The 135,056-nt window shown below is 36.7% G+C and overlaps 26 protein-coding genes, 1 long non-coding RNA gene and 1 other non-coding gene across 41 annotated transcripts in view; 13 read left to right on the forward strand and 15 right to left on the reverse strand.

The window, feature by feature from the left end:
* LOC111782562 (protein trichome birefringence-like 37) overlaps window positions 1-2,462 on the reverse strand; it is a 3,140-nt gene extending 678 nt beyond the window's left edge. Inside the window, exons 1-4 of the mRNA XM_023663337.1 lie at window positions 2,005-2,462; window positions 1,762-1,933; window positions 240-415; window positions 1-147 (exon numbers count right to left, since the gene is read on the reverse strand). The exon at window positions 1-147 is cut by the window's left edge and continues 12 nt beyond it. Coding sequence (XP_023519105.1) covers window positions 1-147; window positions 240-415; window positions 1,762-1,933; window positions 2,005-2,297 — 788 coding nt within the window. The 5' untranslated portion in view covers window positions 2,298-2,462. The remainder of the gene's footprint in view (window positions 148-239; window positions 416-1,761; window positions 1,934-2,004) is intronic.
* A 1,268-nt stretch (window positions 2,463-3,730) lies between these two features.
* Window positions 3,731-9,413, reverse strand: LOC111783455 (uncharacterized protein YNL011C). 2 transcript variants are annotated; one of them, XR_002813378.1, is made up of 14 exons: window positions 9,191-9,413; window positions 8,973-9,089; window positions 8,769-8,901; window positions 8,332-8,428; window positions 8,082-8,125; window positions 7,770-7,926; window positions 7,253-7,324; window positions 6,621-6,704; window positions 6,210-6,311; window positions 5,869-5,916; window positions 5,514-5,639; window positions 5,238-5,330; window positions 4,795-4,987; window positions 3,731-4,703 (listed from the first exon to the last, which is right to left on the reverse strand). XR_002813378.1 is itself a non-coding variant. In XM_023664383.1 (13 exons), exons 1-13 carry the CDS (start codon window positions 9,354-9,356, stop codon window positions 4,865-4,867), a joined length of 1,362 nt encoding a protein of 453 aa, XP_023520151.1. In that variant the 5' UTR covers window positions 9,357-9,413; the 3' UTR covers window positions 3,731-4,864. The 2 variants fall into 2 exon arrangements, 1 of the variants encoding a protein (XP_023520151.1); XM_023664383.1 differs by having other exon boundaries at window positions 3,731-4,987.
* A 580-nt stretch (window positions 9,414-9,993) lies between these two features.
* Window positions 9,994-13,090, reverse strand: LOC111782668. 2 transcript variants are annotated; one of them, XR_002813172.1, is made up of 3 exons: window positions 12,321-13,090; window positions 11,163-12,237; window positions 9,994-11,036 (listed from the first exon to the last, which is right to left on the reverse strand). XR_002813172.1 is itself a non-coding variant. In XM_023663466.1 (2 exons), exons 1-2 carry the CDS (start codon window positions 11,555-11,557, stop codon window positions 10,169-10,171), a joined length of 1,263 nt encoding a protein of 420 aa, XP_023519234.1. In that variant the 5' UTR covers window positions 11,558-11,753; the 3' UTR covers window positions 9,994-10,168. The 2 variants fall into 2 exon arrangements, 1 of the variants encoding a protein (XP_023519234.1); XM_023663466.1 differs by lacking the exon at window positions 12,321-13,090 and having other exon boundaries at window positions 11,163-11,753.
* A 1,306-nt stretch (window positions 13,091-14,396) lies between these two features.
* On the forward strand, window positions 14,397-19,450 carry LOC111782652 (heavy metal-associated isoprenylated plant protein 28-like). Of its 2 annotated transcripts, XM_023663446.1 has the most exons (4): window positions 14,397-15,608; window positions 16,480-16,670; window positions 18,650-18,725; window positions 18,924-19,450. In XM_023663446.1, the coding sequence occupies exons 2-4, from the start codon at window positions 16,665-16,667 to the stop codon at window positions 19,352-19,354; spliced, it is 513 nt and encodes a 170-aa protein (XP_023519214.1). In that variant the 5' UTR covers window positions 14,397-15,608; window positions 16,480-16,664; the 3' UTR covers window positions 19,355-19,450. The 2 variants fall into 2 exon arrangements, with proteins under 2 accessions (XP_023519214.1, XP_023519213.1); XM_023663445.1 differs by lacking the exons at window positions 14,397-15,608; window positions 16,480-16,670 and having other exon boundaries at window positions 18,357-18,725.
* Window positions 19,451-19,921: 471 nt separating this feature from the next.
* On the forward strand, window positions 19,922-23,973 carry LOC111783483 (putative lipase C4A8.10). 2 transcript variants are annotated; one of them, XM_023664415.1, is made up of 12 exons: window positions 19,922-19,937; window positions 20,021-20,371; window positions 21,208-21,355; window positions 21,500-21,567; window positions 21,905-21,975; window positions 22,082-22,321; window positions 22,430-22,593; window positions 22,701-22,756; window positions 22,857-22,909; window positions 23,156-23,324; window positions 23,411-23,508; window positions 23,594-23,973. In XM_023664415.1, the coding sequence occupies exons 2-12, from the start codon at window positions 20,215-20,217 to the stop codon at window positions 23,699-23,701; spliced, it is 1,332 nt and encodes a 443-aa protein (XP_023520183.1). In that variant the 5' UTR covers window positions 19,922-19,937; window positions 20,021-20,214; the 3' UTR covers window positions 23,702-23,973. The 2 variants fall into 2 exon arrangements, with proteins under 2 accessions (XP_023520183.1, XP_023520181.1); XM_023664413.1 differs by lacking the exon at window positions 19,922-19,937 and having other exon boundaries at window positions 19,962-20,371.
* A 1,294-nt stretch (window positions 23,974-25,267) lies between these two features.
* LOC111783292 (dof zinc finger protein DOF1.5-like) lies at window positions 25,268-26,019 on the reverse strand. The gene has a single exon (XM_023664214.1). It carries the CDS (start codon window positions 25,909-25,911, stop codon window positions 25,402-25,404), a length of 510 nt encoding a protein of 169 aa, XP_023519982.1. The 5' UTR covers window positions 25,912-26,019; the 3' UTR covers window positions 25,268-25,401.
* Window positions 26,020-27,926: 1,907 nt separating this feature from the next.
* On the reverse strand, window positions 27,927-35,085 carry LOC111782960 (protein SCAR3-like). 4 transcript variants are annotated; one of them, XM_023663822.1, is made up of 9 exons: window positions 34,717-35,085; window positions 34,038-34,201; window positions 32,566-32,689; window positions 32,347-32,476; window positions 31,856-31,923; window positions 29,068-31,783; window positions 28,855-28,956; window positions 28,540-28,647; window positions 27,927-28,451 (listed from the first exon to the last, which is right to left on the reverse strand). In XM_023663822.1, the coding sequence occupies exons 1-9, from the start codon at window positions 34,869-34,871 to the stop codon at window positions 28,398-28,400; spliced, it is 3,621 nt and encodes a 1,206-aa protein (XP_023519590.1). In that variant the 5' UTR covers window positions 34,872-35,085; the 3' UTR covers window positions 27,927-28,397. The 4 variants fall into 4 exon arrangements, with proteins under 4 accessions (XP_023519590.1, XP_023519589.1, XP_023519591.1 ...); XM_023663821.1 differs by having other exon boundaries at window positions 28,855-28,959; XM_023663823.1 differs by lacking the exon at window positions 34,717-35,085 and having other exon boundaries at window positions 28,855-28,959; window positions 32,566-32,700; window positions 34,038-34,170.
* A 5,220-nt stretch (window positions 35,086-40,305) lies between these two features.
* On the forward strand, window positions 40,306-43,991 carry LOC111782816 (protein LIGHT-DEPENDENT SHORT HYPOCOTYLS 10-like). Its single transcript, XM_023663624.1, has 2 exons — window positions 40,306-41,035; window positions 43,685-43,991. Exon 1 carries the CDS (start codon window positions 40,421-40,423, stop codon window positions 40,988-40,990), a length of 570 nt encoding a protein of 189 aa, XP_023519392.1. The 5' UTR covers window positions 40,306-40,420; the 3' UTR covers window positions 40,991-41,035; window positions 43,685-43,991.
* A 1,151-nt stretch (window positions 43,992-45,142) lies between these two features.
* LOC111782814 (trihelix transcription factor ASIL1-like) lies at window positions 45,143-48,840 on the reverse strand. 2 transcript variants are annotated; one of them, XM_023663622.1, is made up of 3 exons: window positions 47,418-48,840; window positions 46,637-46,672; window positions 45,484-45,601 (listed from the first exon to the last, which is right to left on the reverse strand). In XM_023663622.1, the coding sequence occupies exons 1-2, from the start codon at window positions 48,244-48,246 to the stop codon at window positions 46,656-46,658; spliced, it is 846 nt and encodes a 281-aa protein (XP_023519390.1). In that variant the 5' UTR covers window positions 48,247-48,840; the 3' UTR covers window positions 45,484-45,601; window positions 46,637-46,655. The 2 variants fall into 2 exon arrangements, with proteins under 2 accessions (XP_023519391.1, XP_023519390.1); XM_023663623.1 differs by lacking the exon at window positions 46,637-46,672 and having other exon boundaries at window positions 45,143-45,601; window positions 47,418-48,829.
* A 1,698-nt stretch (window positions 48,841-50,538) lies between these two features.
* LOC111783307 lies at window positions 50,539-51,367 on the reverse strand (the record flags this gene model as incomplete). Its single annotated transcript, XM_023664229.1, has 1 exon — window positions 50,539-51,367. A coding segment is annotated over one exon (588 nt), but the record flags the coding sequence as incomplete, so codon positions are not given.
* A 4,382-nt stretch (window positions 51,368-55,749) lies between these two features.
* On the forward strand, window positions 55,750-59,130 carry LOC111783567. Its single transcript, XM_023664494.1, has 4 exons — window positions 55,750-56,062; window positions 56,584-57,648; window positions 57,726-58,616; window positions 58,707-59,130. The coding sequence occupies exons 2-4, from the start codon at window positions 56,638-56,640 to the stop codon at window positions 58,755-58,757; spliced, it is 1,953 nt and encodes a 650-aa protein (XP_023520262.1). The 5' UTR covers window positions 55,750-56,062; window positions 56,584-56,637; the 3' UTR covers window positions 58,758-59,130.
* Window positions 59,131-60,503: 1,373 nt separating this feature from the next.
* LOC111783340 (protein DOG1-like 4) lies at window positions 60,504-61,332 on the forward strand. Its single transcript, XM_023664267.1, has one exon. It carries the CDS (start codon window positions 60,545-60,547, stop codon window positions 61,289-61,291), a length of 747 nt encoding a protein of 248 aa, XP_023520035.1. The 5' UTR covers window positions 60,504-60,544; the 3' UTR covers window positions 61,292-61,332.
* Window positions 61,333-61,893: 561 nt separating this feature from the next.
* LOC111783526 (protein DOG1-like 1) lies at window positions 61,894-62,718 on the reverse strand. The gene has a single exon (XM_023664454.1). It carries the CDS (start codon window positions 62,716-62,718, stop codon window positions 61,894-61,896), a length of 825 nt encoding a protein of 274 aa, XP_023520222.1.
* Window positions 62,719-65,219: 2,501 nt separating this feature from the next.
* Window positions 65,220-66,999, forward strand: LOC111782929 (CBL-interacting protein kinase 5-like). Its single transcript, XM_023663780.1, has 2 exons — window positions 65,220-65,779; window positions 65,877-66,999. The coding sequence occupies exons 1-2, from the start codon at window positions 65,221-65,223 to the stop codon at window positions 66,686-66,688; spliced, it is 1,371 nt and encodes a 456-aa protein (XP_023519548.1). The 5' UTR covers window position 65,220; the 3' UTR covers window positions 66,689-66,999.
* Window positions 67,000-70,135: 3,136 nt separating this feature from the next.
* On the forward strand, window positions 70,136-72,919 carry LOC111782928 (calmodulin-binding receptor kinase CaMRLK-like). The gene is made up of 2 exons (XM_023663779.1): window positions 70,136-71,638; window positions 71,836-72,919. The coding sequence occupies exons 1-2, from the start codon at window positions 70,234-70,236 to the stop codon at window positions 72,453-72,455; spliced, it is 2,025 nt and encodes a 674-aa protein (XP_023519547.1). The 5' UTR covers window positions 70,136-70,233; the 3' UTR covers window positions 72,456-72,919.
* A 1,544-nt stretch (window positions 72,920-74,463) lies between these two features.
* On the forward strand, window positions 74,464-81,234 carry LOC111782930 (SAP30-binding protein-like). Of its 2 annotated transcripts, none has more exons than XM_023663781.1 (8): window positions 74,464-75,111; window positions 75,457-75,517; window positions 76,588-76,811; window positions 77,386-77,587; window positions 78,082-78,216; window positions 78,297-78,397; window positions 78,476-78,585; window positions 80,813-81,234. In XM_023663781.1, the coding sequence occupies exons 1-8, from the start codon at window positions 74,677-74,679 to the stop codon at window positions 80,886-80,888; spliced, it is 1,344 nt and encodes a 447-aa protein (XP_023519549.1). In that variant the 5' UTR covers window positions 74,464-74,676; the 3' UTR covers window positions 80,889-81,234. The 2 variants fall into 2 exon arrangements, with proteins under 2 accessions (XP_023519549.1, XP_023519550.1); XM_023663782.1 differs by lacking the exon at window positions 80,813-81,234 and adding an exon at window positions 79,061-79,518.
* Window positions 81,235-84,392: 3,158 nt separating this feature from the next.
* Window positions 84,393-87,693, forward strand: LOC111783192 (nucleobase-ascorbate transporter 2-like). The gene is made up of 13 exons (XM_023664090.1): window positions 84,393-84,792; window positions 84,895-84,992; window positions 85,189-85,365; window positions 85,586-85,686; window positions 85,770-85,845; window positions 85,927-85,986; window positions 86,074-86,258; window positions 86,366-86,462; window positions 86,558-86,703; window positions 86,796-86,887; window positions 86,975-87,052; window positions 87,129-87,289; window positions 87,363-87,693. The coding sequence occupies exons 1-13, from the start codon at window positions 84,702-84,704 to the stop codon at window positions 87,573-87,575; spliced, it is 1,575 nt and encodes a 524-aa protein (XP_023519858.1). The 5' UTR covers window positions 84,393-84,701; the 3' UTR covers window positions 87,576-87,693.
* A 159-nt stretch (window positions 87,694-87,852) lies between these two features.
* Window positions 87,853-92,146, reverse strand: LOC111783191 (O-fucosyltransferase 8). Of its 2 annotated transcripts, none has more exons than XM_023664089.1 (10): window positions 91,802-92,146; window positions 90,713-90,802; window positions 90,529-90,628; window positions 90,300-90,370; window positions 90,041-90,129; window positions 89,559-89,679; window positions 89,333-89,476; window positions 88,880-89,214; window positions 88,548-88,788; window positions 87,853-88,408 (listed from the first exon to the last, which is right to left on the reverse strand). In XM_023664089.1, exons 2-10 carry the CDS (start codon window positions 90,755-90,757, stop codon window positions 88,100-88,102), a joined length of 1,455 nt encoding a protein of 484 aa, XP_023519857.1. In that variant the 5' UTR covers window positions 90,758-90,802; window positions 91,802-92,146; the 3' UTR covers window positions 87,853-88,099. The 2 variants fall into 2 exon arrangements, with proteins under 2 accessions (XP_023519857.1, XP_023519856.1); XM_023664088.1 differs by lacking the exon at window positions 91,802-92,146 and adding an exon at window positions 91,053-91,776.
* A 1,173-nt stretch (window positions 92,147-93,319) lies between these two features.
* LOC111782669 (pentatricopeptide repeat-containing protein DOT4, chloroplastic) lies at window positions 93,320-96,082 on the forward strand. The gene has a single exon (XM_023663467.1). It carries the CDS (start codon window positions 93,436-93,438, stop codon window positions 96,070-96,072), a length of 2,637 nt encoding a protein of 878 aa, XP_023519235.1. The 5' UTR covers window positions 93,320-93,435; the 3' UTR covers window positions 96,073-96,082.
* Window positions 96,083-96,118: 36 nt separating this feature from the next.
* LOC111782671 (receptor-like protein 51) lies at window positions 96,119-98,152 on the reverse strand. The gene has a single exon (XM_023663468.1). It carries the CDS (start codon window positions 97,771-97,773, stop codon window positions 96,424-96,426), a length of 1,350 nt encoding a protein of 449 aa, XP_023519236.1. The 5' UTR covers window positions 97,774-98,152; the 3' UTR covers window positions 96,119-96,423.
* Window positions 98,153-98,669: 517 nt separating this feature from the next.
* LOC111783527 (cellulose synthase A catalytic subunit 8 [UDP-forming]-like) lies at window positions 98,670-110,962 on the reverse strand. The gene is made up of 24 exons (XM_023664455.1): window positions 110,770-110,962; window positions 110,550-110,646; window positions 110,306-110,367; window positions 110,027-110,083; window positions 109,783-109,842; window positions 109,149-109,205; window positions 108,968-109,010; window positions 107,955-108,032; window positions 107,027-107,342; window positions 106,802-106,961; window positions 106,615-106,701; window positions 104,488-104,704; window positions 104,084-104,160; window positions 103,909-103,960; window positions 103,683-103,824; window positions 103,199-103,474; window positions 102,148-102,493; window positions 101,760-101,897; window positions 101,427-101,552; window positions 101,135-101,347; window positions 100,752-101,013; window positions 100,460-100,659; window positions 99,725-100,078; window positions 98,670-99,491 (listed from the first exon to the last, which is right to left on the reverse strand). The coding sequence occupies exons 1-24, from the start codon at window positions 110,869-110,871 to the stop codon at window positions 98,904-98,906; spliced, it is 4,110 nt and encodes a 1,369-aa protein (XP_023520223.1). The 5' UTR covers window positions 110,872-110,962; the 3' UTR covers window positions 98,670-98,903.
* Window positions 110,963-111,455: 493 nt separating this feature from the next.
* Window positions 111,456-112,033, reverse strand: LOC111783440. The gene has a single exon (XM_023664368.1). It carries the CDS (start codon window positions 112,031-112,033, stop codon window positions 111,515-111,517), a length of 519 nt encoding a protein of 172 aa, XP_023520136.1. The 3' UTR covers window positions 111,456-111,514.
* Window positions 112,034-114,129: 2,096 nt separating this feature from the next.
* Window positions 114,130-114,834, reverse strand: LOC111783529. Its single transcript, XM_023664456.1, has one exon. The coding sequence runs from the start codon at window positions 114,832-114,834 to the stop codon at window positions 114,130-114,132; it is 705 nt and encodes a 234-aa protein (XP_023520224.1).
* A 5,534-nt stretch (window positions 114,835-120,368) lies between these two features.
* Window positions 120,369-121,484, forward strand: LOC111783559 (probable WRKY transcription factor 65). 2 transcript variants are annotated; one of them, XM_023664488.1, is made up of 3 exons: window positions 120,369-120,569; window positions 120,640-120,783; window positions 120,857-121,484. In XM_023664488.1, exons 1-3 carry the CDS (start codon window positions 120,436-120,438, stop codon window positions 121,401-121,403), a joined length of 825 nt encoding a protein of 274 aa, XP_023520256.1. In that variant the 5' UTR covers window positions 120,369-120,435; the 3' UTR covers window positions 121,404-121,484. The 2 variants fall into 2 exon arrangements, with proteins under 2 accessions (XP_023520256.1, XP_023520257.1); XM_023664489.1 differs by having other exon boundaries at window positions 120,869-121,484.
* A 618-nt stretch (window positions 121,485-122,102) lies between these two features.
* On the reverse strand, window positions 122,103-125,312 carry LOC111782452 (ras-related protein RABA1c-like). The gene is made up of 2 exons (XM_023663201.1): window positions 124,902-125,312; window positions 122,103-122,732 (listed from the first exon to the last, which is right to left on the reverse strand). The coding sequence occupies exons 1-2, from the start codon at window positions 125,120-125,122 to the stop codon at window positions 122,294-122,296; spliced, it is 660 nt and encodes a 219-aa protein (XP_023518969.1). The 5' UTR covers window positions 125,123-125,312; the 3' UTR covers window positions 122,103-122,293.
* A 530-nt stretch (window positions 125,313-125,842) lies between these two features.
* TRNAG-UCC lies at window positions 125,843-125,914 on the reverse strand. Its single transcript has one exon. It is a non-coding gene; the product is annotated as a tRNA-Gly (tRNA).
* Window positions 125,915-130,389: 4,475 nt separating this feature from the next.
* Window positions 130,390-132,512, forward strand: LOC111783447. 3 transcript variants are annotated; one of them, XR_002813374.1, is made up of 3 exons: window positions 130,390-131,280; window positions 131,372-131,455; window positions 131,975-132,512. It is a non-coding gene; the product is annotated as an uncharacterized LOC111783447 (long non-coding RNA). The 3 variants fall into 3 exon arrangements; XR_002813376.1 differs by having other exon boundaries at window positions 132,213-132,512; XR_002813375.1 differs by lacking the exon at window positions 131,975-132,512 and having other exon boundaries at window positions 131,372-131,537.
* A 1,743-nt stretch (window positions 132,513-134,255) lies between these two features.
* The window catches only part of LOC111782682 (U-box domain-containing protein 17-like), a 2,784-nt gene continuing 1,983 nt past the window's right edge, over window positions 134,256-135,056 (forward strand). The window contains exon 1 of the mRNA XM_023663480.1: window positions 134,256-135,056. This exon is cut by the window's right edge and continues 1,983 nt beyond it. Within this exon, the coding sequence (XP_023519248.1) occupies window positions 134,686-135,056 (371 nt within the window). The 5' untranslated portion in view covers window positions 134,256-134,685.

Genomic DNA, 135,056 nt, shown 5'->3' on the forward strand with positions numbered 1-135,056 from the left:
GGCGAGATTCCTTGGAAGAACACCTTTGTTTTTGTAGGATCGACATTGAGGTCAACCCATCTGGCCCATGTCGTCAATCCCTTGTAAAATGCTACCAATCGGTCCATGTCTTGAGACAGTGTCGTCCCATCCTGTATCAAATCCCACCTGCAAAATTACACGACCTCTTCTTCATCCTTGTTGTAATTAATCCCAGAAAACACTCTTTTTTTTTTTTTTTAATTCGAATTTGATCTTACGCCTGAGAGTTTCCTGTATGGGTCCACCAATGCCAGGAGTTGAAGACCAGAACGTCCATTCCTAGCCATGCCTTGCCGGCCTCGATGGAGTCTAGTTTCAGTACTCGCCCTACGTCCTCTTTCACTATGTCCACAAGATATGGCGTCCGATATAGGAGCAGTGTTACTCCATAATCCTGTCCCCACACAACGTTTTACATTATTCACATCAACTGACTTAATATATGTAATATCCACCAAAATGTTCAAAGTTCAAATCATTACCTATTGTTGGAACTTTAAAAGATCCAAAATAAACTACGTAAGTACTTGGATTTTGTTCTATTTTGGTTAGTTATTATGGTTGTTAGTTATTTATGGTTAGTAATCACAAATCTCCAACTTTATCCATAAGCTCTAGTGGCTTTGCTTTGAACTTCACAAAAAAGCCTCATCCCAATCGAGATAGTATTCCTTACTTATAAATCCATGTGGGACTCACTCCCAATAATCATCAACATTCTTTTCTCCGAACAAAGTACCTGTAAGCCTCCCCTTAATTGAGGATCGACTCCTTTTTCTGGAGCCCTCGAACAAAGTACACATTTTATTCGATACTTCAGTCACTTTTGACTGCACCTACGAGGCTCGACTCCTTTCTCTGGAGCCCTCGAACTAAGTACACCTTTTGTTCGACACTTTTGACTACACCTTCAAGGCTCGACTCCTTTCTTTGGAACCCTCGAACAAAGTACGTCTTTATTCGACACTTTAGTCACTTTTGACTATACCTTCGAGACTCGACTTCTTTCTCTAGAGCCCTTGAACAAAGTACACCATTTGTTTGACACTTTAGTCACTTTTGACTACACCTTCGAGGCTCACAATTCTTTATTCGATATTTGAGGATTGTATTGACATGACTAAGTTAAGGGCATGACTCTCATAACATGTTAGTAATCACATATCTCCATATGATATTTTGTCCACCTTGAGCATAAACTCTCATGACTTTGATTTGGGATTCCCAAAATGACTCGTACCAAATGGAGATTTATCATATTTTTTTAATAAATTCATATCGAAATTTATGAAGGTATGCTAAAAATTAAATGAAAAAAATATTAAAAGGAAGCTAAATACTAAAAATTTATTAATTTTGAATTGATGTAATAATGTTTTCTTTAGAAAAAGATCAAAATCGAGAGCGCGTATCGTCAGGGAGATTGGGCGAAGTTTGCCAATCACAGGCTGTCAGCAACATAATACACGTGGCCACCGAAAATTGGAGGCTCATGTGGGGCCGTTGGCGGTGGACCAATCAAATAATTCGGATAGAAAAAAGAGTTTGAGATTACATTAAAAATACTAACATATAATGTCCAATATCACAATAAAAAGATTTTAATATTTAAATTAAAAAAAATGAATTTCCAAAATAAATATTTCCCAGCTTAAAAAAAAAATTAATTAAAAAAAAAGAAAAGTAATTTGATTAATTAAAGGGAGACTGTTAAAGACATTATGATATTGTGTGCAAAACCTGAAAGAAGACGGAGGAGATGGAGTCCCTCCGGAAGAAGGTGGTTTTGGCGTTAGGCGCCGCCGCTAGCAGCATACACGAAAGCGATTCCCACATATTCAGACTCAGTGAGTCTCCCACGAACATTATCTTCTTCCCACTCCATCTCTTCAGAACATCCACTCCGTCAAATCTGCAAATCCACAGACTCATCATTAATAAACAAACCGAATCATTAATAAAGATTAGAGAGAGAGAGAGGACCTTGGAAGGGTACATGAGTCGGGTCGCCACGAGTATTTGAGGTAAAGGGTATCGGGTCTGCCGTATTTTTGGCAATTAAACTCGGCGTCTATGAAAGGACAGGTGGAGGAATTGTAAAGAGGGAAAGAGGGGTCTACTACCCATCTTCCCTGAAACAGATTACACCCACTTGCTTGCTTTCTTCCTTTTAATGTGTTGAATTTTGATGCGTTTGCTTGCTGCACTGACACGAACCCAGAAGCTTGAAGAAGAAGAAGCAGATTTAAAAACACTCCCACTACCCCAAAACCCATTTCTTGGATATTTGGCTCCAAAACGACTTTGATTGGGCTATGAATGTGAAGCTTTTAGTAGCCCTCAAGTGAGTTTATGTAAGGAAATGGAGGCCGGAGAGAGAGAGTGAGGGACAGAGCTCTCAATCACATGATTTGGTAACGTGGGTTGGGAAAAATGATTGAAATAAAAATGGATTGAAAAAGAAAACAATTTAAAATTGGGAGATTTTGCACAGCTCGTGAATAGGGAAGAAAAGCCATAGGACTGCATGTCACGGGGCCGCATATTATTACACTACCCACCGATGCAAGTGGAATCGAGGACACATGGCTTTCACACGTCATATGTNTTTTTTTTTTTTTTTTTTTTTTTTTTTTTTTTTTTTTTTTTTTTTTTTTTTTTTTTTTTTTTTTAATCTTCAAAATTATATTTTGGTGTATATTTCATGGTTTAATAAATGTACGTATACCAATTTGGAGCTCTAAAGTGAAATGAAAAGAAAGGAAGCAATTGCAATGAAAGTGGCTTTGACTATTTGGGAAAAGAAATGAATTGAACATATTTAATTAGAAAGAAAAAGATATAAAAGATGAAAGATTTAAGGGTTTGTATAATTGGGTAAAAGAAGGAAAACAAATTGGGGAGAGTGGGTCTAAAATGTGTTGGGCTTTTACCTTGGCCTTGGGGGGTGCAGTATGCAGGGAAAGTAGGATTTTGCAGGCTGTGCCTGTGGGTGTGCCTGTGGGTGTGGGGACACCCTATCAAAGAGTCAACACCCCAACAAAGTAAAGGTAATGGTGGAGACCCACCTCCAATGACCAATTACCCATTCCCCCAAAACTCCAAATTTGTTTAGAAAAAGATGGAGACGCACCTTTCCTGTTTGTGAGACTGTCCTAATCTCATTGGAACAAAGTATGTTGTAATATCACACACCTAAGATAGAGACGAGAGGCTTTAAGATCAAGTTGAATGATTTGGCCCAAGTGTACACACAAATTGGATGTGTCGCAAATGATTTAAGCGACGTGTGTAGCCAAACGATCTTGGATTCCGCACAAATTGTGTTCAATGGGCGAAGACAAACTTCGCCTAAAGTCTGAGAAAGCCACAAAACCTGACGAAAAATGTACATGGAGCTTGAATTTTCCTCAAGGCTAGTCGTAAGCGTGTCAAGATCACGACACCGCACGATTAAAAAAGTACGACCGTAACACAAAGTGAGCGTTGTACTATTTGAGATACATTATGAATTGAATATTTTAGTCAATTTAAATTAATAATAAAAAAAAAATCGATTTCTTGTCAATTACAAGTATGTTGTAAACTCTCCTCAGAAGATTTGAATTGGGGTGTCTCCTTTTCAACATGAAACTTAAAGTTTTCGAAGGCGCCAAAGGCTTCTAAAAAAGAACAGGAAACCCATGTTTTCCTCCTGAAATCGCCTGTAGAAGTAACGGATTTGCTATTAGAAATGAACTTTCTTGGTCCACAATTGTCGGTATGAAGTAATAATTGAAGAATTTGTGAGACTCTTAAGTGCTCCTCTTTGGATATGAATCCCTGTATTTCTTTTCAAGCAATTTTTGCTGAAGAAGAAACTTGGTTGGTCATGTTGATATCTTTCATCCTATTCACTTTGAACAATGGGTTGTTCGAGTACCTAATTTCTGGCCCAGTCGCAGACATGATCTGGGAAGAATGTTGATGTAGTAACCATTCCTGGTGACTTTGCAATTGATATTGGCAGGAACGTCATTCATGGAAATGATTTGATGAAGAGTGCGAGGAAGGACATTGCCGTGGCTTCCGAATGGACCTATAACAGAAAGGATCTAAAAGAAGGAAAACAAGTTCACGTGGCTTATTTCATGTCTATCTCACTCTATTTTTTCTTCTGCTTTTTCATCGTGAGATCTCTATCTTTTTGGCGTAAATACAAGCATATGTTCATGGCTGTAAATATTAAAATTGTGATTGATGGCTTATTCAAACAAACAATAATCGATATCTCCATCAAGTAATGCTGTGTATCAAAATCTCAAATATTTTTCCATTGCCATTGGCTTCTGCCTCCTTGGTTATGGGGGTATTTTGTAGCTAACAACTTCAAAATAGAGCGTCGCTTGCCCCCATGAGCTTTTACAACAGATATCAATGACACGATAAACCCATTAAAATCAATGTAGAAGGATGAATCATAACTAGAAAAATATATAGATAGATAGAAGCATAATCAAACGAAGTTTCAGGCGACAAGGAAGGGTTTTTCCATGTCCCTGAACAATCTTATAGATCATAGTTTTAATATATTAATAGAGTGAACTACTTGGGTAGGAATCGATCAAACTTGTTTGTAAAGATCGCACCTTGTATTCTTCAAGGGCAAGTAAAAAGCCAGACGCTAAAAAGAGGGTCTGCTCCTGTAGTGCATTCCATAATGTTCATATGAAGAACATGCCAAATTATCCTTGCCATTGGATAATTGATATAAGGATATACGAGAGTTCAAACCTGAAACAATAAGGGGTTGGTTGTAGCATAGTCAAGTGCGTTCGTACCCCTGCATCCCATACGCAGTCATTTAAACCTGTTCTGTTATACGTGATCTTGTATATCTTGCAATCAACTTTGCTAGAGTTTGGATCAAAGATTTTGGATCGAATACTACGCCAACTTTAGAATCCCGTACGGAATCAACAACAATCTGCAGAAATGACATTTTAATCATGCACCAAAATAGCACAATTAAGGCAATTACTCATCATTAGTAGTAAGAACTGCAATCCAACACTGAATAAAAAGCTTTGTCAAATCTGTGCCCTCAGAAGTCATAAGTCTGCTGGACACGTCATCAACAAAGATGCTTATTCCGATTGCAACAAAAGCAAGTAATGATGATAATGATGATGATGATGATACTAAGTTACTAGCAACGGAAATGTACTCGAGCATACCACATTAAAGATTCCTTGTGCAGCCAAGGCTTGAGAATCTATTGGAATCTCACCATCTTTCGGCACCAAAATGGTATTGATGTACTGGTCCGACTACATATGTAAGAGGTTGAAACAGAAACGTTTTCTTATGTGACCAAACAATGTATTTTCTGAAAGTGAAACTTAAAACTATCAAAACTTGAGTAATACAACCGAGCAGAAATAGTTGTGACCAGATGATTACCGAAGGCATGATTCATTCATTTAAATTTGTGCTTCGAAGAATGAACTTACAGTGTTATTTAAACAATTATGCTTCTCTCCATAAGTTCTATTTAAAGCATCTGAAATGGCAGTCGTAAAACAAGAAGCGGTGAAACCACTAGTCTCTCGATCATGTGTGCCATTCAATAGAAGCACCTGTCATTGGAATGATGCAAATCCATGCCACATGTTTTAATTGCACATTTAAGATTCAGTGCTAATTAATGGACGAACTAACCCAAAAGGGAAAAACTAAAAGCACAANTTTTTTTTTTTTTTTTTTTTTTTTTTTTTTTTTTTTTTTTTTTTTTAATTTATCATAAATGGGCAAATCTAGCAAATGACAGTGTGGAACTATCATTGTTCGGGTTTCAATAAATTTTACCTTCGGGCAGGATCGTGATGAAATGATTTCACCAATTCCAAGCAACACCTAAAATAATCCATAAATAGTGAAAAGTTTAGCATTAACTTTGGCTTCCATATAACATCATGATTTGTAAACGCAAATAAAATGAAGATGGAGTAGCAGAAAATTAAAACTATAAATCCATCATATCAACGAAAGCTGTGTACCTATTTCTTTATCTTTTTCTTTTTTTCCTTTTCCTTTTCCTTTTTATTTTAATTTTTATTTTTTTGAGCAAGATACAAAGTTGTGTACCTAGTAAATTGAAGTAATCAAAATCTAGTAATAGAATGCTCATAATTTCTGAAAACTTTTACCAGTGATGGGCATATGGAAGTGAACAGGGATCCCATAGCATAAACAATGCAGTCCACGTCATTCAACTGGTTGAGGACAACAGGATTTGGTGCGGGGAAAACCTAATTAATGAAAGTACTGCAATTACCATGAGTCATGGAAATCAGGTTTGAATAAGCATTTTAAGAGTAGCATTTTTGTTGCATATGGCATTGCAACAGGTAAACAAATATAAAAACAAAAGACAAAAGAATGAAGATGCTTCCATACAGTTCACATGATTGATAAGTGATAATACAACTTAAACAGAATTAGGAAAAAAAATTAAACAAAAACCATAATTCTCGGACAACACCCTCTGCATGATTGATACTAAAAGTTGCGTAGTAGAAGTAGGTAAGTATAGTGCACATTATAATCAAGTCATTTACCTCATGCAGCAAATTACAACCCTCACTTGACATGTAGAATACCCTCTTTATTCTTGTAGGAAGTGCTGGAGCCGAACTGTTCCCCTGCAAGATTTCCACATTTAAGTAAATAAGAAAACTTAGTAACCACCTCTACATTTATGTCTTACCACATGTACATGCATTTCCAACTACAACATCGAATCATCACAGTGAAAATCACGTATATTCAATAAGTTGGATAATCAACATGGTGAAAACCAATGCAATGAGTTAATAAATAAATTGTATGTGTCATTGGGCCAAATTGACCATCTACTGGTTTTGTCTTTTAGTTTATGAATCAACTGGAGCAATCCAAGTCAAGGTACAAAATTCTCAAAATAAATTGATTTCAAGTTTTCAACCCAGGCATTTGTCTAAGTAGGCAAGATCATTTCACATTCCCATGATCAACCCTCGACTGTTAATCAGTACTGCATCATTTCCATGATTTAAAGCCCCAGATCACCGATATTAAAAGCATTTCCATGAAACACCACTGTAGTTTATTCATCAGCTGATCGGCCTTAGTAACCATAGTTACAGTAAACAAACATGGCAGAAAGAAATGATTCACTGTGAAATAAGAATAGGCCTCAAACAAACTGTACCTTATTAATAAGCTTTGAAGGTCCGGTCGTTGGATGAGAGATTTCATTTTGACCACGTATTATTGTCCCATCCTGAACGTAGATTGAACAAAGAAAATTAATTATAAAATAGATGGTTTTCACAGTTCAAATTCTTGAGCCCTGCTGAGAGACGCATTGCAAAAACTTTACAGCTGTATCAGATTATTTATGAAAAAAGTAACTATATCAAGAAAATTTTAAAAGGTTGTCTTAGGAGTAGAAGAGAGAGTATGAAAGGGATTCACAGCAACTATGTTTCAGAAATGAAAGTATAAAGAAGAATTCTGCAAACTTCACTCCAAATACTGTGAAAAATGCAATGCCTCGACTTTCTTTCAGCTCTGAATAGAGCATTTGAATGCATTAGATAATCCTAATTACTATTAGCTCTTTCAGGCACTTATGCACATACTTGCACTTTCTCATTGCTATTCGCGTGTATTATATAAACTTTTGAGCAATAATTGTCAAAGAAAGAGTACGTTGACAATCATACCCATAATTCACATCCTAATGTAAGCCTGTCATTAGTAGAAATCACTGGAAGAACAAGACTGTCCGACGGGATGTCTGAAACACGTGAAAACAGAAAAATTGCTGCATCTAGTGACTGGAAAAATATACGAGCGCCTGCAAAAAAGAAATTCCCAATGCTGCGAAAATCAAGGGAGTTAGTAAGTCATGATAATGCTAAAAACAATTAACCAATCAGTTGCAACTATTTGATATTGAGCAATGCCAACTTAAATACTTTTCTTTCCTTAAGTTCATACATCCGACAGAGCAAAGGGTAAACTATAACACATACCTTCCATTGCTGAAGCAAAATAACATTTCGGACCGTCGAAGAATCTGTAGTCAAGCAATTTTATTACATTTCCTATGCAGCCTTCGCTAAAATATATATATATGTATGTATGTATATATAGGGTCTAACTTAATAGAGGCATTACAGTAACGTGATTAGAGGCATAAAAATAGAGTGGGAGATTAGAAAAACCCAAAAAACCATTTAACCGATAATGAACTAGGAAGCAAAAATGCCGCCTACATTATACCTGGTTCTGAAAATAGGCTAGAAATGCTCGAATAGTTTCCCTGTAGGGCTTTGAGACACCGTCCCACAAAGAATTTTCTCCTTCCACGATATCATACCTGACAAATTTCCATAGTGCAATTTCTGTTACCAATTAGATCGTTTCCTGCTAAGTGCCATGAAACCTAGCAAATATAGAAGCAAGTTCGTGCCACAAAGAAACAGATAGGCAACAGGTAATCTAGGTGTGTGCTTTGCACCAAGCTTGCAGCCCCGTTATTACTTTAGCTCTGACGTTCGTTTATGTAAATTGATAGCTACATTTAGAATTGCAAGTTCATTCCAATTGTTCTTACTCATGGCTAATTAATGCTAAAAGTTAAAACATCCTACATTTATCATTTTGGAGGGGGAAAAAGACCTACAAAATTAAAGAAAGACAGATGGAGAGAATAATACCACTCCGATTTGGCCTGCTGTGCATCGAGTGGTAAACGATGACCTAACAATCTGCGCACCGCGAGTGCCTCGGCCGTACTCTGATCAGATAACCTCAAACATCTTGACCGTATATCTCCAACAGCCGGACCACCTAGTCCAAGATTCACTAAAAGTTTGAATACGTAATTTACATAAAAGAGAACAAACATCAAGCAGACTCACCAAGCACGCGAACAATCTCAGCGGTGCTTCCTCCATCGTCGGAAACAGGAAGAACATGAGCTACGCGGGTCGTAAAGTTTTTGAGCTCCTCGACTACGCCATTAAATGCAGTCCCACCTGCACCACACCAGAAAACTACTCGTTCAGAAGAGAAAACGAATCAAACATTATGAAATAGCCCCATTGGAGCAGTTCCCGCAGGATTCGGGGATTAAGACCTGAGAAGACTAGAAGAGAGGGTTGGATGGGGTTATGATTTGGATCCGAGGAACCATTGCAATGGGAACGAGGAAGAGCCATAGAGAGAGAAGTTCTGGAAGAAACATGGAGAGGAATTTTGGGGAGATTGAGGCACAGTGAGGGACCCAATCTTGTATCCGCCATATTCGCGCGCGTACTCTGCGGCCCTGAACTCTTTGCCGATGCCTTTCTGTTAGGTATTTTATCAATTTTCCTTTCAGTTCAATTTCACTTATTTTTCGATTTTTTAGAAGGTAATAATAAATAGAAAAAAAAAAATCCATCCATTTAGATTTAATATTTTTCAGAGTAATTTCGCTAATTAAATAAGCTTAGGTGGCATTAGATTAATTGACATTAAATGATTTTTTTTATAAAAATATTGGTCTTGTTCGATGGTACACAATATTGATCTAATCGTGACATTATTAAATATAATTTTCTATAAAGTTTTATTTGTATCCGAATTCAATTTTCTTCCCATTTTTAATTTTATGATATATTTAGGAATAATCTTAGCTTGGTATTTTTTAAATTCCTAATGGTATACTTATTTATATGGTTTTCACATTTCATCAATAAATATTTTAATTCCTAGTCAATTAATTAAAAAAAATTGTACTTTTTAGAATGTTGATTTGATTATTGACATATTTCCTAATTAAATATTTAAATTATTAGTGAATTTTGTTGAACATAAAGTCCACCTACTAATTTAGGAAATGGTCATGAGTATATAATAAAGGAATAGTCTCTCTATGGAATTGAGACATTTTGGGAATTTGAAGCAAGGCCATGACAACATATGTTAAAGTGGACAATATCACATCATTCTCGACATCTAACAAATTTTTTGACTTCGTTTGGAGTTGATAGAACTGCAGAAGACAGAATGATAGAATACAGAGGGGCAGGGCGATGAAAGTTTACAAATGCGTAATGGATTTGGAGGTGCTTCAAAAAGGCGAACTCTTGGAACTAATGCTGGAAACCAAGGTCCTCCTAATGGTTGGACTATAACATTCCCCAGCAGCATTGGCTCGTCGAGTTATTATCTCCATATTCTTATACAGGCTCTGCTTCACCAGGCTTCTCATTATCCTCTTCCCTTTCTCAACCTCCTTCTCACTCAATCCTGAGCCTACTGCAACTATCCCACCCCTTTGAGGTCCAGAATGCGGCCCCACTCTCGCCTCCCTCTCATCTTTAAACCATTGCAGCAGTTTCAGAGCTCGCTTTTGAGCTAATGAGCTTCCTAACAGCGCCAATCCCAGCAGCGCAGGGGCGATGCAGGACTCGCCCAATCTCTCCCTTTGCGCCCAGCTTTGATGGCCCAGAATCATTATGATGTCCGCTGAAAGTTCTTGGCATTTGGGTTTCTCTTCCCATGTCAAAATCTCTATCAAAATCCCTGGGATTGTTGAGTTGCTTTCCAGAGCTTGCTTCCCTTTTGAAGTCACTGCCAAGTTTGCTAGCGTCGGTAAGGCTTTCTCGGAAAACTCTCTGACACTGGAGAATCTGAGTAGCGTTGGAACCACACCATTGGAGATTAAGGTCTCTGCATTTTGTAGGACGGTGGAAATGTTGAATAAAGTTACCAAACAAAAAGCTTTGGTTTTGAGGCTGGATTTTGAATTGTTGAGTACGGTTAAGAGATATGAAATAACTGGTTCGGTTGAAGCAAGAAACAACTGGGTGTTTGCTAGACATGAAAGTGACAATAAAAGCTCTGCAAATTCAAAGCTGGATGAATCCATTGTTGCGAACTGGGTGTTCTTCGGTAGCTTCGATAAGATCCCTTCCTCCACCATTACTGTCTTGTTCCTGAAGAATTGCAGAGATTACAATTAATATTTTCTTTTATGTCTAGCAAACACCCAGTTGACCTAGAAAACAAACAAAGCATGGATTATGAATTTTCTTTTCCGAAGAGATATCGGACGAACTTACAGGAGAGTATCGTTAGCAAGCTCAATCAATGCCCTAACTGCCAACTGATCGGAATCTGCCATCGCCACCAAAGCAGGTATAACTCCGAGATCCACCATCAATTTTCTAACCTTGGCGCTCTCTTTAATCAACCTCTCAATCTCCTTCGCCGCTCTCTGTTTTTCCTCCCCGTCGCCGAAGTGGAGGCTCTTCACTGTCCTCTGCAACACGGACGACGCCGGATCATACTGCCGGATATAACTCTCTTCTCTTTCCCGAATTTCTGGCCTCGAAATTTCCGACGGATCAGACGGTGAACGGAATCGCTTACGAGATGATTTGGAGCGAAGGAATTGGCGGACACGAGTGAGGAAGCGAATTTTGATGTACGAATAAGGGAATAGAGAAGGAGGCATGATTTTGATTGGTGATGGAATTAGAGGAAGTGAATTTGGAATCTGATTTTGTTATGGAAATTGGAACAGAGCGCAGATGGAATAATGGTGACACGAGAGTGAACAGCATAAAGAGATGTCACTTCAAATTCCATTCTTCTTCACGAGCCATAGAAGCTGTTCATGTTATTGGCAGGTAATTGTCCTTTGTGAACTGTTCATACTATTGGCTGTCTAGACGTATGGAAACTGGACAGCCTTCGCCTTTTCCTTGGGAGCGTTGTTGTTGTTCTCGGCGAGTATTCTACGGATGAAGCTTTGTCAAGAACTGAACTTATTGCCCGGTGAACCGATGATGTGAGAAGTCGGGAAGCCTCGGAATGCGCAGCCTTCTCTGCTACGGAGCTGGTGAAAAAAAATATGCTCTTTACTCTGTTTCCCAAAGTGGATATCTCTGACTTTACTAACTTCAGGTGAAGGGAATCAAGGGCTTGTTTTAGATCACACAGAAGCTCCGGTTGATATTCGCAACAAATTGTTGCCTTGAAGGTCATATGCCCGTTTGCTCCCACCCCACAAGGTTCGACGTTGACTTCGTCGGTGTCCAATGGAACGAAAACACCATTGCTGGCTTCTGCTGCCTTCTTCTTCAATTCCTTCACTTGTCTGACAACTTCAGCGAGCAGTGTTGCTTTGTCCCTCTGATTCAGCAATTCATGAGTGTGGGAAACCAGTGGATTTGGAATTTGAAAATTCACAAAGAGCTTATAGATTTCTGACTAACCTTAATGGGGCAAGGAACAAGGTCACGCAGAGTCGAGAGATGGGAATTGATTCTCTCTCGCCTCCGCCTCTCCGCCTCGCTGTGATTCTTTAACGCCGCAAGTGCTTTCTCCTCCGACACCCTTTTCTTCGACGGCTGAGTCGAGGCTTTTACGAGCTCTCCCTTCTCACCTTTCAACGCGAAAGACTTGGATAACATTGACCCACCACGCACAAATCCAAAACTAAGGTTCTCTAAACTAAACGGGTCGATTGAAGTAGTCGCATCGTATGAGTAAGCCATAGATTGCAAACCCAGAAACCCAAAAAATGAACAATCACTCGGAAATTACTTACGAACCGAAGGTTGAAGACAGTAGTCCAGGAGGTCGATTCGTGGGGGCAAACCAAAAGGAAAGCTTGTGGAGAGTGAAGCTTCGTTGTACACACACTCTGTTGCTCAAAATCTTGCTGGAAACTCTGGTTTTTTTCATACCTTCCATAACGATTCATGCAAATAGATAGTTACAAGCGAGGAATCAAATAGAAAACATCCACATTTTCTTCTTGATCATCTTGAATTCGAGCATTTCGAATGTTTTTCTGGGAATTGGTCGCTCGGAATTCGGAAAGAACTTGAAAATATATAAATTCAGATGGGTTTTCAAATCAATTCGCGGATGAGATTGAACAAAGATTGATTCGGAGGGATAAAGAAATGGCGATTGTTGTTGGTGCTACAACTTCGACTGAAGCTTATATATAGATGGAGGTTTGTGGAAGTCAATTATAAGATTCCGAGTAGTATATAATTGTTCGATATTGTAATTCATTTTATATCCTAAAGTTTAATGTTAGTCAACTAATGGATCTTCATTTTTCAACTTTTACAGAGCTTGTTATCTAAAGTTATATATGATATTAAATACTATGATAATACATTAACCTAATGTTAACATATTTGGACAGTTTCATGAGCAACCTTATGTTAATATTATATGAGGTTTTCATTGGAAATAATAAATACATTGTTTTATTATTATTATTATTATTATTTATTTATTGTATTAAAATAATCAATAACCCAATATTGTTGGGTGTACACGTGGCAATGTCGTCAAAGGGGCAATAGTTGTTTTTATTGACTCTTTTATGGGGTTCTTTTTGGTGAGATGGCCTCTGACTTTTCTTCTTTTTCTTCAAAATTGGCTCTTTTAAGTATTTATACATAAAGTTGGTTTTGACAATTAAATTGTTTCAAATTTTAAAATATATATATTAAATTGTTACATATTAAAGTTGATTATTATAAAATATATTTTTTATTTAATTTATCTCAATGTTTTGATTCAGTCCGCTATTTTCTTATATATTATATAATATATATAGGAACTTCACCAAAATTAGGTGTTTTATTATTTGCTTTATTTTACAATATTATATATGTATTTGAATTTTCAGCGGCCTTTGGAGAATTTAATCGCTTAGACTCATTGAAAGGGTAATACATTTTAGTGTCTTGATAAAATAATTTTTAAATACTGTTTCTTTATCTCCCCCACTAATTTATGACCACACATCATATATGTTTATAATTTAATAAATTTTTATTTGAGAGAGTCACTGTTGAAATAATCATAATAAATTATTTATGACATCTCCCATATGACTGTTTTTTTTTAATCTACAAGGGGAAAATGGTAAAAAAATTGAGCTTGAATTTAACCCTAATTCTTCGGTTAATTGTTTTTCTTTTACATTTTTCTCAGATTAAATAAATATGAAGATTGTTTTGGTTAAATAGTTAATTACCAATTTAACGTGACATCACATCGATTGAAGATAAGAACGAGTGCCAGCAAGGATATTGGGTCCTGAAGGGGTGGATAGTAAGATCCTACGTCTATTTAATTTATAAGTATATCCATGCATATCCAAAATGTTAGTGAATGTTTAAAATTTTATTAGATACTTAATTTTGTATTTACTATATATTATTATAAATGCTAATTGAGAGAAGAAGTTCACTTTTATATGGCTTGAGCATTTTCGAAATTGAAGATTACATTTTTGGGTTTCCATTTTACAAGCCCAATAATGAAATTAGAAGGCCCAATTTGTATAATTTGGGCCCATAAACGCGCAGTTCAGTTTAGAAGACTACAGCCCAAACTGATGGATTGAATTTCTTGCCTCCAATATCGTCTCTCCGATGTCCGGCTCTTGTAAGAATTGCCGCGGCAGGTCCATCTTCCGCGATGATGTTCCCGGCAACCTGATTTTCTCCTCTCCTGCGGTATTGTTCAGGGCACATTCGTCCGCGTTGGAACCTTATATTCGGGCAGCGTTTAAAATTATAAGGCCAAGAAAATCTTTGAGGCTTAAAAAGTTCATGATGATATTACGTTTAGGTTAGGATTTTCTGCTTCCATATCAAGCAGTGTTAGGATATTAGTATGGACTTGGTGATTGGTTCACAATACTTGGTGCTCGTGCTTACGTTTCTATGCGTAAGCATAATCGTCCTTTATCAATGTCGGAGGTTGCATCGACCCTCGAATGTGATCTTAATGAACTTGACAGAATGGTTCTCAGAGTCGTCGATATTTTGGATTTGAAGGGGCATGAGTTTCCAGTGTTTGACATTGTGGATTCATTAGGGCGGGCTGCAAGTTACTCACCATCTTCCTCAAAAGTAGAAGCAGATAGACTCGAGAGAAGTGTTAAGCAAGGCATCGTTCTGTTACAGTATGCTATGAAGTGGTTTCTGACGACGACTGGGCGGCAACCGCTACCGATAGTATAGCAATAGAATATTGTGAAGAGTGCTCATTTTGCGATTCAGTATATGAAGTTGAAATCAATCTCAAATGGCAGTGGTAAGCGGAAGAATTTGGAGAAAGTGAGGATTGATTTGCTGGCCACAGTGAGCGAGTGATTAAGAAAAGAAGTAAGAGTATGAGAGTGAGGTTAATAATTTAGACGATGATTCTCAATATTTTGAGTTACAAGGAAATAGTTGGCGCGATGTATCGAATTGGCGTGGCCTGATGCATCCCTCGTTTGATATTGTTGGCTGATAAAGATTTGGGGCGTTCATCTATGAATGCAGGAAGAACTTGAGTTTAAAATTATAGCAATTGCTTGGATTTCTGGCTGGCAAAACAGACGATGAATTGGACTAGAAAGCAACTCCTTGTGTTGTTCTGAAACCATCTAATTGTTTTCTGCCTTGTCTTGTCTTGAGGCTCTCTCAATGACAATGATTCAACTCTCGCAATTTCCGGCAGCTGGAACGATTCTCCTGAAGGTAAATTCCTTTCTTTTCTTTTTGTCAGAACAGCAACTCGATTTAAAGCATTGTTCTTGCAATGAATTTCTTTCACAATTGTAGATAGAATCAATAAAGAAAAGAAAGGATTGAAGGGAAAAAGGATGATATAAAGAAAAAAGATGATAGTTATTTATTTAGGGAGAGATATTGACTGAATGAAACCACAAAGTTTCAATTTTTATTTGCAACTTTTTCAAAAAGACAAGAGGAATCGGCTACCAATTAATAAAAAACACAACAACGCTCTTTTCTTTTACCAAGTCAATTTGGAGAAGGGAGGGAATTAGGATATTACACTAATTTGGTTCAATACACTCCTTGTTCTTAATAATTTAATACCTGCAAAAGCAACTTAAAAGAGATTTTCAGTTTACCTTTAGTACACGCCAGAAAGCAACCATTTACCTGATTCTTGTCGTTCAGCACTTTCTTGCACTTTAAGCACAGTCAATCACCACTTGCTTGGATATAAAATATTGTTTAGTGCATCCATATCTACTATCCACGTATACATGTCGAAATATGTATCCATACAAAAGAGGGACTTGACTTTCTTTTTTCTTTCATTTCCCATAACAAAGAGACTGATGCTTGTACGAAATGCCGTGGAAATGTAATACACAATTTACATATGAGGCTATGATAGAAGACTTTAGTTTCTTTTAATTAAAAAAAAATATAAGAATGGCATTGAAGAAGATGTGGTGACGACACTAGCTTTATAATTAATTGGTCATTGTGACAATCCTAAGTATGTCGTGAAATTAGATTTAAAACTTCTCTAGCGATTAGCGAAGACTTGTGAATTACGAAGTCTTTGACAAATGATTTTCTTATGCATTTGCAGGTGTTGACCATGGCAACTGTTTTAAGTAACTGCCTTGTATTTTCTACCAATGTTCCATAGAGACATAAAGAGGGAGGCTTGTTGTAATGCGTATAAATTGACTGTTGCTTCCCTTCAGCTTCCTTGTACACTTGTTCTGTTCGGAGAAAAGCTTCTTCAGGACCCTCTTCAATTGCTATACAGACATGACTGTAAGTCTCTCTCTCTCTTTCGTGGAAGACTTCTTTTGAGTTTATAGCTTTTCATGCAGTTTTGTTTATAACTATGTTGTTAATTTAGTATCTTTCACTTTCTGGTCTATATCTGTCTGCCCTGTGAAGTTTCATTTAAAGTATCACAAGAAGATGTCTGTTTATATTTTGAACGATAAAATATTTGAGGAGACTGATCCAGTGTGACTAATAATTTTGTATCATTAAATATAGTAGAGAAACTGTAAAAGTATTTCAATTTTTATCATATTTTTAAATTCGGAGTATGTCCGAAGCTTTGGAGTTTGTGTTGGTTTGGTTGTTTTTTTCTTTTACTAGACGAAGAAATCTATTTTTTTAGGCTAAGAAATAATCTTAGGCAGGCCATGTTGTTCACTTTACATTTCCTTTTGGATTCGTGCACGTTTTTGTTTTCTGAAAAAGAGTTCCCCTCTAGTTTGGCTGTTCTCCTTTTGAGTAATTCTTAGTTTATTAAAACACGTTTAAGTTTTGTGGGAAAACCACTCTCCAGCCTTTTCTTGTCAGCATCCTTCAGCACAAAAGTTTCAACTGGAACAAAGCTGTGTCTGTTATTTAGGTTTTTGATACTATGGCATTCAAAATCCTTTTCCTTGAACGAACCTCACAGTATGCAGTGAGGTTCATTCTTGTGAGAAAGTAAGAATAGATTAATATAAAAAATTAAAATTAAAAACAATAATATATCAACCAACCACTTTATTAGGAAAAAGCCCCCAAATCCTTTTCTCGTGGTCTATTCAGGGGGGAAGGTATGAACAGAATAATATATTAAAAAAAATGAAAACAAAATAATTATTATAAACTAGACATTTTGTTAGGAAGTTTAAACTATCAAAATTATCCTTAAATTAAAGAGTTGGTTTCAATATGATTCTTTGAAAAGTTTAAGTTTGTTTCGAAACAACTCTTCAAGTTTTTGTCGTTCTGATTCGTGGATCAAAGTTTGTGTCCGAAAATAAATTTGGAGGATAGAGTTAAGAAAAAATCGTAAATGAAAGGACAAGGATAGGAGGCTTGAAATTGAAAGGAGGAAGACAACAAGATATATGGTTAACAACATTTTTATTTTTTTCTATGTGTTTATATTTATTCACATAAAAGATTGAACTTTCTGCCTATGGATCTATGGATCTAATGAAAAATAAATTTACTAAGAATTGTTATGAAACAAACTTCAAACTTCAAGAATTCTTTTAAATTTAGGAGTATAATTGAAACTAACTTCAAAAGAGATATTTTTGAGGATTTAAGCTATTAGGAAAAAGTAGAGGTTACTTTTTGATATTTTATTGGTGTTAAAAATAACCTTTCCTTGTATATGTGTATTTCTCAATATTTTATAATAACTGTTATTCTTGCTTTAAAGAGAGATGTATTGGATTTCTGGTTTCTGTACCAATCAATGATGTGGGTACTTTGTAATTAACAAATTATTTTGGACTCACACATCAGTAGTAACTACAAGTCAATGTTTATCTTTAAGGTCTCATTTTTTTAGTTCTTTTTTTCTAATGCAATTAGTTATATTATATGCAAGTCGATGAAAAATTCTTCGACTTTATTTATTTTTAATTCTCATGAGTTTCCAACAATAATGGATTAGACTAAGTCTTCTACTCGTTATCATTTAGTTCAGATCATTATTTTTAGCATTAAACATTTTTATTTAAGGCCCTATATGCATTATGTTTACAAAACTAGTTAATTCCTCATTTTATGCATGAAGATGAAACATGATCTATAAGCAGGGACCCATATATCAATGACTTTTCAAACACATCTTGATTCTTACAAAATGATGAACCGGCAAACGTGAAGGGCATTGAAAATGAAACTTTTTTTTTTTTTTTTTAATTAGTGTTCTTTCCCCCCTCTTTTTACTTTATATAAACTATGTGAATGACATGTTTGGATTTTTGTTCTTCAATTTATACCAGGTAACAGAGATGAGAGTTCACATGGACTGTACGGGATGTGAAAAACAAGTAAGAAAAGCTCTGGAAAGTCTACCAGGTAAGCCAAACACATAGAGAAGTTATTTGATTGTACAAAGAATAAATCGTTACGAAAAAGAAAAGGTTTAGAGACCGAATCGCAACTTCACTAATGGTGTAATTCTGAACTATAGCATTGAAAGCATATCAAAATATCAATATCTTGAAACTCTTTGTGGAGAAAGTAGTAAAATTGTTATTTGGTTATGATGATCAGGTGTGGATGATGTGATAATAGATTTAAGCATACAGAAGGTGACTGTGATGGGGTGGGCAAAGCAAAAGAAGATTCTGAAAGCAGCGCGGCGGAATGGGCGGACGGCAGAGCTGTGGCCATACCCTTACAACCCGCAGTACCATGGTTTCATCCACCACTACCAGCATTACCTCAACTCTCCTCAGCATCACCACCAGCCTCAGCCTCAGCCTCAGCCTCAAACTAAGCCAATCATCACCTACAATTCACTGTCTTCTTCTTCCTTTCACAAGCACAATATGAGTCCCATCCATGAGTATAATAGCTACAACTACAGCGGCAGCGATGCTGACGACTACGGCTATCATCAAGAGCCACCCTTTTCAACTATTGATGAAGAAGCTGGTGCTATGTTCAGTGATGAGAATCCGCATTCTTGTGCTATTATGTAATGCAAGTTTGTGTATTTTTTGAATAATGTACTTAATTTTTTTTTAATTAAGTACCTTGAAAGTTATTTTATTTATAATTTAGCCTCTTTTTTTTTACTTGAATGCATATGTGTACTCACTGTAATATATATATATATATATATGTGTGTGTGTACAAATATGTGTAAATGAGCAAGAGATGTGTAGTTTAATATTCTCCAAGTACTTTATTAATGTTTCTAGATTTATCTCGAACCTAATTAAAAGTATTATTTTTTATTTTTAAAAATGCATTGAAAAATAAATATAACATAAAAATTTAGAAAAAAAGAAAGATGAAGCAAATATTATGAAGGGGAGTAGAAATGGTGAGGTGTACATTGAGACAGCGGCTCGTGAAAAGGACATTGGTTCTGTATTCTCATTGGTCGATTGCTAATAGTATTTTGAATTTTGGAAATTAAATAAAAAAATATGAGAAGTCTATCTTGAAATTTAATTTCAAATTTATATTGAATNAAAAAAAAAAAAAAAAAAAAAAAGAAAGAAGTTAAGAATCGAAATTAATCCGACCATTTTTAAGAAGGAGACAAAGAAGAAGGAGGTAAGTTGAAGGGTAGTAGATTTATGTTGTTTCCATTAGAAATGATTTAGAGGTGTGGGGGTTTTTGATCATAGCCAATGCAGGTCGAGGTCCGCCCAAGAACAGCGACTGATTCAGCACAGATTTTTTCACGGCTTTCTCTCTCCGCCTATGGCCGTATGGGCTCTTGCCTTCATCATCGAAGAGGATAAGGAACGTTATGGCTTCTTCTTGACTCCATTCGGACACCTCTCCTTCTGTCTCCTAACCCTCTCTCTCTTTCTCGTATAATAAATATATGGCATTGGCGCCTTTCATTCACGCGCGCTGTTGCTGCTTCAACCCCTTTTTTGGCACTCAAAGAACCAATTCTTCTCATGGACCTGTAGGGACGTCGTCGATTTCTTCTTCCTCTTCCGCCGCCTCCTCCTCCTCCTCCTCCACTCCCTTCACTGGTACTTCTGCCCTTCTCCTTCTTCGCTATTTTTCTTTTGATTCATGAGTTTGTGAAGGGAACAAGGGAATTGGGTTTTGTTTTGTTTTTGTTTTTGTTTTTTCTTCACGATGTTTTCCAATCGTGAAGATGACAGCAATCTGAATGGGTTTTCTGGTTTTGCCTAGATATCGATTTTTCCAAATTTCATATACCCTATAAATTCGCCAACTCTTCGATCTGGACTATCACTCTTCTGTACCTAATCATGGATTCTGGTTACGAAACTATACTTTCTAAAGATAAAGTAAAATAGGATTGTCGATGGGAAGAAGATAATGCAAACCTGGTGGATGAGGAGAAATGCCTCTTTCCTTCCATGGGAACGTATGTGTTTGTATGATGATCTATGAAATTAGATATGCAATCAATAGATAAGCTCATGTTTTGTAGTTTCTCCGTACATTTCGTATTCATCGATGAGAAAATGAAGGTTTTATTTCTGTCAAGAATATAAATGCAGTGCTGTGACTTCGATAGTCATATAGACTTATTTCTACTTGCTAATAGTTCCTTACAAACTGTTCATCCAAGGCTACACCACATTTGAAACTTCCTTTTGAGGAAGGCACTGCTAGAATTTTGATTACAGGTTCAGAACCAATAATATTGCTTATTCGGTTATTCCTGCTTCCAATGAGCTCGAAGTCTGTAATCTACAGCAGTTTGAATTTGTCTGAACTTTATAACTATTAGTTTTGGATGCTGGATTTCCATTTTTCTTTTGGTTTGAGCTGGTTACATACTTTTCCCTTTTACATCTCATTGATGGACATCAGCAAATCTTATGAATTTCAGACTCGAATCACAGCTGGAGATTACCTGACCTTGGACCTCAAGCCATGAGTACTTTAACCCAGGGAACATTGTCATCATCAAGTAGCATAGGGAATGGGAAAAACAAGCCTGATCATCTTCTTGTTCTTGTTCATGGCATCATGGCTAGGTATCCATTGATTAAACATTATGATCGCTAGTTATAAAACAAGATTAAAAGGGAATCATATTTCTTATTTTCTATCAAGATTTGTATAGCTATCAGCTAGAAGCTTCCCCCACCCCCGTTTTGATTAATGCATTTCTTATGCAGCCCAAGTGATTGGAATTACTTCGAAGCAGAATTAAAAAGGCGTCTTGGAAGGAACTTTTTAATATATGGTAAGTTCTTTTTTCTACTGGTGGATGTCACCATCCAATGTATTATAAGCATGTACGTGTTATAATGTTTTCAAAATTCAGGTGCATCAACATGAGCGTTTAATTTATGACTTCGGAATTGTTGTTAGCAAGTAATAGATGGATGTGGATTTCCTCGAGATGTTAGGAAAGCTCAGAATTTTGGGAATTATCGTTACTGTTCTTTAAAACTTTATTATTCCCAAAAATCTGATGTGTGTATAATGAATTAGGCTTCTAAATAGGCACATCAATAAGTAACCAGTTAGTGAACAGTTGATGCTTATCTTATATTTCAGTTACCTTCATTTATCTGCAGCAAGTTCGTCAAATACTTTTACTAAAACTTTCACTGGAATTGATGGGGCGGGCAAACGATTAGCTGATGAGGTAGGCTGTAATCCATTCCGATATGTATTTCTTGAAACAGTTTCTAGCTCATTGAAAGGTACATGTAATTTCATTAATACTCAACAATGATCTGTCTGGCAATCAGGTCTTGCAAGTGGTACAACAAACAGAGAGCTTAAAAAGGATTTCTTTTTTGGCTCATTCACTTGGTGGTTTGTTTGCGAGATATGCTATTGCTGTACTCTACAATAACTCAGATTCATTGTCTAGTAGCATACCAAACGATCCTTGCAGTTCTTCAAAAAAAGGTGTGGTTGCAGGACTAGAGCCAATCAGTTTCATCACCTTGGCAACTCCTCACTTGGGAGTGAGAGGTAAAAAGCAGGTTGGTTTTTTGGAGTGTTATTGGTTATCATAAGAGACCCTTAACAGTTGTAGTTTGATTTATAATTCGGTACTTGACTGACACTAAGTTAATATTTTCTTTTCTTAGCTTCCTTTTCTTCTGGGAGTTCCCTTCCTAGAGAAACTGGCTCCACCAATAGCCCCTATCGTTGTAGGCCGAACGGGTAGTCAGCTATTCCTTACCGATGGAAAACCTGATAAACCACCTCTTCTATTAAGAATGGCATCCGCTAGTGAAAAAGAGAAATTCATGTAAGTTAGACTCTTTGTACAGTTTGTGGAGGCCCCTTGTTTGCGCCCTGTTTTTTGTTGGGCGATGTCACAAAATGGTCACTCTGTTGTTTTTTTCCCCTTTGCAGATCTGCGCTTGGTGCTTTTCGATCCCGCGTTCTTTATGCCAATGTAGCTTATGATCGTATCCACTGCATGCCTTATACCTTGTTCTTTTTACTGTTATTTTGTTGATCCTTTCTTATATGGCTCATTAACCATTATCTCTTTTAAACACTGAATAGATATGGTTGGTTGGCGCACTTCATCTATAAGGAGAGAAAATGAACTTATCAAGGTGATGAGCCACTTGATTTTCGTATGTTTCCATTTTATCATCATTGAAAGCATTTCTAATCATAAGAACATAGAGAGATGAGAAATCCTGAAGGAGATTGGGTTGAGAATAGATATTATTGAGTCGTTGACACTAGGGAATTCCTTCTTGAATGTCTCTCTGTGTGTGTGTGTGTGTGTGTATGCACATGATCTAGTTAGGAGCAATGTACATTATCATTCTGACATCTTCTAAAATTCTTGGAAGCCCCCTCGCCGATCATTGGTTGGTTACAAGCATGTTGTAGACGTAGAATACTGTCCTCCTGTTTCCTCCGCTGGTCCCCATTTCCCCCCTGAAGCAGCTCAAGCAAAGGAGGCAGCCCAAAAATCACCAACCACACACAACACGGTGGATTATCATGAAATCATGGAAGGTATGAAACCCCAACTCCAGTAGGAGTTTAAACGTGGTGATTATTAGATGATTGTTTCCTTGCTCAATGTCACATTTTCTTTCCAGAGGAGATGATTCGTGGCTTGCAGCAGTTGGGATGGATAAAAGTTGATGTCAGCTTTCATTCCTCATTCTGGCCATTCTTTGCACATAACAACATCCACGTTCGTCTCTGATCGCTCTATTTCAAGCTGTTTCGTGCTGTTTCTTCTGCTTCTGTTTCTTATATGAAATGTATAATGAATTCAGGTGAAAAACGAATGGCTTTACAATGCTGGTGCTGGCGTGGTGGCTCATGTTGCAGACACCCTCAAGCAACAAGAACCGTCTTCAATTGCCCCGGTGGCTAGCTTATAGCAGTAAGCCTTATCTCTATGCAGTAGAATTTAACCACGCTGAAGAATCAGCCGGTTGCAAATATGAGAGAATATCACAGATTATTTGTGTTGTCATAGTTAAGTATATTATAGATTGAATGTAAGCTTGTCACATGTAAAAAGCTTAATCAAGGAGAAATTAAGTCTAATTAATTCTACATTTACTACAATAATGATGCTGAATAAAAAGCGACATTGATGAACCAAGTAGATGATTAGCTATGAAGTAGGAGTTGTTATGGTCGTGTTTCTTGATAATTGGTCTATTCATTGTAGCGACGAAGAATTTGTTGTTCTTCCAAGTTGTTTTGACTTCTAATAATTGAAAATATTAAATAGGATTAGGCAGCTATCTCAATTCTCTTGCACGTCAGTCAATTGGTTGAAGTATTCACGCATAGGTCAAGAAGTAATCACCAGGCTACCAGGATGTTTCTTTTTAAATTTTAATGTACATATACATATATATATATATATATATATATATAAAGTAATATTCAAGGCAATGTCCATTCTCTTAGATGAATGTTTATCTTGAATTTAAAAATTATTTTGATTTTCGAGGGTCGAAGAGATCATTGTGGGTCGGATTTTTTTTTTCTTTTTTGATATCTTTGCAAACATAGATTTTTTTGTATTAATTAAAAAGTGTTCGATAGGTTATCCTACTTTTTGTAAGAGCCCAAGCTCACTGCAACAGATATGTCTATTGTGACCTATATCGTTGTCAACCTCACGGTTTTAAAATATTTCTACTAGGAAGAGGTTTTCGCACCCTTATAAGCGCCAGTCTCATGGTTTTAAAACGCATTTGGTAGGGAGAAACGTTGCCCTTTCTACGCATTTATAAGCGCCAGTCTCATGGTTTCCGTACCCTTCGTTCCCATTTCTAACCGATGTGAGATCTCACAATCTACTTCCCTTATGGATCCAACATTGTCTAGTGCACATCGTTTAGTGCATAGCTTTGATATCATTTGTAAACGACCTAAGTCCACCGCTATCAAATACTGTCCACTTTGATCCATTACATATTGTTGTTAGTCTCACAATTTTAAAACATGTCTACTAGAAAGAGTTTTTCACATCCTTCTAAAGAATACTTCGTTGTTTTTCCAACACTTTTAATATTGCGTCGAATAAATTTCTAAATATTTATACACACGAACGAACTTAAATTGATGCAGACCTCAAACTAGACTTTGAGTGTGATAGATGGATAAACTGGTACAAGGTAGAAAGAAAGAAGATAAAAGTAGGGGCAAAAAGAAACACCATTGTTGTCATATGAAACCAAAACAAATTCCCACAAAACATGTTCCCTCACTTCCTGTAAGATCCTCTAATAATGTTTGTCAAAAGCCCTCGGAATTAACTAAACCTCGGATTTGGGGAAAGAAAAAAGGAAGAAGAAATTGTCTGTCTTCTCCCTCTTTACCTCTGGTTATGGTGGAGATCAGTTTTTAGTCACCAAAATCGGAGAACCCATACGAATAGAGTTCTTTTAACATGTTTAGACACCAAAAACAAAAATTAGACACCAAAGTTGTTTAAACAAAGTCTGTATTATTTGTACAAAACTAACACCAACAAAACACGTTTCTTTTTCCATTTTTTCCCCTCAATCACATCGAAATTCTTAACACAAAAAACAAAAAGAAAGAAACAGGGGAAGAATAATCAACAGATTTGACCGTCTTGGTAACCCCTCCGTCGCTTTACCGGTAAAATTTGCCGGAACCCATCCTGTGCAGCTGCAGCGACGACATGCCACTCCTCAACCATCCCTTCCAACTCAAACGGCTGCACCGCCACGATCCCTGAAGAATCAAAGACGCAATTTTCCGGCAACCCACCAAAAGTCTGGCAAGGGGGTTTGGTTTTTCGGCGGCCGGCTCCAACAGGGACATTACGGAGGGCCCCACCGGCGGTCCAATACCTCTGGCAGCCCTTACAGAAATGGCGTGGTTGATTAACATTGTAATTATTGAAGTAACAAAATTTGGTGTCCATGCTTTTGCATCTCGGACAGGGGATGATCTTGTCAGGCCTTTTTTCTGTCGATTGTTGATCTGAATCGTTGGGCTCTTCTTTAAGTATCCGGTTGTTATGCAACATAATAGTGGCCCCAAACAGCTTAATTCCTCCCTCCTGATCTTCATCGTTCTTCTTTCTCTCTGCCATCATCATAGGAAGAAGAACACACAGAACAGAATCGTTGATTTTGGGATTCAGCTTTTTTTCGAAGAAGGAATTGGAAATATGGGGATTTATATACACAAAGTCAAAACCCAAAAGTGCTTTNAAAAAAAATGGAAACTGGAAATTGAAAGAACAAAAGCCGCCAATAAGAGAGGTTGGTGGGATGGAAAAGAAAAGCTGAAGATGAGCTTTTTGTACACATCATTACTTCACTACATCATTATTATCATCTATTTCATTTTTTTATATAATAATTATAAAAAAAAAAAGTATATTTTTATTGATTTCTTTTATTTTTTTAATTTTATAGTTTCATGGAGCTAAATAAACCATCACGAATATTATCCTAATAATAATTGACTTATATTTATTATCTCGTGATCAAAAATTAATTTTTTCTAATATTTTTAGATGATTATCAAATTTGTTCGGTAACCCGGTTGAAAGTTATATTTATAAATCCGTTACATGTAATAATATTTTTACAAATACCCAAATAAAAATAAAAAAAAATTAAGGGATTATTTGAGGTAGTCAAATGAGAGAGAGAGGATTGAAGTGAATATAAAATTCCACCTCTCTCCCTCAACTCTCCAACACAAAAGAAAAATAAAAAAAAAATTAATTAATTAATGAACGAATGAAGAAAGTTGAAATAAAATGATTTTGTCGTGTAATATGTGAACTGGATCTCGTGGAAATTGGGATTAAGATTTCCAGAGATTATTAATTATTTATCTTTCTTATAATAATTAATAACATTTTATTTTATTAATAAAATCAACTTGTTTGAAAAGACAATATGAAAGAATAAATAATTATAAAACGAGGGACAGATGCCTTCAAAAGTTTATACATCACTGTTGGTAGCCTTATAGATAGGGTACTTATATTTTTCATTATTCCATACTTTTAATTTTTTCCAAACATAAAGCTTAATTAACCCAAAACCTTATTATAAATTTAATATATTCTTTTTATATATATGTATAAGCATTGAATTACGTATGATTTAGTTATAAAGTTCATTACTTTTTAATAAAGGGAAATACTTTAATGGTGGGTCTCTATCCAAATTTTCAATATATATTATAGATTCCAAAACTATATTGGATCTAAAAGAGTTTATTGAATAAACTTAAATTGGATATTGGGTTTCCTTTTTCGCATTAAAAGTCATACCTTTTGCCTTAGTTTTTAATGCATGCATTTGGTGGCTAAACTTTGAAGTTTATTATAATTATTATTTTAAAAAAAAGTGTTCAAAACAGCTTTTCATTAATGGATTACAAAAGGAAAAAACGAAAATTGAAAATTGGGGATTTTCTTTAATAAAGTAATCTTTTATATATAATATATATACTTAATATGAAAGTAACCCTCTTTTCTCAAACACCTTTTTCCCACTAATATAATGTAGGGACAAAACCCTTTTTCTTTTTAAAATTTTAAAATTAGAGATTTAATCATAGTGTATGATACGATATCGTTTGTGGGTGTCAATTTTATTTTGATATACGATTGTTTTGAAACGAGAAAAAATGAAATGGAATAGGAAAATTGAATAATAAAATGATCCCATGTTGGGTGATGCATAGGTTTTTGATTGACCCCAACTTTGCTTATTTTAAGCAACAAAACTAAGTCTTTCTTTGGTTAAATATTCTTTAATTCATAGCTTATTCCAATCAGTGCTGCAAGTTGGGAGGTTTGGCTCTCAATCTAAATATAAAACTCCATAATAATTAAATAAGTAATGAATTAGTTAAGTAATTACCTTTTAATTGTGCAACAAAAGTTTATAATAAAACCTATATTTTGATAGAGTTAGCTGTTGGTTTAAGTTCCATGTGGATAATAGCTGGCCTTTCATTACTAAAAAACAATACCCTTTTATTTTATTTTATTTTATTTTCTTCAAGAAATTATTGAAAAAGAATTTTTGTAAAGTAAATTTAAGGATCTACAAAATTGAAGATTGTGTGTTATCACATGGATTAGAATGGCAGAAATATAAGTAATAGATCATATCTATGAATGGGATACAGAGTATAATCCAGACTGGCTTAGCTTACACAAATGTTGCTCTTTCTTGGTCAATCAATTGGCCAATCCACGCAATCAAATTCTGTATATTTTTTGTTCCTTTTCTGCAGAATTGACCCAAATATTTGTTTGAATGATTCTTTGAAGACTTTGAAAGGAACTTTATATTCTTTAATAGATCACTGGGGAAATTAGCAACCTACATGGAATGCAACTATTTGTTTATTTGTTTATTTTCGTGTAGATTGATAGAAACGTTTTTGTTTCAGGATCATGAACAGATGAAATCTTGACTGGGAAGATGAAGCAGGCAATCCAATTTACAAGCATTTTCAGGCTTTTTGTGTGCGCTGGCTGTATTGCTGCTTGTTGCGAGTATGTTCAAACATAGGTTTTCCAACGCCTAAAATTTGGTTTCATATCTACAATTAGGCATCGCTCCATGAATCGTCGTCGTCTTCACCATTGTCGCTTCCAACAGCCTGAGAAATTTCTCAATGGTTACCACGAGTCATTTATGTATAATGATATTATAGTGCAGATTGTAGGAAAACAAAAACAGTGAAGAACCTGGCGGATTGAGTTGGCTTTCTCCAAAATTGCTGTGACTTTGATGTGGGTAGCAGGTCCAGTTTGAGTACTGGGCTTCTCAATCACTGTGCGCCGTAGGTTGAATGACTGGGGATAACATGGTTGGTTAATAACAAGAACTATGTTAGTTCTAACTCATTTCATCAAAGGAAACCATGATATGTACTTTAAAAATTTATGGTGTTTAACCATGAACATGATAGCCTACATTGCATTAGGGTAATTCAATATCCAGCCAAACCAAATCAACAAGGGGAAACTAATTTTCAACAAAAACGCAAGGAAGGTGCTTACTTTTGCTCTAATTTGTTGCAGGAAATCTTCCCTAGAATCCATCACTTTGTCATTTCCAATGTGGTTTAGTTCTTTCTGACCATCCACTATCACTTGTTTTGGCTTCTACATTCAATAATCAACGCATAAGCAATTATGGTTTCCCACATCTTAAATCCTTTTCGCTGGCTTTTTGTTTGTTGTCAAAAAAAGCCAATGTAAAGTACGATTTACCTTGCCATTTGACTTGTTTGCATTGGGCGCTTGCTGCGAGCAGACTGGTTCCACTTGTTTTGAATGAGCAGATAGATCCTTCTGGCCATCGGACACATCTAAGGATGTTTTTGAAACGCACCATTGTGCAGGAGGAAGAGGTGGCGGAGCTGGAGTAGGGCTATCTGAACATTGCGACCTAATTCTTCCACTTATTACAGGGTTCGCAATGTCAAAACATGGAAGATCAAGAGATGGACCAGAAAGAGATTCATCCATGCCCTTTTTAACGTTCAAATTTTCACTTTCATCGGCCATAGTGATGCCGCTTTTTGTGATTCCCTGAAGCTCAAATGATGTAGACAAAGACTCCGTCTGTGGCATGTGGTGCACATCATACAAGTTCTTGCCTGTGGTTTCTGGAGTGTCATCAGACTCCCACAGGTCAGAATTTGACTTAGAGTGATTACTAAGACAATCATCAGACCTACATGGAGATGATCTGCAGAATGTGTCATCATCAGACTCAGAGCCAATCTCATGCACAGAAATAGACTCCTCTGGGGCCAACTGAAAGGATGGAAATATGTCCTTATTGCTTCCGCGACCATCACTGCCATCAGGAAATCTCAGTTTCAATTTTGAAGTTTCAAAACCACAGACAGGATGGAAAGAGATCTTCATGTGATCAAGTGGGGGCGAAGGACATGAATCCGACGAAGAATCACTGGCTAATTGCTCTGTGGAAGTCCTTTCATACATTGTTTCAAAAACAGTATCTTGGGAGCCATTTCTCTTCCCTGCACCATCTGTATTCATACATGTAGCCTCAAATCTTTCATCATGTAGTAGCGTCAGTTTTCTATGAAAGCCATTTACAAGCAATTGATGGCTAAGTCCAGAATTTTCATTGGAGTTTTCATCTTTCTCCATAATGGTTTGAGTAGGCATGGCATTGCCATTAGGTACAGCTGGAAGCGCAATTCCAGCTGCTGCTATCACATTTCTTTTTACCACATTATTCATATGAGCATAACTAGGTCCATCGCTTGAACGATCATCACCGTGCAATGAGGACTTATTAGAAGTTGAATCCTTTTCAATATTAATAGCAACCTCTGGAAAATTATCCATTTTTATTTCCTGTGCATGATCAGAAGGGCCACGTTTTTCACCTTTACTTGAGTTCTCACAAGCAGCATTTGGTACGGCCCAAGAAGGAGGCTTTGATGGCTGAAGTCCTAGCAAGCCACCATTAGTCCAGAACTTATCTGAAAGATTGCTGGAGAAAGAAACCTTTTCAGATTCATGTATTCTGTTCAATAATTTAATTCCAGATTGATCCTCTAAACTAGAATTGGAGCCTGGAGGGAAGGAATCAGTGATATCAGATTCCATTGTGGAACTTTCTTTGCCATGCGGGTCGGTTACTAGGGGACGGTCAGGACTAGAAACCTTCATGGTGTTTTCAAGCCTTTGCTCATGGTAAAAACCATCTGAAGAAACAAGAGGCTCACTGCTCTGGTTAAGAATTGGAATATCAGGACCTAAACTAGATTCAAGGAGGTCATGCATTGGATCTACTACTTCACACTTTATATTGGATGTGCATGGCTCTACTTCTCGTTTAGTCTGGCAATCAATGTCAGTTTCAGATTCTGACTCAATTGTGTTGAGTGCATCCATATAATTGTCCGTTTCACTTCCAATTTCATCAAACACACTCCTGTCGTAATTTGATTCTAAAGGGTGACCAATATTAGCTAGCGTGCTCGTTTGTTCATCCTTTATAAGGTAAAGGCCTTCCGTTTCACATGGATCCAGGGAAGATTGAGGTACAGGAACTTTATATTCTTGATCTTTAACTTTATCATGCTGTTGATTCGTCGACTCCACCATCTCCACTTTTTCTCTACCACCCTGTTGACTGCCCGGCTCCATCATTTCTGCCTTTTCTGTGCCACCCTGTTGAGTCCTTGGCTGCACAATTTCTGCCATCTCTCTAATATCCTGTTGGGAACTTGGCTGCGCAATTTCTTCAGTTTCTCTAACGTCCTTCTGAGTCTCTGGCTGCACAATTTCAGATGTTTCACTAACATCCTGCTGAGTCCTTGGTTGCTCTATTTTTGCCATTTCTCTAACATCCTGTTGAGTCCTTGGCTGCACTATTTCTTCGATATCTCTAACATCCTTTTGAGTCCTTGGCTGCACTATTTCAGCCATTTCTCTAACATCCTGTTGGGACCTTGGGTGCACAAATTCTGCCATGTCTCTAACATCCAGTTCAGTCCTTAGCTGCACTGTTTCTACCATTTCTCTAACATCCTCTAGACCTCTTGACTGCACTATTTCTGTCATTTCTCTAACATCCTGCTGATTCTTGGGCTTCAATATTTCTGCCTTTTCGTCCCATGTGACATGAGAAGAGAAACTCGAATCGATTTGATCCTCTGGTGCATATTGAAATTTATCGTCCATAATCCTACTTTGTTCATCTGGGAGAACTGAATCAGCAGCATCACTATACTGCATCAAACTTGGACTTGAAGATTCCCTAAATTCCTGTTCTTTAGTTTGCAAGGAAGAACCTAATTTCAAAACATTTCCAGCATATCCTGACCCTGTTCCAGAATCAAAAGAATTCAAAGAGTCCCCAGCATCTGATTTCATCATCCGATCAGCTGTAGCAGTTTGAGAAAGAGACGCCCCTTCATTTGAAAAGGAGGTCAACTGCAAGCTGCATAAAAAGTTGTCGGTGATCCATTCAACTAAAGAAGAAACGCTCAAAGCTAATCGTTAGTTAGTATACCTGCTATTAAGATTGGAAATTGATGCACCATGTATCATTTCTCCACTGTGTACCAATGATCTCTTTCTCTGCATTGTTAATTTATTGGTCATAATGACTACTTTATAATAACAAAACTGATGTATTCCACTAACAAACCAAAAAAAAAAAAACACAAAAAAACAAGAAAAGAATGGGCCAAGCTTTGATTTCAAGAATATTAATTAACACAATGACTCCTGTTGTTACTGGTGCTTACAGTTAAGTGTAACAACCCAAGCCCACTGCTAGTAGATATTCTCTGCTTTGGCCCCTTACGTATCACCGTCAGCCATACCCGTTTTAAAACCGTTAGGCTGATGACGATAAGTAGGGCCAAAGCAAACAATATCTGCTAGCTCTAGGCCGGTAAATTCAATCATGAATTTAGGCAGTTGAACCTTATTAAAAGCTAATCATTTATTTCAAAAGGTGCACGTAACACATATAACTCCTAGACTTTCACTGCAAACCTTGATCTTGTGAGCCTTTTTGTCACTCCGAACCTTCTCCAAGCTTATTTTTCCTGAGGTTGATGTTTTCTTGAAGAACGTTGGATCTGAATAACGCTTTAAACAAGATCCAGGACCCCTCGTATCAAATCTGGATGGAGAGAAGAACAGAACTGTAAGGCTTGCCTTTCGTTTTCAGCAAGGAGATGCACCTAAACAAAGTTAAAACACTGATCATACTTATCAAGCAAATGAAGTTGTGGAGGATCACGACATTCTTCATAGGCATCCATCATAAATCGTGGCAAATCATGATAGATGAAGTGATTTTGTTCAGTTCGAATACGAGGATGCCACTCAGAACCTGCAAAGTAACTGCTTAACATTATACAAATATGCAAATGTTGCAAAAAATGTTATAGAAAACTATACTTATGTCACTCTAAAGCACATCTACTCAAACCCAGTTTACAATCAGGATGTTGGGCCTTTTACTTTGGATAAAATTTAGGTTGTTAATCAGTAACTACATGATGTCATGATTTGGACAAGGCGTCAATTTTGATGGATTTAAGCTTAACAAGATAAAGCAAACTTCTTGTTTATCATTTTAAACAAATGTGATAACATGATCCTGATAGAACCTAAGTTTTGGCTAAAGCGGCATGCTTGAATATAGGTGCTAGAGAAAAACAAAACTGACGATTAACTAAAGCTAAGCTCACTATTGTTCTGAAGTTAAATTTGATCAGTATTGAGTTATTAATAGGACCTCCCGCCCTGTTAGTGTATCAAAAAATTGCCTCCATCAGGTATTCTCTTTCCAGTAATATGGACAACAAATCTTCAGATATAGACACTCATGTATATACGTGTTTAGACCATATAATAATATAAATAAAACTGTAACAGTCCAAGCGGTGCCCACCGCTAGTAGATATTGTCCTCTTTGGACTTTCCCTCAAGGTTTTTAAAACGCGTATGCTAGGAGAGGTTTCCACACCCTTACCCCTCTCCAACCGAGATGGGATCTCATAATCCACCCCCCCTTCGAGGCCCGGCGTCCTCGCTGGCACTCGTTCCCTTCTCCAATTGATGTGGGACCCCCAATCCACCCCCTTTGAAGTTCAGCGTCCTTGCTGGCACACCGCCTCATGTCGACCCCCTTCGAGGTTTAGTCTCCTCACTGGCACATCGCCCAGTGTCCGGCTTTGATACCATTTGTAACAGCCCAAGCCCACCGCTAGCAAATATTGTTCTCTTTGAGCTTTCCTTTTGGGGTTCTCCTCAAGGTTTTCAAAATGCGTCTAGTAGTAGAGGTTTCCACACCCTTATAAAAAATGTTTGGTTCTCATTTCCAACCAATGTGGAATCTCACACGTACATAGAAGAAAAGTTAGAAATTAGGTAAGATAAATGGCTGTATGGCTGGACGCTGCCTATAAAAGGTATTCGGTATCTGTGTTGTGGGGGGAATCTAGAACGCTTCCTCTTTTCACTTTTACGAACAAGAAAATAACAAAAGTTGCACACTGTACTGTTCAGACACAATTACAAAGGAAAAGAACAAACAATTGTCTACATAAACAGACAAGGTTATCTCTAATCAAGACCAGAGTAATCACAAATAACAAGTTGATAGCTCCTTATAAACTGAAACAAATTAAGTTTAAGTCAAGTTATATATAATTTAGGTGGCAATTGAGTCATACCAGCTGTGTAAGCAAAATGAATGTGACTTGTTTGAGTTAGTATTGCCTTCTCAAATGAAGGAAGAGCAGCTTCAATCTGTTTGAGGCGAACCATGACTTTGTGACTTCTGGAAGCTGTTGTCATAACCTGTTCTTGCAACCCATGAAAAACCTCCCCCGCAAATCTACAATATACGATGATACCATCCCAGTGAGCTTAAATGTTGTATAAAGTACCCTCTCCGCATAACTAACCCATTATACAGTACGAGACGTAAGAGCTACCTAAAAACAAGAACATCTGAAGGAAAATACCTAATTCGATGATACCATCCCAGTGAGCTTAAATATACGATGATACCATCCCAGTGAGCTTAAATGTTGTATAAAGTACCCTCTCCGCATAACTAACCCATTATACAGTACGAGACGTAAGAGCTACCTAAAAACAAGAACATCTGAAGGAAAATACCTAATTCGATGATACCATCCCAGTGAGCTTAAATATACGATGATACCATCCCAGTGAGCTTAAATGTTGTATAAAGTACCCTCTCCGCATAACTAACCCATTATACAGTACGAGACGTAAGAGCTACCTAAAAACAAGAACATCTGAAGGAAAATACCTAATTCGCAACCACCGAGGCAGCAAATATAGTAGATAAACAAGTTAGCAAAGCAAAGAAAAAAACCGTACTCGACAAGGTCACCCAACTGCCTCAAGATCCCGACGAGACCAGCAACAGCTACACCGTCGAGGACGGCTTTCGGATCTTCATTATTGGCCTCCATGTAGAGATGGGGCTTTCCGAGCCCGAACTCGCTCTTGACCTGCACCCTGACCAGTGGCATCTTGCTCTAATTTCACTTGGTTCCTGTGCGCATTTGAGGAAGATGAGGGAAAATGGAGAGAAAAGACAGAGAGAGAGGAGCGGAGGTTCGTCGGAGATGTTAGAGAGAGAGAGTTGGTGGTGGGGATGGGAGCAGCTCAACTGCTGCAGCGAGGGAGCTTTTCTGAGTTTTGTAGGACATTTGCCAACTCCAGAATCCATTCTTTTCCATATAATAAAATACAAATTGTTTATTATTTCATAATAAAACCCACAAAAAATCTATTCAGTTTATAAAACTTTAATTTTTAAGAGCCGTTGAAACCCACCGGAGACCGTAAAAACGTGGCTCCCACAACTGTTTTCCACCTTACGGTGTGGACCCCACTTAGGGATAAATAAGGAAATTTCCTTTCTAATTTTCTTTTTCATATTCTAAATACTGACATTTACTGTTTTTGTTGATTTATATCATATTTAATAGTCCAAATAAATTAAATAGAAGTATAAAAATAAAATATAAAAAAACATTGGACTATATTTTTTATATTTATACTTCTTATCTTACTCAACACCTCTCGTCATTAGGGAGAGAAAATAATTTTTCAGAACTGTCCTAAAACGCTAACATAAAGCCCTCGACCCTACCCTATAGAAAAAGAACAAAAAAAAAACATGTCGAAAGATATTAACCGTAACTCAGTTGTGTTATGGTCCAATTAGGTTTCCAACTAATATGTATATATCAATTATGACCAAGACAATTATGTAAATAGTGAGGAAAAGAAAGGGCCTCTCTTTTGCAGAAGCTAAAAGCCCAACCATAGTGCTACCGGCCCAATAATTTCTGAAATTGGGCCCAAATGTACAAGGGGACAACTCCAATTGACACACCGACTTTACGAGTGCAAAATAACAAAAAAATAATCCACAAATTTTAGAAGTGTACAAAACTATGGGGTGCGAGGGGCCCAATCACCTGCCTTACTACCCATATTTAACAGAGTACTTCAAACAATAATATTGCAACAATTTTGATTCATGATCTCTTGCCAAAAATTTCCATTTTTCCTTATTTCGTTTCGATATTCGGATCGATTCTATCGTACCCAAATTGTCAAAATTTTAAATTTACAAAAATTGAACCGGTATATGATCCTATTAACGACACGNAAAAAAAAAAAAAAAAAAAAAAAAAAAAAAAAAAAAAGTGTGTTTAAGAGTATTAGAGGGATGGAAAGAGAGGAGCATAGGGAGATGGGGAAGTGAGAGTGTCTGCAATTTGATTCTGTTGGCTGTGTAAAAGTGTTGCATCCGACAAGGAGATTTAATGAGAAGGGATTTGGCATTCGGTTTTAGGACACATACTGTCCTGTTTCTTACAATTACTACATGTCATTCTCAATGAAAGGTCAATTTTCCCATCTCCCCTTTTTTTAAAAAAAAAAAAAAAAAAAAAAACTCCTCCTATTCAGAATCAGGCGTTGAATACTAACAGTACAAAAAGCTTGGAAAGCACCAAATAATGTGGGGTTGCCCTTCGCCTTTCTACTCATAGACATTCATATCTAAGGGGCATCATCCTCATACCCATTCATTCATCAGCTTTAGTACCAAACCAACCCAATTCAGTGTCTCCCACAGACAACCTGAGTTTGTCTTCTCCTTTGCATTGCATTTCATTCAAAGATGCAAGAAAATAAAAATATAAAGCTGCACCAAAAACTGTCCAAATTATTATTGCACATATTCCTTTTGTGGGTTCGATCCAACTATTCTCGTTCTTTCCAAAAAATTCGTTTTCTGTTCAACTTGAACGAAGGAACTGGTGTCTTATCTGTTGAGTTATGTTCCTGCGTTGATACCCATATCCCAAATCACGAACAAGTTACCTCTCTTGATTCCTCGTGAACACATTAAAAAACAAAGCAACGTATCTTGAATTCAATCTTTTCAACTTCTCATTAATAACGTAAAAGAGAAAGTTATGGCGACCGAAACATGAAGGTAATCAATAGAACTTTTGACAAATATTTGACAATAATTGATTGTTTATAAAGAAATGGAAATGGAAATGGGAGAGAAAAGTATGAGATGAAAGAGATATGGTGAAAGAAACAGTGAAGATTCTTCACATTCTTTTCCATAATTCATAAGCAACATATGGCCCCATTCCTCACGTGCATCCCACATTATTAATTACATCATTAACTTATATCACCAACCCTTGCCCCATAACTCTCAAACTATACCCTTAAATTTTAGACTAAGGTTAATTTATAGATATAGGGATCTTTTATCTCTTAAAAGAATAAGCAAGGGAGACAAAATTCAACTTCAAAATGAAGTGGTATGTTCGAATTCTGTCATTTTCATTTACTTTTAGGAATAATTTTGTAAAGAGACAGCTTTAAGAACAGTATAGTTTATTGGATTAACAGTTAGGACATAAAGCTGTCTTGTATTTGACGACTTCACCTACAACCTAATTCTCACTGCTAAACATGGGATTGTGTTTTTTTTACCTTTTTGTTTGGTTTTAAACATAAAAAACCAATATCATCATTCATTACCTAATCATCATAACCTAACCCTAAAACCTCCTAATATTCTCTCCCTCTTTCTTTCAATCATAACCTAACACTAATTATTTTAAGTTATTACCAAGGTTTAAATTTGTTTTTAAAACACTATGATCGATCGATGACTATTGTTGATGATCGATGTGGCGGTGGTGGTGGCGTGAGGTTGGTGGTCACCGACGATGGGTGGTGGTGATCGGTTGTTACGACGGTGGTTGCTGGCTGCTAATGGTGGGTAATAGTTGATGATGGACATGGGTGGTTGACTGTGGGTGATAGTCGCCAGTGGCACCACAGTGAAAGCGTAGATGAGTAATGTGAGAGTATTTTGGTCATGTTCGTATATGATAAAATATTATGTTTTTGATAATAAATCATGATATAAATTTTTTGATTATGTGTAGTTGAATCGGGTTGAAAGCAATTGAAAATGATTCTTAAATAAAAATAAAATAAAATAAAAAAGGAAGAAGATTTTGTTTTAAAAAAAGAAAATTTAGAGAGATAATGAGAGATTCTCGTGTAATAATTAATAATTAATAGCGTGTACGCATAGCATAAACTTGGGCCATCACAAAATATTCTTCCAAGGTGTGTTGTTATACTCATACTAACTTTCCTAATTATAATCAATTTGCTCTTTTTGTCGCCTTCCAATAAGATTTTAAATTAGATGAAGGCTCAAAATTAATCAAAACATTGGAATTAATTTTAATTAGTCAACACAAACGTATTTAAATAAGGGTGTACATGGGTTGGTTTGGGAAAATCTTTTACACCCGTCCAAATTTTTGGATTGGTTGGGTTGATAACTCGAGCAACCTGAACACAACCCAACCCAAACCCCCCCCCCCCTTTATTTTTCGTTAGATTAGGTTAGATTTTCGAGTTTTTATTTAATTATTTTTAAAAGTTACTTATCTACTGGACATATTATATTGATAACTAAAATCTCATTAAACTCAAATATCATTAGCATAAGTTACAATTATCAAATTTCCTTAATCTGACTATATATATACCCATAACCCACAAATTGATATAAATTTTCAGTTTCCAAAAATTCAACCTAAGCCTAATTGAAAAAAAAAATTAATCCAACTTAACTTATATAGTTTGAATTGATCGGATTCTTGAGATATATGAACATTCAGACATATATATTATTGACCTAAATGTTACTAACTCATTTGGTTGAATACATCTATGGGGAGGGTCCGAGTCAATTACCTTAATTATGGATTATACATCATCTCTGAAAAAACTTTGAACATTCTAGTTGATTAAAAAATGAAATGATATATTTATTTATCGGGAAAAACTTGATGCCAACCAATTAAAGGTATAGATTTGACAAATTAATATTAAAAAAAAATGATTGTAAATTTAGGTAATGATGATGCATACATGTAAAGTAGTATGGGATCCCCTTATAATGGGTTTGAATTCTCTCAACAACTAAAACTAAAAGAGAGACAAAAAGAAAGGCCGCTTACCACCCTAGATTCTCTAGCCCACATCCCACCAATTAATGCTTAATCATCATACAACATCTTAATCTATAACCATTTAAACATGATCGTAAATCAATTCAACCATAAATGAGTAGGAGATTCGAAACATCTTGACTTCTTTTATTAGAATATATATCTAAAATGAGTTGAAGTAAGCTCAAATCGATAATTATTACCTTAATTAACCGTAAATAAATGAGGTCAGAAAAATAGCCCATGAATTAATTTATTAACGGTATATAAAAAGTATTAAACTAATAAATATATTTTTTTTTCTTTTATATTCACCGATAAAATGTCCACTCTAGTCGAGGTGTTCCCATATATACTTATTATTACTATATTAATAAATACAATTTATATATAAATTTAAATTTATATTCATTANCCCTTTTTTTTTTTTTTTTTTTTTGCTTTTTTAACCCTCAAATTTTGCATATATTATTTTTTTTCTTTTTTAGCCAAATTTGCTTAAGAATTTGTAGCCTTCTCCTATTTCTCTTTCTCTCTCTCCCCTCTAATTTCTTGATCTCAAATTGATGATGTCAACAGAAGGCAGAAAAGATTCGACGGAAGCTGGGTCATCGTCGAGGACGGCGGCGGNTAGTCGAGGTGTTCCCATATATACTTATTATTACTATATTAATAAATACAATTTATATATAAATTTAAATTTATATTCATTAGAATAATTAATTTTTTTTTTTAAATGTAATAATTTTATTAGAAAAAGAAAAAGGAAAAGGAGAAGGTTTTTGAGTGCCCTGAAAATTGAGACATTGCAGACAAATTTAGGTGTCAGAAATAAACTTTTGGTGGAAAACAAAAGGCAAAGGAAATGTTACAGATTGACGCAGTAAGGCCACAGTTTTATCCAAATTATCAAAACTTCCCAACCTTAATTTTCCTACGCTTCACATTATTGCCCCTCAACTTTTGCTAATTCAAAATCCACCCCAGCTCTGCCGCACCGGGGCCTTACCGGGGATGGGATAGCAAAATGGATTATTATTATTATTGTTGTTTTATATATATTTTTTATTTTTCTCAATCATTAATTTGAGGAAAATGACATCCATATCCACTAAGTACCCAATTTATTATTCACACTTTCGAATCTTTAATAGAGACACAGATTTATTGCTTAGCTATCTAATTTCAGGTTTAATGTATAATTTACGTTGTTTAAAAAAAAGTTGAGAGTAAAAAAATGGTGTATCTTAATAATGTTCATTAACATCTAGTTGCGTAAATAAGAATTAATGTTTCCATCATTAAACCACACAAGGAGATGGAGAGAGAAAAATGTATAATAACAAACACTAGATACNTTTTTTTTTTTTTTTTTGCTTTTTTAACCCTCAAATTTTGCATATATTATTTTTTTTCTTTTTTAGCCAAATTTGCTTAAGAATTTGTAGCCTTCTCCTATTTCTCTTTCTCTCTCTCCCCTCTAATTTCTTGATCTCAAATTGATGATGTCAACAGAAGGCAGAAAAGATTCGACGGAAGCTGGGTCATCGTCGAGGACGGCGGCGGGGAGCTCTACAGCGGCGGATCAGCAGCAGCAGCAGCAGCAGCAAACGTCGGCGGCACTAAGCCGGTACGAGTCGCAGAAAAAGCGGGACTGGAACACGTTCGGACAGTATCTGAAGAATCAAACGCCGCCGGTTGCGCTGTCACAGTGCAACTGCAACCACGTGGTGGAATTCATGAGGTACCTGGACCAGTTCGGAAAAACTAAGGTTCACTTACACGGGTGTGTTTTCTTCGGACAGCCTGACCCACCTGCCCCTTGCACTTGCCCACTCCGGCAAGCATGGGGCAGCCTAGATGCCCTGATCGGACGGCTGAGAGCGGCGTACGAGGAGCACGGAGGATCGCCGGAGACAAACCCTTTTGGAAATGGAGCAATTCGAGTGTATTTGAGGGAAGTGAAGGAGTGTCAAGCGAAAGCAAGAGGGATTCCGTACAAGAAAAAGAAGAGAAAAAGAAGCCAATTGAAGGGCAAGGAGGAGGACAACCAACCCAAGCCTCTTCCTTGATTCAAATCAAATCAAAATCAAAATCAAATCACTTCTCATTTCCTGGTAATTTCCCTTTCAATTTCAATTTCAATTTCAATTTCAATTTCTGGAATCTNGATAGCAAAATGGATTATTATTATTATTGTTGTTTTATATATATTTTTTATTTTTCTCAATCATTAATTTGAGGAAAATGACATCCATATCCACTAAGTACCCAATTTATTATTCACACTTTCGAATCTTTAATAGAGACACAGATTTATTGCTTAGCTATCTAATTTCAGGTTTAATGTATAATTTACGTTGTTTAAAAAAAAGTTGAGAGTAAAAAAATGGTGTATCTTAATAATGTTCATTAACATCTAGTTGCGTAAATAAGAATTAATGTTTCCATCATTAAACCACACAAGGAGATGGAGAGAGAAAAATGTATAATAACAAACACTAGATACTCATAATCACAACCATTATATTTATGATATTAAATCTAGTGGTAGACCATATGATCGGAATAATCAAAGGTGGTGAATATTATTCTTTTACTCATCGTGAAACTATAGGTTAAAATTCGTATATTTCTTTGGGTCAACCGTATATTAAGAAAAAAAAATTATCCGTATATGATACTTACTAAAGAAGAAAGATTTTAAGTAGGGATTATTATGAAGTTAATGTCAATGAACGGTATAATTCCCCTTTTGATTTGCAGCAAAAAGAAAATTAAAATAAAAAATAAAAACTTGTAAAATAAGATTAATTACATACACCAAATCTAACAGCTAGCCACCACCGACAGGTTTCCACTTACTTAAGAATTATTAACCAAATGGGTCCTTTTAATTCTGGTTGGATTTATTTAATTATTAAAATACCCCAATAATTAACCCTCAAACACTTCATTTTCAAACCAATAATTGATTCCCATCCTCCCTCAATTAATTTAAATTCCAGAAATACTCACAAAACTTGTTTCCTCTAATTTGTAAACCAAAAACCCTAGAACCCACTTCCAAACAAAACCCTAATTTTAATATGGATCAATGAGCTATAACTTATAACAACATCAATTTTCTCGAACACACAAACAACTATGGACTCTACTGTCTCTCTCTCTCTCTCTCTCTCTCTCTCTCAAATCAAACAAAGCACTGTTTTTTATTTATTTATTAATATTGATTTAATTAAATAGTTCATTTAAATTCTCAACTTTTACATGTTTTTGGGGCTTTTTTGTGATTCTGTGCGATTTTGTGCTCCCCATACATGGATGGATGGATGGATGGAATGGAATGGAATGATGATTATACATTGATATGAATTTTCCTGTCTTCTTCTTCTTCTTCTTCTTCTTTCACTTACTTCAAAACTCTGCATTTTGTTCTAAATTTTCCAAACAAAACCCACATTGATTTATGTACGGAATCAATGGAACATCATATATAGGAACTTTGTTCCTTAAACACTCTTCTTTTTTTTTTTTGGTCTGAATGTTTGATGGTCATATGAAATTGCTGTGGATAATTTTGTCGTATAAATTATTAGTTACTAGCTTTTTTTTCCTTTTTTTTTTTAAGTATCCATATCAAAGTTCTTCTCTTTTTTGTGGCAAATATAGATTTGGGTTCACTTTTTTAAATTTGTTAAGATATTCTAATTTTCTGGTTTAGATTGTAAAATCCTCCTTAACCATTAACATTAGATTCTTGAATATGGAGTAAGTTGATTTAAATGGAATTAATTAGTGTGCTGTTCATCAAATTAAACAAACTATTAACATAATATGTATAACTTTTTTTGTGTTAAGTGCTGTTGCCTCATTGCCATTGCACTACACAAACTTTCATTATTAACATTAATTGTTGGCAGGTTTGTAATAATTATTGTCTTAATCTATATTTTCTAAAAATGAAACCCTTCAAACATTTTTTTTTTCTTTTTTTTTTTTTTTACTTCAACAATTTGAATCTCTTACTCATTTTTTATGTCAGGTTAGTTATGTTCGTATTGACAAAATTATAAAATTATTGTCTTTTTATTGTCTTTTTAGGCATGATACGTCGACTTTAAATTTGACTTTTTTTTTTCTTGAGTTCAGAAGGATTTAAATATCATATCTATTAGTTGATAATATGTATAAATGCTTAGGGTAGACGAAGTTACATTTAAAGAAGTTATATCTTACTTGTGTTTGGTGCTGTTTTTTTACATTTGAAATTGAAATTTTATTTTTTTCTTTGTAGAATTATCTAAAAATTTATTGGATTCAAAGGGTAGAATGAATGTTAATTCTAATTATTTTAGTTTAATATCTTAAAATATACCACAAATTCTTATAATTTGATAACTAACATTATTTTAATGAAATAGTTTCTTTACTCTAAAATAAATTATATTTGTTAAAGCATCATTGTTAGAATATGTTAAAAAAGATTACATTTATCCTTTCATTCCTTATAATATTTTATAGGTTGGATGTCATATTAATTAATATTCAAAAGGAGAGTGTTAGAAATAGATTAAACTACTAAATTTACCCTAAAAAATCAATTAGGTGTTGTTTCATAATCTCTTAGTTTAATACTTTCTGTGTAATTATTTTTATTTTCCTTAAATTCTCAATCAATATTTAAAAAAAAAAAATGTTATTTATTGCATATTTCCTGATAAAAACCTAATTAAAAAAATATTTCATTATTTTCTTAATTTCAGGACAAGAAAAGCAATGGATGAAGAGTGTATAAATGTGGAACGAGGTGAAGCATTTTCTATATGATAAAATACTTATATTATATTATATTATATATATATATGTTGTAGAGATAATTATATAAAGAAAGAGAGAATTTGAATAAAAAAAAAATTAGTATATAGTTTGTAGCCAAGCCTAGCTAGCAAGCAATGTGTTTTGTCCCATTCTAGTTAATTAAAAAAGAAAAAAGAACCCAAAGTTTAGGTTCACTTTTAAATTATTCCATATTAGAGGGTGACAATCAACTGTTTTGCCCTTCACATTTAAGATTAAAAATGTCATTTCTATATATATATATAATTAATTAATTAATTTGTGACATCATACTTAGTGCTTTGGTTGCATTCTTTACACCATTTTAATTACTCTTTGTACTAGAATATTAGGATTAAATACTTTCTAATAATAAAGTATATTTTTGTTGTATTTTATTTTATAAATAATGTCCCATTTCAACTTAGAAAATTATTAAAGATAGCAAATCTTTGTATTAGGAATGAATCGAAGGTTCATGTAGACGACTAATAAAAAATGTATAAAACATCATATTTATTTAAGTGAAGTACACTCTAGACTTATGGTAGGAAATGACATGCCACTAACCTTGTCCAAATGTTTGTCATGTCAATTCTATTTGATAAATATAAGATTCCGTTGATGTTGAGAGAGAAACAACTCCCGATATTGTGAGGTCTCTCGATCTTTCTAATTTAGATTTATGCCCATATGTCTTTTTGTGTTCATCATTTTAGATATGAATCTAATCTATAATGTAGAGACACAATTGAAATCTTTTAAATTTAAGAGCACTATTCGTGTAAAGTTTAGAATGATCATAATGCATGTTAACAATCAAGTGTTAATAAACGACGTTTTAATTATACCCTAAACTTTGAAAGTTGTTTGAAAAATATTTTGCAAGATTTAAGGTTTTAGAGGTGAGAATTGTAATATTGGGGCAACTCAAATGTAATATTGGGGCAACTCAAATGGTGTTGGCCCTTTATAGACGGCACATTAATAATGTATCATCATTTTCCCTTTGGATATCGTATCTTCAATAAAATGACATGTTCGATGATAACTCCAATCATAAAGATGAATTTGAACCCACCTCCCTATCACAATCAAGGTTTTATCGAACAAATCAACGTTGTCAAGCCTACGAATATGTAAAAATATCGATAAAAATGTTAACATGTCAACAAAAACGCTCACGCTCGATAGCATCTTCTGCAGACATTTTTATCTCACTGTTCTCTGCCGCAGTTGTCTTTCTGCATTCCTTTTTTTCCTTCGATCTACGCATTCATCACTGAATAAATGCAATGGTCTGGAAAACATCTACCCTGAAGAATATAATGAACAAAGACCACATTTTTTGTATTTCCAGGTAACATAAGGCATGGAAATACGTATAAAAGAAACACCCACCTTGTAATAATAGATAGATTATCACATTTCTCAATTTGTTCAGTGAAACAAGAGCACTTACCATTACACCACATGAGAAGATGAGGGAAAGCTGTATACAACATTCATATCAGATTAGCTTTCCCAACAACATCTTTAAAAACAAGGCATAGGATATTTTAAGAAGCTCAATGTATCCACCACGCTAATTCTCAAACTAGAAGATAAAAGGTTGTCACAAATTAGCTTCACATCTAAAAGTCGATTACAGCAGTTTGTCTAACTTCCCCCACAAGGAGAGGGGAAGGGGGTTGGCCTTAGCTAGCTTCACAAAATAATTTTCCATATTGTGAAGTTAAAATTAGAAGTTTTTATCATCTCCTGAGAATACCAGCTTCCGTGTGTATGTACCTTAACGAAGTTTCTCTGTTATTCCCTCTCACACGGCTACCTCCTCTAGATGTCTGCATCAGAAAAAGAAATGTTTTTTAGTTTCATAAACCACAAGAAGTAAAATGAACGACGTTTGTGCGTAGCAAAGCACGGGAATCAGTTATTTCAAACTCGAACGAATGCAACAAGTAAACAATCAAGGCAATATTGTAACTTGAAATGTACAAGTAAATGTCATGCATGTTTTATCCCATAATTCTGGTCACCTTGTCCCTTTGACAGTTGATTATGAATATGCATGTCTTGACATTATCAAATGACTGTCCCCAGTAATATAAGGGTAGCTACCGCAAACTTGACAGTAGAAGAGGTTTTCAAGAAACAGGGTTCCTATACACTTGCGATTCTCGCAGATAACAATCTTATATCATTTTATGAACCTGAATCCCGTAAGTAAAACCCAAGAAGACCAAAGAACAGATTAAGAGTGGACACATGACATGTTACATCAGAAATGAAGAAGAGAGCTGGTTTCATAATCTTCAGAGGAAACTGACATTGGACTATATGATCCAATAGTATAATTTTGAGGAAGGAATCATCCTTTTAAGTACCTAAACCCAAGTTAAAAAAATGAGTCAAAGACAAACAAAATAGCCATAGGAGATAATCCAGTAATCTAATACCACTTTGCTCATATAAAATAAAGCAGAACTTGGCTCCACTTCGCCCAGTTTCTGATGCTTAGGATCAGTCCTATATTATCTATTTGAAACACAGAAAAAAGACATGATGTGTATATTAAACCGTTAATAAGTGTCAGCACTCTTGAAGCTGGGCTGCAACCATCCACCCGGAGAAGTTTTTTCAGGCAATGGCTTCCCCCTTTCAAATTGGATCCCTCCCCCACAACATACTCTGGCACAGAGGTATCTAGAAATGTATAATTCTAATTTACAAGAAGATTTTTTTTTTTCTTATCAGTAACAATAGGGGGTTCAAACGGAATTGGATTTCATTATTTCTGTTTCCAGTCATGTACAGCTCTTCTTCTGGTGGTTGTTTCTTCATGCTATTAAACTATACCACAATTATACTCGTCTTACCTCACTTCTTCTCCCTTTCTTATGCTCTGATTCTTTCTGCAATTCAAAATTTCAACATTCAAAGATGATAAATATACCAAAACATGATCACCTCAAACCTGAATAACTGCACTACTTTTTTTCTTTGTAGTATTATGCAGAAAAGCCTTGCAAGTCAGGACCTATTCTCTCCAAGAAAAGTTCAGAGTGATCACTAATTGCATGTAAATGTGACCATAGTGAACAATTAGGCGTCCACTCAGACAAAGCTAGAAAAAAATTTGTGCCCAAGTGATCTTTATGCAGTACTGAATTGTTCAAGCACACTTCTAAATGTTCAAAATCTCTAAAGCCCTCACATAAAGAGTTGGTCATGTAGCAATGCAGTACAAGCAAGGCCATACTACTTCATCACAACCCATATCCAGATATAAGCTCTATATTATAATTACATGGCACCAGCACCAGTAAAATTAAAGAATCATCTCGTGGGTCCATGGAAGGAAAAGAAAATAAAAAAGTTTACAAACATTTCTGAAAGAAGATTGAAATGTGACCATGCCAGGTTAAATTAGTAGTTTATTTTAAAGTTGTAGAATTTCTTGGGAAACCATTCTATTCCAGAGATATCAAAAACCAGGATATTCTAGACAACAATCAGATCAACTAAATCTACCACGACAGTCAGCACAGAATACGCTGAAAGAAATGTTGAATCTGTAACAGAGCAAACTTCAGCTTCGTGCTAAAAGAAAAAACGATTTCAATGGGAAAACAGAGCAGAAAGTTCCCTTAGCCTTACCACTGGGATTTGATTTCTTCCCTCGCTTAATCCTCTCAAGCTGAACCTGGGTCTCCATAAACATATGCATCCGCTGTACCTCCAAATCCTTGGCAAATTGCATCCTCTGCTTCTCCAATTCCATCATCAGCCGCACCTTCTCGGCTTCCACTCTTTCATACACCTCCCCGAATCTTTTAATTGCTCTTGCCAACCTACTCATGCCCTCCCCTTCCGCCTCCTCGTCGTCGCTTACTCGCTCCTCCTCCTCCTCTTCGTCGTCCTCCTCTTCCTCCGTCAATGCAGCCGCTGCAGCAGCCGCCGCTATAGCCGAGTAATTTCTCCGAAAATACCCGTCGTCCATCGCTGCGGCAGTCCGCTTCTGAGTCACGGCGACGACGGCAGGAGTAGCAGCAACGGCAGGGGGTGGCGTCTTCCGAAAGGGCAAAGGAAGAGCCATAGGAGGAGAGGAGGGTTTCTTCATGGAGACAGTAGGGCCAATAAGTTCATCAAGACGAGCGTAAAAGGGCCAAGAGGAGACAAAACTGCCATGGGAGGCAGCAACCCGAGCCCTCTCGGTCTTGTACTTCTTCTTAACGGTGTCGATCCGGTTCTTACACTGAACATCGGTGCGATGGGTCTTCTTGGTAAGGCCATGGAGGGAGTTGACAGAATCGGCAACGTCCTGCCAGTCCTTCTGGCGGAGATTTCCACGATTAAGGTCGAGAAAACGACGACCCCAAGCGTCGATGAGAGTAGAGGTAGCATCCTCGCTCCAACAGTCTTCGCGAATGGGAACCTGGCGGGAGTTAGCAGAGGAAGGGGTGAGAGAATCGGTGAGATCCCCCATCAGAACTCAGAAGAGAGACAAGGGAGAGAAGAAGGAGAAGGAGAAGGAGAAGGGGAAGAAGATGACGAAGGGAATGGGTAAAAGAGGTATAAAAGAGGGAGCGTCGGCGATGATATCGCCGGGGATGAAATGGGAAGCGGATAGGGATAGGGAACCGAAAAGGAAGCGGGCCGGGACCGGGAGGGGGGTTGGGTCATGGTTTGGTTAGTGTGTCGGAAAGGCTCGGATTCGGCTTCGGCTTCGGCTTCGGCCCAAAAGAAAGCGGACGGTGAGGAGGGAAGGTGGGGTCGCTGACAAGCGGGAAGACTGCGGCCTGGCCAGCGGGCACGGGAGAAGGAATTTCCGAAACGGAGAGGGTTCACGTGGGACTGCCTTTGGCCGGGCATTCATTGACTACGATGCACGTGGAATCTCACGCGGCAAGCGCGTGGCCGGCCGTCGACGCCTTTTTTTTTTATTTTTCCCCATTATCGTTTTTTTCCCCTTCCACCTGCCTGTACTTTTATTTTTTATTTTTTCTTTTCTTTTCGGTCGTCGTTTCTCGTCCGGTGGATGCCCCCGCCCCAACTAACTCTCTCGCCTGCTTTTTATTTCTATTTTTTATTTTTTATTAAATGCAGGATTTGCAGCCACCGGAAAACTACTTTCTTTTATTTTTCTTTATTTTACGGATATTATTTTTCATTATTAAATAATACTACTTATTTGGAAAAAAAAAAAATTAATTCTAAATTTTGTTATTTGTATCCACTTCCATTTCATTAAATTTCATCCTAAATTTAATTAAATTTTACCTCGCTTCATTTTCTACTTTGTTCACTACTAATTTTAACCCAAAAAATAATGTAAAATAGTTCCTAAATTCATTAAAATTTTGTACTAAAATAACTTTAACTATTAAATATTTTTACCAAAATTTCAACAAAAAAAAAAAAAAAAAATCAATTTTCTTTACGTGTGTTATTTATTTATTTATTTATTTTTCTCGATTAGTTATTTGTGTAATTACAAATAAATAATGGAACTTGATACGGGATTGGGCCAAGACCCTGGGCTCCAAGAAGGCCAATACTGGTCCACGGCCCTAAACAGATAAAAATTCTCTGCACAAAATATTAGTTACAAAATTCGTTTAATCATTACATAATATTAATTTTGGGGTAATTATAGATTAAATAAATATCTTTAAATCAGAATTTAAACAAGAAAAAAGTTACTGTTTTTTCTTGTACTCAAAATATTTAAAACTACCCAACTTTAAGATTTAGACCAACTTTTCTAAAAGCACAGTATATTAAGGATTCACAAGATCACCAAATCAAACACTAACCGGAGAATATCAACCAAAGTGTGTAGATAAAAGATTCAACCTTTAAACACAAACATTGGAGCCTCCGAGTCAAGTACACAAAGAAAAGAATATAAAAACCATACATACAATATTAAAAACAATAATAATAATAATAATAATGGAAATTCAAATTTATTTTCACCTAACTAAATTTCTCCCACTTAAATTTAAACACTTGATAAATCTAATTAAAAAAAACCATAGTCTAATTAACATAATTAAATTATGGAGTGTTATAGTTAATCTATAATGGCATAATCATCAAATAATTATGATGACAACCTTTTTTTATGTTTGATGTGGGGCTCAAAAGAGTGTGACTATATATCATTTCCTCTTATTGTCTTAAAAAAAATCATTCACTTATTTTTAACATATCTTATCTTTTTTAATAAAATATATACAAATGTTAATATTATAAATAAATAAATAAAAAAAAACTGGCATAAAGGCATATGACTTTTTTTAAACAAAGAAATGCGATTTTTATAATCCTAAAATTTGGCATAACAATTAGAATTAAATATTATGGTGGAGAGGCCCACGTATAAAGTGATAGGATAGTTAATGGCATTTAAATGAGCAAGGCTTGTGGGGTTCGATAAAAACCATAATGCTGATTAATTAAAATATTTAATTTAATTCATACGCGATGCACAAAATCAGGAAAATAAAATTATAAATATGTATAAATATATTTGAAATATAGAGCTTAGTTTAAAAGTGTAAAGCATGAGGTATTATGAAGTGTAAAATAGGAAAGAAAAAAATGATGGCATATGGCCCATAAAAATAAGCATAGAAAGTATATTATTGCAGCTGTACAATCATCATCATATCACAATCACTCCAAATTATGTTCATGCACAGAAATAATATACATTTTATATCAATTAAACTATGCTTATAATTGAATTAATTCTAGACTACTGCATTAAAAAATCCACAAATTTCCAGAAAAATAGATTAGTAAAAAATTAAATTTACCACATTCTTAATTTCAGATCCTTCTCTCTGCAATCAATCTGGTGAAATTGGAAAGGGGCTTTGGGGGGAAAGGAATGATCATGATATTGAAGAAATGGAATTTAATTATGATGATATATATTTATATATGGTTTTATGTTTAAGAAAAGAAAAAAAAAAAAAAGGAAAAAGACCCACAACCTGAGTAGCCGGTTATTAGACATCGCTGGGTGACTCACAAATGCTTTCTAAATGAGGTCTCCAGACGCCGACACGGCCGCGCCGCCGTTCGCGGTGGGTGGAGGCTTTCTCGGAGAGTATTTCAGAGAGGTACTGATCGGAAACGAGGAGGTTGGACATGGAAATGGAGTTGTTGTTGTCGTCGGGATCGGCGGTGGCCGATGCGGCGGCGGCGGCGGCGGGGGGTGTTCGGTCGGAGTGATGATTATTTTTATTGTTGTTATTGGTAACTCTCTTCTTTCTTCGGGAGGAGGATCGGGAGCGAGGCTTGTCAGGGTTGGGAGGGAGTGGCATGAGGAAATAAATCTTACCGCGTTGGAGGTCAGCTTCCGGTGGGACGATGACGATCTTGGGGAGGGCGGAGGCGTCATCGGAGCAGGCGGCGGAGGAGGAGGAGGAGGAGGGAGAGGAGGGCTTCTTAAGGACATGTTTGGGATGGGCTTTCATGACGTCGGAGGCTTTGATTGAGCCGCTGATTTCTTCGACGTAGCCATTGGAGTGTACTATGCGGATCACATCCAAAGCTCCACATGGTAGAATGCAAGATATGCAGCATCTTATNTTTTTTTTTTTTTTTTTTTTTTTTTTTTTAATAAATTCAGTTTCTTTGGAGAGTCGAAGGAAAGAGAAAATCTGGGAGAGAGATTAATAAAACGGAATATGGGAGAGGAAAGGAGAGAGATCGAGAGACAAAACTTCATTTTTTTTTTTTCTTTTTTCATTCCTATTTATTAATTAATGTTTTATATTATGTACACATCATCCATCCTTCCACTTTATTATGTCTTAAACCTTTATATCAATACATTAATTCATATTAATCACATTAATACATGAATGAAATAAAAAAGAATCGCAAATCATCGTAACTAGGTACGTTCAACAAATTAGAATCACAATTTCGAGGTTCGAAAATTCATTTTTTTTCAGCAAGTGTTGTCTCTTCTCTCAAAATCAACATGAAACTTCACATCAAATTATGGTAATCTTTTTGGATCGTACACAAAATCTTTAAATGTATAAACAATTAAATATAATATGATTTATCATATTCCATAATTTTCTTTTTCACCGAGATTCAAATGTTTGATCTATGGATCGAGATAATATTTATATTAGTTTAATTATGTTCATACGAGCCTTCTCTTGCTTCTTGAATATAATACTGCTAATTATAAATGTCCCTCCCACTAATTAGCTACTTGACGGAAGTAAAGAAATCAAATCATAGCCGATTGTTTTGGTTTAATTTCATATATTCATATTCAAAGATCTAAGTCAAAAACCATCATATCAATACTCGATAAACTTTCCCAAAAGTCAATAAGTGGATAATTAAATTTGACCAAGATATCGTAAGAATATAAAGATGAGATTTTGAAATGAATTGTAAGTACAGAAGAATTGAAGCACAAAGGTAAGTGAAAAGGGTAAAATTAAATCATCCCATAAAGTTAAAATAAAAAAAAATAAATAAAAAAGGATGGAAAATTGTGCATTAATAATTGAGCATAAAGATGGGGAGTTTTGAGGGTTTGGGAGATGTGTGAAATTAGGGCCCTCTCTTTGTCTCACCAAGTTCAATAATTAATTTAGGGTTTTGGGGGCTGACAAGTGTCAATTTCTGATTGGTTGATTGAGAAAACTAAGACTTTGACACTTTGTTTTGGAAGCTTATTGAAATATATTTGTAGAGAAAGAGAGCAAATCTTGTGTGTATCATATTTCAATATCCCCGAGCATCACCATGTGAGACTTTCGCCATATTCCTTCGAAAGTCACCTCTCATTGCTCTTTTTCTCACTTTCGGTTCGTCTTTTAAATCTTATCATTGTTAAGAACCACGACCCTTTACAACAACATGTTCTTGATATTATATTAAGAACCACCATTATTTACAATAGTATAATATTATCCACGTTGAGTATAAACGCTCATGATTGGTATTGTTAGATACATGATGGGAATAAAATGGAAGCATGTTGATCACCTTCAAACAAATAAACTTCAAACCGATTGATTTGATGCCTTACAATTGTATCATCAAATTGACCATATAGATGCCTCCATTAGCCCCATCCTGTCTTTCACTGAGTGTCCCCTCCCACAATTTTTTTAAAAAAATAAAAAAGTACTTATTCATGAACTAAATATATAATGTACCATATTTATACACAAATAAAGTCAGGGCTCGATTGAGTAATGTCCCATCCAAATTGAGCCCCCACAACTCATTTAATAGGTTAAGATGAAGATGGAGATGTTAGGGTCCATCTAACGCCCTTCCCACATGGATTACCATTCTTATCCCTTTATTACACCTTCCCCTTTCGATTCTTCTCTAAACTTTATCAGTATTAAAAATTAAGACGAAACTTACTTAAATTTCGCGTAGAGCTTATAAATTAAAATAAAATGGATAGAAATATAAAGATGAAAATAAAAATAAATGTAGATCTGAATGATCACATGCTATCATTAATTTTTTAATTTAATTTAATTTGATTATATATATTTTTAAAAATGGAAAATTGGTATGAAATATATGTGGAGAGAAATTAGATTTAATGATTTGAGTCGAAAGAAATATAGACAGCGGAAATGAGATTGTTTGGGAAAACTCCAAACGGTGGCCACCCCAAATCGACCGTATTCTAAATTTACGGAACCATGCTGGGTAATTATGTCCCCACAAATAAATAAACTTTCAACTTTATCAAAATAATAAAAAAAAAATAATAATATAAGTTTTTCATTACAAATTTGTTTAATCTTTTTTTTTTTTTTTTAAAGAATAGTGTTTTTTAATTAAGTTATTCTGTTTTTTAAAAATAAAAAACAGACGAAAAAACATTGTGCATGTTGTTTGTTGTTTTGTATTTGGTTTTGTTGAGAGGAAAAAAGTGAATGTATGTATGATGATCATTCATTATTTTTTATTCTGTTTTTTGGTACTAAAAAACATAAATCGGTTGGTGACTGTCTCTGATCGTATTCGTGAAATTTTTTTTAAAATAATTTAAAGAAAAAAATAGGATGTTAAATATTATTATGTGGGGGTAAAATAGATACAAAGTTAATTAAATTAAAATTTGGTGAAAAGGAATATAAGGGGGTTTTAATTTAGTGTTGGGAGTGATGTGAGTGAAATTTGTCCAACATGGTTGGAGTCCACATAGAAGCATGACATGAGGGGGCGATGTTGGGTGGGCCTTCCCACACTTCGTTGTCACAAAGCAACCCTCTTGCCCTTCTTTGCACCTACCGCAACCAAACAAACATCAATCTACATAAATAACCTATATATATATATACACACATATATACATCTATACATATACTGGGCTAAGCACATTTATCGGCCCAATTTGTATGGATCCGGCCCACTTTTTGAAAACGTCACCGTCACCGTCATCTTCGAATTATGTACTGCAACCGCCAACCGAACCCTCTTTCAAGTGGTTCACGCGCCTCTGGCTCTTGTGTGGTCCATGGTCCATCGCTTCCACAACCCACAGGCTTACGAGCTGCACCATCCGTTAGGGAGCTCGCGCTTGTCGTCAAAGTCCTGCGTCAAGCGGCTCGATGACGAGACCCATGTGCTGGTCTTTACCATCAAATGGGCCAAATTTAGCATGAAATGGGGGCCCAGTTTTAAATCTATTATCAATCTCATTTATTGGGCCTGCAGATCCATGAAACGCAATTAATTACAAAGAGCGTGGAAAATGAGATGTTTTAAATTAAAATTTCAATAATATAAATTTTGGGAAGAGACAAAAATTGAAACACAATTATGAAAATGATGTTGAGGATAAATAGGAATATATATAGATAATATTTTATTAATTATTGGTGATATCATTAATATTGGTATTTTAACAAAATTACTATATTAAATCATTTAATGCCCACTTAACAATTTTCACATAATATTATTTAGAATATAAAGACAATAACTTTATTGGGTATCTGATTTGATTTAAAACACTATGAAACAAAACAAAACATAATAATAATATAACTAAGACAATAAAAATTATTGAGTATATGATTTGACATCCCTCATCTATTAATTAAAGACAAAACCAGGTTAAAAACCAAAATATCAAAAAAAAAAATTGAGACGGTGGTTTTTTTTAGTTTGAGGTTATAGTCTGTCAAGACAATGTTTTGTTGAGCGTATCACAACCAGCTACAGAAAACTTGTTTTTAAAAAGAAAATCAACGATCTGGACACAAATATTTAGTTCGATGGGTCAAGAAAAAAAAAGGTTAATATTTAATTTGTAAATTTGAAAAATTTTAAAAAGAAAATGAATAAGAATCTTAAAAGAGGCAATAATTTAGAAAACATAGTATTTGGAGGAGATGGAATGTTTGGGGGGTAATGCCAAGGACTTATGGGATGCATGTGATTGGCCCAACAGATTTCCGCAATCAGAGGAGGAATATTAAGACAACCTTTGGAGCTCTTCACTAAACTAATCCAACCACCCACCATTTTTAAACACAAAATTCTAAAATCAATGTTTATTCTATATTTTATTGGATTTTGTATTTTTCTACGTAATTAAATCTTTCATTATCAACCCATGGATAAAATAAATATTGTTTAGCAAACACCCAAGATCGGTAACATATTATATATTTTATATAGGAATGTTCAGCAGCTAAATCTATGTTCGATAAGTAATCATACAATCTTTATCTTTACGAGACAACTTTTTGGATTAAATTTAAAATAAACGTACATAAAGTTAGAAAAAAAATATATACATTTGTGGATATCAAATATTTATTATGGAAGTATTGGGAAGAATTTGACCAAAAGTAATTTTAAGAACCAGTAATGAAATGAATTATTTGGTGTATGGTTTGAAGGAATAAATTGGGAGACAGTGAGAGAAGAAAGGTAGGTGGACCAAGCGGGGCAAGGAAGAAAGTGCACAATCAATTCTTGTTCCGCCCTTTTATCAGTCGTTACTCAACTGTATTCCTCGTGACCACAATCAAAGAGAGAGGTCGGAGCGAAGAAAAGTCGAAAGCGGAGAGCGCGTGAAAAATTGAATTGAAACCCCCATCATCGGCCTAAAGCAACGGGCCAAACACACTACACACTCACAGTTTGGCGCTCAAAAAGTCACTCATTTCACTTTCTCGTCTCTCATTTTCCCTAACTACACGCCATCATATATGGATGGACTCCTTCTAACAGGGACGATCATTCTCTCTCTTGGCCGTCTCTCCCTGTTACTGGTAAGACTATCTTCTCTCTGCTGCTCTGTCTGTTTTGTTCTCTGTAAAATGCGTTAATGCTCTGTCTTCTCTTCTGTTTGTTTTCATTGGGGTCTCGTAATCTCTGAAATCGGTTCAATTTGTTATCTCTTTTGCGTTTGTTTTCGCATTTGGACATACTTTCAGGGGGTGGAGCTCAGAATTCTCATCTGGGGTTCGCTTAATTTTACGGATTTAGATGTTTAATTTCCATCCTTCCATTTTCTGACTACCCCCACATGTTTGTTATCTTCCTACTATGGGAATTTGGGGAAACTGGAAACTGGGTTGCTGTTGAATCTTCTTCTCTATGAAATCTGATCCCCCCAGAATTTCTGAATGAATTTTCTTGCTAATTTGATCTTTGATTTGTGTCGTGTCTGATCGGACATGAGTTAAAACCAGCCCAGAATGTAGGCTAGTAAGAGGGTTTATCAGATGAGGTTTATTTTTCCAGTCAAAATTGGCGGTGTTGGTGACTTTTGCTCTCATCTTTCTTGCAGACTTACTTCGGTAGTTTAATTTTCTTCCCATAGTTTTTATTGGTTGGGTACGCAATGGAGGAAAGAAAACTCAATTTTAATGCACCGCTCATGTCTGTGAGGCGATTTTCCAAGGCATCTAGTTCTTTAGCTAAAGTGAATGAAAAGAAATCTGAGAATTCCCAACTTAGTAGACGGAGTACCTTTCCGGTTTCTAGACCACAATTCAATTTAGAGCAAGTTACAGAACCAGTTGCAGTTCCCTTTCACTGGGAGCATATTCCAGGGAGAGCTAAGAATGATAGTGGCTCCGCCTCACCTGAGGTTCAGCTGCCTCAGCCTCCTGAAAGGACTTGTTCTACTCCAAGGCTTTCCTTTCGGAGGGCTGTGGATGTTAAAAATCATAGTACGGAAATGGAAGCTTGTCATCAAGATGGGCTTGAGGCAACTTCTTCTAATGCCATTGTCGTGAGATTAGAGTCGAGCAAAGCTAGTGATGCAAGGAACTTGGCATCTGAGACTGAGAATGATGATGACGACGACGACGACGATGATTTTTCTGATGCACGTGAGACACTGTCCCTCACTGGTTCATTCTCTATTAACAACTGTAGTGTTAGTGGTCTAAGTGGATACAATGGTCCCATGGTGAGACCATCAGGAACATTCCGAACAGATCCTCAAACTCGAGATTTCATGATGAACCGCTTCTTGCCTGCAGCCAAGGCAATGGTTTTGGAGCCTGCTAGGTATTCCTTAAAGAAGCAACTTGTAGCAGTTGAACAATCTAGACAAGTTAAGAAGGTGACATCTGAGAATAGGAGGATGTCTCCACTTCAACGACTCGACTCTACCCTCTTACTTCAGTATCGAAAAGATGAAGTACATTTAGTAGATGAAGTAGATGAAGAGAGTGACTCTGTCTCTGTGGATGATGAATATGACAATTCAGTTAATATATCAGCTAGAGGTTGTGGTCTAATACCCAATATATGCTTCAAAAACTCTTTGGGCCTTCTTAATCCTGTGCACGGAATGAGAAGCAGAGCAATGCACCACCTTTCACACAGCCAAAAAATCAACAAGGTTAGTGTTTATTTACTTTCCTTTTGTTCCCATTCATGCATTCAAGTATAATTGCCGGTAAACTTTACATCTTACAGCATGCTTGGGAGGCTGCTTACAAACAAAAACCAGAAGCTGCTGCTGGATCACCTAAGCTGCCGGAGGTTAAAGAAAAGTGGGCTGGTGAATCAAAACATTTTCCTTCCTCGACCGACCGGCAAATGAGAGGTAGGTCTTCGCCCTTCAGGTATTCTAGGGCTGCTTCTCCTTTCCGGAATGAAGCGCCACAGTCTCCTTGTAGGAAGCATTCACTTGTAGTTCCTAAAGAAGTTGAGATTATCTCCAAATCTAAAGGTGATACTGACTTTCATGATACACCATCCATTCGAGCAACTAGACACGGGGTTGACATGGAAAGTCCCCTAATAGAGAAGACACTCTATATAGATATTGCAAGTGTTACTGAAACAAATCCTCCATTTAATTCAACCCATTTGGATGAGGAGAAGAAATTTGATTGTCGTAGTGGGAAGAATGAGATAGCATTTGAGAGCAGAGCAATGGAAGAAAGTACCACTGTGGAGCCTTCTTTCCTAGAAGTAAAATGCTTAACTCTGGTTGAAGAAGGGAGGCTGGAGCGTGAAGCTGCAGAATCTAAAAGCAAAGATGCTATTGATGATGGCTCCAAAGTGGGATATTCTAATGTGGGTACTGCTGATGAAGAACATTACTCCAAGACCAATTATCAGCTAGTCAAAGTAGAAGATCCAAAAAGTGTCAAAGTGATATCTGCTCAACCTCCACCATTACCAAAGTCTCCTTCCGAGTCTTGGCTGTGGCGTACACTGCCTTCAGTTTCCTCAAAAAGATCAAATCTTGGAAACAAGTTGTATCAAAAGCCGCAGAGCCCAAGAACATCAGCCAGTACCAAGTGGGAAACCATTGTAAAATCTTCGAATTTGCGTCACGATCACGTTCGCTACTCTGAGGTAATGTCATGAACTTGCAAACATACATGGAACAACTTGGCCGGCTTGGGAGAAGAGAATTAACCCTTTTCTTTTATGGTTTGTTTTCAGGAATTAATATCTCGTGTTTCTCAGCATTCAACAACAGAAAATTTGAAGTAGTTGTCTGCAACACTCAGGTGGATTATAGATTGATTGATTGGGTTTGTGTGAAAGTTTATTATAGATCAGCATGGTTTTGTACCTTTTCCTCTAAAAATTTTGAATAAGTTGGTGGGAGGATCTGAGCTCTGCCCTTTTCCTTTTATGTCTTCTGATATTTATGTGAAGGCATGCATGGGCGTGGCCGATGAAATATTCATATTCATATTCATAGAATGAACTCTGTATAATGCAGCCTAGGAATCAATAGAGCTGTTGTGACTGTGAGCTTATTGCATTGTATATTTGAAGTAATGGGTGTATTAAGTAGTTTACGTGAATGAAAGTTTGTCAATAAATTGTCGCTTGAGCCCTCTTTAAATTTGAGGGTTTCAAAAACTTGACCTCTCATCTGTTTTTTTATCAAATTATTTCAATCATCTTGTATTCAGGATTTGAGGGGAAATAACTTAAGTGGGACAATTCCTGCAGAAACAACCTAATTTACAAACGGCCCATATTACAAGGTTGCCCAAAGTCATGAATGTCCCACATTGGAAAGCTTCAAACAAAAGAAACACTACTTAAATAGATAGATGAAGGACATCGGTATGACGAACGGAGGATCGTATTGGTGGGTAGTTATGTTATTCCCGTAAGGTGTTTGATGAAATGTCTGTGAATGTTGCAAGTTTAGTATGTTGCTTGTGGGTGTTAATATATATCTATAAACAAATGTATAGCCTCTTTGAGAGTGTGGGTGTGAGGAGAAAATTGTTGGCACCATTTATTGCGGCCTTCTTGCTTTGGAAAAATAAACGGTGAATCTATAACATGGTCTACATTCATTTGTTCCCTAAAGAAAAGGGAATAAATTTAAGAAAAAAAAGGCAAGCGGCTGTAAAAGAAAGAAGAAGACCAAAAAGCTAAGGGAAAGTCCACGTAGAAAAGGAAATGGATTGAGGTGGGAGCACGTCGCAAGCAAGCAGCCCCAGATTTTGGGTTACCTGTGGGCGGTTTCACTCTTCGTCTCTTCCACATTTGCCCCCAAATGCTACGCTTATTATATAGTCATTGATTAATTAAGTTATATTTACGTGGATTTAAAAGTTTTCTTAATAATAATATCTTTCATTTAAAACACACAAAATAACAAATTTTTAGATATTTTTATCAAAAAATATATAATTTAAACTTATTATCAAATCAACACACGACTTTGACTATTAAACTGTCTATTGGTTACAAAAAAATAAAATCAGGGTCAGAGGAATTCTGGATTCATATAATTATTGATAAATAATATTAGTCAAAGCATTGGTTTTGTCGTGTGTTTTAATTAATCTCCACTTTCAGTCATTTAATTTTTATTTTTATTTTTTTTTAATAATAAAATAAATAAATGGAGAAATTTAACTTATAAATTTAGTCATAAAACATATTTAATTATTTTATTCCTGAACTCTATAAGTTACTAAGCAAATCTTTAAATGTTTAATGAAAGTTAAATCAATTATAAATTGATTTTTAAAAAGTATTAAATAGTTAAGAAAGGAATGGTAATTTAAGGATAAAGAAAATTAAGTATGTTTCCCTTGGTGAATGCGAAGCGTCACTTGGCTCCTTGAATTCCACTTCTGCGTTTGTAGGCCATGCGTGGATTCCCAGCGCAGCACCTACGTGGGCTGCTGAATGGCTTCCACGTGGGCCGAGAGGTACTATTTATCATATATGTAATTGTAGAGGGGGCCAGCCGGTTCCATTTTGGAAGAAATAATAATTGAATTCGGTTTTGGTTTGGATCCCAAATGGGAACCCAAGTGGAAGAGAGATTCTCCGATTTCTTCGAGAGCTGGGTGTCGGAACTGGAAGACTTGGTAAAGCACCTCCTCTACGCCTCCACAGGCGGCGGCGGCGGCAGCGGCAGCGGTGGCATGATGGAAGTACAACAAGAGCCCCACCTCCGCAGCCTGGTCTCAAAGCTCACCGCCCATATCAAGCTTTACTACACCGTCAAATGGGCCCACGCCCACCAGGACGTCCTCGCTTTCTTTTCCCCTTCTTGGGTCACCCCCTTGGAGGCCGCCTATAGCTGGGTCACTGGATGGAAGCCCTCGATGGCCTTCCGCCTCATCCTCCCCTCCGCACTCTCCCCGGATCAGCTCCTTAAGCTGGAGCAGCTCCGCGTGAAGATCAAAGCCCAGGAGGACAGGGTGGACAGAGACATGGAGAGGCAGCAGATGGCGCTTGCGGATCACCACATGGTTCAGCTCTCTAGGCTGGAGACCCGACGCAGGAATGGGGATCCGATGCCAGCAGTGGTGGGGAAGGTGGAGGGCTTAGTCGATGCGGCCATCAAGGGCATGCTGCTTGGCCTCGAAAGGACCATGAAGGCTGCAGACTGCGTAAGGCTGAAGACCATGAAGGGCATTTTGGAGGTGCTTACGCCATTGCAATGCGTTCGTTTCTTGGCCTCCATTTCTCTCATCCAGATTCGCCTCAGGCAATGGGGGCAACCCAAACGTCTCCCAAAAATACCACCAACAAAACAATAACCATAATTATAATAATAATGATCTTTCCTTAATTTCATTCATTTTTTCCTCTCTGTTTTCTGCTCCTCTTAATTTGGCTCTGCCACTCTGTTTTCTAGTGGTGTTCTATAAATACGAAAAACAGTGCGATTCGATTCCATTTAAAGTTTTGCTCATTAAATTCTCATACCAATTCCATCATTTATGCAAATATGATGGGTTATTTTCTTTTGCTTAGTTTCAATTGAAGCTCCAATGTTCATAATCTGGGTGGATTATGGTTCCTCTGCTTTGAGCAGCAGGGTAATTTAGTGATGAATTTGATGCCAACAAACAGACTACATAATCAATCATAAACAACAACACGTACTTTTTGGATTTGTAATGTCTTTTGATTATATAAGCATTCATTATAGTTCAACTGAAGCTGCTAAAATATTATTATTAATCAACTCTGCTAAAACTCAACATATTAATAAAACAGGAACAAACATTGTCTTTTTTTTTTTTTNTTTTTTTTTTTTTTTTTTTTTTTTTTTTTTTTTTTTGTTTTTCCCAAATGAAAAAAGTAGTTAGCTTCCTCTATACTAATATAATTTTATTATATATATTAATGGATGGATTTAGTCACAATATGATCTTCTTCCATGCTTCTCATCTCTCCATTTGCCCCATTGATGTAGGCAGAGATGAAGCTTCTTGCTGGCAGCCAGAAACTGGAGGGCCTGTGGTGGCTTCAGAATCTCCAAAGCTAACTCCTTAAGAGTGTTGAGCCTCAACTCATCTGCCTTCTCCATAATCCCTCTCATTGCCGTCTCATGCTCCTTCAGAGCCATCTCCGCCTCCTCGTTCATCTCCCCAGTCCCCTCCATCTCATTCGCGATCACCGCAATCGGCTGGTCCGCTAACTCTTCCTGTAAGCTCGCCATCTCGCTCGTCAGTTTCTCCTCTGCTCTTAGGGTCCTCATGTGCAGCTCATCCACCCGCTTCATCTGGGTCGGGGACAGCTCCCCCACACTATCACTACCACTGCTAATGCTATTAAAATTATTATTGTGATCATCATTATTATTCCTCATGCCTTCCATCCACTTCCGTAGGCGCGCCTCCACCTCGCACCCACTCAGCGCGTACACCAGGCGTATGAAAATGGTGGGGCGACACCCTGCGATCCACAACAGGGAATTCTCCAAGGACGTGCACCATGTGGGCGCGAAGAAGGTGGATGGGTCTTCCTGAGCCAAGCGGCTGCGAGTGGAGATGTAATCCTCGAAATGAGCGATGCAACTGCAGATGAGGGTTTTGATTTCTTCGTGGTCGTTGTGATTTGGTTTTTTGTGAAGCGATTGGAGGAGGGTCAGGTCTTGGCGCTGAAGTTGCATCCATTCCTGGAAACAGCACCGGGAACGTTCTTGGTGTGTGGTACCACTACTGGTATCCATTGCCATGGATTGGAGCCCTCTCAGCTGGTTGCCTGTTCTGCCTTTTCTTGTTTCCCCTAATACTCTGCTAATTTATATAGTGTCTCCATATTGGTGTCAATTCATTTGTTTATTTGAATATAACCCAATATCTATCCATCCCCATACTCAAGTGGAGGATATTATGATGCGAAGGCAAGGAATCCCCCTTTGTGGCTATCTATGTTTTGAATGGATTACAATAAAATAATTAACCGAAGAGGAAAAAGACAGAAGAGTTCATTTCTCGATCTCTGGTTCTCTGAGTTTGGGAGGACACCCAGGAACAGTCAGACCTCCCTTCTTCGGTATTTGGATTTTGGACTTTACCCCTTTTTCTTTTTATCTTCTCTTTCTTTTTCTTTCACATATCTAACAGTTAACTAGTTCGAAAGAAGCTCATTAGTACCATTTGTTGGTTTGAAGGGAGCTCTTTGTTGGTTCGAGAGAAGTTTGTTAAATAAAATTCAGTTGATTTAGAACGTATTCGAACGTATTCGAGGTTGTTTCTAAGAGTGAAAACTAATTTCAACGGTTTGTTTGAAATGGTTCAAAGGTGATTTGTGGAGTTCAATACAAATGGTGTCAAATTGAAGGGAGGGGAAGTTTGTACGGAGGAGTTTTGACGCTTATCATGTTCTGCATAATGCAACAAAGACACGCATGTGGCACGTGCGCCGCTGTTTTTTTCTCCCATCAACTTGTCATCCCGCATGTTCCATGAACGTGACTTTGAGTTTGTTCCCTATGCATCCATTTATATTTTTCACCCAAATTATTTGACCTTTCACTTTATTTCTAGACCCTAAACCTAAACTTATTTAAATTCCCTGAGTATAAGCTCTTGTGACTTTGTTTTAGGCTTCCCAAGAATCTAATACCAATAGAGATGTATTTCTTGATTATAAACTCACGATCATTCTCTAATAATGCCAACGTTCAACTCCCTCTCAACAGTCTTCAACATAGGAGAGGAGTTTTACATTGGACGTATATCTCCATTGGTATGACACATGAGAGAATGGGTAAGAGAGGAGTCCCACGTCGTCGATTAATTGAGGGGAAGAACATGGATTTATAAGCCAGAAATATATATCTCTATTGGTGTGAGACATGAGATGATGGTTAGGAGCTAATTAAGGGGAAGATCATAAGTTTATAAATAAAGAATACTATCTTATCTTAACCGTGTGAGACTTTTTGAAAAAACCATAAAAATTTATTCACAAAATAGACAATAACATACCATTGAATCTGGTTCTTAACCAAATATGATGTAATTAAAGTCGTTGACATAGTGTAAATTTATAAAATTCACCTTCTAAAAGATCAATCTACATATGCCACGTGGCAAATGCTTACATCATCTCACTAATGTATGATGACGTTCAAAATATTTATATAGTTTTTGTGTTGTAATTTAAATTTTTTGGTGGAATTTAATTTTATCCATATAGTCTCCAAGTTGTTAAATTTTGTAAATACATTTGATGAAACTTTTGCTGTGGTTGTGTCCTCGAAATCAAGTCGCATGTTCTGTGTGTCAGAGGGATCATCCTTCGTCTACCTTCTAAATTTAATTCCAATTTCTATGCTTTAAATTATATTAAATAATTATATTTTCATCCAATACTTTATATTTAAATTTATCTTTTCAGGTTGCTTATTTATATTTTCTCCAAAATCAATAAAAACTTGAACCTAGACTACTCCTGCATAAACCTTAAAATTTAATTTTCAGAACTATTTTATAGAATATTAAATAAGAAAATTCTAGAACACTGCAACAAATCTATTAATTTAAATTTTTTAATATAATCATTTAATTTTTTTTTTTTTTTGAGAATATAGTTTACAAATGGTAAACAACATAAAACTCATACTTAAATCTTTTTTTAAGTTAAACAATCTTGCAGCCCAATAAATATCTCTACCACTAAACATGATGATGATGGTCTCTTTGTGACGGTTAAATTCAAACTAGACGATTTTAATTCAAAATAGATCATGAGTGAGTAGCGAACCCAACTGTTGATTTGGGATATCTTACTCAATTTGTATATGCACATCTTACACCAACAGGTAACCATAAACTACATCCCAGAGGGAGCATATGTATATGCGTTGGCCACTTGTCTAAATTTGGCCCCCAAAGGCCATTCTTTGTATACTCCAAAGTTATAGATTTGATACCCATCATTTGGAATGCCAATTTTAGGCCATCCTAAATTTAGACGGTCAGCTTCCGGTATTTCTGTTACCCATCACAATTCTCAGCCACAACCGAACTCCAAAACCTTCCTCTTTCGCATTCCAAATACTTCTCGTACAATTCTTCCCTTTTTCTCACTTTCTCACCACAGATCCTTCAACCCTGCCTCCTTTAGGCAAGGTTGAGTTTCTCTCTTCAATCCCTGTCTCTGTCTCTCTCTGTCTCTCTCTGTCTCTCTCTGTCTCTCTGTCTCTCTGTTCTTCTCCCCATCCAAAGAAATGGAGAAGAAGAGTTCCATTTTAATGCAAAGGTACGAGCTTGGGAGGATGCTTGGGCAGGGCACTTTTGCCAAAGTCTACCATGCTCGTAACCTTAAGTCAGGCCAGAGCGTGGCCATCAAGGTCATTAATAAAGAGAAAGTGATGCGTGTTGGGTTGATCGACCAAATCAAGAGGGAAATCTCTGTGATGCGCCTTGTCCGCCATCCCAATGTAGTGCAGCTTTACGAGGTCATGGCTAGCCGGACCAAGATCTATTTTGCCATGGAGTATGTCAAAGGTGGGGAGCTTTTTGATAAGGTGGCTGAAGGCAAGCTCAAGGAAGACGCTGCTCGTAAGTACTTTCAGCAGCTCATTGGCGCTGTTGATTATTGCCATAGCCGTGGCGTCTACCATAGAGATATCAAGCCTGAAAATCTCCTCCTTGATGAGTTTGGGAATCTCAAGATTTCTGATTTTGGGTTGAGTGCTTTGGCTGAGTCTAGGCGGCAAGATGGGCTTCTTCATACCACTTGCGGCACTCCTGCCTATGTCGCCCCTGAAGTCATCAACAAGAAAGGTTTCATTTTTGTTTGTTGATTCAATTTCAAATTACAACAACTGATCATGCCCTGTATTGATTTGTGTTCTTGTTGCGTTTAATTATTGCTAAAAAGGTTATGATGGAGCTAAAGCTGACATTTGGTCATCTGGGGTTGTCCTGTTTGTTCTTCTGGCGGGTTATCTCCCTTTCCACGACCCAAATCTAATGGAAATGTACAGAAAAATCTCGAGAGGAGAATTCAAATGCCCTCACTGGTTTCCCCCAGAAGTTCGCAAGCTGCTCTCAAGAATCCTAGACCCAAATCCACAAACCAGAATAAAAATGGCCAAACTAATGGAAAATTCATGGTTCAAAAAGGGTTTCAGCGCAAATGTAGCAACTCCAAAGCCGCTTCAAATTAATCGAAACATGTCGGGTGTGAGCGACGTCCAGATCGATTTCGACGACAGCAGCTCGGAGGAAGGCTCTGTTAGTACAAGCAACGAGAGTGGAACACCACCAGCAGGCAGAACCCCAAGGAGAAACCATTCCTTCAATGCATTCGACATCATATCTCTGTCGCCAGGTTTTGATCTGTCGGGTCTGTTCGAGAGCGACGTGAATGAGAGGCCGCAGTCACGTTTCACGACAACGAAGCCAGAGTCGGCGATCGTGTCGAAGTTTGAAGAGATAGCAGAAATGGAAAGGTTCAAGGTGATGAAGAAAGATGGGTTAGTGAAACTGCAGGGGAGCAAACAGGGGAGGAAAGGACAATTGGCTATAGACGCAGAGATATTTGAAGTGACGCCTTCGTTTTTTGTGGTGGAGGTGACAAAAACAGCAGGGGACACATTGGAATACAGGAAATTTTACGACAAAGACATGAGGCCTTGCCTTAAGGACATTGTGTGGACTTGGGAAGGAAATGAACAACCAACCACATAATGATGTTTAGGCAGGTGCTTAAGTTCTGTCTTCTAGAAATTAATATTAGAAAGAAAAAGAAGAAGAAGGCCGCTGCTCTTCTTAATCTTATCTTATCTCTACGTTTTCTTGAATGTGTAATCCTTCTGAGCTCATTAAGCTCTTCCTTGTCTTGTTCAACTTCCTCGTACGCCTTGGAATATAAATCCAGCGACCGAGGCAGTGGCTGTTTTCAAAGCAAAGAAGGAAAGAAAGACACACAGAATTTAGAAGTTGTTTGTTGTTGTTGTTCTTGCGCTATCATGTCCATGTCTGTTTACACGAATAACCCATGTCCTAAATCATCTCCAAATGTCATTAATGATATCATTTCTTTAAAATGCTTAATCATTCAATTATTCGTTGGTGTTGTGAAACTTAAGGCTGGAGGACAGAGGCATGTCGGGCGGACAAATTTAAAAAAGAAAAACTAATTGAATCACTTGACAAAGTGGGGAAAATGGGCCGGATTTTGAAGCCAGATATTATTGGGCTTCATTGTGTTTCGGTCCACCAACTTGTTGGGCTTGATGGCCCATTTCTCTTGCACGTGTTTTTAGGTTTGACCACTTGCTTGGCGAGAGGGAAATCTCAAATTCAATTCGATGGGTGGGGTTGGATTTTTTTTTTTTTTTTTTTTTTTTTAAATTTATTGGTATGAATATTAAAAATATTTGATATTTTAGTTATTAATGTAATGTGCCTATGTGAATAAATAAACAAAATTTTAATAATAAAAAAAATAAATTACCCAACAACCCAAGTCGAATCCAACCTGAACAGTAAGTAAATCATATCTGTTAAACGAACACGATTCGCCACAATAGTATATTATTGTCCACTTTGAGTATAAGCTCTCTGGTGGCTTTGCTGTGGACTTTCTCAAAAGGGCTCAAAATGCCTAAATTAGCCAATGTACACCTCCCCTCAACTTCATTGGAGTCTTAGTCATTTTTTACTACTAAATATGGGATCGAGTAGGCCTAAATTTTAGCCGATGTACACCTCCCTTCAACTTCTTTGAGTCCTTTCAAAAGGCCTAAATTTTAGCCGATGTACACCTCCCCTCAACTTCTTTGAGTCTTAGTCATTTTTTACTATGCTTTCGAGGAGGCTTGACTCCTTTTCTTTTGAAGTCATTTGTTCAACATTTGAGGATTTACCAATCTATTGGCACGACTAAGTTTAGGGCATGACTCTTATACCATGTTAGACGAACACGACTCTCCACAATCGTATGATATTGTCCATTTTGAGCATAAGCTCTCATGGCTTTTGCTTTGTGCTTTCTCAAAAGGCCTCATACAAATGAATATAGTATTATTTTGTTTATACCCATGATCATTCCCTAAATTAGCACATCCGATGTGGGACTTTCATCATTCAACAACCCAAGCTGAATCCAACCTGAACAGTAAGTAAATCATATCATGTCACCAATCCAATCTATAAACACGAATGGATGGGTGAATTTGAATCCCAGAAACCTATTGGAGCAAAAGATGGTTTATTACATTACAAAACAAGGATGACACCAAGAAGGAAGAGTTGCGTAGGTGTGGAGACAAGAGCAAAAGTCATAAGATTGCACACATAAAGATGTTAAAACATGATAAAAATGAAAACTTTTTTTATGGAGAGGGGAAGAGTGAGGGTGTAATTGAGTTGGAACTTTGATTTGGAAGTACGTGGGAATCCCCGAAGGGCCGTAAATGGATAGAAGAAAATGGCAAATAAAGAAGCCAAATATGTCACGTGAGAGAGCAGGTGAAAATCCACCACTTTTTAATGCCTTATTACAAGAATAGGCTGCTGCTTCGCCAACTTCCAAACCCATTGGAATTTGTCCATTTGAAATAAAGTGGATTGGGATTCAGATATTAGGTTGGTTTGGGTCCCCATGTGACCCATCTATCTAATCAACTCCCTTCACTATTAGATTATACCAATCTTGGTTTCTGTTTGGACCCTATGGCTCAAATCATATTCTTCTTTCTTTTCATTCATTTTATACTTACATATATATTCTATTACGTTTTACTAACACACCCTAATGTTCGCCAGTTGTCATTATTGGATGATGGAAGTCCTACATCGGCTAATTTAGGGAATGATCATGGGTTTATAAGTGAGGAATACTAACTCTATTGGATGAGGCCTTTTGGAAAGCACAAAGCATAGCCATGAGAGCTTATGCTCAAAGTGGACAATATCATACCATTGTGGAGAGTCGTGTTCGTCTAACAGCCATAAATACAACATAAGCCTTAATTTAACACAACTTTGCTCTTTCATGTGATTTACGATATTTATCACTTGAGTAACAAAAATATTTACCATTATATGTTCATCATTTGTCAAGTCGTTATTATAATCACTATTGACAATCATCGTACAGATAAAATATTTATTTCTTTTGTGAGATTTAAATACTTAAATTCTTATCAATTATTTGGTAAACTTTAAAAAATAAATAAAATTTAAAAAAAGATAACCCATGGATTGTTCTAAATTGCAAAGAAAATAAGAATATGAAAGGAAGACCATCATAATCTATTGTTAATACGTGGAAGCAAACCTTTCTTTTTTTTTTTTTAAATAAAAAATTTAAAAATTATTAAATCTAAAACAGTGGGAAGAAATTTGGTATTGATGGAGAATACGCGGAGCTCATTTAGCCTTCACAGCTTACGCTCTTGACTTCCCCCTTTTCTTTTTATTTTGGTCTTTTATAAATTACAATATATATATATATATATTTTTCTTTTTACATTTTTTATCATAAATTCTTGATTTCCATTCATCTGGACCCCACAAGACAAGTCGTCTATCACGACTTCGTCAACCTAAGATGCCAAATCAAATTATTATTTCAACATGTAATTTAAAAAATATATATTTTATTATATTTTTGAAATGTATAATTGAAAATAAAAAGTGGATTTATTTGTTTGAAATTGTGGAATACAATACAATTACAAATTTAAAAAAAAATTAAAAAAATATAAATAAATATATATTGGAGTGGCATTTCGATGTAAATCATGGCATACCTGTCCCGTGTTCTGCGCTGCGGTTACCGTGATACTCACCATTGAGTCAGACTTCCCTCGTTGACTGTTATGACATCATTACCATCCATTTCAATTTCATTTAAATATATATTTTTCAAATTCTTCTATATATTATTTTATTAATTTATTATTCATATTATTATTAAATAACACAAATAAACTAGTTTTCACATGTGACGTGACTTATCTTAAGGGCTATTAATGACGCGAACTGGTCCCCTATCCATTGAAGAACATAACCCAATTCTATTTTCTAAATATATTTCTTTTTTATTTTTCGAAAAGATTGATTAATATAAAACCCTCCCCCCACCATTTTCCAACACCCGACATTATATTATACTATATACTTTATTTATTCCCAAATTGCTCGCCTTCGCCCTCACTTCTAACTCCCACTTCACTCCCATTAAAAAAAAAAAATATGCAGCTTTCCACTTCTTCGTCTAATTTATGAATCGCGAGAGCTTAATCGGAGAAAGAAAAATGGCTGCTTTTTGTTTTTGCAGGATTCTGATTCTCATGGCGCTTCTGTTTTCTTTTGCGGACTCTGCCTGCAACAGTACAGACAGGCTATTTGTTTCCAAGGCTTTCAACACCGTTTCCGGCTTCAATATCTCCTGGATTATGGTTCACTGCTCCGTTCAAGAAATTAGCCTCCCTTCCAAGAATCTTACCGGAATTGTTTCTTGGAGATTTCTAAGAAATTTGACGCACTTACGCTCCATCGATCTTTCCAGAAACTCGCTGGAAGGCTCTGTTCCGAATTGGCTCTGGGGATTACCCACTTTGGTTCATGTCGATCTTTCCCGTAATCGATTTGGAGGAGCTGTTGGGTTTGAAATTTTCGATTACAGACGTGTTTTTCCTTCTTCTTCGATTCGGGTTCTTAATCTTTCTTATAATAGATTCTCTAATACTGTTCGACTCTCTGGGTTTTCGCGGCTGCAAGTTTTGGACCTCTCGCGGAATAATCTGCGGAATCTTCCATCTGGGTTGGAGAAGCTTTCTAATCTGAAACACTTGGTTGTTTCGTGGTGTAACATTTCTGGGAGTTTGAAGCCTATCTCTGTTCTTAATTCGCTCGAGTATTTAGACGTGTCGGGTAACTCCATGACGGGTAATTTTCCGTCGGATTTCCCTCCGCTTAATGGATTGAAGTTCTTGAATGTTTCAATAAACAAGTTTGAGGGAGTGATTGGGTCAGAGAATTACGAGAAATTTGGGGAATCAGCGTTTGTTCAAACTGGGATTACTTTAGTTCAAATGAAAACCAGAGGCGCCCCAAATCCTCATCATAACAATACCATCCAATCACACGTACCCAAAACAGAGCCGGCGAAAAAGGCCAAACCCAAATCGAAAACGAAGCCGCTGATTCTTGCCGTGTCGTCTGGTGCAGTATGTTTGTTTTTAGCGACGGCTGTTTTAGTGATATGGAGACGAAAGAGAATGATGAGACAAAAAATCAACTGGGCAATCTCCACGCCCGCCCAAGTCCAGTTGAAGATGGACAAATCTGGACCGTTCGCCTTCGAGACCGAGTCAGGATCCTCCTGGATAGCGGACATCAAGGAACCATCTTCGGCTCCAGTGGTGATGTTCGAGAAGCCGTTGATTAACCTCACCTTCAAGGATCTGATTGCTGCCACGTCGCATTTCGGCAAAGAGTCCCTTCTGGCAGAAGGCAGGTGTGGGCCTGAGTACCGAGCTGTCCTTCCCGGAGACATCCACGTGGCGATCAAGGTTCTTGAATCCGCTCGATCCGTTGCTCGTGATGAGGCTGTAGCCATGTTCCAGGAGCTTGCCGCACTCAAGCATTCAAATTTGTTACCGCTCTTTGGTTACTGTATTGCTGGTAAATTTTTTGTTGTCTCTATCTATTGTTTTGGATTGTTTGACCTCTCTGAGCATTCAATTAATTCGGCTCTGTTTCTTTCTGTAAATTTAAGCGCCGTCGTTTTCAAATGACTGATTGACTTCCGCGTACAACGTAAAAACTGTCGAAATCTAATTAATGGTTCAGTTAATTTATGTCCTTTTCTTCCATTTTAGGTCAAGAGAAATTGGTGTTGTACGAGTTCATGTCCAACGGTGACCTCCACCGGTGGCTTCACGAACTCCCAACCGGCCAGCCCAACGTGGAAGACTGGAGCACCGACACGTGGGAGATCAGCAGCAATCCAATGAATGGGTCCCATTTGTCGTTACCAGAGAAGTTGGGTTGGTTGACGCGCCACCGTATCGCCGTGGGGATTGCGCGTGGATTGGCGTATCTCCACCACGCGGGATCGAAACCGATTATCCACGGGCATTTGGTGACGTCCAATATTTTCCTAGCGGATGACTTCGAGGCTCGAATTGGAGGGTTTGGATTGCGAGATGCCGGCGGGGAAAACAGCGAGGGCGTGGAGAAAGACGTGTACTGTTTCGGAGTGGTATTGATGGAGCTTTTGACGGGGATGCCCGGCAGTGCTAACACGGTGGTGGGAGTGAGAAGGATGGTGAGAGAAGGAAAAGGTTTAGAGGCGATAGATCCACGATTGCGACTTGGCAGTGGGGAATCGGAGATGGTGGAGAGCCTCCGTGTGGCGTATCTATGTACGGCGGAGACGGCGTTGAAAAGGCCCACAATGCAACAGGTCCTAGGGCTGCTCAAGGACATACATCCATGAAGTGAACTTTCAACTGACACAATTACCCCTCATCTCATCGGTAAATTACCAACTGTACCACTACACGACGAAAACGAAACGGAGTGGCCCAAAAGGAAAAGGCATTTCCGGAACAGGGGAGGCCTAGCCCCTTCCCGTCCCTTGCCTTGCCTTACCAGAGATGCCTCTTGACCAGCTTTAACAACTTTTTTATTTTTCTTTTTTTAAATTTTTTGGGTTCATTAAAAAATGAGAGAGGAGAAGGCAGAAGAATCCCACTTATGGCTTGTCTCTTCCATCATCCAATTACTTTATTATTTAACCCTCATCTTCATATATATATTTTTTTTTCTTTTTCTTTTTCTTTTTCTTTTTGCTTTATTCCTGTGCTCAGACAAAGCCACATTTGCTTTATTCTCTTGCATGGGTTTCCTTAATGATGATTAATAATAATACTAATGTATAAATGCTCTACTTTAATCCTTCCTAATTGATTGCTTAATCAATTAATGTCACTTAATTGGATCATTAGCTATGAATCATGGATTTGTGTATGCTTTATCAAACTATTCCGTTAAATGTTTCTTATAACAAATTAATGTGCTAGTACCTTTTTTTTTTTTTTTTAATTCTATATTGCTGATTATTAATGTCACTATATTGACGTGGCATAAGTATATATTAAATAATGTGTATATAGATAGTGACGTGGAGGTAACGTGGCATGTTAATAGGGGGGAGATAAGGCAGTTGATATGGGAATGGATTGTTTTTGGTTCCACATAGTGAAAGGGAAAGGAGGGTGGAATAAAATAAAATAAAGGGAGGGGTGCATGCATAGGCATAAGCATAGGCATAGGCATATGCATATGCATGTGCATGTGCATGTGTGGGCTTGGTTAGAGTTACGTGCTGGGACTGCGGTTTATGCAGCTTCCTTTGGGTTCACGTATCTTTCTGGAAAGTTGACCATTTCTTGTGTTTTCTAGCTTCTGTCGTCTCTGTTCATCTTGGTGTCACTTTCATGCCTCGTCCATTCCCATTTTCTTCTTTATATTATACTTTTCGTTATTGTTTAATTTTAATGTCGGTTGGAGGAATGATTCAATGTTAATTAAACACATTTTAAGTTAATTTTTTTCATAAGCGCTTATAGAAAAACTAATTTTATTTAAAAACTATTATTTTCACCGATTATTTCAAACACTGTAATATACATTATATAGTCTAAATCAATGGTGTGAATTAAAAAAAAAAAAAGTTCAATTATTATTATCATACGTAGTTATGAAGGCATTTTTCATGAATCAAATAGTGTAAACTCTGGAAAGCTGTCACTTTTTGAGGACAAAGCAAAAAAGATATAAAGGAAGTTCATCCATTGGTCAAAAAGTAAGCAAAAGGGATCTTCGTATGTTTACCATATCTTTTCCATTTTTACCATATTTGGATAGTGAAAGTCACACGTCGACTAGTTTAGGGAATGATCATGGGTTTATAAACAAAGAATACTCTATTCATTGGTACGAGGCCTTTTGGGGAAGTCCAAAGTAAAGTCATGAGAGCTTATGTTCGAAGTGGACAATATCATACAATTGTAGAAAGTCGTGTTCGTCTAACAATCTTCACTTTCATTTTTTATACGTTCATCAACAAATTTAACTAGATTTATTTTCTATCTTCCTTAAAAAAATTTATAAATGAAATATTATTTTATTTCACGAACTCTTTCGATTATCACCTAAAATATTTAGAAAGGCAACATATAACCATAAATTTCCATTTTTAAAATTTTTTTTTTATAAAAAAAAAAAATCAATTTTATACATTTTACTTCGTCTGTGAGTTTTCTTCTTGGAGAACCCGTATTTAGTGCTGGGGTGTATGAGTGATCCGGTCCAATTTAAATTGGGCCTTTTACAGTTTAAGCCCAAGAACTTAGTATCTAGGCTTTTGGCCCGTTTATGCTATATTCCCTAAACGAAATATTTCTAACCGCTGAAGCCCCCAATCGATGGACAATGGACCATCTACAAGACGGCTGTTTTTTCTTCAAAATTTCTTCATTTTCGTTTTCACTGGATTTGCTCACCCAGGAAACTGAAAACCTTCTCCCTAGTATCGACATTGATTCAAAATACCAAGATTTCTGCATCCGTTTGAGATCCATCTTCCGATTTCTGAAGTCCTATTTCTTTGTTGTTGTATTAATTCCTTCTGGGTGTCGAGAAACGAAGCTCTCATGGCATCGAAGAAGAAAGAATCTGAAGGTATAGCTTTACTCTCGATGTACAATGACGAGGATGATGAGATGGAAGACGTTGAAGACCAAGAAGAAGAAGAAGACAGTGAAATGCAGCAGCAGCAGAGGCAAGAAGAGGGAGGAGAAGAAGATTATGGGGGAGTTAGGGTTGCAGAAGAAGAGTCGGTCGCGAACAGTGATAGAATGATTATCAGTGATTCTGCTGATTACTCGATGCTGCCGGTTGCTGATGAAAATTCGACTGCAGCTAAGCTCAAATTCGGGTCATCCACACCGCAACCGACGCAGGTTGTGGTTTCATCGTCGCCAATGCTATTACAAGCTGGTCAATTCGATAATTCTGGTAGGAGAAGGGGGACACTTGTGATAGTTGATTACGGTAATGATGAAGCCGCAATGTCTCCTGAGGCTGAGGTACTTACAACATCTCTACCTGGTTGGTGAGAAACGGAAGCCTCTACTTTTAACTTTGAAAATTTTCATTTACATTCCTCTTATTGTTGACATCGCGAAGGTTGTAACCGTCGTTGGCTAAAGTTACAACGGGATATTAAATATATTAATCAAATAAAGTGTTGAACAAAGATTGACGGTTCCACGTGTTGAAGAAGATGTTTGTTTAGTTCAGCTTTAGGAGAATTAAGCAGGCATATCTGAAAGAAATCTTCTATGGAAATATGTGTTGTAACTTTCATCTTATTTGTATGGTGGCTGGTGGAAAGTTGTATCTAATGTTTCGTTCCTATTGCTTGCATTCAGGATGGAGAAATTGAAGAATCTGGTCGTGTTACATTTGGCGATGAGCTTTTAGGCACTAATGGTTTGTATAGTTCTTTTAGCTATGAAATGTTACTTTGCTTCTTCTCATTTTTAAGATCTATCAGTGCTGCAAGCTCATAGTTAATACACATCTGCTCGAGAGAACTCTTTACTCCTATGATTCCTTACTCGTTTCGCTATTAATCCATGTTATTTAATTGCTTATCTTATGAAAATATGGATTTATTCCTCCGTTCTTAAACTTTCATTGGTGAGTGGTATCATGAAATTATCGGTTTTCTAGGTCCTCGCCTCGTGTTGGAATGCAAAATGGTTTGTTTTATAACATCTGAATTGTTTACTGGAAGTATTAGTGGCAAGGGGTGGGGTTTAAGGTTGTTGGCTATTGAGGATCTAATAATGTAACTCATGAGGTAGAGAGTAGAAGTGATTTTTGTAACCGCCCAAGCCCATTGCTAGCATATATTGTTCTCTTTGGGCTTCCCCGCAAGGTTTTTAAAATGCGTCTACTAAGGAAGGTTTCCATACCCATATAAAGAGTGCTTCGTTCTCCTCCTCAACCGATGTGAGATCTCACAATCCACCCCTTATAAAGAGTTCTTCCCCTCAAGGTTTTTAAAATGCGTCTGCTAGGGGAGGTTTCCACACCCTTATAAAGAATGCTTTACTCTCCTCCCCAACCGATGTGGGATCTCACAATCCACCCCTTTTCGGGGTCCAGCGTCTTCATTGGCACTCGTTTCCCTCTCCTATCGATGTGGGATCTCACAATTTTTTTGTTAAATGCTTAAATCCCAACAACATGCATACTGAAAATTTTCTATATCTTGGAAAGTCTAGCAAATTGTAGGACTTTTTTGCCCTTTTATACAGTATCATAATTATATATGCAAGGCAAACTTATTTATTGGCATTGGTGTTTTATTGTGTTAAATATTTCATGACTCAAGATTGCTTATGTTGTGATGATTTCTTTTTAGACGTTTGACGAACTTGATGAGTTAACTTTGAAATACTATCTTCAGGTGGCAGTTTCTTGTGATGCTTATGATCACTTCTCCTATTTCATCCTCTTCGGCTATTTTATTTTATTTATTTTTTATGGTACAGGTGATTTTGATAGAACATCTCCAGGAACTGTAACGGTCTCAACACCAAACAATCTAGCCACTCCTCAGATTTCTGAATCACCACATTCTGGTTCAATGAATAATGTGATACTGGAATCTGAAACTGACAATGTTGAGGAAACTGTTGAAGAAGCGAAAAAAGATATTGATCCCTTGGACAATTTTCTTCCTCCGCCAAAGGAAAAATGCGCTGAGGACCTGCAAGTTAGTTTCCTTTCTGATATATTGGCTACTTGTGTTCTGAGGAAATAGTATGCGACTGTTGATCTAGATTTTGAAAAGAAACATAAAGCAGTTAATATGTATGAAATATATTTAATCCTTTTTAGCTCAAGTGAGTAGCTTGGGTTGTTTACCAATGTGATTGGCAGGATATGGGGTTAGGATATGCTTACATGTTGGTGGGCCTAATGTATTCTATGTCGGCGAGTGTGTTTCTTGGTTTCTGACCTTGATGGGGATTGGTTTTTTGTTGTATGGCCCTCTTGATAGACATAAATTTTAGAATGTGGATGCACGGGGAATTATGCAAGTGTAAGGTCTCAGTGCGATGAAATTATTTTAGTTCTGCAGGATGAATTGGTTTCTCAATTCCTAGCAACTTGGGTATGACTTACCTTAAGGACCAGTTAAAAGGAGCCCCTGTGGACTGTTAAGTAAGAAGACAGTACCTTTTAGTCATTGATAACCACATCCATCTAGTTTCTTCAATAATTCAAGGCTTAATTATTTTTTATTCTCCTGACGTTCTTGTTTCTTTCCTTCACTTTATGTGCAGAGGAAAATCAATAAGTTTCTTGAGTATAAGAAAGCTGGAAAAAGCTTCAATGCAGAAGTACGCATTAGGAAAGACTACCGGAATCCAGATTTCTTGTTACACGCTGTGAGGTATCAAGATATTGACCAGATTGGGTCTTGCTTCAGTAAGGATGTGTTTGACCCTCATGGATATGATAAAAGTGACTACTATACTGAAATAGGTCATTGACAATTCCTTCTGTATATCTCTCATGTTATTTCTCCTTATCACTTATAAAAAACATCACATGCTCTTGGTCCGTGTATGACACTAGTTTTAATATTACCAGTTTTATTTTTTTTAAATAAAATTCATAATCAGCTGTCTTGACAATTTGAAAAGATTACTCAAGATGTTATTACAAATACGGGCGGTCATATTGTGATGATTTTGCTGTCATGAACTGACTGATAGGATCTTTTGACATTGAGAGGTTATCAAGGAACTAAAATTTGCACAATTGGCAGAATTTCTGTCTTTCTCCTCTCGGTGTTAATTTTTTTTCTACGTTGATCTATATTCTCTGCACACTCTACTTTTACCCATTTGCAAGACGCAAATTTAGTATGTGGTGGAGACTGGAGAACATGTTACAAAGTACAAACAATTGTATTATTTACATGCACTTATTATTAATTTCAAACAATATTTTCAAAGCTTCATATTTTGTTCTAGAGGCTGACATGAAACGTGAGATGGAGAGGAAGGAGCTGGAAAGGAAGAAAAGTCCGAAGATGGAGTTTGTTTCTGGAGGAACACAACCTGGTGGTACAGTTGTGGCTGCTCCTAAAATAAATATACCTTTTTCAGGTTTGTACCAATCGTGCTTTAGTCTCTTTCTGATGGTGTATTTTCTTCTTATAGCGTTTTTCTGTTGATTCCTTTTGCAGGTGTTTCAGCTGTCGCTGGTAATGGATTACATTCTGGAGCTCATGCATCTGATGCCATTACTAGAGATGGAAGACAAAACAAAAAATCAAAATGGGATAAGGTGACGATTTGCCAATGTGTAATCGTGCGTATCAGTGATCTATACTGTATTGCTAAGTATTTGTTGAATACATTCCAGGTAGATGGCGATAGAAAAAATCCAGTCATTTCTGGTGGGTCTGATGCAGCTAGTGCTCATTCAACTTTACTATCTGCTGCTAATGTTGGCTCTGGATACATGGCTTTTGCGTAAGTTTGTTTACCCTTTCTCAATGACTACATTGATTTTGGTTTTTTAATTAGCATAGATAATGTACTGCCTTGGATAGGAACAATTAGAGCTCTTTAACTTTTAGTGGCATCTGAAAGTTAAATATTGATCCGCATCAGGTTGGGATATGGACCTTGATAACTATTTATATTAAAAGATCTTATAGAGATATATATGGTAGATATTTCGTAAAGATTTGTTAGATATATATTTGGTAGATTATATTTTGGTGGTTAAATCTGTTAAACCTATATTTAGTAAACTGAAACCTATATATACCCCATTAGGAAGTGTTTTCGGAACATAGTTTCTTCCTTCTCTGTATTCTCTCTTGGTGTACATACCTGGAGTCATCAATAAAACCTTTAGCCAACATTCTTCCTTGAATTTTCTATCTCCTATTCTTTTTGTTCATCTTGATCAAGTGTGTACGATCCTAACAACTAGTATCAGAGCTAGGTGAAATTCACCACGATTTGTGAAGATGGAAAGTTCAATGATTGCAATTGAGAAGTTCAATGGATCCGATTTTGGTTTCTGGAAGATGCAGATTAAAGATTATCCGTACCAGAAAGATCTTCACGAACCCCCTGTTGGGCTAAAGCCAAATACCATGACCACGGAGAAGTGGAAGCTCAAGGATCGTTAGGCCCTAGGATTGATCCGGTTGACGCTGTCCAGAAATGTGGCGATCAACATAATCAAGGAGAAGACAACATCAGACCTATTGAAGGTGTTGTCGAATATGTACGAAAAACCGTCGGTTATGAACAAAGTGTATTTGATGCGAAGGTTGTTCAATTTACAAATGTCTGAAAGTGGATTTGTTGCTGATCATATAAACGAATTCATTGTGATTGTAAGTTAATTGAGTTCGGTGGAGATTAATTTCGAAGATGAAATTAAAACATTGATTTTGCTGTCATCTTTACTCGGGTTGTGGGATACTGTTGTTGCCGTGATCAGCAGTTCCCGATGATATGAGAAGCTGAAGTTCGATGAAATCCAAGATGTAGTTCTTAGCGAAAGTATTCGCGAACAAGAAATTGGGGATTCATCTGGTCGTGCTCTCGGTGTTGACCAGAGGGGAAGAAGTAATCACAGGGCCCAAACAAAAGTCGATCAAAATCAAAGAACTGTGAAAATTTCCAAACAAACCAAACGTAAAGTGTTGGAGTTGTGGAGAAATAGGTCACTTTTGGACAGAGGTAGAGCAAGTGACTGAATGAACTCCCGAGACTGTTGCTGAGGAACCAGAGGAGCAAGTGACACTTGAGCGGGTGTTGAAAAGGTCATCCAGAGCTATCAGAGTATTAGATAGGTATCTACCTTCATTACACTATCTGTTGCTAACTGATGAGATGAAGGGGAACCAGAGTCCTTTGATGAGGCCCTACAGTTGGAGCAAACCATGCATGATGGGATGTTTAGGCTTCAAAAATGTGTTGCTCTTTCATCTACTGAGACTGAGTATGTGGTAATAGTTGAAGTTGGAAAGGAGATGATATGGATGACATACTATATAGAAGAATTGGACAATAAGCCGCATGAAAAGATTCTTTATACAAATAGTTAGTATGTCATATGGACGGTGAGGAATCCGGTCTATCATTCAAAGACAAAATACAAAAGACAATACAATTTCACTCGCAGGTTAGTGGAAAATGGTGATGTGTTTGTCGAAGATAGATGGTGCAAAAAATCCAGCAAACATGTTGACAAGATGTGTTGATGTTGGAACATTGAGATTGTGCAAAGCCTAAATTGGTTTGGTGTGGTGAAATTGAGAATGAAATTATTGGTTGACTGGATCAATTTCCAAATGGGAGAATTGTTGGATATGGAACCTGATGATCATTTATAATAAAAGATTTGGTAGAGATATATATAGTAGATATTTCGTAAAGATCTGGCAGAGATATTAATGGTAGATATCGAAAAAATGTGGTAGAGATATTTGGTAGATTATATTTAATAGGTGTTTAAATTTGTTAAACTGAAACCATATATATATCCCATTAGGCCGTGCTTTCAAGACGTACTTTTTGTATTTTCTATATTCTCTGTTTGTGTACATACGTGAAGTCATCAATAAAATCTTTAACCAATATTCCTCTTTGAATTTTTTCTCCTTTGTTTTTTGTGTTCATCTTGATTGAGTGTGTGCGTTGTTGTACGATCCTAACACATCATTCCTTTTGACAGACAACAAAGACAGCGAGAGGCTGAAGAAAAAAGATCTCAAAGATCCAGTGAGAGGAAGTTGGATAGAGGATCCTAAGAGGGATGAATTCAGTTCCATGGTAGCAAGTATCGAACCATTTCGAAAAGCAAGGGAAATGGCTTTTAGCTTTTTATCTGTGACCAACCATGTATAGGTTCAGAACGAAAATGTCGTGAAAATGTTGCTTGTAACTCATGTATTCCACTAAATTTCTCGACCTGTAAAAAATAGCCAGGGGGAAAGCAAATTACACCAGAACGAAGGAGGCTCCTTTTTTTTTTTTTTTTGTAAGTTTCATCAGAGAAGCACGAACTGACTGTACACCAGTGCATGGGAACTTATCTTTAGATTTGCTCTCTCTATTGAATAGTAAATATTAATGAGATCTTTTGTTATTGCTCAACTTTCTAAGTGTAATCAGGTTAAGACTTTAAAGTATTTAAAGTACAGAGTTTATTTTACTGCAGGGACCCGATATCTATTTTATTTGCGGGGTCAGGGTCCTTGCAAGACCCGCCCCAAACAGGGAGGGGTTATCTCCATCTCGTCAAGGAATGGGAGAGGGAGTGAGAAATACTTTTCTCCTCCGAGGCCAGGGTTATTAACTATTTTTTTAAAGGATAGTAAATAGGTAAAATTATGAGTGGAACCGGATCCCTTCAAATTCTCAGCCTAATCCCAGCTCCGATCCTCCCCTGTTCTCTTCCCCTGCCTGGCCGGTGCGGGCATCTCTACTTTAAACACCAATCAAGTGATTTACTCGCTACTTCCGTAGGCTTTGAAGATTGGAGGGGATATTACGTCTACCATATCAAGCTTTGGCCCACTAATTTTTACTGCAGTGGACTCCCTCCTATGAGTAGAAAATTCATAGAAATTTGATGTCCGATAAGCATCAAGTCAGTGAAAAAATTGACAAATGATCCTCTCTATATAGGTTGGCCACCTCGAGACAGCGACGTTTTTGGCTTACAGCTTCTGCCCTTTTCCCCACGCCCCTCGATCTTCTTCAACCCTGCAAACAGCCAAAATTCCAAGCAATTATGATGAACCCCACAATCAAGCGGCTGTCTTCAACTCTGTGTCTGCCATTCTCTCACACGCACACTACCAAACCAAAACATCACCAAATACTTTAAAGTCAATACCATCAGCCTCGCCCTTTAATTCTTCTCTCGATGTATGTTGGTCCAAAGTTACCTCTTTCCCTAAATAATCGCTAAAGAGTAAACCAGAGACCCCACACCCACAACTTTGTTTACCTTTTCCTCTAAATTAACCCACAGCTTCATATGAACGAACAAAATTATGATGCGAATTGGCAAAAAGGAATCTTCTTCTTCTTCTTCTTCTTCTTCCATATTTTAACATCGAAACAAAGGTGGTTGCTTTACAATGTTTTGGAGTCCAAACCCTGTAAGTACGTGTGGGTCAGCTTGAAAAGGTAAGCTGAGAATTGGAGTTTTCTCATCTCATTTCCTGAAGCTTTATAAAACACCAAAATAGCCACCTTTGGTAGGCAGCTTAGCAGGTGGAAGTGGGTTTGTATGTTTTAGGAGCTTTTGCTTTTTGGTTAAGACTGCTTCTCTGCACAGTTGCTTTTGGAATAGAACACAAGTTGTCTTCTTTTGAGAGAAACAAAGAGATAGCATGTGAAGCTAAAGGCTTGTCCCATGGATGCATATGTATAAAAGACTGGTTGAAACACGAGAGAGAGGATGACAGGGTTTCCAGTGCTTACTATTTTTTTCCCCTTATTTTTATGCATCACTTTCTTTACATCATCTATAATCCTTTTATATTGGGCTTATAAAAAGCTCATTAAATTACCCCTTCTACCTCTACTTTTACAATTTTGGGTTGTACCCATTATGATATGGTTTAAGGGTATTACAATTCTTGTGGTTTAACAGATACCCTTTGTGTCCTTCAACTAATAGCCATCTTTCCGCTACCTTACCCTACTCCGTCCATCAAAACAAAATAGATAGTAAGAAATATTCATTTATTGTTCGTCGACTACGTCTTTCGACTTGATCTTAAGCCGACTTACCTTCCATGGATGAATCTTGTAGAGGAACTGTTTTCGAAACATTGGATTCTTACCAATTTGTGCGTTACTCAAGCTGACATTCTCGCCTCCGTTTACTTAATATGGGTTCAAATATAATTAGCCTGAAACTTTAGGTTATTACCTTTCCTTGCAGCATCTCAAGAAAACAATTCTGGCAGTCAATGAAGACAAAATTATAAGAACGATAATAACTTTTTTGAATTCACAAAGCTAATGAACTAAAATGTAANTAAAAAAAAAAAAAAAAAAAAAAGTTAAAGCTTTTCCATTAATATTTAAATAATAATAGTGAAATAATTTGTAATAATTAATGACTAACACAAAAGAATAAAGATAAAGCTTGTCTTGGCCATTAGTGAACTTAAACAGCTTATTTATAAGTAGATTATTGTGATAAAAACAAACCAAGATCACGAGATTTGTGAAAACGCAGCCATTTCGAAGCTGCAGTAAGAGACGTTGGAGTTTTTGCGATGGGTGAAAGGCCGTTCAACACCAACACACGTTGGTGTCTACTCAGATTACATTCTCAGCTGCCTCATTTTTTTTCTTATTTAGGGTTTAGGGTTTCTCTCACTTTCAATACAATCTACAACTTATCCCTAAAAACATTACCTCTGTAAAATTTTACATCGGTTGAGAAGAAAAACGAAATATTCAAGGAATGAAAACTTCTCTCTAGCAAACACGTTTTATAAACCTGGAGGAGAAGTCCGAAAGGAAAATTCACATAGGACAATATTTACTAGGTGTGTATTTAGACTGTTACAACCTCCACAAATCAAATGACCATAGACAAAGGCACCACAAAATGTCTAGGAGCTCTACGAACTCTCTAGAGCTAGAAGGCTAAACTCAAGATCCATTTTGACCGCACAACTCAAAGACCTTAGTTTGTATTAGGTAATTATACACCCTACAAGATAGGAAATTATGATGGGTCATAGGAAGTTTTGTTTAATGTTAGGTCACTCTAATAAAGTAAGATTAGAGTGGTAATGTTGTGCATATTATAACCCAATTTCCATCCTTAAAAATCTTACACTTTATAATCACCTTTGTTCCAATCATCCTAATCATGCACACAACAAAAGTGGGAAAAAGAGAACCAAAGATGAAAGCGGGTTCAAAGATACCCTTGTCCATATGATTTTTAAATTTTGTGGATCAATTGGATATAAAATTAAAATTTTAAGATTTTATTTGATATAAAATTTAAATTTATATCTAATTGATCGAACGAGAAGACATGATATTTGTTTTTAGCTTGTCTTTTTATTTTAGTAGACATGAATTTTAGAGAAAAGACATGAGCAAGCATAAATTTTGTTTTTAGCTGTCCTTTTATTATTATAAGGAAGGTGAAGGAGGAGGCAAAATGAGCAACGGTTACATTTGGGTTTGGTAGTTCCTGTGAGGGTAGTTTGGGAAGTGCCAAAAATGAGGTGGAAGACTGAAGAGGGCCAAGAACACTAAAGCCACAAAAGCCGCTTGGTCATGCGCGGCAAGCAACTCACTGCTTCTCTCTCTCTCTCTCTCTCTCTCTCTCTACGCATTCAATCCTCACCTCTGTAACCTTTTGATTTCACTCCCACTTTTGCTTTTCCATTTCTCCTTTTCTCATTCTGTGTTCTCTTCTCCTCTCACTCTGTTTTTCTACAAGTTCTCTTGTGAAACAGAGACAGAGAGAGACAGAGAGACTGGCTTGCTTCATTTGTTTGTTTGTTTGTTTCTCTGTTTTGCTTATTTTACCACAACCCCATTTGGGATTTGCACTCACTGGGCGTTTGTGAGTAATGGAAGCTCCGAAACCAGAGGAGATTAGCCATCCACCAATGGATCAACTTCAGGGCTTGGAGTACTGTATCGATTCTAACCCAACTTGGGGTAATGCTACATTTTCCAAATGCACACAACTATACCAACTCATTGATGTTTTTCTTCTTCTGAGCTCGTAATTGTTGTTGTTTGCTTATGTTTTCAAAACAGGGGAAGCCATAGCTTTGGGCTTTCAGCACTACATTCTGGCGTTGGGTACTGCTGTCATGATTCCTTCTTTCCTTGTTCCTTTGATGGGAGGCGATGATGTGAGAAACATTTTCAACTTTTTCTTGCTATTTTCAGTTTTTACATGAAGGCTGCTGAGTTTCAATCATGACAGATTGTCTGGCTTCAAAATACAGACAAAAGAAAATAATCTCAAACTTTTTCATCTCAACATGCTTTTCTGCTTGTTTTTTTGTTTTTTTTTTTTTTAACATGGGGGTTGAAACTCGGATATAGGGTGATAAAGTGAGGGTGGTACAGACTCTACTTTTTGTTGAAGGGATCAATACGCTTCTACAGACTCTGTTTGGAACAAGATTGCCGACTGTTATCGGAGGTTCTTATGCCTTTATGGTTCCGATTATTTCCATCATTCACGACTCATCTTTATCAAGAATCGAGGACCCCCATTTGGTCAGTAACCCAATTCAGTATTTTCTTTTTCTTTTTACTTTTCCATTTGTCTCCAAACGTGTGGACAAATCAATTGTCTTTATGGATGCATTATGAACCGTAAGATTTTGTCCATACATTCAACTCAATCAATGTCCAAAGAGTCAACATGGTTGTCTTTTTCTTTATCTAATGAATTAAACATAAGATCACTTTTAATACATGAATTAAACTTCCACAGAGATTTCTGAGCACAATGAGAGCAGTTCAGGGAGCTCTAATTGTATCATCAAGTATACAGATCATTTTGGGATACAGTCAATTGTGGGCTATCTGCTCCAGGTAGAACTTCCTTAAGAATCAAGACATCACTAAATCTATTTCACACTAAATGTTGATGGAAGGAAGTTCATCATCCGTTTCAGGTTCTTCAGTCCTCTTGGAATGGTGCCTGTGATTGCACTAGTAGGCTTTGGTATGTTTGACAGAGGCTTCCCAGTGGTATACTTACGAGAGGTCCCTGTGTTTTCAACTTTTTGTTTTTTGGTTTTTCCATTCATCTGACCATTGAAACTTAACCAGGTTGGAAGATGTGTGGAAATTGGCGTTCCCATGCTTATACTCTTTATAGCTCTCTCACAGGTGATGGCTTATTATCTTGCTACTGCAAAACAATAACAAAAGTCAGGCACCCTTTTTAAAAATCTATACAATTTACTTCTTTTGCAGTATCTCAAAGGTTTTCATATAAGGCAACTGCCAATACTTGAACGTTTTGCTCTTCTTATATCTGTTACTGTGATATGGGCATATGCACACCTCTTGACAGCCAGTGGTGCATACAAACATCGACCAGAATTAACTCAAATCAATTGTCGAACTGACAGGGCCAACCTCATTTCATCTGCTCCATGGTTGTTATCTAAACCTGACCTCGCTTTTACTTTGTGCTGATATAAAAAGAAAAAAAGAAAAAAAGAACTTAACCCCTCTTCCCCAAATTGCCTCCTTCATCATTCAGGATTAAGATACCATACCCTCTTCAATGGGGTGCTCCAACCTTCGATGCTGGCCATGCTTTTGGGATGATGGCTGCAGTTCTGGTATCTTTGATTGAGGTACTTGCTATATTCTTCTATTCTAGCACTATATTCTAATTCTTGCTCTGTACTTGAAAGAGTCGTATGGAAAACTTATAATCATTTATTAACAGTCAACTGGAGCATTTAAGGCAGCTTCACGTTTAGCGAGTGCAACCCCACCTCCAGCTCATGTTCTGAGTCGAGGGATCGGTTGGCAGGGAATCGGGATTCTTCTGAGTGGTCTGTTTGGAACATTGTCTGGATCAACTGTCTCAATGTATGTTTTTTTGTTTTCACTTCTCGTTGCATTGTGTCATTGAGATTGTATGTATCTATGCAAGTTTTCCGACTTACAAAATGTAAATACAGAGAAAATGTAGGTCTGCTTGGAAGCACGCGTGTTGGTAGCCGCAGGGTTATCCAGATTTCAGCTGGATTTATGATATTCTTCTCAATTCTAGGTGAGCAGAAATTAGTTATGGTAGTAAACTAAAAGATAAACATCTTATCTTGTTCAAGTTTTATCATATGACTGCTGATTTCTGCAGGGAAATTTGGAGCATTGTTTGCTTCAATACCCTTCACTATATTTGCAGCAGTATATTGTGTCTTGTTTGGTCTTGTTGGTGAGTAGATTTTGCATAAATTCACATTTTGCATTCTCTGGAAATGGAATGTTAACAAATTTAGCTCTTTTCTCAGCCTCTGTGGGGTTGTCATTTTTGCAATTTACCAACATGAATTCAATGAGGAATCTCTTCATTACTGGTGTGGCATTGTTCTTGGGTTTGTCTGTGCCTGATTATTTTAGGGAGTACACCGCAAAGGCCTTCCATGGCCCTGCTCACACAAACGCTGGATGGGTGAGTTTCTGTTTTCACTTAATTTTCTCTATGAACATGATGAACTAACGCGAGTTCTTGTTTTAATGTGCAGTTCAATGACTTCCTAAACACCATATTCTTCTCTCCACCAACAGTAGCACTCATAGTTGCGGTTTTCTTGGATAACACACTAGACTACAAAGACAGTGCTAGAGACAGGGGAATGCCATGGTGGGTTAAGTTCAGAACGTTCAAGGGAGACGGCAGGAATGAAGAGTTTTACACTCTTCCTTTTAACCTAAACCAATTCTTCCCTCCATCTTGAATAGAAGGAAGAAACAGAGGAGACAACAAAGGTTTGCTTGCGTACAGTGAAAAAAATTGGTTCTTTGAACAGAGACTGGACTCCATCAGTCTTGAGAGAAGAGAGCTGTATTGTCTGTTCTTTTTTTTTTTTTTTTTTTTTTTTTTTTTTTTTTTTTTTTTTTTTTTTTTTTTTTTTTTTTTTTTTTNTTTTTTTTTTTTTTTTTTTTTTTTTTTTTTTTTTTTTTTTTTTTTTTTTTTTTTAATTTAATGATCTTTTTTGTACCTAAAAGAATTGGTTCTTTGAAAGAAGGCAGAATCAGAAAGGGGGGAATGGTTCTTTTTTACAAGCAGTTCTTCTCTCATTAATGAACTATTATAATGGACGAACATAATCAGTCAATTGCAGCAGATTATATACTGACACGGAATAAGAATGAACAAATGAATTTGAATATTGCCTGCCGGAATGGAGGGGAAGATATATGTAAATTGCCATCCAAGGCAGCTAAGCATACATTTATGTGCAAGCCAGATTATAGAACACTAGTGGGATTTGCACATGCATTCTGGGCACATCGGATGACGATAGATGCTTCTACCAAACCCTCTGGTCCGGGATCGTTGACCTTCCTCGATCATCTTACTAACTCTATCTCCAAAAGTTTTCCAACCTATGGTCTTATTCTCGGACAAGATTGCTGCTAACCTTTTCTTGTTTGGTCTTAAAGTAGGAGCATTGCCACCTCCATGGTAAGTTCGAAATCCTGACACCAGAGATGATAGTTGGCTTCCAGAGTCGGTCATGGCAAAGACATCAGCACTCGCACAGGCAATAAAATCCAACGCTGCAAGCTATATACAGGCAATGCATTCAGTCTAATGGATTGACAAACCATCAAAGAAACAAGCAACTTTTCATTGTGGTGCATAAATACTTTTGAAATTACTGAGAGAGAGATAATTGTCACATGCATGCTCTTCAATGTTATACCTGAGAAGAGAAGTTTTGAAATGGTGCAAGCTCACTGGGAGTAAGAAGTGTTTCCTTTGTGACTAAGTTAGGATAGAGGTTGGTGAAGGTTCGCATCCGGGAGTTTCCACCATATATATGAGATCCAGCCAAATAGATATAAGTTCTATGTTTGAATCCAAGGCCGGCTAGAACAAGTGCTGCTTCTTCTGGTGTCAATGGGCATCTCCCTGACATTCTCAACTCTGTTGAAGAAATTGTCCTGCATACCAATTCGTAATCCCAAAGTGATCAGCATCTACTAACATAAGTTCATACTGTCTGAAAAAAAGACAAAAACTCCATTGAAGTACCTTGACTTCTTCAAACGCTCAATCAGTAAAGGAAAATGGATTTCTCTGTAAGCTTGAAGCTCCTTCTTCTCATCTTCTCCACCTCCAAAGTCACAGAGGGAGTATGCAACCATATCCACTTCAAATCTCAAATGTAAAGCAAGATACTTCACTGGACCTCCAACAACTTTGTCCTCTTTGGATGCTACATAGTCTATGAAGTTCCCTAGCAGTTGTTTATCCAACATACTCTTGGCGGCTTCGTATTTTCTGATCCTTTTGACCAATAAAGAACCAACTTGTTGGATTTTATGTGTGAACTTCAGAGCATGGAAGTTGCATTTACATCTTAATTTCTGCAATGTGAAAAAGTTGCAGCAAATCATTAAGAAATACCTACATTTCAGACTCATGTTGATACCAAGCTAAATCCTAATAGCAATAATGTTTGTCCTGTTATATTTGGCTTACAACCTGAAGGTTGAAGGGTATGGGATCAAAGCCAAGTCGATTTCCGAAGCCAAGGAAGTGAACAACTCCATTCTGCAAAAGGAGAGGGAGAACGGTTCTAATATAATCAGTGGGCTTTGCCTCTTTTGCAATATCTGCATCAGTGATCTGCAAAAAAGACCAGGAGCTACTAAGTTGTTTCCGGAGTAGAAGTTGTTATATGAAGTATTTACACTTATTTATAACATACCTGAATACCAATTGCTTCTAGATCTACAGACTTTAAGTAAGAAGGGAGTTCCTTGACAATATGTACATCATCTTTAAGAGTATTCATAAAGTAATCTTCTTGGTATATGTCACCAAACTGGCTGCATTCTCATTAAAAGCATAAAATCACAAATGCTTGCCATGGCCAGAAGTCGAACGTTAATGCGAAAAATTAAACAAGAACAATGATTCAGTTTTGGAAATGCTTCTATAGTTGAATGGTGATTGTTATTTTAGTAAATGAAATGTTCTCAAGTCAACCAACAATGCATAAATGAAAGGAAGGTGCCACTACATCATTCTTACAGAGCCCCATCAGCCGAGAAATGGTTATAAGTGACCAAGTTAGACTAGCAAAATATGTACCCTCGACCAAGAGGTAGAGGTTTGAATCTCCCGCCCCGCATATGGTTGAACTAAAAAAAAACAGTAGAATGGTATGGATTCAGAAAGACCTCAGACCTTGGATCCTTCCATACATTGCTGTAGAGAAATCTTGGAATTACGAGAGTTGCATTAAGAAGAGATGCCAGTGCAACAGCATTGCAGACCTGCAAGAGTTGTAAGCCCACGTGAAGACTAAGAGAACATCATCTATAGGCACTAAACTGTAGTATTTCATCATCTATAGGCGTTTGGATGCGCTGATATGCAGGTAGAACATAGAACTCTCTAACAATCTAAAAAGGATAATAGTGACATGGAAGATACAAACACTTACAGCAACTCGTTGCTGATTAAGACCACCATTTGCACTGACAACTATGTAACCATTAGTCTTATCAAACTTCCCTGCTCCAAGATTACAACTGAGTGTCAATCACATGATAAAGTATTCATGCACTAAACTCTAGTATACTCATTGTGTCTGCAGCAGCGATTAGCAATTATCTGAGCAAAAATTAAAAGGGTTTTATAAACGTCGAAGAGTTAAATGTCTGATCGAGTACCTAAATTGGATACAACGTTTCTGTCTGCACAGGGTACCCATCCAGAGGCCTGAAGATATGGTTCCTTCCACAAGCTTGATTTCTCTGGTTTAAACTCAATCTGAAAGCAGAACAGTCTCAACTTTGTAAGATTTCATCAGAAAAATGACAACATTTACAGTATGTGAAGAGTCATGTAGCAAACCTTTGCAAGAGAAACAGAGGCCAAATGTACAAGGCGGTCATACATCTGGATTGGAGATTTTTCTTTGTGAACATTGGGACCATTATCATTCTTGAGTCAACAAAAATGAAAATATCATCACAAGAGCATTAATGTTAGAACATTGTAATATCCACTGACCATCTCTATGCATAGAATTTGAGCATTCTACGAAGTAAGTACTGATGGATCTTATCTAAACTTTTACTAAAATCATGGGGAGAGAGTATGAAGGATCCAAGCATATAAGGATATGTATCAACGCCATATTTAAAAAGCTACTACCAACCCAATTAAATCTAGAAACATTCCTACATTTTACCTTGATACCACTTGATTTTCTGGCAGGTGAAGTGTTCCGGCGAATAATCAAATTGACAAGGGATACTGTTAAGGAATCAACCAAAAAAACAAAACCAATCACCCCAATCATAAACAAAATTGACCTCACATGCTTTTGAAGCCAAACATTTCTTTTACTCCCATAGGATCCCTTAGAAGCACTAAGTTTGGAAACATCATGTTTCAATCCATGAACTGATACGGTTTTCAAACCTGAGTTCACATCTTCTCCTGAAAGCCTCCTCCCAATAGAAGGATTATTCCCACAAAAGTTTTCTGAACAACATCTAATCTGATAATCTTTCATTCCTAATGACATTCCATCACTCTGAGACTCAGGGCGCAAGCTTCTGGAGACCCCTTGCTTCCCCATTTTTATCTCTCAAACAACCTCAAACATCTATCCTTCCTTACACTATACAGAAACTTTGGTGTTTTAAGGAACCATATAACAAAAAAACATGTAACCATAAACTATGAAGGCCTGCATTCACATTTTCTTTTTCTTACAGATTCTCTCTGTCTGTCTTTCTCAGAAAACAACCCACCAACACAAAGACAGAAGTGATCTAACAAAAATGCAAGTTTGGTAAGCAAAGAAAATTGTTAAACAAGAAGGTATGCATACACGTTAGGAACAAAAGGAAAGGAAAGCTGAAAAGTCCGGTGAGAATAGATGAGTGCAATAAAAGCAAAATATTAAAGGCCGAATAACACTTTCAGACTAACCTTGAACACCAAGAAATACTTGCGAACAGTTACAGGCTACCAACCAGGGCTAAACGTCTGCTTCAGAGCAACTCCCTTTCTGGGTTCTCACATTATTGAACAATAGAGCCTTAGCTGAACTTGGGAGGACGAGGAAGAAGAAGAAGAGGGTGAATGTTGGAATTGGCGGGTCCAGTAAATCTAATCACCCAAAAATTTCACAGAACCGTTGGTACAACTACCTTGACTTTTTTGGAAGATTTGTCCTTCTATATGTGATCGTATGATGAAATTTTCCAATCGCATGGCCTAAATGATTCTTATACGCCAACCCCAAAATGAATCAGAGATCCACGCTGGTGGCGGACATAGATTATAGAAGAGGAGGATCCAAACCCAATCTGAAAAACGAAATGAAATGGCAAGAATCAGGGATTGAAGTTTTAATTTAATGAAAATTATACTTTAGTTAAATTACGAGTTTAATCATATATGGTCCTTAAATTTTGAAGTGTATGTGGTATTAAATTTGTGATTTTTCCATCAGATGAGCAAACAGTCTTATTTAAAGCACTATTTCAAAAGGGCATTTCAAACCAAACTCTCTTTTATTCATACATTCAAGATTTATGGACTTGGGACTGCCCAATTCTCGTCTTTGATTTTGTTGAGAGGACCAAGAACATGTTTGATACTCGGCCTCTTCTCTGATGATCATACTGTCCACGACAACGACAAGGCCAACAATACAGTGGATGATAGACGTTCACTCTGAATAGCTAAGAGATTGGTGATTGAATCTGCAACATCGGCCATTTAGTGAGGATATGATTTGGGTACCCATTTCTTAAGCTCATTTCTCTAGTTGTACAAATCATTTCATCTCTAGCCTTCTTTCTACCTTGTCAATGTTTCCATTAACAGAATGCTTTACCTCTTCTGGAAACAATCCCATCCAACCCCAACACTGCATTGCAAAGGAAACTTGATTTAAGAAACAAGACTGAGTTTAATGAAGAGTGTCCGTCACCTGGAGCCATATATGCCAACCCATGTAAGAAAAATTTAAGCTTGTCACTCGGTTGTGCTTTATACTACAAATTATGCCAACCCAGTTACAGGCTGAGGTAGTTTCAGACCTATTGTTTGTAATTATGCCATTGGGGTCGCTTGTGATGTAGGCTTTGAGAGCAAGAAGAGCTACCTGGTCTGTGGTCATTTTTCAGCCGTGGCCATGGATAGGTTTGAGCTGTTCGGTATGTTTTCATAATGGATTTGCAAAATTTAAGACGGGTTTGTGCTAGTGAGGACGCGAGGACCTTAGGCGTCTAAAGGGTAGATTGTAAGATTTCACATGAGTTGAAGAAAGAACAAAATATTCTTTACAATAGTGTAGAAACATCTCCCTTAACAGATACGATCTAAAATCATGAGGCTAACGATTATAAGTAACGTGTCAAACTGACAATATCTACTGGCTATGCATGTGTTACAGCTGCTTCACGTGTCTCTGAAGCTTGTTCTCCCACGTGTCCGTCTCATCATTCAATCTTCCCTTTCCTTTGGCCCTATTGTTGCTCTCTATTTTCTTTCTTTATTAGAAGAAATTCGTTGCCATTTTCGCTGTTTCTTGCTGGGACTTCTCGGCGAAAGCTATGTTCTTACTAGCAAAAGCCCCTCCAACCTTCTGGTTACCTTCGGCAGGGTACGACCACCGTGGTTTAGTGAACTTGAAATTCCGGCAATCTTCAGCCTTTGTCAAACCCAATTCGCAATCTTCCTTCTCGAATTCGGCCTATGCTTCTACAGAGAGCTACACCCCCGCAGCATTGGAAGCGAAAAAATACACCGATGTTGAACTGAATAATTCCCGCAAAATTGTCAAGTTTTGTGAAGTGGGTGATCTAAAAAATGCGATAGAGCTTCTTTGCAGCTCCCAAAATTCCAACCTTGATTTGGATACTTATTGCGTCATCTTGCAGCTATGTGCTGAACAAAAATCTATACGAGATGGAAGAAGGGTTCATTCAATAATTGAATCTAATGAAGTTGTAATAGATGGAATCTTAGGGGCGAAACTAGTTTTTATGTATGTGAAATGCGGGGATCTTAGAGAAGGGAGGATGATTTTTGATAAACTCTCTGAAAAGAAGGTTTTCCTCTGGAACCTTGTGATCAGTGAGTATTCGGGAAGTGGTAACTATGGAGAGAGTATAAATTTGTTCAAGCGAATGCTGGAATTGGGGATAAATCCTAATTCTTACACATTTTCCAGTGTTCTGAAATGTTTTGCAGCAGTTGCACGTGTGGAAGAGGGTAGGCAGGTTCATGGGTTGATCTGCAAGTTGGGTTTTACTTCTTACAATGCAGTCGTTAATTCACTAATTTCTTTCTACTTTGTGGGTAGAAAGGTTAGATGTGCACGGAAGCTGTTCGATGAAATGAGTGACCGAGATGTCATTTCATGGAACTCTATGATCAGTGGCTATGTTAAGAATGGTTTAGAAGACAGAGGAATTGAGATTTTCTTAAGGATGTTAGTTTTCAGTGTTGATGTTGATTTGGCTACAATGGTCAATGTTCTTGTAGCTTGTGCAAATATGGGTACTCTTTCGTTGGGCAAGACACTCCATTCTTATTCAATAAAGGCTGCTGCTGTTCTTGACAGAGATGTTATGTTCAATAACACTTTACTGGACATGTACTCAAAATGTGGGGATTTGAACAGTGCCATTCGAGTTTTTGAGAGAATGGATGAGAAAACTGTTGTATCTTGGACTTCGATGATTGCAGGCTATGTTCGTGAAGGTCTGTCCGATGGCGCGATCGAGTTGTTTAACGAAATGAAAAGCAGAGGCGTGCTCCCGGATGTGTATGCTGTTGCAAGCATTCTTCATGCTTGTGCTATTAATGGCAACTTGAACAGTGGGAAGAGTTTACACAACTACATCAGAGAAAACAACTTGGAAACTAACTCGTTCGTCAGTAATGCTCTTATGGACATGTATGCCAAGTGCGGTAGCATGAAGGACGCAGCTGATGTATTTTCTCACATGAAAAGGAAGGATGTTATTTCATGGAATACTATGATCGGAGGTTACTCAAAGAATCGTCTTCCGAATGAAGCTCTGAGCTTGTTTGCAGAGATGCAAAGAGAATCGAAGCCCGATGGCACGACAGTGGCATGTATCCTTCCAGCCTGTGCAAGCCTTGCAGCGTTGGATAAGGGTAGAGAAATCCATGGATATGCATTAAGAAATGGATACTCAAAGGACAAATTTGTTGCTAATGCACTTGTCGATATGTATGTCAAGTGCGGGCTATTAGTTCTTGCCCGGTTGCTCTTCGATATGATTCTCAACAAGGACCTTGTCTCATGGACAGTGATGATAGCTGGATATGGAATGCATGGCTATGGTAGTGAAGCTGTCAATGCCTTCAACCAGATGAGAACAGCTGGGATTGAGCCCGATGAAGTATCCTTCATTTCAATCCTTTATGCCTGCAGCCATTCTGGACTGCTTGATGAAGGATGGAACTTTTTCAATATTATGAAGAAAGAATGTCAGATTGAACCCAACCTGGAGCACTATGCATGTATGGTGGATCTTCTTGCCCGAACGGGGAATCTGGCGAGAGCACATAAATTCATCGAAACGATGCCGATCAAACCAGACGCCACAATTTGGGGTGCATTGTTGTGCGGATGCAGGATACACCATGATGTCAAACTAGCAGAAAAAGTTGCAGAACGAATCTTTGAACTGGAACCAGAAAACACAGGCTATTATGTACTTCTGGCTAACATCTATGCAGAGGCAGAGAAGTGGGAAGAAGTTCAAAAGTTAAGGACGAGGATTGGACGACGTGGTTTGAAGAAGAATCCAGGCTGCAGTTGGATAGAGATCAAGGGCAAGGTGAACATCTTTGTTGCTGGAGATTGCTCCAAACCCCAAGCCAAGAAGATAGAGCTACTTCTGACAAGACTAAGAAGCAAGATGAAGGAAGAAGGTTACTCTCCAAAAACAAGGTATGCTTTGTTAAATGCAGATGAAAGGGAGAAGGAAGTTGCTCTCTGTGGACACAGTGAGAAGTTAGCAATGGCTTTTGGTATGCTGAATCTCCCACCCGGCAAGACGATACGGGTGACTAAAAATCTCCGGGTTTGCGGCGACTGTCACGAGATGGCCAGGTTCATGTCGAAAGACACCAAGAGGGAGATCGTTTTAAGAGATTCTAGTCGTTTTCATCATTTCAAGGATGGATATTGTTCTTGTAGAGGTTACTGGTGAATAAAAGGAAGAAGCCAGTTTGAGACAGAGAGAGTAACAAAGTTGAGACACTGAACATAATGAGATTTTATTGAGACAATAGCAAATCGTGTCATAATAGAAAAAACAAAAGCAAAAGCTTGAAACGATGTTGATAACACTCAAAATGAACACATCAAAACATGCCGTACTCAAATAATAATTGGAACTATCCACCAAAAAGAACAAACGCCAACCAAATTGTCCTGCCACTACATTTACAATGCCTATGCCTATCATGGTTTCTTTACTATTATTCTACCAAGAACAGAAGAAGAAGAAGAAAGAACCAAATAATTCTACTCTAGAAGTAAAGCCGATCGATCTTCACTCTCAACGACAACACTTGGACATACAAACCAGGAAAATGATGAGAAAAATTATGGAAGACAGCCCAATTGCGACTCCAAGCACGACTTTATTGGGGCCATTATGAGACTCCTTGTGGTGGGTGCTAGAATCATCTCCATCACTGTCATCGTAGTCGCTGTTTTCATCAGCCGACGAATCGTCCTTAGCTGGCGGTGGCGATAATGGAAGCCCATGTCTATCACAAGGAGCTATCCCCAGCTTCAGTTTGGATGATAGAATCGAATGGTTGTAGCAAAGGTTGCTATTCCCCTTTATCCTAAAAATTTCCAGCCTTTTCAAGAAAGATCCATTGAAAGGCATTACCCCATGAAACTGGTTGTTCTCAAGATTCAGATACTTTAAGCTCTTCATCTCCGAAAGGAAGTTCGGAATTGTTCCATTCAACTGATTTGAGCTCAGATCGAGGTGAACCAATCCAGGAATTGCCGAAATTGATTCCGGAATGGATCCTGAAAGTGAATTTGATGCCAACGACAAGTTCCGAAGCGATATCAGGTCCCCAACTGAAGTGGGTATCTCGCCATTGAACGCATTAGAAGCTAGATTCAAAGATTCTAGATTCTCCAGCAGAGTAATCGAAGTGGGTAGCTTTCCCTTGAGCATATTACCCGAAAAATCAATGTGGGTAAGGTTGCGATTCAAATGCTTCGGAAAGTAACCCGTAAGATTCGCATTGGAGACAGTCACAGACTTGAGGATATTCATGTTGCCAAGTATAACGAAAGGACCCGAGGCATTAACAGGGACATTGGTAACAGAGAGATCGGTGAGGTTCTCGAGACGGCTAAGCCAGACGCCGGTGAGCTTACGGAGGCTGTTTGTGCAAGTGAAGGATCGAAGAGAGGCAACCAGATCGGCAGGGAAGCGAATAGGGGAAATGGGACAGTCAACAAATTCAAGAGATCTGAGAGTTGAAAGGGATTTGAGAGCTGTGAATGACAAAGCGACGTCGTCGGAGCAATTGGCCAGGCGGAGGAACACGAGGTGCCGAAACGGCGCGGAGGAATCGCAAACGGTGGCGTTGTGAAGTGAGGGTTGCTTGCAGGGGTCCTTGAAGGTGGGGATGTTGAGCGATTGCAAAGCTGTAAGTTGCTTCGGGTCAAGAGAGTTGGAAGATGAAGATGATGATGGTGAAGAAGATGGCGACGGCGATGTCGGTGGCAGTAATGGCCGTGCGTCCGATGGGGCGGAGGTCGGAGATGGAGTAGGAGGATCTTCAATGGGAGGCGCCGGAGTAGCGGCGGTGGCGGTGGCGGTGGAGATTAAGAGGAGAAGCGAGAAAATCACGGCCTTTTGCAGTGGCTGTTTCATCGTTGGTCAGAGAGACGTTGGGAGTGTTTGCTGAAGGACGCCAGCTGAAGCTGAGAGTAATTTAATGAGCAAAGCTGGGGAGTTGGAATGGGACAGTTGGCATGATTACCAAAATACCCTGGCTCTTGATTATTTTAACATAATGCCCAGCTGACAATTTTGGCTGCTGACTAAGGGAAAATGATGAGATGTTTTCCAATTTCATATTTGAAGCTTTCGTGTTCATATCAGATCTTGATGGGTTTGATGATTAAAATATGCCAGTCATCCCATCATTAGTTACCAAACAAATCAAACTTTCCACTACCATGTTATTTATGAGATTCTATTTGTAAACGTGTTATTTATGAGATTGTATTTGTAACTGCTTAAGCTACCGTCCGCTTTTCTTTACGGACTTTCCTTAAAGGTTGTAAAACACGTCTACTAGGGGAGGTTTCCACATTCTTATGTAAATGTTTCGTTCTCCTCTCCCACTAATGTGAGATTTCATAGTCCACCCCCTTCAGGGTCTATCGTCTTCGTTGACATTCGTTCTCCTCTCTAATCGATGTAGAATCTCATAATGTACCCTCTTTCAAGGTGCTTGAGATGTTATAAATGGTATCAAAGTCAAACATCGAACCGTGTGCCAGTAAGGACACTGGCCCTCGAAGGAAGATAGATTGTGAGATTCTACATCGATTGGAGAGAAGAACAAGTGCCAACGAGATCTCACATCAATTGGAAATGGGAACGAAACATTATTTATAAACGTGTGGAAATCTCTATCTAATGGACACATTTCAAAATTTCGAGGGAAAGCTCGAAAAGAAAAGTCCTAAAAAGACAATATCTGTTCGTGGCACTAGGAGTGAGCTTACTCAAAATAATACAATAACTGAGCAAGAACAAAATTTCGTGGAAGGTGGTTGGCTATTGTATTCAAATTGGTGTTTCTCACACTAATGATTACATTGTACAAACTGAAGCTCAAATGTTGAACCAAAGCATTCATACATATCCAGATGAATCTGTATGTTTTCATCTCAAACTATGCTGTAAAGGAACTGGTTGTGAATCCTATAGACAATCACAGCAGAATCTTTGACAAGAAATTGAAGGGTTTCGAAAAATTTCTTCAATATTACTCAACAATCTATTGCAATGCAGCTTTGTGCAATGGTTGTGCTGTCAATTTGGTTCACAAATGGGTTTATCTTCACCCAGACAAGTGAGAAAACTGATGCCAACAGTACAGACCACAGAACAACAATGGTTGGAGTCCGGTTTTGGCGACCCATAAGACCTTTGAGGAATGGATAGAGATGAAAAATCACCCAGAAGGCAAAGAATACCTTGCCAAAAAGAGGTCCCCAGGCTTCATATCCACCATTTAGTGCATCGGAAAATCCAGCAATGACACCGACCATGTTAACAACAATAAGAGTTGTAGGAGGGATCAAAAGTGTTGTCCATTTCACCATGTATAGCTCCCCAAACTCGGCGTCGTCAGCTGCCTTTGCAGTAACTGTGAAGTTGGTGTCCACACCAGCTAACATCTTTAGGAATCCTTGGAAAACAGCAAAGAGATGGGCCGAGACGCCTCCGATGACCCAGAATTGCTCATTACGCCATAGATCTTCGATGCTAACACCACTCCAACGCAGCTCAAGAACACTTGTGAGAATGATGGACAAGAAGAGACCCAGAAAAAGAGTACTTGCTAGGTTTGAGAGCTGCATGATGTTTAGCAAAAAAATGAGGAGAAGACATACAGAAGGATTTTCACTATAACAAGGATATTCAGTCCCAAAAATGCAGCAGGAGCAACACAATTCAATTTGGGTATTACCAAAGACTATGAACAGACATGGCAAGGAGATGCTTCTTAAAGTATCCATTTCGTGGATTATATTTGAATATTTTCATGCATATGTTAGAACAACAATGCGAGGGTAGATATACTTACCGTTGGTATGATAAATTTTCCTGTCAGCAGGCAGATTGCAGGCAATGAGCAGTACGCAACGAGAGGGAGGGAGGTGAAGGGATAGACAATGGTGTTTATGTATGCCATTCTTTGGAGCCATTTGAGCCGACCGCCTGCAAATCCATACCATAATGGGCAATGTCTACTGAGAAAAATCTCAACAGATCCAAGTGCCCATCGAAGAACTTGGTGCAGACGATCAGAAAGGTTAATGGGTGCTGATCCTTTGAATGCTGGCCTCAAGGGCATGCAGTAGATGGACCTCCATCCTCGGCAATGCATCTTGAAACCCGTTAAGATATCCTCAGTGACTGAACCATATATCCAACCAATCTGAAAAGCAAAACCATAAGCCCAATGATGGTTGTATTGACTACGGTTCATATTCATGTAAAAGAGAGAGAGACAGCAGTAGAGCTCAAGTTCACCGCTAGCAAATATTGTCTGTTTTGGCCCGTTATATATCAACGTCAGCCTCACGATTTTAAAACACGTCTGTTAGGGAGAGGTTTCCACACCCTTATAAGGAATATTTCGTTCTCCTCTCCAACCGATGTGGGATCTCACAATCCAGCCTCTTTGAAGGCCCAACGTTCTCGCTAGCACACCGCTCGGTGTCTGGCTCTGATACTATTTTTAACGGTCCAAAGTGGACAATAATTGTTAAGGAAAGGTTTTCAGACCCTTATAACCGATGTGGGATCTCACAAGTACCTCTTTTCCCCAGGCAGTCTTCTCTTCATAACCACAGCTAATGACATGAATTGCTTCTTTGATCAAAATCGATGAATTAGCAGATTCTGCGACTCCTCCATTTTCCATTAGTGTAGACTCAATAAATACAGAAGATAAGCCAAAAGTTTTCTCAAAGCTCAATTGAGAAATTAGCATGGACCTCTCGTACTCATCATAATCTGTAGAACAAAACCAAAACTAGATTTAATGACAAGCCGGAGAACTACTGCCTTCAATTTCTAGAACAGTATTCCTCCAAGATTAGACTTACTATCTATTTCCCTGAGGTTAAAGATTGCAGCATCAAGCTCTTCTCTTTTTACATCTCTCTGAATTTCAGTTGGATCTTTTGAGATCTTCTTGGAAGGACAGCAGCACGAACAGCAGCCACACCAAGAGCAGGATGATGAGGATGTCTTAGATAAGCTAGGCATAGTAGGAGGTCCGTAGCCATAAAGAGCCTGTCTATTAAAAACACAACCTGTACCCACGTAAACTGGTCCCTGGATGCCATCCAATCCTTTCATGTTGACCTGAAACAAAAATGAAGATCCTCAGAACAGGCGAGCCTCAAGACTGACTAAAGCAGGGATCAAGAACTCAGAAGAGAGTGATCATATATGCTCTTAGAAAATAAAACTAATTTAAACTCACATCAAAGAAAACTGTGTTGCGATTTGCATATCGATCACTTCGGTCAATGCCATCAAACCTCTGAGGAAATTGAACGTAGCATACATCTCGGCCTACTTGTGGGTCCATTAAGAAACACATTGCCTCACGTATAGCTTGGCTATTGTTAACATAGTGATCACAGTCAAGATTGAGAATGAAGGGGGCGTTTGTGAGCACTGCAGATACTCTTACCTGTTTAAGGAAAAACATTTGAGTTTACAACTTTGATGTGCCTGCAAAAAAAATAAAAGTATGATAGATAATTGAATACCAGAGCATTTTCAGCGCCGGCTTTTTTGTGATGTTGGTAACCAGGCCTCTTCTCTCTGGAGACATAGACTAGTCGAGGAAGTTCATTACCCTCTATGTCATGGGCGCCAGTATTGCCAAGAAAAACCTGAAACAATTCATCCTCGGTGATTGAACATTTTGATACAATCTAAACTGAACCCTTTCTATTGAGGTAGGGGCATTCGGGGAGTCGGACATTGCATGCACAAGATGATTTGGCATTAATTTTGCCTTAGAAAATTAATCAGTCAAACAGAAGTGGAACATTCTTCTGTGTTAGTAGAATAACGCAATCAAATGAGTAGTGTTTAACCTGAATCATTCCAGGGTGGTCACGTGGATTATTTCCTGGCCAAGCTGTTCCATCTTGCATGAACCAGCCTTCATCTGGCGTTTTCTGAGCCTTTGCTACCAAAGCATTGACTCGTACTTTAAACTCTTCATAAGCTCTCTGCCACGAATCAGCAGACTAATTGTTAAATAACTGTTTCCCGACCATTCACTTACTAAATGATATATTTTAAATACAAATAAAGCAAGTCACTTAGTAGCTCAAGCCCACTGGATGAAGGAGGGTGAGGTTTCCACACCCATATAAGAAATGCTTTGTTTTCCTCTCCGACCGATGTGAGATCTCCCAATTCATGGGAATGACTAACGAACAAGAAGCAGAACGTGAAGAGGAAGTTTGAGGTTCTTACTTTCATTGCTCTACGTTCCTTGACAAAAGAAGGTTGCACTTTATCTTTCAAATAGTCTATTTTCTGTGAGAAGTAAAACTCAGGAGCTCGAGGTTCAATGGAAAATTTCTTGCAGAATGGAACCCACTTTCTTGCAAAGTCGGCTGTCTCAACAAGAGATTCAAATGTGAGCATAGCTGCACCATCGTCAGACACATAGCAGGAAACTTTATCGACAGGATAGTCCACAGCAAGGATTGAAAGCACGGTATTGGCAGTGATTAGTGGAGGTTCTTTCAATGGATCAACAGTACTCACAAAAAAGTCCACAGCAGCAAGCTGGGAAGGTTCTCCCTCTCTTTCAAACCTGACCTCGAAACAGATAAACACAAACGATACCACATCAGGAGCATTAAATTGAAGCACCCATACCCACCACCTTTTTCGTTATTCCATATTTTATCCGACATTTTATCATTCTTCCTGGCCTACATGGTACCCAAATATCTTTTACTACAGCCCAATTACATGTTTTTGAGAGTGACGAAAGGGGCACTATCAGATTTGGGAGGAAAACAAAACATTCTTTATAAAGATGTGGAAACCTCTTCCTAGCAGACATGTTTTAAAAATCTTGAGTGGAAGCCAAAAAGAAAAAGCTCAAAGAGGACAATATCTACTAGCGGTGGGCTTGGGCTATTACAAATGGTATTAGAGCTAGACACTGGGCGATGTGCCAGTGAGGAGGCTGAGTCCCGGAGGGGTGGACAAGAGGCGGAGTGCAAGCAAGGACGTTGGGTCCTGAAGGGGGTGGATTGTGAGATCTCACATCGGTTAGGAAGGAGAACGAAACATTCTACTTTACAAGGGTGTGGAAACCTCTCCTTAACAGACATCTTTTAAAGACCTTGAGAGGAAGCCCAAGAGAGAAAGCTCAAAAAAGACAACATCGGCTAGCTAGGGTGGACTTGGGCTGTTACAAGTATTATAAAACCCAAAATAGTAATTATAAGAATAACGCTCCCAATTTACTTCACAAATACGTTAATAAGTTTTGCTGTCTTGCTCCTACCTGGCCGATAATCTGTCAATGAATGTGTCTCTGCACACGGGAGACCATTTAGGGAACTGATCCAACACCCATGAGAAGGCAAACCAGATTTCGCATATGATAGAAGTAAGCCATAGACCAAAAGCACTATCAACAGGATTTGTTATTCGATACTGGAAGAAAAGAGCTAGAATGATCAATCTCATGATTATCACAATTCTGTATGGTGTTAATCTACTGGATGGAATTGGATAAACTGAAGAAAATGTGTGTGTAACCGCAGCCGCCTCTGAAATCCTGGAAGAACAAAAATCACATTTTTCATAAGTTGATATGACTTACATTCTCCTCAGAAATACGATGTCAAAAAATCCAAGCCATTAAGCAGTTTGCAGATATGAAGGCAGTTTAATAGAAAAGCACATCAGCACACAGAAACCAGCTTTTAGCTCCAATCACGCATTCAAAAATCAGATTAAAAAAGCCAAAACCTGGTTGTACTTACTGTTTCTCTTCCATTTGTTGTTGGGGAGGAATTTGAGCTTCCTGTTCAGTCTTCACGGTAGGCCTTTTCTTTTTGTTCTTCTTATCCTTCCAACTCTCTACTCTGTTCTTCCAAATTGGGTTCCCAGATTCATCATTCAATTCTTCACAAAAACAGGAAGATATTAATAAGAATAGGAACAATATTAAAGGCTCCCAACGTGATTGAAGAAATCAATATTCATTACCACTATCCACTGTTGACACACTGCTGATATGTCTAGCATGCACTGCAACGTCCTAAGGAAAAAAAATTGAAAAAGTTGAGAAATAACTTCGTGAGGAGTTGAACATGTAGGAGATTAAATACTAACCACCTGTAACTGGGTCACAAGCATACAAAACTGACGAAATAAATTTCACCTGTGAATGACTGAGATGAGATGCCATTGTGTTTTCATCTCCTGATCTCTTCGTATCAGCATCCATCAGCAAGTTCTCTGAAAATTCAGAACATGCAAGCAAATTCAGAACCACTGGAAAGACAAGAACCGCTTATTTATTGATATCAAACAGTGCGAATCATAGGCTTGTTTAAACAATTCATTAAGTATTAGCAAATCAAACTGGGATCATACTAATAATAGTTATAACTCCTTGCATGAGAGTATCTAAGACTATTACAACTCTCAAGCAATATATGGTCAATCACAAATTAACACAAACTGGAATAGAAACTCCACTGAATGAAATTCAAGTTCCTGAGCAGTAAAAGCGTAAGACCTCGTAATGAAAGCAACAGGAATAGTTTAGCAATCAGAAGATACCGTCAAATAGAGACCCACAACGCAAGCAAACATTTCTGCCTTCCTTAATATCATACTGAACGCAGACTCTGCAAATAGGAAAATGGCACTCATGGCAGGCAACGAATGCCTCTCCATTGGCATCGACACCGACTGGCTCACCACAAGTGTGGCAAATGGGAACATCAGAAACCATCATTGCCCTTTCTTCGGACACCCGTGATTCTGCAACCCTAAATCAAAGATTAGCCCCGAAGTCTCTCAACCCAGCGCTTGTGGATGGATTTTAAATGGAAAACGCAAAACCCAGATGGGTCGTATCGATCTGTGCGAGAGGAGGGGTGAGAGCATTTTAGAAATGGGGAGGAATTGAGGGTAGTCGTTGGAAAGTTGGTTTCACCCATCTGCACAGAGAGGAAGAAGAGATGAGAAGCAAAGTGTGTGCAGAAACAGATTTGAATTTTGCGGGAAGTGTAAGAAACAATTTTGTTGGGCAGAGTACGTCCTTGATTTGAACTACCAACAGACGATTGTGCACCAAACCCCAACATGAGAAACCAGAAAGCAACCCCACAAACACAGACAACCGGGAGTCTGTGAATCTTCTAATTGAAGTGTACTCCTTACTGGAATTTGAATCTTCTTCTTTCGAACAAGACCCATGAAATGATCATTGTAAATAAAACTGTTGGCGGGAAAATCAAAACTTGGCTACTGTTGATTGATGGATTGGTTAACCGTTGAATTCATACGAATGATCAATGAAGTCTGTTTAGTCGAGCAGAAATATCCTGATTTAACAAATTACCCTTTTGGTAGATTTCAATAATAAATAATGAAAATTTGTGGGCAATAAGTGTAAAAATTAAAAGATATTATTTTCAACTATATAAAAAATTAAACATTATTCTTACCATTTATACCATTTATTTTATTTCAAAATACATCGATGGATTTCCAATAGAAATAGAATGTGAGATCCCGGACGGTGTGCCAGCTAGGAAGCTGGCCTCCAATGGGTTGGATTGTGAAATCCCACGTCGGTTGAAGATAGAGAACAAAACATTCCTTACAAGGATTCTTGCTTTGTTCACATATCTATTTAGAATGAAAATGAATATTCTCGGCTAGTTGAAGCTGGAAGGTGCGAGAGGTTTCCTGGACAAAAGGGCGACAAGGATTGTCTCCATACAGTTGAATAGCCATGGAGAAGATGAGAGCTGTTGGGAGTAGAATCCAAAGGGCAACCTTTCGGAGAAGAGTGCTGATGATATGGAGATGGGCGGGGAGATGATCAGATCCTCCTAGTGTTCTTGTTATGCAAGAGTCTTTGGAAGGCCCGTCTGCCTCCAAACGTGAAGTTTTGCAGCTATAAATTCTAAACAACAGTCTGGACAAACCTATGACAAAGGGGTTATTACGAATTTCTGGTGTCTTTTCTGTCACAAAGCTGCTGAGACAATTGTACATTTGATATGGAAATGCATGGTGTTCATGGATTTATGGCGGCATTTCTTCCCTTCTAATGTTTCTTCGTTGTGTGACTGGAATGAATGGTCGGCCGCGGACCACTCTGGCTGGCTTAATGCTCACGCGGATGTGGATGATGAGGTCAGATTTCATGTTACTCTCCGACAATGCTCAAGGAGGCGATCAACGCCTAGCTAGTGGATTTTGCAGAGCTGGGCGCTGGCGGTTGGCGGTAGACCTCTCGTTCAAGTGTCGGTCAGAGGATTCCCTTATAGTGACAGCCTCCCCTACTGGTGTGTTTTTCGCTCGGCAGCGATGCGGCATGGAGGGAGGCCGAGCGTTGGAGCAGGCTCGAGTGGGTGCTTAGCCATGGCACAGTGATCAGAGCAGGTTCCAGGTTGCTTTGCGGGTGCTTTATCATGATTTTGATCAAAAAATATTTAAATAAAAATAAGAATATTTCAAATAGCCTTTTCAAGTAAATCTAGTGTCAAAGTTGTGTAATTTTGTGGTGAATAGAAGCATAGTAATTCTCAGCAAATGCTTACTCTTGGTCTCAAAATTGTCTGTTAAGGATCTAAAATCAGATGCTTTAAATATAAGAACAGCAGCAGGTTCATAATTCCTCGGGTTTCTTTCTAACCTCTGATTCTGTGGGAAGGCACCACCGACGGCTTATGCAACATTATATACCTTCACTACCTTGCTGGTATCACAGACCACAAGGTTTTCTGTGTCAGATGGAGTAGTACATAGCCAATTCACCTGCAGAAGGTTAAATTCCAAACTTAGAAACTAATTCATAAAAGCACAAGTAATGAATAATGATATCGATGGTGACATGCAACTATCAATAAATAACAACCTTTTTGTTCAGGTCGATGTTCAAATGAAGAATTTTGTTGTTGCTGCTGCTGCCAGCTTCCCCAGCATCAGGAACTCCAGACCAATTCCATAGCTTTACGCATTTATCATTCCCACCAGAAACTACGAACTTCCCTTTCTCCCCAAATCGAGAAAATGCCCTGAAATTTTCCACTTGGTAAGGGAGATCCGTCATGTTGCAGAGGAGGAGAAAGAAATTACTTACACACAGGACACAGCTGCAGAATGTCCACCAACAGTGTAATCCAAATATAACCTCTTTCTTCCACTTTGCAGGTTATCCACATCGCAAGCTGCTGTAACTCCCTTAGATCTAGTTTGTGTTCTTTTACTAGATTTTGTGGAAATCTTTGATTTCTCGGATTCAATATCAATCACATGAACAACACCATCACCCCTTGCAACCACACATATCTGGCCCAATTTGTCCACCATATTAACTTCAGGAACTACTATTGCATGAATAAATGCAGGATTAAAACATTGTCCTGTGTTACTGGAAGGGTTGTTGTCAGGGATGTCTGTTGAAGGATGAAAAAGAAAAAACAATGCAAATATTAGTAACAGTGAAGTCTTATATGAGTGTGTATTTTACATTATCTGAACAGAAATTGGCGTGTTCCTTACGACCCAAGTTTGAGTTCTTGTACACATTGTTATGAATTTACATAAAACCCAAGGGGCCCTATGCCCAACTTCTGCTCCTAACTTCACGGCAGGATCAAAGAAAACTTGTACAGGCAAGATACAAATACCTTCCAGGATTAAAACTACAACTAGTATATTGTATTTATCCATAAACCAATTCCACTTCCACATGCGAAATAAGCTTTCAGGCTAGAATTCTAAACACTTGCATGATTCACTCTACAGGAAAATGAAAATCAAGTTCTGAGGAATATAATAATAGGCAAATGAGGCCCCCCACTCTCTACACTTATGCAAGAAAATTAGCAAGGAATGTTCGTACAACTGTCTTGGAGTCGTTATTTTGGATAAGTCACTGTTTAAGATAGGGAGTTAAACAAATTAGATGAACTATGCTCGAAAAGAAAAACGGGCACACAAGTGCAGACAAAATGAAAAGCATGGAATAATAATCACATAAACAGATGGGCTGCATAAGTACGAACCAAAATCAAGAACTTTGATGGGACGTCCTCTGGAAAAGTCCCACATAATGAGCTTTGAATCAAGACCTCCTGTAATAACTGTATAATGCCGGAATTGTAAAAAAGCAGTCCGATACGAATGGTGAGGCTTTCAATTATTTAAACATGGTACAACTTGAAACATAAACAATGACGATACAGTATCAAGAATAACAACTAGCAAAGAAACCAATGTTGTAGGTGACTCCGAAGTCGCAGGAAAAATCAATTCAAACTTGTGACACGTTATCCCCCAACATTTATAACTTCTTATGTTCAGAAAATTCTAAGAGTGATAGTCAACGCAAGAACAACGTCCATAAATCCTCAATATATAGAACTTGAGTTTCATTCTCTCAAATTGGTACCCTCTTCAATAATGTCTAGAGGTCATCCAGGGACTGTAAATACATTTGCATGGGAAACAACATAGACAATAAATACTAACTTTCTGGCCAATGGTAACTTGTAATTGTAGACTTGGTTTACTCTGTAAAGCATTTGTCTATCATATTCCTAGAAAACTCTGAAACCTCCGGATCTAAGATCCTACAGCCAACTTCAAGTTGATGGACAAATTGTAATACATGGAAATTGAACTACATCTTTCATGTGAAAGAACAAGAAGTATTCTCTTGACCTCAAACAATCACTCCAAATCCAGATTAACTATTTTAAGATGTTTTTTTCTTCACAATAAGCAACGAGATATGCAACAAGAATAGTATATCTCAGTGAAGATTTAGACTCGAGCATAAGTATTATACAAAAATCTTGAAACTTGGATATTTTCAGTTTTTTTTCTTTTTTCAATTGCAATGAGATGAAGCCTCTTGATAAATAAGCTCTCTACTTTGGACCTCTCCAAATCCAGAACAAAGATTAAGGGTATTAATAACTCATAATTCAATATGTTTAGCTACTTCTAAACAATGCAGATTGGATCACTGATGGTCTGAAAAAAGTGGAGGCGAAGGTTAGAATGTTGAGTTTACCTTCCCAAGGTCTCCAAGGAAGGAACTGAACACTGCTACAGATCTAAATATATGGTTTAGGATGCAAGGATGAGATCCATATAACAAAATTAAAGAACTGTAAAGCACAAGGGACTAGAATGGATTACAGAACCCTGATTTATTAAAGAAAAAAAAAGCTTCAAGATACAAGAAAGGATACACTTGTATGGCCAGATCTTAATGTTTTGTATAGGCAATTCTGGTGAATATCAATGATCTGCCATAAGAGTATGATCAGTATCTAATCTAACAATTTGGAATAGCAACATTGTAAAACCATTACTTCTGCATTTTTATTACTAAAAGGAGTTAATTCGTGCATGCTTGAACACAAGAATGAGATGGGACAAAACAATTTGTAACTTACTACATCCGTTATGTCAGAAATGGAAAAATTATTACTATGTATGATATATCAACATTCATTATCATGCGAGGGAAGATAAAATGGCCAAATAAAAGCTTCAATGAACTGCCTGCAAATGAGTTGATCAGATTTTGTAGAAAAAAAATTATATGATCAAAACTTCCAGGCTCACTGTCACTCAAACAGACATAAGAAAGCAACATCTGCTTAAAAATGCTGTAGATAACTGATGCCAGAAATTTTGGGTTCTTATGACAAGCTATACTCCGATAAAAGAAATTTCATTACATATTACCACTACCAGAGCTCATAGACCTGTTCCATCATTTACTTGAACTGAACTAAAATCAGGAACAAAAATATACCAGCGTGCTCATTTGAATTCAAATCCCAAGAAAAGAAATCACAGTAAGCTAAAGATGCTGACCTTAACATCACCACCATCATCGGCAGCAGCCAGAAAAGAAGATTTTGGGCTACAAGAAACCTGCATGGGAAGAAATTTTGACTCTTGGCTTCGGATCCTTTTTTTTATTTTTTTTTTTCAAATTCAGAAAAAATATTGGATTGTGAAACAAGTCTCCACACCTATAACTACAGAACTTGACAGAGGAATAACTTATTTCCATCATTAAACATGCAAATATAAACAACTTACTGATCGCCTCTACCTGATTTATCTCCTCTTTGTTGTAACTATAACTCTCCAATGGTTTCGATGATGTGGCCTCCAAAAGTAAAGGAAAAAATTAGTCGACAGTATAGTAACCATTGATAAATTAAATGTGTAAGGGACAGCATCGAAGTGATATATAATTTCATATATGAAAGACACAAAAACGTGGCCAAAATAGACAGCAAGTAGTATGCAAACTTGGGGAGGAGTTGTTCATTCCTTTAAAATACAAATATATTTTTAGTAAGTTTTTAACATTATGAAACTTCCTTACCTGATGGACATCAAATGACTTAATTTCCTTCCCAGAGGAGATGTAGATAACATCTTCATTCCCTGATAAGAAGGGTAGAATGGATCAGCAAAAAACTATATAAAAAAACAAAAATATTTCGAAGTTATGTTGGATAGGATGTCATCATTTCAATCTTGAGAAACCACTAAACATTTTAAGCCGGTGGCTATGGCTTACAGATCATTGAGACTTAAACAAAGGAATAAGTGGGAGAATAATGGACCTTGCTTGAAACATATGGATGTAATAGGTTCTTTTCCTACTTCCATAATGGATACCACATCTTTGCATCTCATGTCAAACCAGCAAACACAACCATCCTACACACGCCAGAAAAATAAGATGTCACCACAGAACCAAGGAAGCGTATGCAACCTACTGAAATTCAATACAGTAGAAACAAGGAAAGAAGACGCGAAGGCCATAAGTAAGTCTTACTCTACCTCGCCTGAAGTAGCGACGAGGCCAGGACGGTCATTCGAGGCGATGCAGCACGTGGCAGTGCCTTTGTGGCCTCTTAGTCGCCTCGGCGGCGCCTCCGTCATCGTTGCCTCTCTTCACCTTCACGAATTGGTCCGCTGCTACCGATGGCCAACAAGTCGCCGATGATCGTGAACTTGGGTCTTCTGGGCTGACTCTGGGCTGCTTCAGTTTCGGCCCAAACTTACTCAATTATGTTTCAAGATTTTTAGTATATAAACATTATTATTTTTCAAAACTTTTTTTAAAATAATATTTTACTAATAAAATATATAATTAATTTTTCAAATAAATCCTTGTTGTCTCCTAACGTTAAAATTAATTACAAAATGTGCTTTGAAATTAAAAATTAAGTCGAAATTAATTTTATTTTAAGATTTATTATATTTTGGGAATCATCTCGGATTAAAAAAAAAAAAAAAAAAAATTCTCTTCCTGTGGTACGAAGCCTTTCGTGGAAGCCCAAAACAAAGGCATGAGAGCTTATGCTCAAAGTGGACAATATCATTCCATTGTGGAGAGTCGTGTTTATCTAATATGGTATTAGAGCAGTTCGAAGGGAGGTGTTGGATGATGTAAGTCCCACCTCGCCTAATTTTGGAAAATGATCATTTATTTATAAACAAAAAAAAAAATACTCTCCACATTATTATGAGAACTTATACGGACAATATCATACCAAATTCGTATTTAGTTACAAAATTGGGATCATCTAACGATACAGGCCACTGCAAAAGCCCAGGATCTGATGTGCTCTTTCATGGCCATACTATCTTCAAACGGAGGCATCTTCTTCTTCTTCATCTTCCTCCTCCCTCTCTGGTACTGATTCCCGCCGCCAATTCTCTGTTCAAGCAACCAACATTCACAAATCTCCTTCACAGCATCACTCAGATCCATCTCTCCGACAATCTTTCTCCTCTGCCCCAAACACCCCCATCTTCTTCCTCTGCTTTTTCTCCTCTCCTCTGTTATTATTAACCCCAACCCGCCGCCGGTTTCATTCGTCTTCTCGTCTACAATATTCCTCTCCTCCCCAACATTTTGCTGATTTTGAAAAATGGGAGTCGCAATTTCTCCTCCTGGAGGCTCAACGAAGTCGTTTTGAGTGGGTTTTTGGACGACCGGTGGCGGCGGCGGCGGCGGCGGCGGCGGCGTTCTGTTTGAGAATACAGTGGCGAAGAACCAGAGAGAATCCAAATTCTGTAGAACCTGCTGGTCTTCCATTGTATTCAGACGCCCAAAATTCCAATGAAGCTTCAAAACGAGTATTAATAACCAAATTCCAGATGGATGAAGTTAAATGACTAAACTGCCATTCTGTTTACTGAGATAATAACTTAATTCTTGTGAGGGTAATATAGTAAATTCGTGAGTATATGTTATTGTGTGCCGTGAGAAACCATGGACTTTTTGACCGACCGTTCGTAACACCGTCAAAATAAACGGAAAGTCGTTCAAACGGTCGAAATAAAACATGCAAAACGACAATAATTACATGTTTCTTTGGAACGTGGGCCCCACTTTCCTCAGAACGCGAAGCAGAGCGTGCTTTTGTGGGAGTTGAAGTTAATCTATCACAAACTAATTATTAATTATTATAAAAATAAAAGTAATAACCCATCACCAACCTTTTTTTTCTAAATTAAAATTAAAAAATAAAAAAGCCTCAACTTTATGCTCAAGAATCCATATTTAATTTGAAATTTCTCAACTTTTCAGCTGGGAAGTGAGATGTTCAAAATCAGTATATATGTTTTTGTTTTTATTTTTAATTTAATTAAATTATAATTTCGATAATTGATTAAGACATATATCATCGTTCGTAGTTCACTAAATTAAAAAATAAAGTAGAAAAATGAGGTCTTTTTTATTTTATTATTATTGTTTTAAAAAAAGCTTATAACCTCAATTTTAAATAAATATATTAGAGTCGATAACAAATCAATATTAGACATATAATAACCTTCGCTTGGATTCATCATATTATTTTTCATAAGATATACAAGTTGGATTATTTTTATGGAGATTATTTAAAGCTACTAACACATATTTTATTTACTAATAAAAAAATAATCCTTCCACCTTCCAATATTTACGTAATATTATAGAAAAATAAGAAAATAAAATAACCTAAGTTGATCATGTCACACCCTTACATTATTTCTATTATTTTTAGAAGGAAATTTCATTTGTTTAAAAATTATCCTCCATTAGAGGAAGTCTTAGCTTAGATCAAATTATTCAACTAGCTACCTGATGTGGCAAACTTATCCCCATTTCTTTGACTTTCTCAAATTATTCCTTAATTTTTTCAAAGCTTGATTTGGTCCAAAATTCATATATTAGTTAGCATAATTTAGTACAAAGATGCCTATTACTATTCTTAAATAAATGTCCATATTCAATCTTATATCTTTTATAAATGGTTGAATTAAATAAATTAAATAAAATAAAAAAAAATATGTATTAAAATTACAAATAAGATTTTAATTTTCTATTTTTTATAAATGTTTAATAAATTAATGAACTTTTAATTTGTTTATTTAATTATGTCTTTACATATTTAAATTTATAAAATTATTTAATTTATTCATAATAAATTCAATTTGTAAAATTACCATCTATTTATAATAAATAAATTTAAATTTGATGTTTAATAGAACCCATAGTTTTATGCAACACTAAATTTATAAATTTTTCAAAAAAACTAAATTTATAAATTTTAAATTTTTTGAAAGCTTCTAATTTTAAAATTTTAGAGATTAAATAGATATTTTATATAATATTTTATGTGCATGTCAAATTATGTGTCCATATAATTTCTTTTATATTAAATATATGTTTTAGTTTCTTTTCTTTTTTTTTTTTCTTTTTCCTTCTCTAATCTTTAACAAAGTTCACTTCTTTATAATATATTTTAATATAATCCACATTATCCCAAAATGTTAAAATTAACCACAAAAATTATAATGAAAATTCGAAATCCATGTTATTATATCGTATTTTTTTATTTTTCTTTTGGCTTCATCTTCAGGTGTATTTTTTTAGCTTGTTCTGGATACATTTTCACACAGTGTTGTTCCTCCCTAAGATCGATGTGGGATCCGTTCTATTAGAATTTATAAATTTTTATATTTTTGGGTGAATAAAGTAGGAAAAAAAAACCCTCAGAAAAAATAAGAAAAATGAGTAATAATTTCCAACAAATATATACAAATTGGCTTGGAATCCAAAACTTAGAGATTAGAACAAAACTTTAAGAAAACCCCAAAAGAAAAAAAAGAAAATTAGAAAGAGGAGAACTATGAATGAGAGCAGTGTCATCTAACAGTAGAAGCAACAGCATGAGCCCACCATTTGAGATTATCTTTCATATCAATCTCATTTGCAGGAAGCCTCCATTTCATCACCAATGCCTTCTTCAATTCCTCCTCTTCCTCCATCGCCGCCCAAGCTTCCGAGAGGTAAGGTCTCGAAATTCCACCTCCCAACTCTTCTTCTTCTTCATCCCTTTTCCCCAGCCTGTTCAATCCCGGAACTATCCACGCCAAGCTCGAGCTTTTATCCCCTTCCGAGAACACGAATCCCAAATCCATAAACCCTTTTACCTCCTCAAATTCCAGCTCCGAGAGGCTTCTACTTTCCGACCCCCTTATGCTTCTCCCTCCAATTCTCCTCCTCTGTTTTCTTTTCTGCCTAATTACTACTCTCCGGCTCTTCTCCGGCGCCTCTTCCCCGCCCATGTCTTGGCTCGAAAGAATCGTTTGAAGCTTTGGAGAGAAGAGAACTGAATCGGGTGAACTTGAATCTGACATAAAGGTTAATTTGGAGCTTAAATCTTCGCTTATGGACCTCGGGCAAATCCGAGGGACGAAAGCTTCCTCTGGCGGCGAGTTTTCTAATGGGTCGAGATCTTGATTTTCGGGTCGTGGGTTTTGGGGGTTTGTTGGAAAGGGGTGTTTGTTGAAGATTTCACGCTCGAACCAGAATGAATCGAAGAGATTGAGAACTTGCTCAACGTCCATCAATGGCGGCGCAAAACAGATATCTCTGTTCTGATTGTGTTTTGTGGTTGGTTAATTTGGTTTTCACAAACTAATGTTCTTTTTATATATGCGTGTAAAGAGTCTATAACATTAAATTGTTACAAAATTGCCCTTGAATTGTTCAACAATTTACGAATTAAAAATTATATTTCCTTGTTTGAGGTGTAGTTTTGTCTTTATATAAACAGTGTTTTACTTTTAGGGGTAGAATTTAAATGTTTTCTTAATAAAGATTACATTTTTTTTTTTGAGATTTTACAAAGAAATTGTATGACACTTACTCTTACATTCGAATAAGCCAGTCAACTCAAATTTGAGTCGTCGACGTATACACAAGTCTCTGAGAAAACGATTATGACCCAATGTTATATTGTTAGTATATAACTTGTGAGATTCCACATCGGTTGGGGGAGGGGAATGAAACATTTCTTATGATTGTGTGGAAATCTCTCCCCAACAGACGTATTTTAAAACCGTGAGACTGACAGTTAATACATAATATCAGATAGTTGTGATACAAATAATATTAATATATAAATTATGAAAGAGATGGAATATTGCTTAAAAATGACTTAAAAAGCAAAGGCCAACACCCACCATAAAAAGAATGATTATGTGTGTGTGGTGGGTATAAAATTAAACCATGCATATCATGGCAATCATAATGAATGATTGAATCACTGATTGGATGCAGTAACTAAATTTCTCCTATAAAAATCCTTTCTTTTTACTCTTAACATAACCCAACAACAACAACAATTATTAATAATAATAATAATAATAATAATCCTTTTTAAGCCATCAAACTAAGCTAATTAGTTACTTTGTCTCAATTGTTACTCAAAAATTTACCGCATATATTTTTATATAATTTCCTTAAATTTCTCACCCTGTTCTTATAAGTCAATAGTCAAATTATTGTCACTGGTAAATAAAATAAAATTAAAATTTTTGTAACAATAACAATAACGTGGGATTTATTTGGATGTGAACCGGGGGGAGAATTTGAAAACAAAGACAAAAAGCGTGTTGGAATTGCATGAACCTGTCATTTTTAAAACAAACCAATGGCTGATTGTTGAGGTTAGATAATAATTGAAAATTAAATAATAGAGGTCAACTCGGCTGTTTGACCAGATAAGGTCAATCCATGAAGGCAACCAAATTACCAAATGGAAACGGAAGGGGCATTACAGTAATTCCGTCCTTTTAAAAAGGAATATTCGGACACGCGTTTCAGAATAAACTCGGAGATTCCGAGGAGTCAACTTGACGTGTCCTACAGTTGAATCATATGGGCAGCGAGTTCGATTATTTTAATTATCTCTAATAAATCTTTAATTTATTCCTCCCCTAATAAATATAAAATTAGATTAAATATAATATTTAATATTATATCTATTAACTTAATTAAAATTTAAAATTTTTAATCATGTAAGAAATTATTTAATATAAAGGAGTGAATTATAGAATTTTAAAGCTTGGTAACTTAATTTATATATATATATAAAAAACTAATAGCATTTAATGAGTAATAAAACTATGTTTCTGACAAAAAATGGTAAAANAAAAAAAAAACAGAAATAAGCACGTGCGTCAAAAAACCCAAAGGCATGACTTTGGTTAATTTGGTGTGTATTTATTAAACAAACAAATTCCTGTTTTAAGTTTGTCGGTATTTAAAAAAATGATAATGAAAAAAGGTAATTAAGGTAATGTTTTATTAAAATTACGTCATTGATTACGTGCTTAATAAGGAAAAAGCAAGGGTTAATTTAATTTGAACCCTTAATGTTTCCCACGTTATTAATTCAGAAATTTGATTAAATATATCATAAACAACACCAACCCTTCCAAGAACAAGAACATGATATTGTCTATTTTGAACATAAGCTCTCGTGGCTTCTCCAAAAGGCCTCGTATAAATGGAGATATTCATGATCCTCCACTAAATTAACTAATGTGGAACTCACACCCAAAAATTCTCAACAACGATAATAAATAAAGAAAACAAAAAAAAGAATAGAAAGAACACTAACCCTTTCCATTAATGTTTAGAGGCAAGCAAGAGGGATTTAGGGTTTAGTTTGGTTGCATGGGAGCATCGCCGGGCAAATCTCCTTTGGCAGTAAGGTGATGAAAAGAGAGGCTGAATCGCGGACTGCCAATGGAGTAGTTGCCCGGCAATCCATCCAATGCACTGCCGGCATATTCATCTTCATCTGCATGCACTTTGTTGAATGAAGAAGCTGGGCATTGCCAATGTTTTATAGCAGAGAGACCAGCATATTCCCAGTACAATACTCCCCCTCTCAAGGCAAATATACAAGTATAATGCTGCTGCTTGGGGGATGAGATTCCCATGGATCTTATTCTCAAACCAGGACATGTTTTTTTTTTTTTTTTTTTTTTTCCTCTGGTATTCTTTACAAGTGTACTTTAAAAAGATGTCTATTTAACCTACGAGAAATTCTAGTTTCAATGCGAGTGAAGGAGTGGGGAGAGATTTTTTCTCGTTAACTAAATAGGAGGGAAGAGTATTATATTTTCCTTCATTGTCTCCACACGTGATCCCACACAAGCCTTCGCCTCATTTTATATATATTTATTTTCTTATTTGGTAAATAAATCAATAATTAATTTTTTAAAATGAGAAAGACTATATTAAAATATTGAAAAATTAAGTTAATATTGTATTTACCAAATATTATTAAATTTATTAAAATGTTTTAAATTATTTAATAGGAAAATGAAAATTCTATTTAAAAAATTCTTTCACACTATTATTATTTTTTAAATTTTATATAAAAATAGGAAAAAGTTCTTTGTGAAAACCTAATACAGGCGAAAAGAATTGAAAGTATGCCTCTTGTTACAATCACACTACTTGTAGCAGTGAGATAATACTTGTAGCAGTGAGATAATGATAGTGCGACACTTATTCTAACCCAACAAATAAGTTAGTCGTATGAAATTTGGATCTCACGGACAATATCGATGTATGCTCGAGCCTTAGGCACATTTGAGAAAAACGTTTTAGAAAATATGAGCAAGGAAATACGTTGAAAATAATTTTAAAAAAAACAATGTTATAAGCTAAAAGGGAGTACGTACGAACAACTACTTTGATAGTATATAACTCAAGCATAAATAATTGACAACTAGTCACATCCCCTATAGTACATTTTGTGGCATTTTAGTCGTGACGAGTATATTTTGGCGACCGGTCATACACTCTATATTGACACAACAATAATAGTAAAGACCTATCTAACATGAAAATAAGCAAAAGGGATTTGGAACAAACATGTGGTCATCGACAAGACGTTATAGACAAACATGAACGTGACATTTGACATGCGACCCAGACAACACGTATAGGACAAACATGACCGTGACACCCCTTAAGCATTGTATTAAAACATAAGAATTGGAAACATAGATCATATGCTGTGGACCATCAAGTGGGATTTATATGGTTTTAGAATAGTATCAAACTCATCCTTAAAAAACACAACTAATCTTCTATACTTTAATTTCACTCTATTTTGTTTAACCTTTGTCAATTCCGTGGGGCTATCTCAACAATCAGTTCCATCAAATATGATTTTTTTTTTAATTATTTTTTTATCCTTTTTTGAAAAGTCAATTTTGACCAAAAAAGAAAAACCCACATACCTTGTTGCTTAGGAAGCCAAACTGTGGCAGCAGAATTGCCGGAAAAATCTCCTTTGACCATCCAAACAGATCACACCCCACCTTCTCCCCCTCCGCCGGCTGCGGCGGCGACGCCTTTGGCCATGGTACCTTCATTAAATGCCATTCTGTCCAAAGGAGATCTATCTTATATATATATACATATATAGTATGGGCTTGTAAACTTTAATTATCATAATATTATTCCTTTTCTAACCTCAAGATTATGCAACCTAATCAGCCATCCCCTCTATTTTTTTTTCATTATTATTATTATTTTTACTTTCAGATCTTAGGGTAAGGTGGGTTAGTGGAACTTGCAATGGTATGATATTGTCCATTTTGAGTATAAACTCTATTGATTTTTCTTTTGATTTCTCTAAAACAACTCGTACCAATAGAAATTATGTTTTTTACTTATAAATGCATGATCTTGCTCTCAATATGATTGATTTATCTTTGACTGCACTTTCCAAAAAATGATATGCTACAATGAATGAGGCCTATTTAAAATATAAATATAATATTAATTCAAATATAGCCGAGAGAGTTTTTTTTTTTTAGTTTACAAATACTGAAAATTGAGGTTTAAATATTTGACTTTATCAAGATCATAACATGTTTTAACTGATTAAACATTGACAAAGAGACAAAATAGTTGACTTTTTTTTCTTTTCCTTTGTACATAATGTTTAAAGTACCATGCAACCTTAAGTTACATTTAACATTTATCAAATTTTAGATATAAAACATCATAAAATTTTAAAAAATTTATACTACATTATTAAAATTTAATTTTATGTCTAAGTTAAAAACGGTCTAATAAACCTTAAATTTTTAAATTTTTAATTTTGTGTCTAATATATGGATGAATTATTCTTATTTTTTTAAAGTTTATAAATCAATTAACATAATATAATTTTATTAGTTAATTCTCAAAAAAAAAAAATAATAAATAAAAAATGAGGAAGGATGGATACATGAGAAAGTGGGAAAAAGAAACCAAATAAGTTTTATATTTAAAAAAAATTAAAATAAGGGAATCGGAAACAGACTTAGTCTAATCACGTAATTAATTAATACGATTAGTGTTTATTGCTTCCTTCATGAAGCCATCAATTTCTAATTTCAAATTTTATTTTTCTGGTTTTCTCTCACTTTCACCAATAATATATAGATTAAAAATTATACATGGTTTTAAAATATCTCAAAAATATATATTAATTTTATATAGTTTTTTAGGCTAATTGTAGCATATTTAAAGCTTATTAATTAGGTATAAATAAGATTAGAAGCAAGATTTGTAGCAATGAGAAAAGATTCTTGATTGTAGCCAAGACCATGTGATCCATCCAACTGATTAATTAAGATAATTGTAATTAATTATGAACTATAATCCATATACATTTAACTGTTTATTTAAATCCCTAACTTGGGCTTGGTCTTCTGTACGATAGTTAATTTAATTTAATTATAGTTTACTTCTAATATTAACTTTCTTCCAAGCTTTATTATTATTCAAAACATTGTTACATCCCATTTGTTAAGTTGGTTATATTTGATTTATTACACAAATTTGTTCACCATGTCACAATCAACAGCGACAAATTATGGATTTAATATCACCAAATTGCGAGAGATTAGATAGTTATTAAAGAGAGTAGTAGCCGCACGTCCCCCAATTAATATTTTTGTCAACTCTTTACCCCATTTTTTTTAATATTTTAATTTAAACCTCCAAAAATATAATTCTTTAAACAAATCCCACATTAAATTGCCCCTTTATTCTTCTTCTTCCTCTGCTTCAAAGCCCTCTGATACAAACTTTTCCGACAGCCTTGAAAAACAACCACCCATCTACGGCGGCCGCCCATATATAGTACTATGGATGATGTTACCTTCAACAATAACCACCAATTCTATTCTGTTGATCTTTTAGAAGATAGCGACGGATTCAAGGCAGCCCCTGCTTCTCCTCCGCCTCCTAATTCCACCGCCGCCGCCGCCAAGAAGGGAAGGTCAGTTGGTGAATTCAGATTGATTTTGTTTTTTGTGTATTTATTTTTTTAAAAATTTGATGGCGTGTAGAAGAGGGATGAAGAAGAAAGTGGTGTCGGTGCGGATTAATGGCGACGGCCCAAGGAATTCCTCTGGTTCTACAACTCCACCTTCTGATTCTTGGGCCTGGAGAAAGTACGGCCAAAAGCCCATCAAGGGCTCCCCTTATCCCAGGTGATCTGTTTTATTAAACCTTGATTTCAATGAAATTAATGGGTTTTGATTCGATTTGGGTTTAATTTTGTAGGGCGTATTATAGGTGTAGTAGCTCCAAGGGATGTCCGGCGAGGAAGCAAGTGGAGAGGAACCGGCTTGATCCGACCATGTTGCTCATTACTTATTCCTGCGAGCATAACCATTCCGGTCCGGTTTCCAGAAACAACAATCATAACCAAGCCGCCGCCATCGCCGCCGTGAAACCCACTTCGCCAGAGACGGTTCCGGTTCATCCAGAACCGGAACCGGAACCGGAGGCGGAAGAGAAATTTGTGGAGTCGTTAGAGGACCAGTTCAGCTGGTTTGGGGAAATGGAAACCACGTCGTCCACAGTGCTCGAAACCTCCATTTTCTCGGGGAGATCATCCAGCGGAGTGGGAGATTCGATTTCCAGTGACGTGGCAATGCCTTTTCCGATGGGGGATGATGACGTGGACGACTCTCTCTTTGCGGATCTCGGGGAGTTGCCGGAGTGCTCTGTCGTGTTCCGACACGGCGGAGGCCCGGGATTACCAGTCGATGAACAACCGCCTACAACCCAGCGGCGGATCACTCCTTGGTGCGGAGCCACCACTTGAGATGTCCGGCGCGGCCTTCTCTTCGTTTGTATACTTCTAGGAGCATCGTCCGCCATTAATGCCGGGAAAGTTTCTTTCTTCTCTTCTTTTCTTTTTAAATTATTATTATTTTTTTCTAAAACTTGGTTATATAACAAAATTAAATTCTCGTTTCATTTTAATTAATCACTGATTAAAGTTTTTCAAAATATGATTGTTACTAAACATTAACATTAACAATAACAATTTTAATCTTAAATCGTTACATTAAAATAAGATCGGCCCCACCTGATTACAGCTCCATAAATAAATACCTCTACATGCTTAGGGATTACACAAATAAATAAAATTTTATTCAATTATGTAATAAACAAAAGAGATTTCAAAAGATAATATATTTTATTTATTCAAATCTCTCCATTAATTTTTTATTTTCTTTTTTGACCTTTTGTTTTCGTCTCTACGTAACCTATAAACAAAGGGTTTTTTTTTTTTTTTTTTTCCCCAATACGTAATATACTTAATAAATTACACGTCAGAAATTAATATTATAATAACGTCATTCCTTATATTATAATAATGTAAATTCTTCCATAATATTATTATTTTATTAGGTTGATAAAAATGTCTTTCTACCCTTAAATTTTATGTTTTAGTTTAAATTAATACAATTATTAATTTTTCATTTTTAAATCGAATACTAATCAACAAACACCTAAATGAAATCAATGGCTCTCTCGGTGAGATCAAACTTAAATTTTCAGACCATAATATATTGGAAAGTAAATAAAATCCAGGCAATATCAATATCCTATTGAAGACATCTCTGAAGAATTGCTACTCAACTATGGTGCGCATAAGGATGCAGCAATATCGAATCAGCGGCATCGAAAAGAATGCAAATCAAGAGCCTAACTCGAACAGCAGCCAGCCTTCTTTACAGCGGAGACGTCCTTACCAACGTCGATTTTATCTCCTTTTGAAGGAACTGTGGCAGCAGCAGCAGCGCCATCGCCAGCCTCCATGGACTTCTTGCTTACAATGTGATAGATTTGTGTAAGGACTTCGGCGAATGAGTTTTCGACATTGGTTGCTTCCAGTGCTGAAGTTTCCATGAAATAGAGAGACTCCTTCTCAGCAAAAGATTTTCCGTCCTCTGTTGATACTGCCACCAGGTGTCGTAGGTCTGACTTGTTACCAACAAGCATGACGACAATGTTAGGATCTGTATGGTCTCGCAACTCCCTTAACCACCTTTCGACGTTTTCAAAAGTGGAATGTCGTGTGACATCGTAGACAAGCAGTGCACCTACTGCGCCTCGATAGTAAGCACTGGTTATTGCACGATACCTACGAACCCGAAAAGAGATGGTCAGTCCACAGAAAGAGTTAGGCAGGAGTGTGTGTGATTGACTTGAAGACTATTGTAAACAGGATTTAAACCTGAGCACATTAAGAAACTTTATGGTTCATCGAGGATGAAGTAGCACATTGATCGCCTAATTAATGCAACATCAAACCAAACCTCACCGGTGATCAGCTAAAGCGTTGAATCAGCAAATAAATCATGTTTAGAATATAACTCCCTCTCCATTTCTAGGGGTCTCAATACCTTGAGGGGAAGCCTAGAAAGAAAAGCCTAAAGAGTAAGACTTATTTTAAAACCTTGAGGGGAAGTCTAGAAAGAAAAGCCTAAAGAGGACAATATTTGCTAGCGATGAGCTTGAGACATTACTAATGGTATCATCCAGACAGACACCAGGTAGTGTGCCAGCGAAGATGTTGAGCCTCGAAGAGGGGTGGACACCGGGCAATGTGTCACCAAGGACGCTGGGCCTTGAAGGAGGGTGGATTGTGAAATCCCACGTCAATTGGAGAGAGGAACGAGTGCTAGCGAGAATGCTGGGTCCCGAAGGGGGTGGATTGTGAGATCTGGTTGGAGAGAGGAACAAAGCATTCTTTAGAAGGGTGTGAGAACCTCTCCTTAGGAGACGCGTTTTAAAACCTTGAGGGAAAGCCAAGAAGGGAAAGCTCAAAGAGAACAACTTGGGCCGTTACACAAAGATAGACTCATACCTTGTATCTACCGAACTGTGAAAATCCTAGTCTACCGAGGGAATTAAACGTTCTTTTTGTTTACCAAGTTTAATTCCTGTCTGTCCATTATTCAAAAGAAAAGAGTGTCCCCGTTTAATATTTCCTCTATACTATTCAGAGGGATGATTTGTAGCTCTCTCTAGAGGTAGAATCCATACTTGATAATGAAAAGCATGCACAGGACGTGGACACCTTATGAAAATGAAAAGGAAAATTGCAAATATATTCAATTTTGAGAAATCAAATACTAATCCTGATAAAACGCCAATGGCATTGTTACCCAAGAGTCCAGGATTCATAAAGTTGAGAGAAAGAGGAAGAATACGAAGGGTGGGGGATAAGGTGTCAATTCACGGACGCACACATACAGACACCATCATTATGAGCTAATATATGAAGAGAAAGGCAGAGGAGTAGTAGATCCGTATAGGGCTATGCAATCAAAAAACTAAGAACCAAGAATGCATCTGGACTGCTTGAACTTGCATTCTGTATTACTGAAATGAAAAGCCAAAGACAAATATGTATATAAAAGTGATCGTGAATGGGGGCTATCATGGTTTGATCCCATACCTCAAAAGCATCTATGGTTGAGATGTACTAAAAGTCTATAACACGTGAATGTCCATTCCTATGCCCATGATTCGAAGAAACCATGGCAGAGTACTAAACTCAGCAGCAGTAATGACTGAGAAAGCACATAAGTTTATGTTTGGGTCGAGATATCAAAGATTTTAAGTCTAGTACTATGGGGTCTCATTATTTCCAATGTAGAAACAAAAGAACAAATGCTCTAGAATTTTTAATGGAACTACGTAATCCTTCTTTCTCAAGGCCCAGACTCAGGAAACTACTTAATCTAATAACAATTGTTGTTGAACATGTCACATTCCTTGAAGTCATTTCTAATAATGTTTACCCACCAAATAGAATTAACAGCCTAATTCCTTATTTTTTGAGGAAAATTGAAGTAAGAGACAACATTCAGACATTGCAACAGTTCTTGGAGTCTGTGGGATGCAATGCCTAAGTTCTCTAGAAAATATTTCCTACAGCATCAAGGAATTCTAATCATTCTTGTACGTCGATGTATTTAAGGTGTACCAAACAACTCTAAGCAGCCCTGTTCAGATCCACTTAATTTGTAAACTACCCTCCGCGATTCTAATATCCAAAACTCTAATTTAGTGGATGGTAAAGAGATTTATGATATAACCCATCATAAACTTCACATTCAAGTGAAGCTAATACAGAGAATTCCATCAGTAAAATCATCTAAAAGAAGCATCACCCAAAAATTCCATTGGCCAATCGTCAACAACCATATAGCTCAAAATACCAAGCACCATAAAATCTAAGCAAAAATAAGAAATACCCAGATCTTGAAAAGGGGAGAGGTAAGGAAGAGAAACGATTTCGAACCTTTCCTGGCCAGCAGTATCCCAAATCTGGGCCTTGATGACCTTGCTATCGACATTCAAGCTCCGAGTAGCAAACTCAACCCCAATGGTGGACTTGGACTCGAGGCTGAACTCGTTTTTGGTGAACCTGGAGAGCAAATTGGACTTGCCCACGCCGGAATCTCCAATCAGAACCACCTTAAAGAGGTAGTCGTAGTCATCTTCAGCTCTGTAGCCGGCCATCACAGTGCTCCCTTCTGAAGAAGAAGAAGAAGTAGAAGAAGTTTGGTTGGAGTAAGGGAAGAGGAAGGGGCAATGTCTAGATCTCTGCGTGCTCGCTTTTTGGGGGTCCTTTCTCGATACTCTTGAGATTGTGAATTGGAAATGGGAGAGACCGCGGGTTGGCCTCTGCTGGGCTGGACTCCAAAGAGAGGAGGAGAACACGTCTCTTTTTCAAATTTTGGAATTGAAATTGGTCTTTTTTTTTTTCTTTTTTTTTTTTTTGGTTCTAGAAGGCTGTTGAATTGACGCCAATGCCCAAACTCTACTCGCTATTCGAACTGTTAAAGAAGGATATTTTCGTCATTTTAAATCATGGAAGCTTATTTATTTATGGGAGGGAAAAAGTGTGACACTTCCGAATCTTATTTCAAGTTTGGTTTAAATTCTGGTTTATTTTTTTTTTTTAGAAAATTGTTAAATGAATTTGAACTTTAAATAATCTAAATATCAGCTGCAAAAATAAATAAAATATGAAGTTATAACAATTTTATACTTTTTTTTAACTAAAAAAAATATAATAGGTCGGAACACAGCAATGCAAAAAGACATTTCTATCACTAAATAAAATATTAAGTTATAACAATTCCATACTTTTTTAATTTTAGGGAAGTTTTCGGTTAAAAGAATTCAGAATATAAGAAAACCAAATTCAGCAAAAAAAAAAAAAATGGAAAGTGAGATTGCGTTTGCCGGGAGTCGAACCCGGGTCTATTGCTTGGAAGGCAATTATCCTAACCGTTGGACTACAAACGCTACAACTGTTGGTTTTCTACAAAGATATTTAAATAAATAATAATGTTTTTATTTTGTGTCCGATATATCCATTTCCTATTTATAAAATATTTATAAATACAAAGTAAATGTTTAAACCGTATATAATTTAATCTAAATTTTATATTTTCGTAGTAAATGAAATAATCTATTAAAATTCAAGAATAATGATTATTTTGATTTCCTACGAGAAAAATTCTAAATTAATCCAACCTTATAATAATATGGGAATGTATAAAATGTGAGGAACCACCACCTTTTTAAATTTTTGCTTTTAATTTATCGAAAATATCTCATACTAATGAAGATGTGTTACTTATTAATAAACTCATTATCTTCCCTTATAATTAGCCATATGAGACAAAGAATGCGGAAGATATATCTTCTTCCGTACATCGAATATAAAATATAAGGATCTTTATACATTTGGGTGTATTTTACCATTAAAACTAGTCACTAAGCTTAATGAATCAAATAAATAAATAAAGTGAACAATTTAGAGATAAAATTGAATATTTTAAAAAGAATGTTAATTATAAAGTATTTTGGTAACTTCAATATTTTTCTTGTCTTTTATGCTAAACATTTAGAAACGTTATACCCATGGGATTGTGACACATGAAGAAAATATGAATAAATAAAATCAAAGATACGTACAACAATTTCATACGTTTGATCTTAGACTTAAAAGCCCGCCCATTGGACTTTAAAGTTGGCCGTCGCTATCTTATAGTTTTCTAAATTCCACACCCGTCCACATCTTCCTCGCCAAATTTCAACCTATTTTCTCTAAAATTTTCATGACCCTCAAATATATTTATATCGTTACATTTATAATTTAGATCACATTCATACACATAAAAATATCCCATTTTGGTATGTTGCTGCTTTTAATTGAATAAAATATAGGATAAGATGTATTGAATTGTATTAATTTACCTGAAAATCATTGAAAAACATTATAACTACAATTTTGACCTTCTACCAAATTTAAGATTTTCTTTTATAAAATTGTGTGATTTGTGAGGAATTTGTGGAGAATTTAATTATTAAAACTTTATTGTAAAGATGGATATAAAATGTACAAAATGGATTTTTGTGATTAATATAAAAGAAAGTTGAACGTTGAATATTTGACTTACCATTTTATTGAACTAAACAACAAATAAATAAATAAATAAATTTAAAAAAGGGAGGAGAATTGGGGGTAAAATTAGGAAGACAGGGCGGGGGCAGTGGGCGGCTAAGGGGCAAAGGCGGAAGCCATGGCGAACACGCGGCATTGTTGCACCGTCTAAGGATGAACATTGAATGGCACAGAAATTCAAATATCCGCTGTCTTTTGACTTCTCCAATCCCCATACTATTCGCTTTTGGAACCTTCCTTCTTTTTCCACATCCTCCATACATCGCCCCTCTTTTGCCTCCTCGGATCCCAATTCCATTTTCTACCTCCCTTAATTAAATCAATGTCCCCCCAATCCCCCATTTAATTCCCATCTTATAATCCTGATTCTATCCGGTCTAACATTATGTGTTAGGTTAACTCGATCAACCATTTAATTTAACCTTTAAAAAAAGGTTAAATAACAGGCTCGTTCTCGTTCTTGTTTCTTCTGTAGCCCCCACGCGTTTATATGTACGCCCCCCCATTCCTCAAATCCACATTTTCTTATTCCATTTTCTTCTCTCTCTCTCTCATGGCTGTCTCCACCAACAAATCTTTACTCCCCCTTCTTCTTCTTCTTCTTCTTTTATCCTCCATTTCACCATCTTCTCAATCCAGAGGCCTCAACATCAACCGGCTCTTCTTCGCCGCTCTCCCAAAAGGCTGCACGCCGCCGTCTGCTCCCAGCGATAAAACCCACGCGGGTCTCCCCGCGCAGGACTTCCTCCGTGGTCGCCGCCTCATGCCCGCCCATCCCCCACATTCTTATTACAGCAATCGAATCCTCCGCTCCGTCCCCAGCCCCGGTGTCGGCCATTAACACCTTCCCAGTAATCATCTGTTTCTCTCTCTTTGTTTTCAAATTTGATTCTCGGGTTTATCGGTGTACATAAATTAGGAGAATTTGTTAAGTGTAATTCCTTTTCAGCTCTTCCTAATTTAATTTTGTCCCTATCATTATTAATTATTATTAAACTCTTAATCTCTTGGTTTGTTCAATTACGAGTTCATTATTTCAATAATTTTACACTGTAAACATATTCTTCAAAAAGAAAATAAATTTATTATTTAAAATAACCTCCTTTTTAAGGCCCCATTGTATAATGAAAATTAAAGAATCAGAATAAAAAAAAATAATAACAATATGTTGCTAAAGATAATTTGGAATAAAGATTATTACTATTAATTATTAATTACTAATATTGGAAATCAACATTAAATTTAAATCAACATTTCCAAATGGAATAATTTCTCTTTTTTTTTTTTTCTTTAAAAAAATAATTTCATAAAATAAAAAAAAATAAAGCTAAAAAATTCTCATCCTTTAATTTCAACACACTAGTAGGCATAAATTGTAGGCATAAAGTAATTAAAATTGCGTCAATAACACACCATATTCACTTCTCTACCAATATTTTGTACTCTTTGTTTCATATTTGTGTAATACTTTTAAGGCACAGTGTTCCATTTAATAACTTTGAGATTAGTGTCTATTTGGTTTTTGAACTTGTACGGTATCTAATAAATTTTTGAATTTTCAATTTTATGTAAGGTTATTCGTACGACCCAATAATATTATCAACCCGAAATATCCAATCCTACCTCGATTAATTTTATATGGGGTTGGGTTGAATTTTTTAAATATCAAATTCGATTCGATTGGCGGGTAGATATTTTTTTTAGTTAGATCAATCCAAAGAACTCGAAAATAGGGTTGCAATCCAACTCAACTCTATCCCAAATCTTAAAAAGATTAAAATATTTAACATTTTTAATTGATGCTAATAATGTATTATGACCGGTAAATGTTTGATATTTAAAAGAAATATTTTGGTCATTAATGTAATATGTACGGTGAATAAAAGAGGGTTAAATTCAAGTTGGAAAATTGTATTCAGCTGAGTCCTAGACTAGATTAACTTAAAATTTTAAATTAATAAATAAATAAAATTTAAAAATTTAATATGGAAGATTCTAGACACTTTAAAAGGGAAGGATTAAACTTTTATTTTAACTTAATATTTATATTAAACATTTTTCCTTGGTTTTTAAAGAATATTATCAACCTCAAATTAGGTATAAATCACCCTAATTTTATTTGATAAAATAAAAAAAAGAATCCCATAAATCCAAATAAAAAAACACTCAACCCATCCAAAATAAATAAAATGCCAAATCCAACTAAAATAAATGTTATCAAAAAAGAATATTACCATATATATGTAAGGAAGAAGTTATTAAATATATTTATTCAAATTCAATATTAAACTAAATGGTAATAAAATTATAGATTAAATTATTTTTTTGGACCCATATTGTTGAACAAATAATGGAAAATTCACAAAATAATTTATTTAATCAAACAAAAAAATTTGTCACATCATATGATTGTATTAACTTCATTCCAATTATGAAGATATATCCATTAATTAAAAAAAAAAAAAAAGAAAAAAAAAAGACATCCATTTAATTTCACTTTTCAAAAAATAAAAAAGAAAGAAAAATCCATTAATTTCGAGTGTTTTCAAGTGTTATGGAAAAGTGCAAAAACAAAACAAAAGAAAGACTAAAAGCGCTTTCAGTGGATATAATTATTATTATCGTTAAATAAAGGAAATTGGTGCACCATTTTTATTTTAATTTATACTTGGAACACAATGAATTAAATTAAAATAACTTAAATTTGGAATAAATTATGACATTCGAGTAAATGAGAGATATATGAATGAATCGAGAACACATCCGAATGAGAGTAATCTTCAGAATAAGATGACTAGGAAAGACTTAAAAGAATTAAAAAGTAGGCGTCGTTGTGTATCCTAATTAATTAATATTATTTTTTAAAAATGTCAAAGCTTTGGCATAAAATAAAAAATGAATTGATTTAGCTCCTTTTGGTGTGGGAATAAAAAAGAAAAAGGCTCAATGAAAACCATCCCATGAGCCCTACAAAGCATTTAGAACACTAAAGTTTAATATAAAGAGGTAGCTTACTTGTCACTTCATCCCTCCACCTGTCCATCCTTTTTAAATGGACAAAACAGTATCATCAAACCACCCAACAAAACAAAGCAAAAAGGAAAAACATTTATAATTTAAGATTCATGGGTCCAACTTGAGTGTATTTTGCTGACCTGCTAGCTTGACTAGTGAGAAAGTCCAACATGAACCACATGGGCTTGGGCAATTTGGGATGGAATTTTGTGATCCTCATAAGCCCACACCAAAAACACTGTCCAGATCTTGTCAACAGATTGCGGCATTGTCCTCAGAAATGTCCCTTTTTTTGGTAATAAGGGTTTGTGGGTGCATGCGATGGAGGCCGAAGGATGTTATACTTCAGTGCCCCAAATGGGTATTCAATCATCTACTCTCTCATGTCCTTTCATTCTCATCTTTGTCACTGTTTTTCTTACTGTTTGATCCAGGATGAAGTTCTTTCTAAGCATTGTGTATTTTAAATGATGGGTTCTCTTTTATTCAATCCCTTTGGAATTTGAATGGGGAGCTGCCATTGTTTGTATGTATTTTGAGGTTACAGTTCTTTATTCAAGTGAAATCCCATATCGGTTGGGGAGGAGAACGAAACATTCTTGATAAGGGCGTGAAAACTTATGGCATATGCATTTTAGAAACCTTGAGGGGAAGCCCGAAGAAGACAATATCTGCTAGCTGGGGCAATGTGACAGTAAAGAGGTTGAGCCCTGAAGGAGGTGGACACGAGGCGGTGTGCCAACAAGGATGCTGACTCCTTGAATTGGGGGGTCTTACATCGATTGAAGAAGGAAATGAGTACCAATAAGGATGCTGGAGCTCGAGGAGGATAAATTTGTTAGATTATTGTCATGTCTAATCCTGGTTTACTTTATGAACTGTTTGCTTTGTTGCTACTATTTTGGGGTGCTTGTTACTTTCATTGGCAGAGCCAATTTATCGAAATTCTCATATTCCTTGTTTTACTGCTATGAAAGTATTGAATAACTTTATGAAATTCTTTATGCAACCCAACCGTGGAGAAAATGCTCTCTCATCTTATCAACAATCTACTGTAGAGGACTAAATGTGTAGTTGATTTTCATCTTATCAACAATTTACTTTGAATGTTGTCTATAAGTCTGGATTGAAGATCTTTCTGGGCAGGAAACTTGTCGTAGCGACTCGACACGATGTAACACGTCACGTATTTGATCAAACTTAGCTCAAATTTATTGAGTTCCTATGTTTTTTTTGGGACAGCCACATGAATGAATGTGTTTTGTCTCTTTTTGCAGCTCTTCAAAAGTGAGAACACAAAGATGAGGTTCATTGATAAAGCTTGTCTGCTAAGGAAAGTGTCTTCCAGCTAAGTCCCCAAGGTAATGAACACAAAGATTAGAGTTTTGGTTCATACTCCATATTCCTTTATGCTTTTCCATACACAACTCTTGTCCTTTAAGTCATCTTTTGTACAAGCTTTGCGTTCAGAAAATGTCAAACACAACTTATCTCATCTAGAAAACAGGATCTGTTTGGACAATATGATCTACAAATGATCTACAAATGATTCAGTTTCGTTGAAGTAACGAATTCTTAACGTAGGATCCCACGTCGGTTGGAGAGGGGAACTAAACATTCCTTATAAGGATGTGGAAACCTCTCCTTAACAAACGCGTTTTAAAACCGTGAGACTGACGGAGATACGTAATGGGTTAAAGCGGACAATATCTGCTATTAGGGGTGTGTCAACGAGGATGTTGGACCCCCAAGGGTGGTAGATTATGAGATCCCACGTCGGTTGGAGAGGGGAATGAAACATTCCTTGTGAAAACCTCTCCCTACTAAACGCGTTTTAAAAGTCCCTAACTAAGTTCTTACAAATCTTCCTCCCTTATCAGACGTAATGTAGATGAATATCAATCAAAGTGAGGCAATCCAAGATGAACTTTACCAGAGTCATCAAAATTGACCAATATGAACATATGAAGAGTGGAACATTTTAAATTCTTCATATCACAGTCCCTGACGTGAAGTGGAGTTAATAGAAAAATGTTGAAAGTAGGGTCCCAACCTCCTTTTGCTGTCGTCTTAGAATATGAACACAAGGGTAGTAAGATTGCAGCCACATCTTTACAGGTCCGTGGTCGGTCAGTTTGGAATGGTGAAGACTTCAAGTGATGAAAATCAAGCTGAATCTCTCTCTTTGAATTCTGGGAAATCCATACCTTTCAAAAAAGTATATATATATATATTTTTTTATGTTCTTGAGTAGAAATTTACGATGATACACATATATCTTAATCAGTTGATCTGTGTTTGCCTTGACAATTAGAAATATGTACATGTTAGATTGGGTCGGGTTAAAGGTATTTTAGAGTCAATATCTTTGGGTTGGTTGGTTCTTTGGTCCGACTCATCTGATTAAAGATGACAATCTAGCTCACCCGTTGTATCATGAAAATTTAGAGCTTTGGTTGGCAAGAGTGAATGAGATAGAGTTGAATATAGTCGAATTGATTCGATTCAAGTTGAACCAAAATTTTTTATTTTTAAACTCGTTTGTCTAACTCAACCCAACCTTTTTGATTTGGGTTGGGTTGATCAATTTCTTCGAGCGCGGTAATTAACCACACTCAGACTACTTTTAAAATTTGCATTGAATTTCTAAATCAGATATTAAAAATATATTTAAAAACATAAAATAAAGTTATTATTATTATTATTTTAAAAAATTTTATTTTTAGTTAGTCAAACATCGGAAATATTTTTTAATCGAATCACATAAATTTATTTTTTATTCTCCCTACCTAATTTTTAGAGACATTTTATACCACTTCCATTTTATTTTCTTAGCCTCACGATGAATGAATTTCCAAGAAACTATATATTACAATTAAAATTAATTAAATCATAAAGTTTCATAAATCAATATAATCATTAATTTAGAGTTTTAATTATATTATTCATATTTTTCTTTATGACAGCTAATTTCCGAAATTAAGGAGGGTAGGTTTGGAAAATGGACTCAACTGGTTGGCTATCCACCAAACTGGCACAGCTGCGGTGATGCTTTACGTAAACGACAGTCCAATATAATCATGACACGTCATTAATTAAACCAAAGAAAGCAATAAAAAAGTCCACGGCGACAGCATTATTTAATTGAGTCGGGTCAAAAGCACCCGTCCCGACGGGTTTTCTCTTATTAATTGGAAAAGTCGATATCTGACGTCAGCCAGCAAAGTCTTTGACTTTAGACCTTACACGCTGACATTTGTAACCACGTGGCGATCTTTTAATGGTTGGAAATTATCGAATCGGTACGCAACTTGTCGGCCTCTTAATTTTGCCACCAGGCTACGTGGCGGATTTAGAATCTGAAACGTGGAGATTTTTAATTGGCTGGTGGAATGGAAAAAATAAACTCTTTTAATATTCCACCATTTTGAATATTCCGTTACAAATATCCATTTAATTTGATTTTTCTCTTCTTTTGCTAAATTAAACTAAAATTCTCTGTCCCACTTTTTATATATTAATATCTCTTGCAAATAAAAAAAAAATTTAAATGTTAAAAGTTATGCTGTATTATTAAAATTTTAGTATTTAAAAATTATGTTAGAACATTGGGAAATAATGTTTTATTAACTAAAATTAAAAAAAATGAATATTTTGAAAGTAATTATTGAAAAGAATACTAATAATTAATTACAGTCTATGAAGTAATCCTAAAAAGCATTGTTTTTTTGTTTTCATAGAAAAAAAAAACAATACTTTTGAAAATGGGTTAATAAGTTTAAATTAAATGATTAAAATGTTTGAAGGAAAACCAAAAATATTCAACTGCCAGCTCAACCACAATAACTACTGGGCCCCACTGACTTTTTTCTAGTCAACCCTTCCTCAAATTCCACTACATACAAGATACTCCACCATTAGATTACATTTCTATATATTTTAAGAAAAAAAATAATAAATTTTGTTCAAATTTGATAATATATGAGATTAAAAAAATTAGTTAAAATGTTGGATAATTTATTTTTAATAGAATTATAAATATTTCATTTTAAAAATTTTAAAAATAAGAATATGTGAAACAAAATTAAAAATTTGTGAATTTTTTTTAAGGTGGAAAAATCATAGTGCGTTTAATTCTTAAATTGAGAGCATGACAGGAATGTGTGATAAATTTATCGTCAAACCTTTGGAACGTCACTTTCCCCGGTACTGGCCGCCATTGCTAGTTCATGGACGATCTTACAAGTTCTCGCTTCCCTTGATCGAACGCGGAATCCCCATTTCCCTTTGTTTGTTTCTTCTTTTTTTTTTTTTTTATAAAGCGATCCTTTTCCGTTTCTATCTTCTTGTGTTTTTCAATTCTCCATTAATCAGCAACTTGCTTTGCTTCACGACCCACCAATTGGCGTAACACTCTTTGTACAAATTACGGTTCTTCGTCTCGTTTAACTCTGATTTTGATCTGTGGTTTTCTTTTCCTTCCAAGATTTTCGAGTTTTCTGTTCTTTTTCTTCCGATTTTGCATCGTCAGTTTCTCGGTGCTTTGTTGAATTTCGGTAACCCTAGAATTTGGGGGTTGGTGGGGGGTTTTATGGCTGCCGCTGCGATTTTCTCGTCTTTACGGAGAAGGAGATCGCCGTCGTTGGAGGTATTTTTGGCCCCTGTTGACCTCTCCGATGTGGCCTTAGTTCGAACCCTGGCGATAGTTGCGACGGAGCTCGTTTCCCGATTTTCACAGAAATCCTTCTTCTTTCAGCGGAGGAATTCGCGATCTCTGATAAGGAAACTGGAGGTGTGTTTAGTCTTTTTGGACTGTTTGAAGGATTCCGGTGCTACTTTGCCTCACACGGCGTTGCTCTGTTTGAAGGAGCTTTATTTGTTGTTGTATCGGTCTAAGATACTCCTTGATTATTGCTCCGAATCGAGTAAGTTATGGATGTTGCTTCAGAACCACTCGATTTC

This window comes from Cucurbita pepo, chromosome LG20 (genome assembly GCF_002806865.2).
Source record: "Cucurbita pepo subsp. pepo cultivar mu-cu-16 chromosome LG20, ASM280686v2, whole genome shotgun sequence".
NCBI classification, from domain to species: Eukaryota; Viridiplantae; Streptophyta; class Magnoliopsida; order Cucurbitales; family Cucurbitaceae; genus Cucurbita; species Cucurbita pepo.

Excerpts from the sequence above, each read along its gene's own strand:
- LOC111783192 (XM_023664090.1), top strand. The coding sequence starts at position 84,702 with ATGGAAGCTCCGAAACCAGAGGAGATTAGCCATCCACCAATGGATCAA. Across the intron at positions 85,366-85,585 it reads GAATCGAGGACCCCCATTTG|AGATTTCTGAGCACAATGAG; the intron begins GTCAGTAACCCA and ends AAACTTCCACAG. Across the intron at positions 86,259-86,365 it reads CTCATTTCATCTGCTCCATG|GATTAAGATACCATACCCTC; the intron begins GTTGTTATCTAA and ends TTCATCATTCAG.
- LOC111782960 (XM_023663821.1), bottom strand. The coding sequence starts at position 34,871 with ATGCCACTGGTCAGGGTGCAGGTCAAGAGCGAGTTCGGGCTCGGAAAG. Across the intron at positions 32,690-34,037 it reads TCATTTTGCTTACACAGCTG|GTTCTGAGTGGCATCCTCGT; the intron begins GTATGACTCAAT and ends GTTACTTTGCAG. Across the intron at positions 28,648-28,854 it reads TGCAACAAATTAGAGCAAAA|TCATTCAACCTACGGCGCAC; the intron begins GTAAGCACCTTC and ends TGTTATCCCCAG.
- LOC111783483 (XM_023664415.1), top strand. The coding sequence starts at position 20,215 with ATGGCATTGGCGCCTTTCATTCACGCGCGCTGTTGCTGCTTCAACCCC. Across the intron at positions 21,356-21,499 it reads GTTCATGGCATCATGGCTAG|CCCAAGTGATTGGAATTACT; the intron begins GTATCCATTGAT and ends TTTCTTATGCAG. Across the intron at positions 22,757-22,856 it reads TGCCAATGTAGCTTATGATC|ATATGGTTGGTTGGCGCACT; the intron begins GTATCCACTGCA and ends AACACTGAATAG.
- LOC111783455 (XM_023664383.1), bottom strand. The coding sequence starts at position 9,356 with ATGGCGGATACAAGATTGGGTCCCTCACTGTGCCTCAATCTCCCCAAA. Across the intron at positions 8,126-8,331 it reads TAGCCTATTTTCAGAACCAG|ATTCTTCGACGGTCCGAAAT; the intron begins GTATAATGTAGG and ends GCTTGACTACAG. Across the intron at positions 5,331-5,513 it reads ATAATTGTTTAAATAACACT|TCGGACCAGTACATCAATAC; the intron begins GTAAGTTCATTC and ends TTACATATGTAG.
- LOC111782669 (XM_023663467.1), top strand. The coding sequence starts at position 93,436 with ATGTTCTTACTAGCAAAAGCCCCTCCAACCTTCTGGTTACCTTCGGCA.
- LOC111783559 (XM_023664488.1), top strand. The coding sequence starts at position 120,436 with ATGGATGATGTTACCTTCAACAATAACCACCAATTCTATTCTGTTGAT. Across the intron at positions 120,570-120,639 it reads GCCGCCGCCAAGAAGGGAAG|AAGAGGGATGAAGAAGAAAG; the intron begins GTCAGTTGGTGA and ends GATGGCGTGTAG. Across the intron at positions 120,784-120,856 it reads AAGGGCTCCCCTTATCCCAG|GGCGTATTATAGGTGTAGTA; the intron begins GTGATCTGTTTT and ends TTAATTTTGTAG.
- LOC111782930 (XM_023663781.1), top strand. The coding sequence starts at position 74,677 with ATGGCATCGAAGAAGAAAGAATCTGAAGGTATAGCTTTACTCTCGATG. Across the intron at positions 75,112-75,456 it reads CAATGTCTCCTGAGGCTGAG|GATGGAGAAATTGAAGAATC; the intron begins GTACTTACAACA and ends GCTTGCATTCAG. Across the intron at positions 78,398-78,475 it reads AAAAATCAAAATGGGATAAG|GTAGATGGCGATAGAAAAAA; the intron begins GTGACGATTTGC and ends AATACATTCCAG.
- LOC111782816 (XM_023663624.1), top strand. The coding sequence starts at position 40,421 with ATGATGTCAACAGAAGGCAGAAAAGATTCGACGGAAGCTGGGTCATCG.
- LOC111783527 (XM_023664455.1), bottom strand. The coding sequence starts at position 110,871 with ATGACGGAGGCGCCGCCGAGGCGACTAAGAGGCCACAAAGGCACTGCC. Across the intron at positions 103,961-104,083 it reads CTCATCTCAGTCATTCACAG|GACGTTGCAGTGCATGCTAG; the intron begins GTGAAATTTATT and ends TTTTTTCCTTAG. Across the intron at positions 103,825-103,908 it reads TGTGTCAACAGTGGATAGTG|AATTGAATGATGAATCTGGG; the intron begins GTAATGAATATT and ends GTTTTTGTGAAG.
- LOC111783529 (XM_023664456.1), bottom strand. The coding sequence starts at position 114,834 with ATGGACGTTGAGCAAGTTCTCAATCTCTTCGATTCATTCTGGTTCGAG.
- LOC111782929 (XM_023663780.1), top strand. The coding sequence starts at position 65,221 with ATGGAGAAGAAGAGTTCCATTTTAATGCAAAGGTACGAGCTTGGGAGG. Across the intron at positions 65,780-65,876 it reads TGAAGTCATCAACAAGAAAG|GTTATGATGGAGCTAAAGCT; the intron begins GTTTCATTTTTG and ends ATTGCTAAAAAG.
- LOC111782452 (XM_023663201.1), bottom strand. The coding sequence starts at position 125,122 with ATGGCCGGCTACAGAGCTGAAGATGACTACGACTACCTCTTTAAGGTG. Across the intron at positions 122,733-124,901 it reads GATACTGCTGGCCAGGAAAG|GTATCGTGCAATAACCAGTG; the intron begins GTTCGAAATCGT and ends TCGGGTTCGTAG.
- LOC111783526 (XM_023664454.1), bottom strand. The coding sequence starts at position 62,718 with ATGGCAATGGATACCAGTAGTGGTACCACACACCAAGAACGTTCCCGG.
- LOC111782668 (XM_023663466.1), bottom strand. The coding sequence starts at position 11,557 with ATGCCTCCTTCTCTATTCCCTTATTCGTACATCAAAATTCGCTTCCTC. Across the intron at positions 11,037-11,162 it reads CTTGCTAACGATACTCTCCT|GAACAAGACAGTAATGGTGG; the intron begins GTAAGTTCGTCC and ends GCAATTCTTCAG.
- LOC111782928 (XM_023663779.1), top strand. The coding sequence starts at position 70,234 with ATGAATCGCGAGAGCTTAATCGGAGAAAGAAAAATGGCTGCTTTTTGT. Across the intron at positions 71,639-71,835 it reads CTTTGGTTACTGTATTGCTG|GTCAAGAGAAATTGGTGTTG; the intron begins GTAAATTTTTTG and ends CTTCCATTTTAG.
- LOC111782671 (XM_023663468.1), bottom strand. The coding sequence starts at position 97,773 with ATGAAACAGCCACTGCAAAAGGCCGTGATTTTCTCGCTTCTCCTCTTA.
- LOC111783191 (XM_023664088.1), bottom strand. The coding sequence starts at position 91,445 with ATGGGGAAGCAAGGGGTCTCCAGAAGCTTGCGCCCTGAGTCTCAGAGT. Across the intron at positions 89,680-90,040 it reads AATGTATGGAAGGATCCAAG|CCAGTTTGGTGACATATACC; the intron begins GTCTGAGGTCTT and ends ATGAGAATGCAG. Across the intron at positions 88,409-88,547 it reads TTCAAAACTTCTCTTCTCAG|CTTGCAGCGTTGGATTTTAT; the intron begins GTATAACATTGA and ends GCCTGTATATAG.
- LOC111783340 (XM_023664267.1), top strand. The coding sequence starts at position 60,545 with ATGGGAACCCAAGTGGAAGAGAGATTCTCCGATTTCTTCGAGAGCTGG.
- LOC111782814 (XM_023663622.1), bottom strand. The coding sequence starts at position 48,246 with ATGGGGGATCTCACCGATTCTCTCACCCCTTCCTCTGCTAACTCCCGC.
- LOC111783440 (XM_023664368.1), bottom strand. The coding sequence starts at position 112,033 with ATGGAAGACCAGCAGGTTCTACAGAATTTGGATTCTCTCTGGTTCTTC.
- LOC111783292 (XM_023664214.1), bottom strand. The coding sequence starts at position 25,911 with ATGATGATGGCAGAGAGAAAGAAGAACGATGAAGATCAGGAGGGAGGA.
- LOC111782652 (XM_023663445.1), top strand. The coding sequence starts at position 18,617 with ATGTTTGGATTTTTGTTCTTCAATTTATACCAGGTAACAGAGATGAGA. Across the intron at positions 18,726-18,923 it reads AGCTCTGGAAAGTCTACCAG|GTGTGGATGATGTGATAATA; the intron begins GTAAGCCAAACA and ends TATGATGATCAG.
- LOC111783567 (XM_023664494.1), top strand. The coding sequence starts at position 56,638 with ATGGAGGAAAGAAAACTCAATTTTAATGCACCGCTCATGTCTGTGAGG. Across the intron at positions 57,649-57,725 it reads ACAGCCAAAAAATCAACAAG|CATGCTTGGGAGGCTGCTTA; the intron begins GTTAGTGTTTAT and ends TACATCTTACAG. Across the intron at positions 58,617-58,706 it reads ATCACGTTCGCTACTCTGAG|GAATTAATATCTCGTGTTTC; the intron begins GTAATGTCATGA and ends GTTTGTTTTCAG.